The sequence below is a fragment of the Leptodactylus fuscus genome, chromosome 11 (genome assembly GCF_031893055.1).
Source record: "Leptodactylus fuscus isolate aLepFus1 chromosome 11, aLepFus1.hap2, whole genome shotgun sequence".
Lineage (NCBI taxonomy): Eukaryota > Metazoa > Chordata > Amphibia > Anura > Leptodactylidae > Leptodactylus > Leptodactylus fuscus.
The window spans coordinates 13,437,575-13,558,446 of record NC_134275.1 but is presented as its reverse complement, the minus strand read 5'-3'; the positions used below and the strand labels follow the sequence as shown (position 1 = coordinate 13,558,446).

The window sequence follows — 120,872 nt, the reverse complement described above, 5'->3', positions numbered from 1 at the left end:
CACCTTTTCTGTCCGCATGGAAATGTTCCTGTGTTAGTTGGAGGTGACAGTGAGCTGCTAATCACCATATTCCTGAGGTTTGGTGGCTGTCTATAGCACAGGAGAGGGGGGTCTGGAAATATGGATTTTAGACGGTGGTCTTTTTGCTGTAGTGGATGTAATTTGCATGTGATTCCTCTCAGCGTCTCTAGGTGGGGGTTATATGTGACGACCAGGGGCTCCCGATTGTTCTCCTGTTTGGTATTGTATTTTAATAAATCCAATCTTGGTATTCTGGTGGCCCTGGAGATTTGGTTATCAATTGTTCTTGGTTGGTAACCCTGCCTCAATTGATCATTTTAGGCTCAGAAGTCCAGTGACCTGACAGTAACTTGCTAAGTCTCCTAGAAGCTCAGTAGACTCCCACAAAATGGGATGACCTCCCAGCATGCTGGTTCTTGCAGACTGCTCCTGGATCTACTGGACTCCTGGTCATATTAGTAGTCCGCCTTGTATCAGTGTATTCATTGTAGGTCATAGAACTATGGAAGGGTTGATGATGATTGAGGACATGGTAAACAAGGTTATTACCCATCAGAGATCATTATATTGAAGTATAGGACCTTAGTAAAGGGCCCCTTGTGCTTGCTGACCCCTCGTATTCTGCTAACATACGGAATACCGAACACATTGACAACCGTGAGCTTATAAAAACACACGGACCCTATAGACTATAATGGGGTCCGTGTGTTTTTCACGTGGTGTCTGCACACGTTATGCAGAGAGTAAAGTACTTCATGAACTACTTTTCTCCCCATATGACTTGTGCAGAGACCGTGCAGAAACCACACGGACCCCATTATAGTCTATGGGGTCTGTGTGCTTTCACTAGTCACCGCTTGTGAATGCGTTCAGTATTCCGTATGTTAGCAGAATACAAGGGGTCAGAAAGCACAAGGGGCCCTTTACTAAGGTCCTATACTTCAATATAATGATCCCTGATGGGTAATAACAAGTGATTATGAAGATAATCTTGTTTCCCTTAGTCCTAACAGCGGCACAATGTGGGGTATTTCTGCCCCTGTGTGCTGGTAGGACAGGCGGATTTTTAATTAGCCAATCAAAAGCGTGGCTGGCCCTATAAGAGGGCACAAGAACCTCCCCTCTGCGTGTCAATACAAAAGTACCTCCATATTTATACACAGTTTTATACATAAGATATGATTCCCAGGGTGGGAAATCTTGTGCCGCTGTTAGGACTAAGGGAAACAAGATTATCTTCATAATCACTTGTTCCCTGTCGTCCGTACCAGCGGCACAATGTGGGGATATAGCAAGTAGGCCCAAAGATGGGCGGGATTATTCCATGACAGAGCTCAAAATAGTTTGGGCAAAGGCAGAGGAATCGGACACCCGGTCCCTCAGGCGGTAATGCCGAATGAACGTGGACTCAGATGCCCAGGAGGCAGCTGCACAAATCTGATCCAAGGACAACACACTCCTCTCAGCCTGAGAGGTGGACACTGCCCTGGTCGAGTGGGCATGAAGAAAAGATGGGACCGGACGCCCTTGGGCGGTATAGGCGACTTTTATGGTATCGGAGACCCAGCGGGATATCGTGGCCTTGGCGGCCTTGGCGCCTTTATTCTTCCCCGTATAACTGATTAACAGGTTTTCGGCCTGCCTAAAAGGGCGAGTACGCTGCAGATAAATTTGCAGACATCTGATAACATCCAGCCTGTGCCATCTTTCCTCTTCAGATGAAGAGGGGAAGGGAAAAAATGCTGGAAGAGAAATAGTTTGGTTCCTATTTGCAGCAGATGGAATCTTGGGACGAAATCCTGGGAGGAACCTAAGCTGCACATGGTCCGGAAAAAATATAGTATATGGCTCCTCGGCAGACAAGGCTTGTAGCTCACTAACTCTTTTGGCAGTTGTAACTGCCAATAGTAGAGCCATTTTGCCAGTTAGTAACTTAAGTGAGACTTCTTCCAGGGGTTCGAATGGTTGGTCACAAAGAGCGTTCAGGACCGGAATCAGGTCCCATTGGTGGACAGGGGTGTTCACCACCGGTCTCAGCCTAGTTGCCCCTTTAATAAAGGTGCTCACTAAAGGATCCTGAGACAAACGCCTCCCCAGATAGGCGGACAGGGCCGCTACGTGTACTTTGAGTGTGGCCGCAGCCAGACCTCTGTCTAGTCCGTCTTGAAGGAAGTCCAGGATCGCCTCAGTCGGGGGACCAGTGGAGTCCACTTGATGCTGCAGACACCAGGCATTAAAGATGTTACTAATTCGACGGTAATTCCTGTTAGTCGATTCCGCTCTGGCGCTGGATAGGGTCTTCAAGACGGCTTGTGACAGTCCTCTATTCTTCAATAGGGACTGGTCAACCTCCAGGCTGTCAGGTTGAGTCTCCTCAGATCCTGGCATCTCAGCTCTCCTTGGGTTACCAGATCTGGGAGAGGGGGAAGCCTCCAATATATGCCCTGACTCATTAGTATGAGCTGAGCAAACCAAGCCCTTTTTGGCCAGAACGGGATTATGGCTATTCCCGAGGCTTGGTCCTGTCTTATTTTGATCAATACCTTCGGTATGATTGGAATTGGAGGGAATATGTAAAACAGCCTGAACCTCCATGGGATGGACAGGGCATCCACTGCCAAGGGATTGTCCTCCTGGTATAGGGAGCAGAAGGTCCCTACCTTGGCATTGAGTCGGGTAGCCATTAGATCGACCTCCGGGAGACCCCATCTCTGGACGATCTGTTGAAAAACGTCTGGATTGAGAGACCATTCTCCTGATACGGTAATACCCCAACTCAGATGATCCGCTACTATGTTCAGGGAGCCCTTTATGTGAACAGCGGATAACTGGGCTAGGTTCTTCTCTGCCCAGGCAAATATAAGATTCGTCTCTCTCAGTAAGGTTGGTGACCTGGTGCCCCCTTGTTTGTTTATGTAAACAACCACCGTCATGTTGTCTGACCTGATCTTGACAGACTTGCCTCTCAACTCCGGGGCAAAGTGCACTAGGGCCAAGTACACAGCTCTGAGTTCCTTGAGATTGGAAGATCCCAGCTCCGGACATCTCCATCGTCCTTGTACAGTCCTGTCCTGGCAATGGGCTCCCCATCCCCACTGGGATGCATCTGTTGTCAACAGGGTCCACAATGTTGGGACCGTGGACCTTCCGTCTTTCAGGTGTATCCACCATCTGAGGGAAAGACGGGTAGCGGGAGAAAGGCAGATCTTCTTGTGCAGTCCCCGTGGAGACCTGTTCCAGGTTGTCAACACTTCCATCTGCAGGGGACGCAAATGCCATAAAGCCCAAGGGACTGCTCTGGCCGAGGATGACATTAGGCCAAGGACCCTCATGGCGGTGCGGATAGTTACCCGCCGGGTGTGTAATAGAAACCGTGCACCGGCCTGGATCCTTTCTTTCCTTGGGCTGGAGAGGAAGATCTGCATCGTTTCTGAATCCACTATGAACCCGAGGAACTTCCTCCGTGTGGAAGGAACGATTTCGGACTTCTCCCAATTGATGATCCATCCTAACTCTTGTAGGAAACTGATGGCAAGGTTGAGCTGCTGGAGGAGAGCAGCCGGAGACTGAGCTTTCAGAAGCCAGTCGTCTAGGTAAGGAACGATGAAGAGGCCCTGTAGTCTGAGGGCCGCAGCAACCGGAGCGATCACCTTGGTAAATACCAGGGGGCGGATGTGATGCCGAACGGCAGAGCTGTGAATTGAAAGTGCTCCCTGTGGCCGGCCACAGAAACGGCAATCCTGAGGAATTTCCTGTGGGAGTGAGCAATAGGGACATGAAGGTAGGCGTCCTTCAGGTCGAGGGTAACCATCACGTCTCCTGGCTGGAGAAAAGCAGACACGGAATCCACGGTTTCCATACGGAATGACCTCTTCTTGATAAAGCGATTGAGATACCTCAGGTCTATTATCATTCTCCAGCCCCCGGTGACTTTGGGGACCAGAAAGACGGGGGAGTAAACTCCCAGACCGAGATCTGAGGCTGGGACCTTCTCCAGGGCGCCTTTGATGACATACTCGGCGACCAAGGCCTCTAAACTGGCCTGTTGGGAAGGTGGAAGGGTTCTGGTGACAACAAACCGATCTGGAGGTGGAAGGTGGAATTTGATAAGATAACCGTGCTGTATAATTCTTAGCACCCATGGATCTTGAATATGGGTGACCCAAGCTCTGAAAAAACCCGAAAGACGTCCTCCCACAGGAAGGGGGGCCACAGGGAGCTGCCCCGCGTCAAAATTCCGGCTTCCTCTTGGTGTCCTCCCTGGAAGCACCACGTCCGGAACCTCTAGGACGATATCTGGGACGCCTTTGCTGGGTTGGGCGTCTATAATTAGAGGCGGAACCTCTGCCTCTAGAGGGGGCACGTCTGCCCCTGGCAGCTTGAGGTAAGGACTTCCCCTTACCTTCAGCTAATCCCTCTATGATAGTATCCAAGCCTTGCCCAAATACTCTTCCTGGCTCAAAAGGGAGCGCGCAAAGAGCAGCCTTGGATGCAAAGTCTGCACGCCAAGGCTTTAGCCACAGGGGTCTGCGGGCCGCAGTGGACAACGCCATCGACTTGGCTGAAATTCTCAACTGATGGCGAGAAGATTCTGCCAAAAAATCTGCGGCCCTATGAATATTCTTCATGGAAGCCAAGATGTCATCCCTGTCCACACCGGAATCAATATCCCGCTCCAAGGTGGCTAGGCGGTTACGAAGAAAATCGCCCACAGTGGTAGAGGCTATGGCTACTGCGGCTTGGGCAGAGGAAGCAGAATAAACCTTCTTTAGGGTGGCGTCAGCCCTGCGATCCAAAGGATCCTGAAGATTTGATCCATCTTCAAGGGGCACCAGGGTTCTACGAGACAACTTCGCCACGGCTAGATCCACCTTCGGGGGAGGCCCCCAGGAATCCCACTGAGTTGAATCCATAGGGAACAGGTGCTTAAAGATCCTGGATAATGAATGTCCTTTTTCTGGCTGCTTCCACTGCTGCACCATGAGGTCGGTCAGCGTGGCGTCCGCATGGAAGGCAATATGTCCCCCAGAGGCAGACGTGGAGGCTTCCCCGTCAACATCTCGGCCCACTGTAGACCGGATGGACTTCAGCAGCCTGCCTGTTTGTTCATAGTGGAACACAGGTCTGCTGGAAACTACAGAGTCGTCCTCGGAGGAAACATCCTCTGCCACCCGTAGATGTTCCAGGGGAGGGAGGGACGAGGAACGATGCTCTGTGCATGGTCTTTTGGCGAGCTGAGACAAGGTAGACTGTATGCCTTTGAGGGAATCATCCTGCAAAAAATAAAGAGAGAGTACAAGCAAGGGAATTATCCTTACCCAAGCGATGCCCAACTCACCATCTCCTTGACCCAGGCCATCATATCTCTAGGAGAAGGCTCCTCAGGTGGGGGGCCTCTGCAACCGCGACAACGGGCCCACTCATAGCCTAAAAATAATAGGCGGGTTATAGGGCCGGTAGTACCCCAGAGGGATAACCTCTTAAGCCGCTACCTACCATCAGGGAGCGGTGTGTCACAGTCAAAACAGGAAAGGTGCTTCCTTTTGGCAGTAGATTTCCTCCTATAATCCCCAGGGGGGGTAGTAGAGGAAGACATATCCTAGAGAGAGACCATAGACCATGCAAAATTGTCACCAACATATTCTACCAAATATCAAAAGAAGGGGTAGATCTTACCGTGTCCTAGACCGGACAGCAAGGTGACAAGAAACTGAAGGTTTGGTTTGGAGGCAAAATGAGACTTGAAGCTAAGCAACAACGTGCAGGCTAGATTCTGCAATAAGCAGAAAGCCGGAGAAAACATCCTTCGCCGGCGCCAGGACCTTCAATGGCGCCGCTATACTTCCGGGCACAACAGGAAGTGTGCGCCCGGCAAATGCGGACGCAGGAAACTCTCCGCCGGGAACTTAGTTCCGGCAGAGCACGTCCGCGAGCGACAGCGAGAGAGCCCCGCGGCAGAGTGCCGGGCCAACTCACCAGCACGGATGTGCTGACAGGTGAGCCAGAGGGAGAAGGGGGGGAGGTAAGAGGGAAGGAAAGGAGCCACGCAGGCTAAAAAAAAAAAAAAACTTTTTTCCCAGACAGGGGAAGGAACCTTCAATCAAGAAGGTCAGAAACTAAAGAAAGAAGAATTATGCTCCAAAGGTAGGTAACCCATAGAGCCTAAAATAAGAGGACACAAGTCCTCCCCACCTGTCCTTGACCACACAGGACAGAAAAAAACACGCAGAGGGGAGGTTCTTGTGCCCTCTTATAGGGCCAGCCACGCTTTTGATTGGCTAATTAAAAATCCGCCTGTCCTACCAGCACACAGGGGCAGAAATACCCCACATTGTGCCGCTGGTACGGACGACAGGGAACCTTGTTTACCATGTCCTCAATCATCATCAACCCTTCCATAGTTCTATGACCTACAATGAATACACTGATACAAGGCGGACTACATTGTTTTCTTAGGTGCCTAAGACTTCTAAATGAGGATATTCTGCACAAATTAGTTTTTTATTGCTTGAACATGGGAAAACGTATGCTAAGCATCATCCAGCAATAGGACACAGTGTACAATAGTGGGTGAAGATCCACCTCGCAGGCACTTTAAGTACATTAGCTGCAATTACCTAATATATGTCTATTACAAGAGATGTTGGATTTACAAGCAGCAGCCATAGGCTAATCTCATGTCTTAAATGCAATCCTCCTCCATTGGCTTGTGAGTGTATCTGAATAACCAGGAGCTTTATCCGTGTGTTTCCAGCATGTCATTTATTGCTTCCCACCCATGATTTATTGCTCAGGGCTCTCTCATTAATCCTATTTATTACTTCACCTATTTAGTCATGTGATTCCATTACTAATTCTGAAATAATAAAGCACCTTATCCTGCAAATCCTGTTTATCTCCATCTATGACATATAGAGTTGGCAAGGGTATAATAATTGTATGATCCCTTAATGGTGTAGATGTATGCATAAAAGATTCATTGCATTTGTTTCACAGTGTGTATGAGACATGGGAATCATGTGTAAGCGTGTACCACCCCACATGTTAGACACAGGGATTCTGCTCATAATACATTGTTTTACCCAATACCAAGAAGAAGTCAAAACTCGCTTTATCTGTGACAATGATATCACTAAGCCTTCCAGCCAAATACTACATTTTTTTTTTTAATGTAGATTGTGAGCCCCAAATAGGGATCACAATGTACTTTTTTTCCTATCAGTATGTAAAATGGGAGAAAATCCACGCAAACACGGGGAGAACATACAAACTCCTTGCAGATGTTGTTCCCAGGACTCCAGTGCTGCAAGGTTGCAGTGCTAACCACTGAGCCACCGTGTCGCACCCAGCCAAATGCTAAATTCTTATCCTGCTACCTTTATATCTGTAACATAGTGTTAGCTCCAATTGGAGGTCAACAGATGCATGAAGTCAACTGGAACGAGTGTGCTGTATTGGTAGATTGGGGACAAGTCACATTAGAGCTTCTCTTCCCATGTTACACAGCAGTGTCTCTTGTTTCAGAAGTCAAAAGAGTACCCCCTTGCCCCAGTAATAATAGCAATCCCCTCCTGTCCAAGCATGCATAGAAGTGTCCTTTCTCCCATCAGTAACCATCGCTTGTTGTTGTATTGCACTTACTGACTTCTGCCTTTGGCTCTTCTTGTAGCTACTCTTTTGGATTACTATTTGGTACTGCTTTGTCTCTCTGGCTTTGACCCTTGGTTTGCTGACTCCGCTTCTGTGTTGTCTTGTCTGCAATCTGTATTTACACTTATTTAGAGAAGGGACTGTCATCCAGTTGTCCTTGTCTTTAGGAACATTGAGGCAAGTAGATAAGGACAGGGGCTGAGTCAAGTTTAGGACTCACTGTCTCTGTCTTTCCCTTCCTCTCAGGTTTCAGCAGCAGCACTGGGGAGTTGCTCAACTGGCAATTCCCTTATAGTTTGACAGTCCACTAGTAGGTATAAAAATAGGAACTTTCATTCCCTTGTGGTGTTTATTAGTAGTACTTACATACAGGAATCACCCACAGGTCTGCCAACAGATGCCTGAAAATATCCAACACAACTAGCTTTGTAAGCAATATGCTCTAACTGATAGTTGGCCGTATGGAATGAATGTTCATTGGTTTATTTATAAAATATATTCAGCCAAACATGCAAAATGTGCCATCTCAGCAGTGTAAGATGTAACGTGTATGGCCAGCTTTAGACTGGTTTAATGGACTAAGGCGAAGGATAATTTGAGTATATATATATATATATATATATATATATATATATATATTCATTAAAAATCTGTGATAATCTAAATCTTTTAATTTTATTGCTCAATTGCTTCTTATGGTGATCCTTGTTTCCCCCTACAAACCTTTAAATGGGGTCAACTGTTATAGGAAGTCAAGATTCTGCAGTTGACCATCATGCTCCTCATACCATTGGGCGCTATGTGTACATAGCACCTTACATCTTATTTAGGGATGACTATATGCAGGGACTGAAGTTGCCAAGTTTCAATGTATAACTTAAGTCTAATGGGTAATGCATCATTCTAGCAGTGAAGGAAGCAGCAGATTGTACAGACTGATAGACTCCATAGTCGTGCTCTATCTTATAGGTAACAGCAATGCATTCCTAAGCTAACCTATGCAAATAAAGGAATGAAACAAGGCTGACAGGTGAGCAGATCCACAATGATGTTTACTGTCAAGCATTACATTCTCAAGGATCACAGGAGCATTGAAAAGCAGTGCAAAAAGAAAGCAGAGAACATGTACCGTGCCGACAGCGCCACATTAATCATTGGCGGGCGCTGTACGGCAGGTCTTCATTGTGTGACCTCTCGTCAATAGACACTTCATGTTTTATCACTCGGTAGACGCTTTTGTAAGTCGGCTCATTTATCACCTGCAACAGAACGTTTTAACTTGTAAAGTAATGTTTTTATTTTTCTCTGTTCCAGAAGCCCCCCTTAAAGTTCTCACCATCCCCCTATACGCCACTTTATCCCCTGACAAAGTAAGAATTTGGTGAATTTGTCATTTTTTAAGAAGTGTTAACACCAAGAAGGATTCACATGGACTTATTCATTCTAAGGTGGATAACCAATAGAATAGATGGAATGAGCCGCCTGCTGAACCAAAAAGATAATGAAAATATAGGTTATTAAACCGACATATATATCCCCAAGTAATAACACAATAAACAATAATAACTAGTTATTACAATATATCATTTACTAGTTTATACGAAAAAAGGCCAAAACTTAATTAAATAAAACTCATAAAATCATTAAATACAAAAAGAGAGCCCACACAGGTTTGCTGGCTATTGTGACTTGTCCTGGCTAAGCTGGTCTATTGCTATTGTATTGTAATTCTGACTTCTGACCTTTGGCTTCCCTCGTGACTACTCTTTAGGATTTCGATTTGGTACTGCTTTTGACCCTTGGCTTGCTGACTTTGCTTCTGTGTTGTTTTGTCTTGTTCTGTGTATCACTTATTCAGGGGAAGGGTCTATCGCTTAGTTGTCCCTGTCATTACGCAGTTGTGGCAAGTAGGTAGGGACAGGGGCTGGGTCAGAATTGGGTGATTAAAAGAAACCAGTATCCAGGTGACTGTGGTGTGCTGGAGTAGTGTCAGTCTGAGCGGGGATCAGAGCCCAGAAGCGTCCGATACTCTCCAGATTGCTGAAAGGTGAACCAGTAAAACCAGGTTTTGGTAGGCACCTCAGTTGTGCCATGCAGGAAGGAGGTGAGGTTCTCCATGCGCATTATCTCGTTGACCTTCGAAATCCAGAAGGAGAGGGGGGGGGAGGTTCAACTCGCTTCCAGAAAAGCGGGATACATGTCCGGGCAGCGAGGACCAAAAATCTGAGCAGGGAGCGTTTGAAGACTTTTACAGGAGACTCACAGTGGTTGAGGAGAAACAGAGCAGGGCCCAGGTGGTGAGAGGTCACAGTGAGTTGGAGGGTGATCCGTTTGACCCCTTCCCAAAAGGATAACAGGAAGGGATAAGACCAGAAAATATGGAGCATGGTGCCTTCCTCTTCGCCGCATCTCCAACATAAAGGGGAGGTCTGGGGAAACATAGCCTTTATTCTTGTGGGGACCCTATACCAGCGGGACAGGATTTTGTAGTTGGCCTCCTGGTAGCGGGAGCTGATAGAGGTAGCATGAGAGAGGCAGAAGATACATCTACGCTGGTCCTGGGAAAGGGACAGATCAGAATCCCACTTAAGCATGAATGGAGGGACAACGTCCTCCGGGGGCTCAATCAGGAGTTGGTAGACCAGTGAGAGGGAATGGTGAAGGGGACTGTTTCCGACAGAGATCCTCTCAAAGGGGGTAGGTTCAGTTTGGAATTCCGTGGGGGGGGGGGAGCACAGGATGTGGCGAAGCTGCATCTCCCACCATGTGTCCAATGGAGGCAAATCAGGAGAGGCTTGAGGGCCCAGGAGCGTATTCCATCCCACGTCATCTCAGAGGTGGCAGACACAGAATCCATTTTCGAGTGCATTGCTCAAATGACTAAAACGGACTAGAAGGCCTGTCCAAAAGGTGTCTTCATAGCAGCTGCAAGGGCTTGTAAAGACGCATGCACTGTGGTGTGAGAAAACACAGAAGACAAGGTGATGATACACAAGTGTTTGATCTTCATGAGCTTGGCATCATCAGGGTTAACATGAGGCATATTCTGGGAAATAGGCAAAAATGAAGAGTAAGCACAACGCGTTATACTAGACTGAAATGTGAGACAAACAGAGGAATAGAATTCATCCACAACGTATAGTCACAGACTTACTGCATATTCACACTTGTTGGGAAATGAATGGAATGACATGAGCGGTACGTACTGAACTAAACACTGTGTCATTATCTATCTAGGATGCTCCAAAAACATGGCCAAAAGTGCACCATGACTTGGCACATCTCTGCTCTTGTGCTCCGCTTATTCCTTTATTCGTGGGTGAAGCTGAGAGGGTATCTAGGTGCAGTCACGTAACAAGTGTCCTGTGGGCCCGAGTGCAAACTTTTATCCAGTTTACAATAGGTATAGCGGTCAGGGAACCAGGCCTTCCTCAATCACTGTCATAGTGGTACTGGGCCCCAGACACCTCCAACTGGCCCAGGGGCCCTGTACCTTGCTGGGCCTGGTCACGGTCGCACTCCCTGAGACCACGATCATTACGTCCCTGTCTAGGTGGACTGGTATGAGATACTCTGGTCCACCAAATCTACTATCACTTCTTCCAGAAAACTGGCGTGAGTTCTGCAACAAATCTATGCCAGTGCTGTAGATTTGAGAACAGGTGCACCTACATGTGCAGGACTTACTAAGAGGCTGGAGCCTTGTGGGGAATGAATTAAGACCAGCCTACGAATCTGCAGTCTTAATAAATACCCCCACTGTTTGTATATGGAGGTCTGATCACTTAAAGTGACAGTGCAGGCTTAGCTCATCACTATTGATTATTTGCTCCCCTGGTGCCCCGTGATCTCAGGGATCTCTCTGATCTCCAGCCACACTAATACATCACTGATAAAATCTGTACATTAAGGGAAACCACTTCTATCACGCGCTCTTTGAGGATGTGTTTGAGGAGTGATAACTGGTACTTCTTAGAATAAGGGGACTGATAAGAAGGTAAGGGTCATTCGCATCTTTGGAACCAAGATCCTTTTCCGCTCTCACCTATAAGTAGCCATTCTGTAGGAGTTTACAGTTCACAACTAAGCAAACTTTCATTTTGAAAACTTTGTATCATTTTCCTTCCACGTCACAATCATTGGCTACTTTGTGTTAGTTATTAGAGATGAGTGAGTAGTATTCAATAGTATACTACGGTATTCGAAATATTCGTACTCGATTGAATACTACTCCTATTCGCAGTAAATATTTGATTCAGAACCAGCGTTGATTGGCCGAATGCTATACAGTGCTATACAGTACACTGTATAGCGCTCGGCCAATCAACGCTGGTTCTGCAGCAGTCGGAGGGCTGGTAGCTTGCTGTTATGACGGAGCTGAATTTTACTCATAGGAATGCAATGACCAGCATTGATTGGCCAGTGTACAGCATTCGGCCAATCAACGCTGATTCTGCCGGAGGCTCGTCTGTGAGGAGGCGGAGTCTAAGATCGGACCCCAGCAGTCTCCATTGTGGTCCGATTTTAGATTCCGCCTCCTCACAGACGAGCCTCCAGCAGAACCAGCATTGATTGGCCGAATGCTGTACACTGACCAATCAACGCTGGTCAGTTCATTCCTATGAAAAAAAGTAAGCTCCCTCGTAACAGCAAGCTGACAGCTCTCCCGACTAGCAAGGACGAGCCTGCTGCAGAACCAGCCACAGGCTCGTCTTTGCTAGTCGGGAGAGCTGGCAGCTTGCGGTTACGAGGGAGCTTACTTTTTATCTGCGCAATTTCAAGCGCTGTGCAGTTAAAGCGCACAGACCCCATAGACTATAATGCGGTCCGTGCGCTTTAACTGCACAGCGCTCCTCCTAAACACTCTCCTCCTGCTACTCATGGACTTGGTGACTCTCCTTTAATCGAATAGTGGTTTCCCCTGAAACAGGCATTTTCCCCATAGACTATAATGGGATTCGATATTCGATCGAGTAGTTGAATATTGAGGCTCTACTCGAAACGAATCTCGAATATTTCACTGTTCGCTCATCTCTATTAGTTATCACTTGCAATCTCAATAAAATACATTTAAGTTTGTGCTTTATATGATAAAATGACAACTGCAAATCCTATAGATCTTTATGAACCTACCTGCAGGTCCATAAGTCTATTTTACTGTATACAAGGCATTATACACCCGCTAAGAGTACTTGATCCCAGAAAAAAATCTGAAACGTCTACAAATCTACCCGTGGCTGGATGATGTAAGTGTTATCCAGTTTCAGCTGATAAGGGATTTGAGTTCTTCTTTTCTAGCTTTTAGGAATACTTCTACTGTAATAGGCAAATGGCATTTGACCTTTGTTCAATCCTGTTTATAAAGAAGGCTCTATCCTGGCGGCCGCTACCATTACAAGTGACCTTTCACTATGAAACCCAGGTAAAGGAACAGTTTGTATCAAGCGTCTTGAATTCCCTTTCCAGGTTCTTCATTTCTTCTTTTTACTATCCTTGTCTTGTTTTCTAAGTGAATCCTGGCTCTGTGCACAAGGAAGCAAACAGCTCGAGGGATCTCTAGAATTATGTGATGAAAATCTAATTCACTTACAGTATTTTGCAAAAGTCTAAGGCAGGTGTGGGAGTAAAACAGTGTAATGTTTAAAAAATAGAAGTGTTAATGGCTTAATTTTGGCAAATAACAAAATTAAAGGGGTTGTCCAGAATTTACAGCTTTTTTGTAGGAGGCGCTGCAGAAAACAAAATAAAACATACTTGCCTATTCCTGGGTCTCTGGAGTCCCCCCGCTGCTGTCTAGTTGGTGGTCCTCGCCGCACATGTCCAGCCTCAGTGGACCAAGTGGCCTATGACAAATGTCCAAATGATTTTACCCCAGCCAGCCACAAAGCCAAATGAACATCTGCTGAATTTGGGGTCCTAGTTAAAACCCCAGAGACTGGGACAAAGAATAAAACAAAGAATTAAACAAACCATTACAGTCAAACCAGAACCAAAGTTAACTTATAAGACATATCATAATCAGGAGGATCAAACAGGGGAGTCTAAGCCTGGACTTGGTCTTGGCCAAAATTGAAAGACAAGCCGATATCCAGTAACAAGCCAAAGGTAGATTTCCAGGAGGTAACGTCAGAGCCAAAATCAGAAGACAAACAGTTTTCCATTAGTGAGTCAAAGATCAAATAGAGAAGTTCAGTGCATACAATCAGGATATGAAAGCCACACCGGGTACAAACAATTAGCAGGCACCTGGCCGAGGAGGAAGAGGGTTTAAATAAGTCTCCTCAGCTGCTGATTGGATAATCCCAAAAGGAACTCTGCAGAAGCTTCCCGGGTCAGTACAGTAACTTAAAGCAGCAGTGGAGGACAAGCCAAAGGTAGATTTCCAGGAGGTAACGTCAGAGCCAAAATCAGAAGACAACCAGTTTTCCATTAGTGAGTCAAAGGTCAAATAGTGAAGTCCAGTGCATACAATCAGGATATGAAAGGCACACCAGGTACAAATAATGCAAACATGCGGTCAGATGGAAGGTAAGGAGCAAGAGAACAGCTTAATAAGTGAAGAGAGAAACAGATCTTCTTAATAGGATCGATTACAAAGTTTCTTATATTCAGACGGACTGTTCATTTATGAAAGGTTGTTTATAAGTGGAGGTACACTTTAACTAGACTCATGTTTTATTTCAATATGACATTACCAGGGCGGCAGGGCTGTGACTCCAGGTCCGCTGTAGCCTTTGAGAATTCCAAAGCACTTAATACAATCTGTAAAAGGCAAATAAAATCAGTAAAAAAACATAATGAAAGGCAGATGGCTACGGAAAGCAAAACTAACCCCATAGAATTCTATAAAATATGTAAATGCAAAAAAACCAAAACAATGACAGAACAGGTAGGTCCCCTAAATAATGCTGATGGAGAGTTGGTCACTGAGGATCAAGGAAAAGCAGAGCTATGACATGGATTCTTTAGCTCTGTGTATACAGAAGATCAGGCAGTGATCAGGTGTGAGTAGAAGTCTGGACAGAGGGGAGGCTGTGGATATAGTGACCCAGCAAAGGTGTGTGACACTGCCCCTCATAGACATTTAATTGGTAGAATAAGGTCCATTGTATTGGAAAATATAGTTTGTAATTGAATTGAAAACTGGTTAAAGGGTTGTATCCAGAGAGTTGTGGTCAATGACTGCAGCTCAACTGGTCTTCTGTTATAGGTGGTGTACCCCAGGGTTCTGTGCTGGGTCCTCTATTATAAGTGGTGTACCCCAGGGTTCAGTGCTGGGTCCTCTGTTATAAGTGGTGTACCGCAGGGTTCAGTGCTGGGTCCTCTGGTATAAGTGGTGTACCCCAGGGTTCAGTGCTGGGTCCTCTGGTATAAGTGGTGTACCCCAGGGTTCAGTGCTGGGTCCTCTGTTATAAGTGGTGTACCCCAGGGTTCAGTGCTGGGTCCTCTGGTATAAGTGGTGTACCCCAGGGCTCAGTGCTGGGTCCTCTGTTATAAGTGGTGTACCCCAGGGTTCAGTGCTGGGTCCTCTGGTATAAGTGGTGTACCCCAGGGCTCAGTGCTGGGTCCTCTGATATAAGTGGTGTATCCCAGGGTTCAGTGCTGGGTCCTCTGTTATAAGTGGTGTATCCCAGGGCTCAGTGCTGGGTCCTCTGGTATAAGTGGTGTACCCCAGGGTTCAGTGCTGGATCCTCTATTATAAGTGGTGTATCCCAGGGTTCAGTGCTGGGTCCTCTGGTATAAGTGGTGTATCCCAGGGTTCAGTGCTGGGTCCTCTGTTATAAGTGGTGTATCCCAGGGCTCAGTGCTGGGTCCTCTGGTATAAGTGGTGTACCCCAGGGTTCAGTGCTGGGTCCTCTGTTATAAGTGGTGTACCGCAGGGTTCAGTGCTGGGTCCTCTGGTATAAGTGGTGTACCCCAGGGTTCAGTGCTGGGTCCTCTGGTATAAGTGGTGTACCCCAGGGTTCAGTGCTGGGTCCTCTGTTATAAGTGGTGTACCCCAGGGTTCAGTGCTGGGTCCTCTGGTATAAGTGGTGTACCCCAGGGCTCAGTGCTGGGTCCTCTGATATAAGTGGTGTATCCCAGGGTTCAGTGCTGGGTCCTCTGTTATAAGTGGTGTATCCCAGGGCTCAGTGCTGGGTCCTCTGGTATAAGTGGTGTACCCCAGGGTTCAGTTTCTGGATCCTCTGGTATAAGTGGTGTATCCCAGGGTTCAGTGCTGGGTCCTCTGTTATAAGTGGTGTATCCCAGGGCTCAGTGCTGGGTCCTCTGGTATAAGTAGTGTACCCCAGGGTTCAGTGCTGGGTCCTCTGGTATAAGTGGTGTATCCCAGGGCTCAGTGCTGGGTCCTCTGGTATAAGTAGTGTACCCCAGGGTTCAGTTCTGGATCCTCTGGTATAAGTGGTGTACCCCAGGGTTCAGTGCTGGGTCCTCTGTTATAAGTGGTGTATCCCAGGGCTCAGTGCTGGGTCCTCTGGTATAAGTGGTGTACCCCAGGGTTCAGTGCTGGGTCCTCTGTTATAAGTGGTGTACCCCAGGGTTCAGTGCTGGGTCCTCTGGTATAAGTGGTGTACCCCAGGTTTTAGTGCTGGGTCTGCTGTTAATTAACTTATTTATTAATAATATAAAAGATGGGATTTTAATAGTAATGTTTCTGTTTTTGCAGATGACACCCGCTATACAGTACAATACCGTCTATAGAAGATGTACATAAGTTACAAGCAGACTTGACAGACTGAGGAATAACATTATTTTCTGTGGTTTTAAGCACTATTTTCAGTTTTCTCTTAGTAGCTGGATGGGGACTAGCCACAATCATATCTATAATAGCCAACACAAGAAGATAAAAGACGTTTCCCACTATGAATACTCAATAGTACCATATCCGAATCCATAATATGGCCTCGGTGGATCCATGCCTCCTGGCCATTACATTATGACAACGGCCGGGAGTAACACCTGTATGGGGGCCGCACTCCTCTGCTGGGGTAAACATCCAATGCCCCATTGCCTTCCACCCCTGCCTTTTAAGGGTGAGAAAAAAAAGAAATAATCTGTAAAACACTTTACTGAAATGACCTAATGAAATTAATGTTCTGTAAGATTGTAAAACTATTAGCGTCTGACAGTGATGTAGTGCGCGGTGCCAAAGTGATGACAAATGTTTGTGGAAAGGAGCTCATGGACTTTTAGGGTAAGGTTTTTGGTTCCTATTTGTTGTAGGAACTCGTACATAGGGCTCCATGAGATGGGGAATACAGTGTGATGGGGAACAACTGGTTATCTGTCCCCATGGTCCACTCCAGAAAACAAGGCAATAAAACTAGAACGTCCGATGCTGTAAAAACAGAAAAAGCCAAAGTAAGCAGTAGTAACGGCCGGCAAATTGTTCTACAGGAAGCAACTCATTCCTTGTACACACTTGGAGTGTTGATTCACTGCTGGACGTGACCACCGACTTCCAGAGTTTTACTGCAGCTACATTATGAGATCCTCGGAGGAACCCAAGACTAAATGTAATAACCCTCCACCCTCCCAGTTCCGCAACTGTGCCCATTCTTTACAAAGTGAACAAAGACTGGTACGACACAGCTACAAGTGTGTCCTAGAACAAATTATCTAAGAGTCTTGCATGTCCCACTTTGTGTCCGGCTAAAAATGGTGAAAGGTCCTTTTTAAGTGAATGGGTTTGAAAACTGACCGCCGGGTTTCCGTCCCCTGTCCAGTTTCTTGGGGCAGAAGATGGAAACCTGTCGGATTGGCTAAAGCAGAGACCGGGTGCAGATGTGAATCTGCCCTTATACCACAAATCTATACCAGTCCCCGGCTGGAGGATATCTGTGACCGGGTGTTATAGTGACATCACCAGTTCTGTTCTTGTGACTACAGAGGCCAATGATTGAGAGCAGTCATATATGGCAAGGATTTGTGCTGACAAACCCTGGCACGCTGGACCACACACGCTGGATTGGAGCTAGGATACTTTTGTATTTTAGATGGACCTTAACGCCTGTCCATACGAAGTGTTAGAAGATGCAATTTCAGAGCCAAAGTAAGAACCAGTACTAGATATACTGATTAAATTGGAAAAATTGTCAACATGGCGCTTCGTGTCCAACACCGCCCGGGACCGCACCAACTCCAACCCCACAATGTTGTTCGCCAGAGCCCCAGACGGTGGAGATGGACTTGGCTGCATTGCCGGGTGAGCGGTACGGGTCGGGAAACGCCAAAACACACAGCGCACCACAAATCACAGCAAACCAGACTCTGAGACTCTTACAAGCAGACTTTTCGGGTTGCGGTGTTGGTCCAGGGATCCAGAAGGCTCAAGCAGGTGGCAGCAGAGAGTAAAGCGTAATCGTACGGTCCGGATCGTCAGCGCAGTACAGAGGAAAATCCAAGTGGCACATTAGGCAGGGTGAGTTGGTAACAGGAACAGTAGCGAAGTACAAAGCTGAGTTCAGGGAGCAGAGGTCTAGAGGCAAGCCGAGGTCGTTAACAGGAACGGTTACGGGCAGAGAACGGAATCAGGAGCCGAAAGCAAGGTCAAAGGTCAAGGCAAAAGGGGTCAGGGGCACAGTTAATGAGATCAGGAGGAACCTTACTATCAGGATATGGAGATCAACTGAATAGCCAGCAGTGGAGTGCTGCAAGAACCCAGCTTATATAGCACACCAGAGGGTGGAGCAGAATGTCAGGGAAAAATCCCACCCAAAACCAGAGAATACATACATATAGAGATTAACCCATGCCAGCCCTGACCAGCCCCCTAACACAAAATAGTGATCCATTCTAGACCCCATGCACACATGAGTGTTTGGGCCGAGTTTGCAGCGGAATGCAGTCAGACAACACTCAGTGATGTCCGAGTGTCATTTCAGTGCATTACTTCTATGGGGGCTTCCAATCCATTATGTTCCAATGTAATGGAGCAGGATAGGACTTGCACTATTGTCATCTGAACTGACGGACCCTTGGGCATCCCCTCGGACGGTACTTTGGGGAATATGCATGAAGCTTTAGTGATCCTTCACATTGTCCAATATAATACTTGTCTGCAGGGCTTCACAGACACATAATAAGTGTTATAACTGGTTCCCATAGACGGTCTGCGTACTGTGCCTATACATCTAGTTCTGTATACATTACAGAGGGGAGGGAATATACATTAGATACCTCTTTACAGGTTAGTCACCATTTACAAGCAATCTGTCTGCTGTACATGAATACACTTTATGCTCTGTTTAACGCTATGGAGAATACAACATATACATTATCTGTGCACCGCTTACTAGAAACGTAATATTGTTCTGTTTTTGTATATTTGAGCTGTAACTCTGTGTTAGGAGATGATCCATGGCCAGTATACAGAGGCGATGTGTATCTGCAGCACTGGGATGACCCTGCAGCCAGCGGAGACCCCTCACCCTCTGATTATATTCTGTAGTGTAATCTGCTCATGTGTTTCTTCTGCCACGTTTTGTTATGTCTATTGTGAGCCGGAGCAATGGGTGGTGATCCGATATAAGGAGGCGTCAAACACTGACTACATGCAAACCTTCAGTTTATTTAAGCTTTACAGTAGCAGCGCGTACAGTTCTCTACAGATACTAAACCAAGAGAAACAAAGCCATAGACTGAAGCGTCCCAACCTGTCTGGGTTTTTGCTAAACAAATATACAGCTATCTGGTTAGCACACAGTGGTTGTTTATCCCGCACAGAGTACTAAGGCTTACCACAATTCGGTTAGCCATGCAGGGAGCACCTGTCACCTTTCCGTCCGTTTTTTTGCAACGCCAAGGCTGTGACTCCATTCACTAACTTGAATAAAAGTGTCTTAAGGCAACCTGTTAATCTTTGGTCATGTGATGGGAATCGTGTATCTGTAACATCTCCACCTGTTCAGGTCACTGCGCCACCCTCTGCTCGCATGCGGCGGTGCACGAGGCATGTGCAGTTAAGTTCCTTGGTTGCACTGCGTGAACCCGGCTCTAGTTCTTTAATTGAATTTGCACCGCACCCGTCTTCTGCCCTTGTCTGCCTCAGTCCATGAAGTAGTTAAATTTGGTCTTGCCTTGTCAGGTCCAGGGCGGGTTCATCCTCCCCTATTTAGTCTTGGCTCACATTCACACTGGTACCTGTTATTCCCTCGTGCTTGCTGGCTTCTCTTGCTGTTAATTTACTTGTATTCTTAATCCTGACCTTGGCTTTTCCTATTGACTATTCTTTTGGACTTCGATTTGGCACTGCATTGCTCGACTGTTACCGAACCCTGGCTAGTTGACCTCCCTTTGTTGTTGTTTGTCTTGTCTGCGTTTTGTGTGTCACAGATATAGGAAGGGATCGTCTCCAAGTTGCCGCCTATTACATAGGATAGGGCCTGGCAAGAGGAAGGGACAGTGGGGGGCTTCAGCTTAGGGCTCACTGTCTCTTGTGCCCCTTCCTCCAGGGTTCTCCAGCAGCTACTGGGGAATTGTCATCTAGCAATTCCCTAACAGTATCCCTAAGAATTCATCTTGCAGAAAAAAAAGTTGCACTTCACAGGAACAGCAAAGGGAATGAGATTCTGACTAATCCTTTACACACATTGAGGGAAAAAATGCTGCAGAAAAGCTGCATTATCAAAAATGCCGCAAGTCAGTTTTACCTGTGGAAATGTTGGTGTTTCCCTATAGGCTTAGTAAGGGGGGAAAAAATGGAAAGAAAAACGCTGCAAAAATTAAATGAACAATACTACAAAAAAAGCTATGCGTTTCTGCTGCATGTTTTTTCTAATGTTTTTTTTCATGCAGGGGCAAGGGGATCCTTAGGCCCCATGTTGCGGAGACGCAGCTTTTTTTGTTGCAGATTTTGCTGCGGTTTTTTTTGAGCCAAAGTCAAGAGTGGATTGAGCAGAAGGAAGAAGTATAAGAACTTCCTATATATTATATTATATTTATACTATATTATTTGTATATTATATTGTTATAAAAGAAACTCTTAGACATTTCCCTTCATTGACATCCACTCCTGACTTTGGTTCAAAAAAACACAGCAAAATCTGCAAAATGCTGCATTCCCGCAACGTGAGCCCAGTGCAAAGGTTTCTTTGGAGCTGGTGGAGGTGGAGAAAAATTATTTTAAAGCCTTGATCACATCTACATAAGAGACTCCATTTGCTGGCGAACTAGTGATCTATGCGGCCAGAGGCATAACGTCAAACTCCTGGACCCCAATGCAAAATTTATAATGGGGCCCCCACTTATCATGTGCTACTCAACAAGCGACCCAAGCTATTCAATAGGGCTCAGAGATCATGGGGTCCCCACAGGGGTGAACCTGCCCCTTTCGCCGCCCGAGGCGAACTACAGAAAGCCCCCCCCCCCCCGCCGGGAGGAGGGGGCGGGGCGTGGCTGAGCGTAGGGGACGTGTTGAATCGAAGGGGCGGGGCTTAGCGCCGTTCGCCGGCAGAGAGCAGGCACAGAGACTGCCTGCTCTCTGCCTGAGTGTGAGGGGAGGCTGCTGGGGCAGCGCAGCGCCAGTGGCCTCCCCAAACCACCACTCGGTGCTAAGCCAGTCCAGGACAGCTTGTCCTGAACTGGCTTAGGTAAGCAAAAATGCCGCCCTCCCTGGGGCCCTGACATAGCGCCGCCTGAAGAGCCCGCTTCAGGTCGCCTCATGGGAGTTGCGGCGCTGGGTCCCCAGCTGACCACACACTGACTGGCACTCGGAAAAGGGGGCAGTATACGCTGTGTGGGGGCAGTATTAAAGGGTCTGCAGATAGAACTTTGCTTGGAGTCCTATATGGCTCAATTCGAGGAGATTTATAGGTATATACACACACTCGAGTCATTTACTAGATATGTGATCTCTTGATATCGCTATATAGATGACATTTTTTGCATAAGTTACAGTTACATCGTGTACGTACAATTGTATCTTCCAATTTTAGTATATGTTGCTGCCGTAGTGCGCACTCGTAGAATTGGATCTGACCCTATTGTTTGTAAATGCTAGCAAAATTTTGCATTAGGGGCTGCCCTTCATCCCTGTTACAAAAAGACTTGACATTCTACGAAAGTTCATCTGACTGTCCAAAACATAGGATGACATGGATTAATACATAGCATCCGGCGGTACCCAAGGTACATGAGATTTGGCGTAGACATTGGTCTTTTTTAGCTAAGGCTTACCCTGGTACTATTGAATATCAAAGCCCCCCCTTATGCCCTTTTAAATGAGGTAAAAGTATTAGGGATAAGCTCGTTCATGCAGATATTGGCCCCCTTACTAAAAAGTTACGTCAGACATTTTGACACTTTACAATACAATCGTATCATCAAGGGAGACTGTGTTCAACACCCACACACAGAGAGATCTATTGCAAATACGGGATATTTTACCTGCGCTTCCTCTTACGTTGTTGACCTGTTGCAGAGCCCATGTGGTCGCAGACTACCCAACACGTGCGAGACCGCCTATCAAAGCACAAATCAGATAGTAGGTGTGACAGGACTGTTCTCCCGGGACCTGATCACTTTGTCACGATTGAGATTCCAGCTGTTGGATCACGTCCCCTTGCCCTGTAGAGGAGGGGACAGGATCCGAATTCTGACACAGCGCAAATCACATTGGATTCGGACATTACGCACTTTGGCACAGGCGGTTTAATCCGTGAATGTCATATGTTTATTTTCTTATGGGATTGCCAGTTGATATATATTTGTTCTGCACATCTGTGGATATAAACAATATTATTCTAAATTCTATTCTCGTTCTAGATCAGATCTTGAGTCCTTATCTCTATGTATGATATAACTGATGATATAACTTTAGAGGAACACGATCTTCGGAACGGAATTGGGTCATCGTTCGTTAATATCTAGTAAGACTAACACATTGTTGCTATTGATCATCTCTGTCCTATATATTGGGCTGGATTATTATGTATCAGGCTAATAGCGTCTCACTCTTACTGATCTGATTCCTTTTTATTTCACGGGTGTTTAGATCTCATAGGCATGCTGGGACTTGCGGTTGTAACCCTTAAGCCCAGAGCCCTACAATAGCGATCTGCATTACTGCCTATGGTGAGAGCTGTAGAGTGATCACTAGTACAAGGCGTCACGTCACACCGGTGGGAGTGTCACATCACTCTATGTAAGACTCCCTGAGTGTACTGAGCTTCACTCGGATGCTGAATGATCCTGTGTGCAGACATCGGTGAGGTTACACCTATCCCTTTAAGTCTCATTGTGTCTTTTTGTATTGTTTTCTGCTCTTGCTCAACTTACTTTGACTATTGGGACTATTTAGGTGTATATATCTATTTATTGTTCCACTGTGATTCTGCAGCTATATACCAACACCTATTCCCTATAGTATACAGATGCTTTACTCTCTGTGGATTGGACACTTTTTGACCTCCTCTCTTTATGATAGATGTATATAGTTGTGTTATTATACATTGAATTTATTTTGATCTGTTATTGTCTATACATATAATATATATATATATATATATATATATATATATATATATATATATATATATATGAGATACTGTATAGTATATGACACCATGAATGATCTTATTGTAAATCTTGTCATCTGTTACAGACTTCCAACTGGTGAAGGTCTTATCTTGGACAATCAATTTTGATACACTGTTGCATGATTTTTTCAATCTTTGGAGTTCCGGAGTTGATTTTCTAATTTGATATACCCCTAATGAGATGGACAAATAATGGAACTGAATAATCTATATAACAAGTTTATGAATTGGTAGAAGTCAATGACAAATCTTTACAGAAGTCTATTTTATATGGGGTGTCTATAGATCTCTATCTATAGCGATGTCGTCAGTCCTCACATCTGTATTATGTAGTGATTCAGATCTCAGTACTTGGATATACACCGTCTGAAGGCAACTAGTTGGAGAATCCAGTGCACATGAGTGAGAACTTTGCAAGGGACAGCGGCAGGATCGCGCTGACTGCAGCGACCTGGGAGACAGGACGGAGCAGGGAATCGTCTGAGCCTCAATCATTTAGTGTGAAAATCTGCCGGAGGAATGGAGAAGTCTGGGAAGGAGAGCAGTGAGCTAGCATCCTGGGGGTAATGACAGCAGGAGAGTGCGCAGCAGACCCAGCCACATAGACTTATAAGGCAGAGAAATTGGGAGAGAGGGACGAGAAGACATCAGGCTGCCAGGACCTGAGAGATGTGATCGGTGGGGAATACACAGCAAGAAGACAGGAGATCCCGGGGACACATCACAGGAGGACTCATGACAGGTAATAATACATCCCTGCCGGGGAACTACAAAACTCAGCATGCTCTATAAATCAGAAGTGCATAAAGTCTCCAAATTCCATAGAACTAGTCTTAAAATAAGACAGATGAGTACTGATAGAACAGACATGATGGGAGTCTTAGGAAGGACTATGAGAATAAATCATCTAATATTGATCCAGGTAGGATGCACCAGACAGTATATACTATATACATCAGCACTATTTGCTTACAAGGGAAAACTTGCAAGCATTATGTAGAAATTGCAAAGATTTGGCCCCTTGTATGCAATTCTTTCTGCACCAAGTCACCACTATCAACTCCAATGAGGAATATTTATTGGAAAATGAGAAGCCTGACAACTTCCTAAAGCCCTGGATGTTTCCATTTAACACCCATTGAAAGGTCTTGGAGTGTTGTCAGGTCTTTTTTGCACTGTGAGGCTGAAAACCAATACAGGAATAAGACTTGTCCCCGCCGGGAGGTTTCTGCACTTGGTTCCAGCTATTCTGTCTGTATCCTTTGGAAATTCCTCAGGCGTACAGATTTCCATCCGATACTGTATTACGCTATGGCGCATTAGTCTGAAGGTTCAGGCAGGATTGTCTAGAATGTATACAGCTGTAAACTTTCCGACGTGAGGTGTTATTAGGACTAGAAGGCTAGGTTCACATATGGAGGACCCTCAGACGTCTGCCGGGCTGGATGTGCAGTTTGATATGTCTCGGATCCACATATGGATTAAATATGAATATAGGAACCTGCCACAGAGTTTAATCAGATATCAGTGTAGGCTAAAAGACAAAATCTATTGAAAATACCTTTGTGGGAACGTTCCATCATCTCTCTAGACATGTGTATTATGGTAAATGCATATACATTATTCTCCATGAAATAATAATACTGGAACAAGTTTATTCTCAACTCTGTGTTGTGCTGTTCCTCTGTTATTCCTCTGGGTAATCTGTTGGGTTCTTCCCTACATACTCTCAATATGTCAGCCATGATTGTTCAATGTCAAAGTGCATAAGGACATACAGTACTACCAGCTGCTAACACGTAGGCGATAATGTTCTCAGATACTGCCAGGAGTAACACCAGAGCAACAACACAACACAGACTAACAAGAGATTACAGATTATTATTATTATTATGAAGAATACATGTGTTTACTCCATCAGGTATTTAGGAACGATATCAGGTCCTGTTTAGGGTGAGGGCACACGTTACATAAATGTTGTTGTTTTTTTTGTTGCAAAATTTTTATGTTCCATTTTTTCATGCCAAAGTCAGGAATGGATTTAGTAGAAGGGAGAAATATAAGAATTTCCTTTATATTTAACATTCATTTTTAAGGCTGCATTCAAAATTGGAGACCTCGTAGCAGGGTCCTGCATGGAGGAATGTTTCCTCTACCGCTTCCAGTTTAAAAATGATAGTCCATGGGATCCACCAGCTCTGTGTGTTACCTAGTGGCGTAACTAGGAATGGCTGGGCCGGGCCCCAGACCAAACATTTCACATAGGGCCCCCCCCACCTGACCCTGATGCTCCCCCGCCAACAAAAAACACACTATTATGCCCCATAGTGGCCCCTGCACACAGTATTATGCCCCATAGTGGCCCCTGTACACAGTATTATCCCCCATAGTGGCCCCTGCACACAGTATTATGTCCCCATAGTGGCCCCTGCACACAGTATTATGCTCCATATTGACCCCTGCACACAGTATTATGTCCCATAGTGGCCCCTGCACACAGTATTATGCTCCATATTGACCCCTGCACACAGTATTATGTCCCATAGTGGCCCCTGCACACAGTATTATGTCCCATAGTGGCCCCTGCACACAGTATTATGCCCCATATTGACCCCTGCACATAGTATTATGCCCCATAGTGGCCCCTGCACACAGTATTATGCTCCATAGTGGCCCCTGCACAGTATTATGCCCCATAGTGGCCCCTGCACACAGTATTATCCCCCATAGTGGCCCCTGCATAAAGTATTATGCGCCATAGTGGCCCCTGCACACAATATTATGCCCCATAGTGGTCCCTGCACACAGTATTATGCCCCATAGTGGCCCCTGCACACAGTATTATGCCCCGCTATGGACACCCATGAACAATTATTATACTCAGGAGTATTTTCACACCCCACTTTTTTATGTTCCCTCACCTCCCCTAGGTCTCCAATCATTATACTCTGAGGTCTGCAAAGACCCCTGAGTATAATGATAGTGGTGTTTGTGGTGTTCACGGGCCCGCGGCTTCACTTACTAATCCCCCTCCTGCTCACAGCTGCATCTGCAGAAGGAGAAGTACAGACAGCCATGAGCAGGAGTGGGGTTGGTAATTAATTAGGGCCCGTTACCTGCTGGGGTTACTCCAGCAGGTAACGACCTATTAATAAAAACACATCAATGGCTGACTGGACCCCCTAATGTCCCAGGCCCAGTGGCAGCTACCACCACCGCTACCCCGGTACTTACACCACTGGTGTTACCGCTGTTTTAGTGGCCACATCTCTGTTGTTCAGGTCTCTGATGGGCACGAACAATGGAGAGGTGACGATAGTGTGAACCTAGCATAAGCCACGCCTAGTTTTAGCTCAAAAAAATTGCAAGAAAAACCCATCTTTTCCAAATCCTGTGGCTTTTAGCCTGTTTCAATTCACTGACAGCAAGGAAATAGAAATCTTAAGATGAGTGAGGCGCAGATAATCAAATTATATTGAGAAGTTGCAGAATCTGTCAGGGTGCAATGGCGAAACTTATACAAAAATTAGGAACTCTACTATTTACATTTGCTCTATGTTTCTATTAGAATCAGTTAGACAATAGAGAACCCTATGTATCATATATAGTAAGTTATGATGTAACTGATATATGTGTGTATATATACAGTCCTATGAAAAAGTTTGGGCACCCCTATTAATCTTAATCATTTTTAGTTCTAAATATTTTGGTGTTTGCAGCAGCCATTTCAGTTTGATATATCTAATAACTGATGGACACAGTAATATTTCAGGATTGAAATGAGGTTTATTGTACTAACAGAAAATGCGCAATATGCATTAAACCAAAATTTGACCGGTGCAAAAGTATGGGCACCTCAACAGAAAAGTGACATTAATATTTAGTAGATCCTCCTTTTGCAAAGATAACAGCCTCTAGTCGCTTCCTGTAGCTTTTAATCAGTTCCTGGATCCTGGATGAAGGGATTTTGGACCATTCCTCTTTACAAAACAATTCAAGTTCAGTTAAGTTTGATGGTCGCCGAACATGGACAGCCCACTCTCAAATGATCTGAAAACAAAGATTGTTCAACACAGTTGTTCAGGGGAAGGATACAAAAAGTTGTCTCAGAGATTTAACCTGTCAGTTTCCACTGTGAGGAACATAGTAAGGAAATGGAAGACCACAGGGACAGTTCTTGTTAAGCCCAGAAGTGGCAGGCCAAGAAAAATATCAGAAAGGCAGAGGAGAAGAATGGTGAGAACAGTCAAGGACAATCCACAGACCACCTCCAAAGAGCTGCAGCATCATCTTGCTGCAGATGATGTCACTGTGCATCGGTCAACTATACAGCGCACTTTGCACAAGGAGAAGCTGTATGGGAGAGTGATGAGAAAGAAGCTGTTTCTGCAAGCACGCCACAAACAGAGTCGCCTGAGGTACGCAAAAGCACATTTGGACAAGCCAGCTTCATTTTGGAAGAAGGTCCTGTGGACTGATGAAACAAAGATTGAGTTGTTTGGTCATACGTGTTATGCATGGCGTCCAAAAAAAAACAGCATTCCAAGAAAAACACATGCTACCCACTGTAAAATTTGGTGGAGGTTCCATCATACTTTGGAGCTGTGTGGCCAATGCCGGCATCGGGAATCTTGTTAAAGTTGAGAGTCGCATGGATTCCACTCAGTATCAGCAGATTCTTGAGAATAATGTTCAAGAATCAGTGACGAAGTTGAAGTTACGCCGGGGATGGATATTTCAGCAAGACAATGATCCAAAACACCGCTCCAAATCGACTCAGGCATTCATGCAGAGGAACAATTACAATGTTCTGGAATGGCCATCCCAGTCCCCAGACCTGAATATCATTGCACATCTGTGGGATGATATGAGAGCGGGCTGTCCATGCTCGGCGACCATCTAACTTAACTGAACTTGAATTCTTTTGTAAAGAGGAATGGTCCAAAATCCCTTCATCCAGGATCCAGGAACTGATTAAAAGCTACAGGAAGCGACTAGAGGCTGTTATCTTTGCAAAAGGAGGATCTACTAAATATTAATGTCACTTTTCTGTTGAGGTGCCCATACTTTTGCACCGGTCAAATTTTGGTTTAATGCATATTGCACATTTTCTGTTAGTACAATAAACCTCATTTCAATCCTGAAATATTACTGTGTCCATCAGTTATTAGATATATCAAACTGAAATGGCTGCTGCAAACACCAAAATATTTACAACTACAAATGATTAAGATTAATAGGGGTGCCCAAACTTTTTCATACGACTGTATATTATGAGTGTGTCTGTGTATAAATAGTAGTAAAGTGAAGTGCTGCCCTTCATGATCATTGACTACAGTTATTTTACAATGTAGCACAGTGCAGAGATTTCTTTCTTTCTGGAAATCATCAGCAAGTAGTCTAGCCGCCGCTGACGGATTATTGTGCCACGGGTAAAATTTCCGCAGGGTATAATTGGCATGCAGCGGGGTTTTTTCCGCAATGTGTTGATTGGATTAGCCAGAATCTCATTCACTTTGCTGGTACTGTAAGATGCAACTTTTTTTCCCTGCAAGATGGGTAATGTAAAACCCCGAAATTTTGTTTCTGCAGCAGCCGAAAATGATGCATTTCTGCATAACCTTTTGTGGTATTTGGTAACCACTCTAGAGAGACCTGAAAATTCGAGACAGAGGCTGCAGTGGGGAGAACCTCTGAAAATGCAGAATATAAGTCATAAAATAACCAGAAATATATCATTTCTCATGCACACACACTGTACTATCTATGCAGCTTCTATGACTTTGAAGTCATATACATTAGGGATGTAGAGAACAAACTATCCCTAGTATGAATCTAATATCAGACTTGTCTTATTATGCTAAAGGGATTTTTTAATTTTAAGATAGGCCCTAAGTATCTGATCTGTGGGGGGGTTAACTGGTGTCCCCTGAACGGATCAGCCGATTCTTGCACCGACCTCAAAGCATTTGGCTTTATGCGCTCAGTAGTGGCTAGGTGCTGGCACTACCTCGGCTCCCATAGAAGTACTCTATTGTCAAGGTGGCTTGTATAGCTGATCCGTGCGGGGGGACTCCATGTGTGCCCCAATCCATCAAATGACCTGTCCTAATAATAAGCCATCTATACAGAGGAGGAAGGAGGTAGGCAGCTGTTATCAGTAAGTCCTGAGACCAGATAGATCTTCATATGGTGAGGGAGCTGTCTAGATATTGACATACGTGGAGTGTTTGTTGGTGGTATTGCAGTTGCCTTACCATTCAACACCTAGTTAACTTCTCAGGTGTAGACACTTGCAAAATCATTCATATCTTAAGAAACTGCATCTTCTTTTGTCAATGCTGGAATTCTTGTGGTTTATCTCTTGTTCTGACAGCTGTTCACAGGGATCCCACGCGTGCCTATGCTCAATGAGCCATGTGAAGCCTCCACTGAGAATGTGCTGGTTATTATTCCCATTCTGCAGGTTCCAGCCCCGATCCAAGCCTTGAGGACAGAAGAGAAGTGCCAGGACTTTCCATGCAATGATTATCAATGAATATGGGATCCATAGACAAAGACCTAGAGAAAGACAGGGCCACTATCCTGTACAATGACTTGGAAAAATACACAGCTCCTGGAATCCCGGCACCTCCACCTCCACCTCCTCCGGTCATTGCTTTCTCGGATTCTCCAAGAAGTCTTTTTCAAAAATGCGACCCGAAGCGTCGATCACGATTAAGGAACTTTAACTGGGAAGCTATTCCACTGGAGAAAGTTAAGGGTCGGACTAGTTTATGGAGCTCAGAAACATTCCAGGGAGATCTGCAGATTGACACAGGGAAAATGGAGGAGCTGTTTGCAAAGCAGGAAGAAGTTGTTGTGCCGAAACCTTGTAATCGACGTCGATCCATTTCCATCATAGATGCTTGTTCGAACAAGGTAACCGAATCCACATCTATCTATATATCTTTTTTTGCACCTTGTATTTTCTATCTATGTCATACATGCAGTGCACATGGTTATTCAAAGCATAGCAAATACATCTGAGTACAGTATAAAATGCATAGTGACTGTGACCAGTCCTGTGACCAAAGGATGTCATCTTTGACAGCTGTCACGATATACTTAGCCCCACCTGCCCAGCACAAGGAAACCTAAAATATTACTTTCCTTATTTAACTTTCACCCACACCAAAGCCTAAGCCCGTAGCCATAAAAACAGGGATCTCCCACTGAAACCCTCGGAGGGTATTGACTTTATGGTTCTTCTTTGTGATGGTATCCATGCAGAGATGAACCTGTGAGATTGTGTCCACTCCCTGCTCTCCAGTAGTTGCAATGTTTTCCATACAGTGACTCCTTGCAGTTCTTCGTCTCTTCATTACTGTCTTTCTCATGAGGCTTCCTGCATTTTAATCAATCTCTGATAATGTCTGCTGACAGGCACTCGCTTCTTATGTGACCAACCAAAACACACAGTAACCACCCCTGGCAGGATAGATGTCTGGGGTCCTGGGAATGTTCTGCTGAAACCAAGACTGCTGGGAGGCATCATGTCTGGGTGTGTGAGGAAGTTCTGGAAATCTGCTATTCAGAAGTTTCCCTTGCCCTTCATTTATTTCATTGGAGAGTGTCCATGAAAGTGAGGTCATCTATTGACTGGTTCCCCGTAAATCTTTAAAATTAGTTGTGTTCTTGCAAGGTGGGCAGGGAGTGGATCCATCATGCTACCTAATTGGTTTGGCTTGAGGCCAACTCTAAGGGCATTATCCCAGCAGAGTTCCTAGTCCTTACTCTTTAACCCCTATATGGGGATTTGGTCTTCACTGTGGGAATCCGCTAGACCACTACCAGATCAGAACTGGATGAAATGCATAATGTGAACAGAGACTGAAAACACTGATGGACTTGAACAGACAAAAAAACAAGAGCTAGGTAACACAACACACAAGGGCAGGACTACAGAACAAGTAGCAGAGATATATTGCAGAAAGCCCAGGGCCAAACAGGTAACAGAGGTCTATTATAGAAAGACCAGGGCCAAACAGGTACAAGAGGTCTATTGCAGAAAGACCAGGGCCAAACAGGTACAAGAGGTCTATTACAGAAAGACCAGGGCCAAACAGGTACAAGAGGTCTATTACAGATAGCCCAGGGCCAAACAGGTACAAGAGGTCTATTACAGAAAGACCAGGGCCAAACAGTTACAAGAGGTCTATTGTAGAAAGACCAGGGCCAAACAGGTACAAGAGGTCTATTACAGATAGCCCAGGGCCAAACAGGTACAAGAGGTCTATTACAGATAGCCCAGGGCCAAACAGGTACAAGAGGTCTATTATAGAAAGACCATGGCCAAACAGGTACAAGAGGTCTATTACAGAAAGACCAGGGCCAAACAGGTACAAGGGGTCTATTACAGAAAGACCAGGGCCAAACAGGTACAAGAGGTCTATTATAGAAAGACCATGGCCAAACAGGTACAAGGGGTCTATTGCAGAAAGACCAGGGCCAAACAGGTACAAGGGGTCTATTACAGAAAGACCAGGGCCAAACAGGTACAAGAGGTCTATTACAGAAAGACCAGGGCCAAACAGGTACAAGGGGTCTATTATAGAAAGACCATGGCCAAACAGGTACAAGGGGTCTATTACAGAAAGACCAGGGCCAAACAGGTACAAGAGGTCTATTGTAGAAAGACCAGGGCCAAACAGGTACAAGAGGTCTATTACAGATAGCCCAGGGCCAAACAGGTACAAGAGGTCTATTACAGATAGCCCAGGGCCAAACAGGTACAAGAGGTCTATTATAGAAAGACCATGGCCAAACAGGTACAAGAGGTCTATTACAGAAAGACCAGGGCCAAACAGGTACAAGGGGTCTATTACAGAAAGACCAGGGCCAAACAGGTACAAGAGGTCTATTATAGAAAGACCATGGCCAAACAGGTACAAGGGGTCTATTACAGAAAGACCAGGGCCAAACAGGTACAAGAGGTCTATTACAGAAAGACCAGGGCCAAACACGTACAAGAGGTCTATTATAGAAAGACCATGGCCAAACAGGTACAAGGGGTCTATTACAGAAAGACCAGGGCCAAACAGGTACAAGGGGTCTATTACAGAAAGACCAGGGCCAAACAGGTACCAGAGGTCTATTGCAGAAAGACCAGGGCCAAACAGGTACAAGAGGTCTATTGCAGATAGCCCAGGACCGAACAGGTAACAGAAGTCTATTGCAGATTGCTCAGGGGTCACACAGATACCAGAGGTTTATAGCAGAACGCAAAGGGGCAAACAGATAAAAGAAGTCTATTGTAGAAAACCCAGGGCCAAGCAAAGATTAAAAAAAACAGACCCAACAGGACAAGCATAAAAACAGGATAGACAAAGACGCCAACAATAAAACAGTTGAACACCATGCATGCAAACAGAACTTAGGACAGAACACAGAACTCATAAAGCAAACATGACAGACAGAAACTAGTATAAAATAAGACTGCATGCATGAATCAGAACTCAGTACATTGCTTAGCCAAAGAGGGACAAAAACACACAGACTTAAGTAAATGCTAAAACACAAGGATAGGCTGGAGGAAGTAAGCATGTGCAAACACTAATAAGTAAAGAGGCAGCCACGGGAGAAAAACACAAAGATAATCAGTAATCCCTCGAATGGAATACCAAACGCATTTGCAAGAAGCGGTGTGCAGTGAAAGCACACAGATTCCCATAGACTATAATGGGGTGCATGTGCTTGCCGCCAGATCTCTGCAGGGAGGATGTAAATGAGGAGTCAGAAGAGATTTAAATGAATAAAAGTAACACTGATTCTTTTCCTGCAAAGCCATGTATCAGTCTGCTCCGCTCCTCCTGCTGTATAACATGCCACCTGCAGATAAGATTATATTCTCTTTAATGTCGTCATCTGAATGATGTCTTGTACCACTAACATAATACATACAAGTAGAACCCTCTGCGTGCTCGCTCACACACACATCACACAGACGCAGCTGCTGGAAGCCACAAGTTGTCTAAGCATGCTCCTCCTGGATTATCAAGACTCAAATAATTGCAGTACATTTGTTTAAGGGTCTTCACTTATAATTATATTATGTTGCAAGAGTTCTTAGTGACTAACCCCCCGTAATCCTATAAATGCGTTTGGCTGTACACTAAATGATACATTTCATGACAGGCTTTATTATGGCACACGTGGCACATCCACGGACCAATTTTGGAACATATTTTTGTACTGAAGTAAGATCATTCTTTCTTAAAACCACATTCTTATTTAAAGGCACCCAGTCGTGACCTGTCTATAAACAATTTTGCTATTGTTTCAAGCTTTATATAGCTGCGTGGGATATAAGTAATTAGATGTAGCCTGTATGGCGCAGTGCAGACATCGCCTGTATACAATTCACCAGCTCTGTGCAGTTTACCGCCATTTTATATTAATGTAACAATTTTCAGGGATTCCCCATTCCACTTGTAAACCTGATGGAGCCCATTATAGTCTATAGGGTATGCGGGTTTCCACGGGTAACCACTTTTTAAATGAATTGGGTTTCCGTTTTTTTTTGGGGGGGGGGTCCTCAAGCGGACCCGAAGAACGGAAACCTGAGCGCAGGTGTGAACCTGGTGTCAATTACATTCTGATCTCATGTACAGGGCTATTTATGGTTATGATCACATTACTCACATTATGTAAGCAGTATGTAGAAGTATATACTCGAGTATAAGCCGACCCGAATATAAGCCGAGGCCCCTAATTTTACCACAAAAAACTGGGAAAACTTATTGACTCGAGTATAAGCCGAGGGGGAGAAATGCAGCAGCTACTGGAAAATTTCAAAAATTAAAATGGTTTTTGGGTGCAGTAGTTGCTGGGGTAGGGGAGGGGGTGTTTTGGTTGTCTGTCTGCCCCTTCCCTGAGCTTGAGCACTGGGTTTTTTTTTCCCCCCACGTGGAATTCAGCCTGGCTGTATATAGGGGATCTGCAGTGCTCCTATTAACCCCTTCCCGGAACAGGAGCACTGCAGATCCCCCATATTCAGTAGACTGGGCACTGTCCGGGCTTTTTCAGCACAAAATCTGTGCTTAAAAATTTGGCTTATACTCGAGTATATACAGTAGTTCTGACTGCGATGGGAAGAAATCCATAAATGAAATAAGTCTGAGTTCACACTGGCTTCATTTAGTTAGTTGTTGTGATCTGTTGTAGGATCAGGCTTAGTCTAGGGCCCAACGTAGCAAAACGCAACTAAAAAACGCTGCGGAAGACTGGGAATGGAATTATTCAGGATCTTATTCACTTTGCAGATAATGTAAAACACAGCGGGGTTTTTTTCTGCAGCGGCAAAAGCGGCGTGCTTTCGCAACGTGAGGCTTTAGCCTAAAATCCGACAGAATTATGAAGCGCAGACTGAACGCCCTCTGTCTGGACCCTTCTCCATTGACTGTATTGAAAGCAATGAGATGGAAACTTTTTTCCATCTTGTTAGTTTACTTTCAAGCAACAGTCCTTGACGCATAAAGAACCACGGACCAAAGCCAGTGTGAACGTAGCCTAAGTTCTTATTCCCACAAACCTCCTATTTATTACGAGTCCATTTGACATCTATTTTTTCACCATCACAAAACTCCTAAATCCCATGAAAGCCTTTAAGTGTCCTCACATGTCTGGTTTTGTAACCGTCAAAACAAACAAAGATCATGAAGAAGAACAAGTCAGATTTCGGACTAATTTTTTGCGTCCGTCAAAAAAATGGACAGTTACTTATTCGCTCCCATTGTTTTTTTTCCACTGGTGTGTGAATACGCCCTCAGTCAGTGATGGCGAACCTATGGCACGCGTGCGGTCGCCCGGATCGCTCACCAACAGGGAATCCGGTACAGGATTCCCCGTTGATGAGCGATCACTGCCTTCAGTTGTATGTGCAAATGCACATACAGCTGAAAGCTGTCAGGGTAGGCCGCGGATCGCGCGACCGCGGCCTACACTGGCTGCAGAGTTTGACCTCTGCCCCGACGCGGGTGCGATGACGTCATCAGCGCCGCCAGTGACAAGAAGGTGGATGCCGGCGGCTCTTCAGGGGTGAGTATGAGAGTGGCTCACTGTGTATATGATGTTGGGGGGAGCGCTTATAATACTTGGTGGGGTGTATGATACTGGGGGGGAGTGTATAATACTGGGGGGCTTATAATACTGAGTGGGGTGTATAATACTGGGGGGAGTGTATAATACTGGGGGGAGTGTATAATACTGAGGGGGCTTATAATACTGGGTGGGGTGTATAATACTGAGGGGGCTTATAATACTGGGGGGAGTGTATAATACTGGGGGGGCTTATAATACTGGGTGGGGTGTATAATACTGGGGGGAGTGTATAATACTGGGGGGAGTGTATAATACTGAGGGGGCTTATAATACTGGGGGGAGTGTATAATACTGGGGGGGCTTATAATACTGGGGGGAGTGTATAATACTGGGGGGGCTTATAATACTGGGGTGGCTTATAATACTGGGGGGTGTACTAAAGAGCATATAATACTGGGGGGGGGGGCCTATTTATAAGCACACAATACTGTGTGTGGATGCCACTGTGGAGCATATAATCCTGGGGGGGGGGGACACCTACTGCGGAGCATATAACACTGGGGGGCTACTGTGGTACTGTGGAGAATATAATATTGTGTGGTGGGCCCACTGCAGAGCATATAATACTGTCTGGGGTCCCCTCACTATTTATATCACACAGTATCTGTTTTATAGCAGACGTGATATTAGTACAGGATGTAAGAATATTACACGGTAACTATAAAACAGATCCTGTGCGATGTAAATAGTGAAAATTAATTGTTCAAAGTACCAAATGCCAAGACCTTTACATTTCAGTACAACGTTGTTTGTATTATTGAAAGCTCTGTAAAGCCCCACATGACTGTAATTTTTGGTCAGTAACTGTCCGCAATTGTGGATCCGCATAGTATTAAGTCTATATTGTCGTGTTGGCACTCCGCGAAAATTTTGTGGGTTTTGGGTTGCAGTTTGGGCACTCGGTCTCTAAAAGGTTCGCCATCACTGCCCTAAGTGATTGGTTTCAATATACAATTTTTGCTTGTGTCGCTCTTTTTATTTAGATATTGTAAGTGAATTGCAATAGAAGCAATTCCCCAGTAGCTGCTGGCGAATCCCGAACCCTTCCTATATAAGTGACAACACAGAACAAAGACAAGACAAACAACAACAAGGGAGGTCAGCTAGCCAAGGGTCCGGTAACAGGAAATGGATAAGGTCAGGGATCCGCGCTCAGAGGCCAAACGTTGAAATGATAGGTACGAAGACCATATGGTTAAAACGGAACGTTTTTTATTGTAGATAAAACAGTAGGCACAACGCGTTTCGGATTATAGGAATCCTTTTTCAAGTGCAAAAAATCACTGTATGATAAGATAAACAAAAACATAAAGAAACATATAAACGAGAGATCAAAACAAAAGAGTGCCCCTGGAAAAGGGGCATACTCTCACATCACGGGTCACATCAAGGGTCCGGTAACAATCGAGCAACGCAGTACAGAATCAAAATCCAAGAGAGTAGTCAAAGGGTAAGCCAGAGGTCAGAAGTCAGTAATACAATAGTAGCAGAAGAGGAGCTTAGCAGGGACAAAGTCACAATAGCCAGCACTTCTGTGAGGGCTGATCTCCACTATATAGGAAGCCCAAGACCTGTCTTAGGCTTGATTGGAAGACAGGCAGTCAATCACACAGGGGAGGCTAGAATTAACTATTGAACTGAGACCCAAACAGGCCGAGGCATTACAGCTACACTTCTCTTTCATTTAGGACTCATGCACATGGCTGTATTACATGCAGAATGGACACGGCTGTAATACAATGCCAGTAGACCTTGCTGTAACTTCCAGTATCATAAGGATGCATTTGAAGGTTTCTGCTATTTGTTTCTATATGAAGTGTTGCCTCTGGTTGGGGGGATAGTCCCCTAATATGGTGCTGCATTGGGGTATGTTAATGATGCCCTAATACAAAGTTGAATGGGAAGTCCTGTGGGAGCTTCCATAGCAGTTATGGCATACTACCAAGCTTTGCCAAAATCAGTAATACCTAACTCACACAAGAGGAAAATAGATCCTAAAAAAGTTGCAGGGATGGCATCCAAAAAATATGGCCAGGGCTATATTGTCTGAATAGGTATGTAGCAGCAAAGCTCCCCATTCATGAGTCCTAAGTGTCAAGGTATAAGGTCCCCCCGAAAACCTCTATATAATTAAGACCAGTGGCGTAACTACTACCATAGCAGCAGAGGCAGCTGCCACAGGGCCCGGGACATTAGGGGCCCAGTGACAGCCGCTACCGCTGCTATCATTATACTGAGGGGTCTTTTCGGACCCCTTCTGAAAAGACCCCAGAGTATAATAATTGTTTATGGGTGCCCACAGTGGGACATAATACTGTGTGCAGGGGCCACTATGGGACATAATACTGTGTGCAGGGGCCACTAAGGGACATAATACTGTGTGCAGAGGCCACTATGGGGCACAATACTGTGTGCAAGGGACACTAAGGGACATAATACTGTGTGCAGGGGTCACTATAGGGGATAATACTGTGTGCAGGGGCCACTATGGGGCATAATACTGTGTGCAGGGGCCACTATGGGGCATAATACTGTGTGCAGGGGCCACTAAGGGACATAATACTGTGTGCAGAGGCCACTATGGGGCACAATACTGTGTGCAAGGGACACTAAGGGACATAATACTGTGTGCAGGGGTCACTATAGGGGATAATACTGTGTGCAGGGGCCACTATGGGGCATAATACTGTGTGCAAGGGACACTAAGGGGTATAATACTGTGTGCAGGGGTCACTATGGGACATAATACTGTATGTAGGGGCCACTATGGGGTACAATACTGTGTGCAGGGGCCACTATAGGGGATAATACTGTGTGCAGGGGCCACTATGGGGCAGAATACTGTGTGCAGGGGCCACTATAGGGGATAATACTGTGTGCAGGGGCCACTAAGGGACATAATACTGTGTGCAAGGGACACTAAGGGACATAATACTGTGTGCAGGGGCCACTATGGGGTATAATACTGTGTGCAGGGGCCACTAAGGGACATAATACTGTATGTAGGGGCCACTATGGGGTACAATACTGTGTGCAGGGGCCACTATAGGGGATAATACTGTGTGCAGGGGCCACTATGGGGTATAATACTGTGTGCAGGGGCCACTATGGGGTATAATACTGTGTGCAGGGGCCACTAAGGGACATAATACTGTGTGCAGAGGCCACTATGGGGTACAATACTGTGTGCAAGGGACACTAAGGGACATAATACTGTGTGCAGGGGTCACTATAGGGGATAATACAGTGTGCAGGGGCCACTATGGGGTATAATACTGTGTGCAGGGACCACTATGGGGGATAATACTGTGTGCAGGGGCCACTATGGGACATAATACTGTGTGCAGGGGCCACTATGGGGTATAATACTGTATGCAGGGGCCACTATGGGGGATAATACTGTGTGCAGGGGCCACTAAGGGACATAATACTGTGTGCAGAGGCCACTATGGGGTACAATACTGTGTGCAAGGGACACTAAGGGACATAATACTGTGTGCAGGGGTCACTATAGGGGATAATACAGTGTGCAGGGGCCACTATGGGGCATAATACTGTGTGCAGGGGCCACTATGGGGCATAATACTGTGTTCAGGGACCACTATGGGGTATAATACTGTGTGCAGGGGCCAGTATGGGGCATAATACTGTGTTCAGGGGCCACTAAGGGACATAATACTGTATGTAGGGGCCACTATGGGGTACAATACTGTGTGCAGGGGCCACTATAGGGGATAATACTGTGTGCAGGGGCCACTATGGGGTATAATACTGTGTGCAGGGGCCACTATGGGGTATAATACTGTGTGCAGGGGCCACTAAGGGACATAATACTGTGTGCAGAGGCCACTATGGGGTACAATACTGTGTGCAAGGGACACTAAGGGACATAATACTGTGTGCAGGGGTCACTATAGGGGATAATACAGTGTGCAGGGGCCACTATGGGGTATAATACTGTGTGCAGGGACCACTATGGGGGATAATACTGTGTGCAGGGGCCACTATGGGACATAATACTGTGTGCAGGGGCCACTATGGGGTATAATACTGTATGCAGGGGCCACTATGGGGGATAATACTGTGTGCAGGGGCCACTAAGGGACATAATACTGTTTGCAGGGGCCACTATGGGGCATAATACTGTGTGCAAGGGACACTAAGGGACATAATACTGTGTGCAGGGGTCACTATAGGGGATAATACAGTGTGCAGGGGCCACTATGGGGCATAATACTGTGTGCAGGGGCCACTATGGGGCATAATACTGTGTTCAGGGACCACTATGGGGTATAATACTGTGTGCAGGGGCCAGTATGGGGCATAATACTGTGTTCAGGGGCCACTAAGGGACATAATACTGTATGTAGGGGCCACTATGGGGTACAATACTGTGTGCAGGGGCCACTATAGGGGATAATACTGTGTGCAGGGGCCACTATGGGGTATAATACTGTGTGCAGGGGCCACTATGGGGTATAATACTGTGTGCAGGGGCCACTAAGGGACATAATACTGTGTGCAGGGGTCACTATAGGGGATAATACAGTGTGCAGGGGCCACTATGGGGTATAATACTGTGTGCAGGGACCACTATGGGGGATAATACTGTGTGCAGGGGCCACTATGGGACATAATACTGTGTGCAGGGGCCACTATGGGGTATAATACTGTATGCAGGGGCCACTATGGGGGATAATACTGTGTGCAGGGGCCACTAAGGGACATAATACTGTTTGCAGGGGCCACTATGGGGCATAATACTGTGTGCAAGGGACACTAAGGGACATAATACTGTGTGCAGGGGTCACTATAGGGGATAATACAGTGTGCAGGGGCCACTATGGGGCATAATACTGTGTGCAGGGGCCACTATGGGGCATAATAGAGTGCGCAGGAATGTGTACGAGGGGGTTGGTTGAGGTCTTCGGTGTTGGAAGGGGGGAGCCCCCATGTCAAAAGTCCGCCATGGAGCCCCGCTATTCCTAGTTACGCCACTGATGAAGACAATATGATTACTTAGATACTACAGTATATATATGTGCACTCTTTCATTTCCCCTGAGTTGTGTGATTTTAGAAAAATTGTGGCTACCTTATCCCAGATCCAGTGGCCTCCTTGATTCATTTTGCCTGATATGGCAGCTGGGGCCAATTCCCATTGGACTGTTCCCCTAATAAATCAGATAAGGTTTATTTAATACCATACAAGCCCTTGAGTTCTTTTTATTTATTTTAGGGGGAAGCGCTCTTTAATCTCGGTCCAGCAGTTATCTTATGGCAGGATGACATGTGACTTGACATGACTGTGTCGGGGATCTCGTGTGAATTGTGCGGGTGGCGTGTTATCCCAGGAAGCCATAGAGAGAGTTCCCTATTCTTCCTATTGTTCAGGGCAGTGCTGTAACTTCTCGGCTAATAAGGAAGCTTGTAATGCTCTTATAGGAAGCATAGGTTTGCGGTACAATACTATACAATGTTATTCTTGGCATGAAAAGATGTTGTGAAATGGGAGTTCTTAAGGAACAGGCTGGTACATGAAGATACAGGAGGCAGGCTGGTGCATGAAAGGCTGAAAGGCCGGGATGAGCAGGACAGGTTGTGCAGGTGTTACATCTTTGTATTGGGATATCTCTTTCATGTTTGATCATTTACTTTGCAGGTCTTCTTGCTTGACTCAAGGAGAAGCATGAATATCGGGATCTTCCTAAGGCAATTTAAAAGGTAACTGTTATTTCAGAGTATGTGTACCTGATTTATTAAAGAATATGTGGCACTAAGTGTTCCAAAATAATAAGTCATACCTGACCTCTGCCAACCCTGTCGCCTCTATCGCCATGCTCCAGTCCTCTCTTGTCATGGGTATAGTCCATTATACACCAGGTTACCACAAAAGAAGTAGTAAACATCCCTATATACACGTGCATGTGAACGGCTATATACCCATAGTGCTTCACCAGGGTTCTTTGCTATGTACTGTATATTGAAACAAACCCTAATAATGTGTTGACTCTGGGGTGGGTTCCTCATATTGGGACGGATCCAGTGGAATTCATGAGTTAAATGTTTTTTGAGATTTATAAAGATGGCACAGCTATGAACTTGAGGTTAGGTATGGTTATAGTGCTATGGTCATTATTGCTGTGTATAAGGTTTTTTGATATAGATGTGACATTATTCTGTTTTGTGCATTGTGATATTGTTGGATGCATTATACTTACTAAGGTAACCCAGTGACTTAGAAGGCATTGCCTGGACATTATAGTGCAAACCCTGCCCACAGACTCCAACAGGGTTGTACAGATTTCACTGTCTAGGGTTATGGCACCCAATTGAATTCTATGGGATCTGCACTGTCCCTGAACAGAGGGTCCTTTCTATCACACGCTTGTAGATCCTAAAGATAGGCCAGCAATATTAGAACCTGGATAAATCCTTTAAAGCTAGGTTCACACAGAGGAATTTGGAGGTGGCTTTGCTCTGAAGACTGTGGCAGAAAGCCAAAGCGGAGCTTCATTTTTGCACCCTGGGTTTGCTCACTGAATGTCCTCAGAGATAATGGGACTAAGCAGCATGAACCCATCACCACGGACTCTGCAGCAAGATGGAGCAGGACACTTCTTTTTCACGATCCTGAATTCAGCGTACCGTCGGTTTTCCCGTTATGTGCCCTGGGGCAAGAGATATCGGTGCTGTTACCAATGTCTGCCCACTGTCAGAAGAGTGTTCCTGGCAGACTAGCTGGGCTGTGAAGAACGTCCCCCCTGACAGTACTCGGCCATAGCTCTGTAGGGTTAGAAGGGGGGTTCTTTACTGCCCAGGACTGATACTGAGCTGTGAGGAATGCCCCCCAGTACTAGTCTATGGATAAGTACAGTCAGAAGGGGCGCTCCTCACAGATTAGCGTCAAGGACACCCCCTCTGACAGTACAGGGCTATGTTAGAGTACAGTCGGGGGGTCCTTCCTTACAGCCCAGCTAGACTGTCAGGAACACCCTTCTGACAGTGGGCAGACATCAGTAAGGACACTGATATCTCTTGCCCTGGGGAACATAACAGGAGAGCCGATAGTGCACTAAATTCAGCACACCGTCGACTTTCTAGCGGTATATAAAACCATACGTGCAGGACATGAAATAATACATAGTTGCAAATCCTCAGCTGTGAGAGAGGAGATTAGAATGGGTTTTCTGCTTCTGGATGTAAAAATGAGTCTCCATACTGTAACATACTGACAATTACAAACATAACATGATCTATATTAGAACGTTCTATAATATCTCATAATATATAATAACCTTTATTTACCTAAAAACGGGAAAACTCCTTTAAACTTTCTGCTACCTTTGGACACCGCTCCACATCAGTGTCAGAAGGGGCAAAGAAAATGTGCGGACTCAGATGTGTCGGGCTGACCACACACCACAGTGTTCTGTATCTTGCTGACACTTTAATGCAAAATTGTTTAAAAACTTACCAGCGAGAAATCCGTGGCGCCCTGGCACCGTACGCTTAAAGATGAGCAGTAATACTGGGTCTTCTGTTTACCGCCTCATTCTGTGAGGTCATGCAGCAGCAATGTTGGCACTGTTACACTGCTTTCCCACATTGCTAGGAAAATTGTTAATAGTTATTTTAGGCAATGCAAATACTCATTATATATTTGGGACACTTGACCCGTAAATATTTTCTGTGCAGTTGAATGTAATCTTCTGTTCGCTGTGAGCATGGAGGATGGAGAGATGCGGATGAGGTTGATTGCACAAATGATCTCTATTTTATTAGAAATCTCCGGGTCCCAAACACATTTACATACTTAAAGGGATATAATGTATTCAGTGCAAAAATGAAACAAAATTACTGTATAAGAAAAAGCAGGTCAGGGCTATTAGAGGGGCAGATATTCAGGGCTATGATTGGCAACAAACGGTTCTAGGAATGCTAGTGGCCAGTAATAGCCCTGTCTAATAGAGCTGCTGACCCGCAAGCAAGCACATTTTATATGCAAGGTAGCACACTGACCCATTCTTTGCTATGCGCCCGTACACACGACTAGGGTTTTCATGGTCCCATGTGTGGGCTTATAGTCCGGTCCTATTCCTGTCCTATTTTGTGGCTGGTGCTTCTGTGGCTCCTATTCATTTAACGAAACCTTGTCCAAGTTATGTGTAAGGTGGTGCACGTGCACAGCTTGAACTTTTGGCTAGTTGCAGGCAAAGACTTGACACCCTGTCCGTGTAATGATAGTGAGACATAGAGCAAGCAGGTTGCCACAGGGTGGCTCATTGTTATATTACTTATTGTGAAATGTTGGTATTGCATCATATATTTTGTTATAGGTGTATGTCACTTTAAATGGTGCAGGTCTTCGCACAGCCTCCGCCTCAGGTTCCGGACCAAAAACCCCATGCGAACTTACCCTTATGAGCAGGACAAAGTTGCACTTGTGGGCTGTATGGAAGGAGAAGTTGTTTGTTGCTCCTCAGTGGTGAGACCTATTGACATGGAGCAGGTTATGGGACACATGCTTTTGGTGAGGTTCAGCTTGAGAATGACACTTGTAGACAAGAAGGACAGCTTAAATTTACAAGTTTGAGAAGTAGAGCTACATCACAGATGGAAGTTAGAAGCATTCATGGGTAGGAAAGCAAATTAATGATGACGGTCTCCGCATCCCCTCTGACATTAGAAGCATACTGGTCACCATTGCGTCCTGTAATTTTGCAAACTAGTCATTTCAGTTTACCATTGACTTTCATCTGTATTCCATCTGTTGTGTTTGTGTGATATAAAGAGCAGTAAAGAGGTGTTTATTGAGGAGCAGAGTGTTCATGTGTCTGTCATCACCAATGAACAGATTTGGGTGACTCGGAGGGTTAGTGTTTAGGGAGGACAGGCCAGAAAAGTGGCATGTTGGCTATGGAGACTTGCCACCTTTTTCTTGGCGAGTTGAGCAAGTGGTATGCTGATTCATAGACCTTCTGTGAGTCCATACATCTCTCTCTAGGTTCTCCAAGGAGTAAAGCCGAACAGTCGTGACCCAGTGACCAGTGGACCAATTCTACCACTACATATTAGTGGTGATCTCAGCAACGTGGTCTCCACCAGTCCAAACGTAGTGACATGTCAGATGGTGGGTACGCGTAGTACACGTTATAGGGGTTATGTCAGAAACACTGCCTAGTTTAGGAGAGATCCCTATTGCCATCTCCTTTGTGAGATAAAAGTGATGAGGCCACCCTTCTAGGTTCCATACCGTTTCAATCTCCAATATGGGAGCTGCCGTTAGTAAAGTAGACTAAAGCAATGTATGAATGACTAAATATACTTTACCTTTAGATCAGCCGCAGAGATAGTTGAAGATATAAAGCTGGGGAGAGGAGATATATACAGCTCCGAAAGATTGAATGAGCTTCTGAAGCACCTTCCAGACAGAGAAGAGGTAAGGAATAGAGATGAGCGAACACTAAAATGTTCGAGGTTCGAAATTCGATTCGAACAGCCGCTCACTGTTCGAGTGTTCGAATGGGTTTCGAACCCCATTATAGTCTATGGGGAACATAAACTCGTTAAGGGGGAAACCCAAATTCGTGTCTGGAGGGTCACCAAGTCCACTATGACACCCCAGGAAATGATACCAACACCCTGGAATGACACTGGGACAGCAGGGGAAGCATGTCTGGGGGCATAAAAGTCACTTTATTTCATGGAAATCCCTGTCAGTTTGCGATTTTCGCAAGCTAACTTTTCCCCATAGAAATGCATTGGCCAGTGCTGATTGGCCAGAGTACGGAACTCGACCAATCAGCGCTGGCTCTGCTGGAGGAGGCGGAGTCTAAGATCGCTCCACACCAGTCTCCATTCAGGTCCGACCTTAGACTCCGCCTCCTCCGGCAGAGCCAGCGCTGATTGGCCGAAGGCTGGCCAATGCATTCCTATGCGAATGCAGACTTAGCAGTGCTGAGTCAGTTTTGCTCAACTACACATCTGATGCACACTCGGCACTGCTACATCAGATGTAGCAATCTGATGTAGCAGAGCCGAGGGTGCACTAGAACCCCTGTGCAAACTCAGTTCATGCTAATAGAATGCATTGGCCAGCGCTGATTGGCCAATGCATTCTATTAGCCCGATGAAGTAGAGCTGAATGTGTGTGCTAAGCACACTCATTCAGCACTGCTTCATCACGCCAATACAATGCATTAGCCAGTGCTGATTGGCCAGAGTACGGAATTCGGCCAATCAGCGCTGGCCAATGCATTCTATTAGCCCGATGAAGTAGAGCTGAATGTGTGTGCTAAGCACACACATTCAGCACTGCTTCATCACGCCAATACAATGCATTAGCCAGTGCTGATTGGCCAGAGTACGGAATTCGGCCAATCAGCGCTGGCTCTGCTGGAGGAGGCGGAGTCTAAGGTCGGACCTGAATGGAGACTGGTGTGGAGCGATCTTAGACTCCGCCTCCTCCAGCAGAGCCAGCGCTGATTGGCCGAATTCCGTACTCTGGCCAATCAGCACTGGCTAATGCATTGTATTGGCGTGATGAAGCAGTGCTGAATGTGTGTGCTTAGCACGCACATTCAGCTCTACTTCATCGGGCTAATAGAATGCATTGGCCAGCGCTGATTGGCCGAATTCCGTACTCTGGCCAATCAGTGCTGGCCAATGCATTCTATTAGCTTGATGAAGCAGAGTGTGCACAAGGGTTCAAGCGCACCCTCGGCTCTGATGTAGCAGAGCCGAGGCTGCACAAGGGTTCAAGCGCACCCTCGGCTCTGATGTAGGAGAGCCGAGGGTGCACTTGAACCCTTGTGCACCCTCAGCTCTGCTACATCAGAGCCGAGGGTGCGCTTGAACCCTTGTGCACACTCTGCTTCATCAAGCTAATAGAATGCATTGGCCAGCGCTGATTGGCCAATGTATTCTATTAGCCTGATGAAGTAGAGCTGAATGTGTGTGCTAAGCACACACATTCAGCTCTACTTCATCGGGCTAATAGAATGCATTGGCCAGCGCTGATTGGCCAGAGTACGGAACTCGACCAATCAGCGCTGGCTCTGCTGGAGGAGGCGGAGTCTAAGATCGCTCCACACCAGTCTCCATTCAGGTCCGACCTTAGACTCCGCCTCCTCCAGCAGAGCCAGCGCTGATTGGCCGAATTCCGTACTCTGGCCAATCAGCACTGGCTAATGCATTGTATTGGCGTGATGAAGCAGTGCTGAATGTGTGTGCTTAGCACACACATTCAGCTCTACTTCATCGGGCTAATAGAATGCATTGGCCAATCAGCGCTGGCCAATGCATTCTATTAGCGTGAACTGAGTTTGCACAGGGGTTCTAGTGCACCCTCGGCTCTGCTACATCAGATTGCTACATCTGATGTAGCAGTGCCGAGTGTGCATCAGATGTGTAGTTGAGCAAAACTGACTCAGCACTGCTAAGTCTCTGCATTCGCATAGGAATGCATTGGCCAGCCTTCGGCCAATCAGCGCTGGCTCTGCCGGAGGAGGCGGAGTCTAAGGTCGGACCTGAATGGAGACTGGTGTGGAGCGATCTTAGACTCCGCCTCCTCCAGCAGAGCCAGCGCTGATTGGTCGAGTTCCGTACTCTGGCCAATCAGCGCTGGCCAATGCATTCTATTAGCCCGATGAAGTAGAGCTGAATGTGTGTGCTTAGCACACACATTCAGCTCTACTTCATCAGGCTAATAGAATACATTGGCCAATCAGCGCTGGCCAATGCATTCTATTAGCTTGATGAAGCAGAGTGTGCACAAGGGTTCAAGCGCACCCTCGGCTCTGATGTAGCAGAGCTGAGGGTGCACAAGGGTTCAAGTGCACCCTCGGCTCTCCTACATCAGAGCCGAGGGTGCGCTTGAACCCTTGTGCAGCCTCGGCTCTGCTACATCAGAGCCGAGGGTGCGCTTGAACCCTTGTGCACACTCTGCTTCATCAAGCTAATAGAATGCATTGGCCAGCACTGATTGGCCAGAGTACGGAATTCGGCCAATCAGCGCTGGCCAATGCATCCCTATGGGAAAAAGTTTATCTCACAAAAATCACAATTACACACCCAATAGAGCCCCAAAAAGTTATTTTTAATAACATTCCCCCCTAAATAAAGGTTATCCCTAGCTATCCCTGCCTGTACAGCTATCCCTGTCTCATAGTCACAAAGTTCACATTCTCATATGACCCGGATTTGAAATCCACTATTCGTCTAAAATGGAGGTCACCTGTTTTCGGCAGCCAATGACTTTTTCCAATTTTTTTCAATGCCCCCGGTGTCGTAGTTCCTGTCCCACCTCCCCTGCGCTGTTATTGGTGCAAAAAAGGCGCCAGGGAAGGTGGGAGGGGAATCGAATTTTGGCGCACTTTACCACGTGGTGTTCGATTCGATTCGAACATGGCGAACACCGTGATATCCGATCGAACATGTGTTCGATAGAACACTGTTCGCTCATCTCTAGTAAGGAAACCTTCTGCATGGACTATAGTCTGAGTCTATTGAAGGAATCTGCTTTCATGGTTTTATTCAACTTATGTCTCCCTACAAGGTCCAACGTCTGAAGGCTTTTCAGGGGGACAGAGAACGTCTGAGTGAAGCCGATCTGTTCATGTTACTACTCTTGGAACTTCCATGGTAGGTCGTGTCATCCTTATACCATTGACTACAATGGGTCTGTTGGGTGTCCGTGGTTCTTAAATACAATGGTGTTCCATTCACAAGGAGGCTTTAAGGAGATGTTCCCCTATGGATACGGGATGTGTCCTTAATGGCCTATCACCTTGAAATCTTCATGCTTATGAAACGATAATAAAACTTAGGCTTCTATTTTTACCTTAAGTCAATTTGATCTCTATTTTATTTCAACTCAACCTTATGAAAATAAGAAAACACAGTGTCAGGATGTGTCAGGACCGGGGTAACTTGGGAATGTAAATATGTCTTTCACATCCATTGTTTTATAAGGTAACGCGGAGAAAGAGTTGAGGAGTCTAGTTATGATCCACCAACTAAACACAGGAAAAGAGCAGAAACGGGAAATTAAGGTTGATCTGTAGGGAGGAGGAGGCGTCATGTCAGACAATGAGCTGGTGATCTACAGAATGATGGACAGCAGCGACCCAACCTTGGCACTGAGTCTTGAGAACATTGGGCGGTTCAGGCTAAAAGTGAGGACAAGTCTTAGATGACTAAAGACGAGCAGGAAAGCAATGGCTACAATGTAGATGAATCCTGGAGCCTCCGCCTGGTCTCTCAATACCTCTATGGCATCTATAGAGCATGGACATGTTGTATCTCCCATAGATATCTATGACTGTAGTAGAATCCTACACCCATATACGATACTATATGAATGGCCAGCTTTCTTCTCTGCTTATTATACAGTCTTACGTAGCCATAGGCAGATATTTTGTCTGAATTGGTTTCTCTACGTAATATATTAATACGACTAGAGGACGACCTGTCAATCAAAACCCACTCTCCCTTTTACTTGCTGAGAAATCCCTTGAGAATAATTGTAGGAAGGAAAGGGAACAGGAGGGGAAGGTCGCGGGAGGTCGTGAGCCGGGCTGTAATATGGCAGCTGTTGAGAGCAATAGACGACTGTTGTAGCAGAACTTTCCTTGCTGCAGAGATTATTTCTAGCGGATACTTGCCTCTGCCCGGTTAGGAAGACCTCTCCTTCCAATTTTGGCAAATCTACATAGAAATGCATCACTCTCCCTTCCTGTTCAGATTGGAAGGTGAAAAGCAGAGACATAGGAAAACTTTTTATAAGAAAAGAGCAGCCCCTCTTTTATATGAATGGCTTATGTTTTAATTCACTATGCTGCTATATCTATCTTTATGATCAATATTCCAGGACTTTGGACTCGGGTCCAATTTTGGGTAGATTCTTTCAATATTTCAGTGCAAACACTGTATAGGTTATTTCATTCTATGGAATTCTGTCCCATGTTACCATATGACAAGGGGTCTTATTATGTAAATGGTGACATGAATGAATATTGTACATGATAGACAATCTGTTATCAATAATAATAATTGTCATACTGTTAATACAATCCCCGTGTAGCTACTGCTTGCGGCTGGAAGCTCTTATTCTCAAGAAGGATTTCTACCCTGCCGTCCTGTCCCAGTTGAGCGCGGCCAGAGACCTGACGTCAGCTGCAGAAGGTGAGACTTGTCATAAAGCTTATCAAAAATAGATATTTCTTGAGTTACCTTTTGCTCAGCTTGCATGATCTCTTTAGTTATTGTTCATGTGATAGCCGTTGGCTACTACGTACTTCCAACCATAATGGGTTCGAGGTTGCTGTCACACAGTCCTGGTTGGCGGGAGGTATCTGATGACTTCAACCATGTAGATGAATTGAATACAATGGTGGAGCAGGGAGCCTTCCACTCCAGGTGTCACCATTGGCCCCGGTGTGGTTTTGGGAGCAGTAGATGTGATGTCAAGAATCAAGACAGAAGAGAACAGGGCGAGGTGAGTATTAGTTTTTAATATTTGTTTGATCCATTATACTGTTGCCACCAGGAGGGGACAATACATATAATGTGGGGATGCCAGGAGAGGGGATGTATACTGTGTGGGCAAATGGAGGGGGACTGTATATGGTGTGGGCAACTGATGGAAACAGGAGCACCAGGAGAGGGACCTTATACTGTGGGGTCACCTGGAGGGGGGCATTAAGATGCTCCTATAGGAGCATTACACTGTTGGGCCAAAAAGTCTCACAAACAGAAATGGGTGGGGCCAAAGTGGAAGTGGGCGGGGCTGGAGATCGGTCTTACTATAGGCAATTTTACTGGCGATGCATATAGCGGGCTACACACGTTGTCCCTCTTCCATTCCTTTGAAAATTTGTAGGTATACTATTATAGCAGTTGCCCTGAATGGCCAGTCCGTTCAGCATAACTGAGTAGATTTGCCATTCCCTATTCCTGGAAATCCATAAATCTCAGCATTTAATTGCAATATTGAAGTTCCCCTAATAAGTTGTGGGATATCCTAGCTTTAAGGGTATGTTCATGCATGGTGACCGTATAGCATGTTTTTATGCAGTTTCTTAATCAAAATGATTGGAAAATTATTTCTTTTTCATGCCATTTTTACTTCTTATTGGAGTGATACTTGTCCATACTCCATACACAAGCAGTGTCTGTTTACAATGACGTCTATAGAGGGGAGGGGGCTGGATATTAATTCCTGATAACCCAGCTGTGCCGTGAAAGAAAACTGCCTCCCTATAGTGCAGGTGTTTCTGTGTTTTGAGGATCTCCCCTTATTTATCCCTCTTGCCCTCTCCATAGACGTCTATTGTACAGATTTGATCAGTGGAAGGAGGTAAATAAAGTGGCACTTTTCTTTAATAATCCGTCCATATTTTTTGGGCTGTAGAACCATCTTTAGGAATAAAATAATTTTAAAAAAAATACACTCCTGATAAATCACTTGCAGCATGGACACTGATGCTCTGATGCTTGGTTCATTTTCTTGCGGCAGTGACATCTTATATACGCACAACTTCTGCAGTGGTTATGTGGATTAGCAAAAACATCCGTTTCGTGCTAAGCTAAGGTCACACTTAAGAAAATCTAAAAAATGCTGCGGAAAAAAAACGCGGTGAAATCAAGCCGAGCCTTTACTTAATGTTATGCGTCCCCTGAAAATACATGTTATGGGGTTTTTGAGCCAAATCCTCTCTTGCAAAATAATCCACATTCATGTGCTATAGCAGAAGCCTACTGTCACGTTTCTCTTGTTCACGTCTCTCACATGGAGCCCTGTGAAGTATTCGCTGTTGACAAGGCAAACAATACCAAGTAAAGTAAGCAGAGTAGAAGAGCTTGGCCATTGATCAGTAGACATATATGGAATACACGGCTGCATGACTGACTTGTACTCAGTTCTTAGATACATACGAACGAGAACGTTTTTAGAGAACATATTGACCCAGAGTAGCTCTTTCATACACATTAGTGCAGTGGTATTAGATGTAGTGATCCTCATCTCATTGCACTATTTAGGCTGCTATCCTACTAATCCTACTAATATCCTTCCTACTAATATTAGAAATGGGAAAGTTCGTGTGTTTGGATGTTTGTATGTTTGTTCCTCAATCACGCAAATACAGGTGAATAGATTTGGATGACATTCGGCACATAGATAGATTGTAACCTCGATTAAAATATAGGCTACTTTTTTATCCCGGTAAATGACATGGCTTCACAACTGTTATGAATTTATGGTCACATACTATATTACACTGCTCTTATCTCTACTTCTGAGAAAGCCAGGGCTGTTATCTCTCTCTGTAAACACACACTAACCCTCAATGTGTATACACATTAGCATATTATCTGATCTGCTCCAGGCACTGCTGACAAACTGACATGGACAAACATCTTTAATCCGAGTTGTCAGTTTGCCAATTTTCAACATGCCTGGAAAAAGAAAATCCAATTTGTTGCAAACAACGAGAGCTATGAAGGAGCCAGAAGTCACAGAGTTCTCCTCAATCGGAGCTGAAAGGGTACCATCGGCTCCAACAACACACTTATTATATGGTGTCCCAGCGAACTGCTGAGATACCGGAACAATCACAGGCACAGCTCGAGGAATGAGTTCAGCGGCAGGCCAGCTTGACAGCTGCCGGAACAAGCGGATCATCAACGCCAACAACACACTCATTACATGACGTCCCAGCGAGATGCTGAGATGCTGGAACAATCACGAGCACAGTGCAAGAAACAAGTTCAGCGGCAGGCCAGCTTGAGAGCTGTCGAAATGCCGGAGCAGGCAGACCATCGATCATCGATAGCAGCAATTTGCTGAACATAGGCGGATCATCGACGCCAACAACATGCAGACGAAGTCGAAGGCAGAGGCTAGTGTTATATAAAAGTAAAATGCAGTTACAAGTCCCACAACTATATGGCCATATAAGATCCTAATTCTATGAAAGTTTAAGAAGTTTGTTTAAGTTTAAGAAGTCGTTAAGGCTCATCAGGACGTCTCTAAAGAGTTTGGGCTTCTCCAATCCACCGTCAGATAGGTTGTGTACAAATGGAGGAAATTCAAGACCATTACTAGCCTTTTAGGAGTGGTCAACCAACAAGAATCGAGAGCAAGAGACGCAAGTCTAGGCATATTCGTCTGTAAGATAACCTTTAAGGCAAGGTAACCTCTAAGCAACTACATACACTAATGGTAATGAGTCCACCGTCAGGAAGAGCGACGTTGTGCACCCCAGGATTGCAAGTAGAAAGACCCTGCTCACCAAAATGACCATTGCTGACCATCTGCACTTAGCTAAAGATCACCTGGATACGCCTGAAGACTATTGGAGAGATGATTTCTGGATGAGAATAGCTTTTTGGTTTAAGTGAGGGGCGTTATGTTTGGAGTAAGGAAAACACTGTATCACAGCACAAAAACCTCATACCATATGTGAGACTCCGCGGTGGTTGTCTCATGGTTTGGGCTTGTTTTGCTACATCTGTGCCAGGACGTTTTTCCATGGTTGATGGAACAGTTCATTCTGAATTATAGCGTTGAAGCTGTTGTGTATAGAGGAATGGGCTAACATATCTTCAAGCCGACGTGCAGGACTAACCAACAGATCCCAGAAACGTTTAGGTGCAGTCATCGCAGGTGAAGGGGAAGTCACGCCACATACTGAACGCAAAGGTTTGCAACCTCTGCCTCTTATAGATTTGTGATATTGCTTCATTTTATTTGATAAGTAAGTGGCCAAGTCTCTATTTTTACAATAAATTCTGGAGGGTTCACAAACTTTTGAGCACCCCTGTAATCCAGGATTTTCAGGTCTGGCTTCCTGAGATGTCAGAGGTTGCCCATCCCTGGTACATATGGCTATGCCAGCAGTGGTTATACTGTGAATTGTCTGGCAGTGGTCTATAGCCATTGTGTGCTGAACAGTGGAAGTCTTTGTTCGTTCCAGAGTCAGAACATAAAATACCTTGTTGATAAATAAACCGCCGTGAATCACATTTTTGGATAACGTTTTTGACTTAGTTCAGAACATATTTCATGACCATTGAATTCCTTAGGACTTAGTTGCTTCTTTTTATTTTGCCTTGATTATTTAATATTATTATGAATTGGCTACAAAGAGTCTTTCTTCTCCTAGTCTGCACAGTCACCAACATCAAAGCCGTAGGTATCTCGTACCACATGCCCTTAGGTATCCTCCTTTGTTGTATTTGCCTGTGCTCTCCTGTACCATTGGCAGTGGATGCTGTATGATATCTGATCCTTATTTGTTACGTGTTTTCCTGCATTACTGGGAGGATTTGGATTTCCAGCTATATTATACATGTAGCCTATATAAGTTGATAACTTTCATCTTCTTCTGTGTACAATGCACAGTATGTTAGTACGTCCTGAATTATATATAGCTATCTATTGTTGTATGTTAAATTATATGTGGCCTTAGCCTATGGCAGTGACAGCGAACCTATGGCACCCAGAGCCCTCTATGCTGGCATGCGTGCGGTCGCCCGGATCGCTCAGTAGCGGGGAATCTGGTACTGCAGGGCAGATTGTACTGTCTGTGGGGGCCACTGCGGGGTAGATTGTAGTGTGTGGGGGGGCCACTGCGGGGTAGATTGTAGTGTGTGTGGGGGGCACTGTGGGGCAGATTGTACTGTGTGTGGAGGCCACTGCGGGGTAGATTGTAGTGTGTGTGGGGGCCACTGCAAGGCAGATTGTACTGTGTGTGGGGACCACTGCAGGGCAGATTGTACTGTGTGTGGGGGCCACTTCAGGGCAGATTGTACTGTGCGTGGGGGCCACTGCAGGGCAGATTGTACTGTGTGTGGGGGCCACTGCAGGGCAGATTGTACTGTGTGTGGGGGCCACTGCGGGGAAGATTGTACTGTGTGTGGAGCCACTGCAGGGCAGATTGTACTGTGCGTGGGGGCCACTGCAGGGCAGATTGTACTGTGTGTGGGGGCCACTTCAGGGCAGATTGTTCTGTCTGTGGGGGCCACTGCGGGGAAGATTGTACTGTGTGTGGAGCCACTGCAGGGCAGATTGTACTGTGTGTGGGGGCCACTGCGGGGAAGATTGTACTGTGTGTGGGGGCCACTGCAGGGCAGATTGTACTGTGTGTGGGGGCCACTTCAGGGCAGATTGTTCTGTCTGTGGGGGCCACTGCGGGGAAGATTGTACTGTGTGTGGAGCCACTGCAGGGCAGATTGTACTGTGTGTGGGGGCCACTGCAGGGCAGATTGTACTGTGTGTGGGGGCCACTGCAGGGCAGATTGTACTGTGTGTGGAGGCCACTGCGGAGTAGATTGTACTGTGTGTGGGGGCCACTTCAGGGCAGATTGTACTGTGTGTGGAGCCACTGCAGGGCAGATTGTACTGTGTGTGGGGGCCACTGCAGGGCAGATTGTACTGTGTGTGGGGGCCACTGCAGGGCAGATTGTACTGTGTGGGGGCCACTACGGGGCAGATTGTTCTGTCTGTGGGGGCCACTGTGGGGTAGATTGAAGTGTGTGTGGGGGCCACTGTGGGGAAGATTGTACTGTGTGGGGGGGGCCACTGCAGGGCAGATTGTACTGTGTGTGGGGGCCACTTCAGGGCAGATTGTTCTGTCTGTGGGGGCCACTGCGGGGAAGATTGTACTGTGTGTGGAGCCACTGCAGGGCAGATTGTACTGTGCGTGGGGGCCACTGCAGGGCAGATTGTACTGTGTGTGGGGGCCACTTCAGGGCAGATTGTTCTGTCTGTGGGGGCCACTGCGGGGAAGATTGTACTGTGTGTGGAGCCACTGCAGGGCACATTGTACTGTGTGTGGGGGCCACTGCGGGGAAGATTGTACTGTGTGTGGGGGCCACTGCAGGGCAGATTGTACTGTGTGTGGGGGCCACTTCAGGGCAGATTGTTCTGTCTGTGGGGGCCACTGCGGGGAAGATTGTACTGTGTGTGGAGCCACTGCAGGGCAGATTGTACTGTGTGTGGGGGCCACTGCAGGGCAGATTGTACTGTGTGTGGGGGCCACTGCAGGGCAGATTGTACTGTGTGTGGAGGCCACTGCGGAGTAGATTGTACTGTGTGTGGGGGCCACTTCAGGGCAGATTGTACTGTGTGTGGAGCCACTGCAGGGCAGATTGTACTGTGTGTGGGGGCCACTGCAGGGCAGATTGTACTGTGTGTGGGGGCCACTGCAGGGCAGATTGTACTGTGTGGGGGCCACTACGGGGCAGATTGTTCTGTCTGTGGGGGCCACTGTGGGGTAGATTGAAGTGTGTGTGGGGGCCACTGTGGGGAAGATTGTACTGTGTGGGGGGGGCCACTGCAGGGCAGATTGTACTGTGTGTGGGGGCCACTTCAGGGCAGATTGTTCTGTCTGTGGGGGCCACTGTGGGGTAGATTGTAGTGTGTGTGGGGGCCACTGAGGGGAGGATTGTACTGTGTGTGGAGGCCACTGCGGGACAGATTGTACTGTGTGTGGGGGCCACTGTGGGGCAGATTGTACTGTGTTTGGAGGCCAGTGCGGGGCAGATTGTACTGTGTTTGGAGGCCAGTGCGGGGCAGATTGTACTGTGTGTGGGGGCCACTGTGGGGCAGATTGTACTGTGTTTGGAGGCCAGTGCGGGGCAGATTGTACTGTGTGTGGGGGCCACTGTGGGGCAGATTGTACTGTGTTTGGAGGCCAGTGCGGGGTAGATTGTATTGTGTACAGACCTTTCAGTACAAGCTCTGTAAAGCCCCATTCACATGACTGTAATTTGTGGGTCCGCAATTGTGGATCTAAAGAGTTTTAAGGTTAAATTGGCGTGCTGGCACTCCAAAAAACCCACACTAAAAACCCAACTAAAGCTGTACATGAAAAATAGCCTTAGGGGGAATATTATAACATAACATTTAATGAATATTTTATAAAGTAGGCGACACAACAACATATTGCAGGACCCTGTCTGTACTAACATCTCATCCATCCCTATTAGCAGGGTCTTACAGTCCTATGAAAAAGTTTGGGCACCCCTATTAATCTTAATCATTTTTAGTTCTAAATATTTTGGTGTTTATAACAGCCATTTCAGTTTGATATATCTAATAACTGATGGACACAGTAATATTTCAGGATTGAAATGAGGTTTATTGTACTAACAGAAAATGCGCAATATGCATTAAACCAAAATTTGACCGGTGCAAAAATATGGGCACCTCAACAGAAAAGTGACATTAATATTTAGTACATCCTCCTTTTGCAAAGATAACAGCCTCTAGTCGCTTCCTGTAGCTTTTAATCAGTTCCTGGATCCTGGATGAAGGTATTTTGGACCATTTCTTTCTACAAAACAATTCAAGTTCAGTTAAGTTTGATGGTCGCCGAACATGGACAGCCCGCTCTCAAATGATCTGAAAACAAAGATTGTTCAACATAGTTGTTCAGGGGAAGGATACAAATAGTTGTCTCAGAGATTTAACCTGTCAGTTTCCACTGTGAGGAACATAGTAAGGAAATGGAAGACCACAGGGACAGTTCTTGTTAAGCCCAGAAGTGGCAGGCCAAGAAAAATATCAGAAAGGCAGAGAAGAAGAATGGTGAGAACAGTCAAGGACAATCCACAGACCACCTCCAAAGAGCTGCAGCATCATCTTGCTGCAGATGGTGTCATTGTGCATCGGTCAACAATACAGCGCACTTTGCACAAATAGAAGCTGTATGGGAGAGTGATGAGAAAGAAGCCGTTTCTGCACGTACGCCACAAATAGAGTTGCCTGAGGTATGAAAAAGCACATTTGGACAAGGCAGCTTCATTTTGGAAACAAAAATTGAGTTGTTTGGTTATAAAAAAAGGCGTTATGCATGGCGTCCAAAAAGAAACAGCATTCCAAGAAAAACACTTGCTACCCACTGTAAAATTTGGTGGAGGTTCCATCATGCTTTGGGGCTGTGTGGCCAATGCCGGCATCGGGAATCTTGTTAAAGTTGAGAGTCGCATGGATTCCACTCAGTATCAGCAGATTCTTGAGAATAATGTTCAAGAATCAGTGACGAAGTTGAAGTTACGCCGGGGATGGATATTTCAGCAAGACAATGATCCAAAACACCGCTCCAAATCCTCAGGCATTCATGCAGAGGAACAATTACAATGTTCTGGAATGGCCATCCCAGTCCCCAGACCTGAATATCATTGAACATCTGTGGGATGATTTGAAGCGGGCTGTCCATGCTCGGCGACCATCTAACTTAACTGAACTTGAATTGTTTGTCCAAAATACCTTCATCCAGGATCCAGGAACTGATTAAAAGCTACAGGAAGCAACTAGAGGCTGTTATCTTTGCAAAAGGAGGATCTACTAAATATTAATGTCACTTTTCTGTTGAGGTGCCCATACTTTTGCACCGGTCAAATTTTGGTTTAATGCATATTGCGCATTTTCTGTTAGTACAATAAACCTCATTTCAATCCTGAAATATTACTGTGTCCATCAGTTATTAGATATATCAAACTGAAATGGCTGTTGCAAATACCAAAATATTTAGAACTAAAAATGATTAAGATTAATAGGGGTGCCAAACTTTTTCATAGGACTGTATATGTTATGGCACCCAAAGGGTTATTACATATAATATACAGACTACAGCTGCTCACCTTCTATAGAAAGCCGCTACCTAATGACCTGTTCAATCATGTTTGCTTTTCTTCTAGAGTTGCTGCAATGCACAGAACTTCATTTTATCCTCAAGCTGGTACTGAAGGCTGGAAACTTTATGAATGCTGTAAGTTACACACTCCATATGTAGACTAAAGTCCCAAAAACTAAGTACACCCCGTGAATCAGTAACTTAGCAATTGTACATTGTAACTTGTAAAACCACCTTTAGCAGCAGTCAGCTTCTTAGCAGATGATGGGCAGCAACAACGGCTTCTCTAAGATCATTGCTGATGTCTTTCTTGCTTGGCATTGTGTTAACACATGCGTGAACGCTTCAGACCAGCAAACTGCCAAAACGTCTGTTTTTTTACTGATACAGTGCCTTTGTGTCCTTATGTGTGTGTGGAATTGCAGTTTAGCAAAATGTCATTTACTAGTTTTATAGCTATAGTGGGACAATAAGATACTAAGTAAGGGGTCGGGGTGACTTTGAGAAGTCTGTGCTGTATAGTGGAGATAACTGAGTCTCTTCTTATTTACACATGGGCTTTCTCACAGTCCATTGCATCTTGTATTCCTTGTCTTTATTGCGGCACATTGTGTTTTTGCAGGGTGGCTATGCTGGGAATGCAGCCGGTTTTCGTGTGTCTTCTCTGCTGAAACTTGCTGACACAAAAGCCAACAAACCCGGGATGAATCTCTTGCATTTTGTAGTGATGGTATGTGGATGAATTCGTAGAAGATATAGGTTGCGTTTGTCTTCTCTACAGCCTTGAAGGAGTCAGATCATTTATCTAATGCAATCCTATGTGAGCGACAATCACATGATACTAGTTGTTAAGTGGTTAGTGCAGAAATTAGAGATATTTTTGTATCTGTATAGAAGACCAAAGGGAACGGATTTGTACGTTTATTTTTATATTAGCCTAGATTCCATCATGGCAGCAGTAGGGTAAAGTGAGTCACAAAAACCACAATATTATAGGAGCTATAATAATGTCCATTGAATAATGCTGGAAACACATTGCATAACTATTAAGAAGAACCACCCTATGAATCATGAATTAGATTAAGATCAGCCTTCAGTGACATACCATATTGATTAAGTTATCGTATGTGCTGTACTAATATATGTATACATCATCTGAGAATGCTGTTTCAGGGGCCCGTGAAAGGTACTATCAGAATTGTGTAACGTGATGACCAAATCTTAATAGTGGTTAATATAAATTTTCATCTATGGAAACATAGTAGCAAACAGTAGGTACGCCAAAGCTTACAGAAGATAAAACAGTCTCTAAAGAATGAGAATATGATAAAACGTACTCGGGCTTTGTAGTAAGCTAAATAAGCAAATCATTGGAACATAACATTGCCAAGAACGGCTGGTATGTAACCTAAGATGTCATTGTATGTAGAAGCCTGTACTATAATATAACTGCAGCAGCCAACGCAAGAACAGACCTTGGTCTTTAGAACTAGATCGATTTTCACAACATGTTCACTTGGCATCGTCCAAACCCATGTTGCCAGATGACGTGTCTTGGGGGAGTCTGGTGGTGTAGTTAGGCAATGCACATGGAAAGCTCCGACTTGTCTATCATGGAAACCCATTTCAGGATAATCACAATGAACAGTCATTGCATTGACCTTAAGTACCAAAAGGGTTCGGAACGGAGTCGGTATATCAGCACTAGCTGTCCTCTTCTATGAACTTGTGTGGTCTGCTGCCTTATGGCTCGGCTGTCACATCCCATGCAGCTATAGGTTGGCACACGGAGACATGTACAGCTCCATAAACATGTCACAAGAACCAATAAATCCTCTTTGATACCATCTAAAGAATGAAACCCAAGCTAGAAATATACAGTAGTCCATGTGTATATTATAAACCGATGAGATGATATTACAGGCCTCGAGCATTGTTTGCGTTGCGGTTTTGATTCCATTTATGTTTTCTTTTTAATTTTCTATGTTTTTATAGGAAGTCCAAAAAAAGGATCCAAGATTTCTTTCATTTGCAGACAAACTACAGCATGTTCATAGTGCCAGCAAGTAAGTCAAAAGCCATGCCTTCCCAAGACTGTGATGTATCATGGTTATTGTTGGATATACTATCTAAGGTCGTGTATATTATAACGCAGTGTTTTTTCTATTTTACATAAATTATTTAATATCTATCACCCAGTCTCACCCAGAAGAGCACGAGGACCTGTTCCATTTTTTTTAGATTGTTTGGGCATAATTATATTATATTTCCAATATATATTATACTAGCATCTGCCTGCGACTTCATCTGAGGGTTGGTGTTGGCGCTGAGCCGCTTATATTTAGCCAATTGCTGTTGTGGATGATCTGCCTGCTCCCGCGTCTCGGCTCTCCTACATCGCTGCATATGCGCAGCATACTCAGTTGTATGTACATCTCTGCATATGGAGAGCATACTGAGCTGTGCTACAGCGCGGCATAAGCTCTGCTACATCTGCCCATTTGGATTAGAGGGGTGTTCTTATGTCAGTGTGTGAGCGGCTTCTGTGTTACAAAGGGCTGAATGGATGTTGCTGAAATGTGCCAAAGTTCAATCAGCTTGCTCCTGCATCTCGGCTCTGCTACATCACTGCATATGCGTAGGATACCCAGCTGTATGTATATGTTTGCATATGGAGAGCCTACAGAGGTGTGCTACAGTGCTGCGTAAGCTCTGCTACATCGGGCAATTGTGATTACAGGGGTTTTGTTATGTGACTGCCTGAGCAGCTTCTGTGTTACAAAGGGCTGAACAGATGTTGCTAAAATGTGCCAAAGTTGTCCCCCCTCCCCCATCAGAGACAGAACAACACATTCCCTGTCATACTCACTGAAACTCTGCACCTGATATACTCCTCTTGCCCACACATATCCTGCATGTTCTGTAATCTCCTGATCTTCCATTAGACTCCATTTTCATCAGCTTTCACACTGTCCAGCTTCATCCTATATAGCTCCGCCCACAAAATAGTGTGTAGCTCCGCCCACTGCCTAACATGATTCTATCCTAGAATGGCTCAAGGACCTGTGATGACGTCATCACAGGTCCTTTAGTGTTTTGTGAACCTACATTCCTTCACTGCGGTCGTGTAGTGATGTCATTTGCCGGGATAAAACGTAGCCTGTGTTTGTATGTGGCAAATTTCATGCAAATCCGTTCAGCCGTTTTTGCATGACCGAGGAACAAACATCCAAACCCACAAACTTTTATATACATTTATAATATTAGTAGGATAGGAAGTAGGATTTATATAAATATATACATTTGCAAAAATCTTCTACCTGATGAATTTACACACCATGTTAAAAAAATATGTGCCAGAAAATCTGTCATAGTGTCTGCATTTTGTAAAATAGTTTTTACATGTGTCATACGTTACTGCAGATTCCTCCCCAAAATTCCACATCTAATCCCCTTATGCATGACAGGCGTAAAGGCAGTAATAGTAGTGCTCACCCAATTTCTCAAAAACAGATATAACAAAGAATTGCTGAACAGAATTTCTAATACACTGTCTACACATAAGACAAAGCAAATCAGGCATCACAAACTAACAGCACTGACTGCTCAGGCATGGTGTGGGCTACAGAAAGGATCCCAACGCCTATTAATAGCTAAGAACTGGAGATGGTGGCGGCGAAGAAAGGTCCACGTTAAGGAAATGTTTGTATATTCCCATAATTCCTCCTTGTACAAACTGGATTTGCATCAGATAAGGAAGCATGTAACGTTACTCTGATGTCAGCCATACTTTCTTTCCACATATGTTGCTATGTTTCAACGGTTCCCATTCTCGATCTCCTTCACATCTAACAGATGTGTCTGCAAGGTTTTGAGAAATCACGGAATGGTTTATCTGTAAGCCGAAGGCTTTATTGTCATGCCCAGGAAGCTATCATTTATGGTTCTTTGAAGTCCCCCATAATGATATGTTCGGCTCCATACATCGGCATATACATAAGTGAACGGTTTTCTTTTTTGAACTCCCCTCCCCATGTCAGCGTAAAACATGTGGCGATAAGTTATACTTCTCACTGTACATGGAGCAACGAACATCTGCAGGAAATATGAAGAAAATCACCTGGAAATAAATATCCTTCAGGTGTCCTCTGTTATCAGATTGTGAAAAATTCTACATCGCATTTTATCTCCTTCTGAGAGATCTTTGTTACAACTCCAAGTACAACCTCAATAGCAGCAGTGCCACTTTAACCATAGGGTCAATGGTGGACTTGCACCAGGCCCTATGATAGCAGGGGCGCCCCCTTGGGACATCGGGACTGTCCTGCATTTGAGCCACCAAGCAGTGTTGAGTGCAATGGAAGAGGACATTATACTGTGGGGGCAACCTGGAGGGAGACAATATGCTGTGCGCACACTAGGAAAGGAACATTATACTGGGGGCCAACTGCAGGGGGACATTATACTGTGGGGGCAACCTGGAGGAGACAATATGCTGTGCACACAATAGGAAAGGAACATTATACTGGGAGGCCATCTGGAGGGGGACATTATAATCTAATGTCTGAGGGGACAGTGGGCTGGGACAGTATAATATGTGAGGAGAGACTAGGGGGGAGCAGTTTAATGTGAGATACCACGGCAGGGGCATTATATGGGGCCACTAAGGAGGCCTTACACTATGTGAGGTTCACTAGGCCCCGTTCACATGGGGTATTTTGGACCGGAGGCTGAGGCCATCTCAGGTTTCCAATCCAAAACACGGGTAGCCGCGACTGGATGCTGGTGCACACTCAGCTCCGGATTAGGCCGAAAACCGCAAAAAAAATCTGCAACAAAAAAAGCTGCGTTTCCGCACCGTGGGGCCTCAGCTTAATGGATGCAAATGGATGGCAACCGGATAGAGGTCTCATCAGGGGTCTCTGTTGCCAATTCTGTCACATTTGATGATATTTCTTCTGATTAAGAACAACCATGTCATAACCCTACAGCCTCCATTGTTCCAGTGAGGTCTTCATTGTTGTCCATCATGTGATCTGTCTCTGCTGCTATGGCAGAACCTCTAAATGAAATGAACAATACAGATGTGATCAGTACATTCTGCACATCCTATTGATCTCATGTAGTCGCCATCTTCTGTAACCTCGCCACGATAGGCTGCATCAGTCATAAGAAACCTGAGTGCAGCGGACGTTCCCTCGCCACTCTAATGACAACGTATGATGAATGGCGGTGTCCTTTATATGTCTTTCTTTCTGCGAGCTGCAAGAAAAATATTTCTTTTAGCAGAGCAGCGACATTCCTCATGATTCTGGGTTTTCGATCCCTTTATGTTCTACTAGAGGGTGAAGAGCGTAGAAGTTATTTTGGGCTGTAATTATACAGACACGTTGGTTTATTTATGTGTCTGACCAGATCTGGTTTTTGCTCTTAGGTTGTCTGAAGATGGCTTGCTGGAGGAGTTCGACAGGCTGCAGTCTCGGATAACTTCAATTCATCAGACGTTGGCTGCGCCTGAACTACAAGAGCTTAGAATACAGATGGAGGAGTTTCTAGAGGTAAACTAATAATAAGCCTGATGTCTACAAGATGTATATGGGAATGTGAGACGTGGGTGAGCGGTTCACATGGGAGTTCATGAACGCTGAATTATGCGCTCCTCACTGTATTCATGAACTTCAAGACGTATCCCGGTCACAACAATATACTCAATAGGTTAAGGCTACAGACCTTGTGAGCTGGGCTATTTTGCACCCTTGCTAGAATTGATCAGCAGGTTGGGAACGCGTGCTGCAGCTCCATTCATTTCAATGGGAACTGCTGGAGATAGCTGAAGTATACTGTCCGGCCATCTCTGCTGCTTCCCATTGAAGTAGATGGAGCAGTAACCTGCTGCACCATTAAAACTGGGATGTGATCAGTAGGGGGCAACCGCCAGTCAACAAAGGACCCCTTATTTCGTGGCGTTTCCATCCCCCAGCCTTAGGGCCGTTTCACATTGATGCTTGGGGTTACAGCACTTTTTCTGATGGATCTGTGGCAGATGGACACCCAGATCAGATGTGAACCTAGCCTTATACGGTGTATGCTCTTGTACTATGGCCATATTCATGTAACTTTAGTCTCATAGATGATGGGTGTTTTTGTCATTATCACTAGACTATGAGTTTTGAGTCTGTATGAAGAAAGTATATGATTGTATAGATATGTGACCATAATGTATTGTTTCCTAGTATGCCGATCGCCAATTACAAGAGGTTCAGATAGAAATAGACACTTTGCAATCCTCCAGACACAATCTGTGTGAATTCCTTTGCGAGGATGAAGACACGTTTCACTTGGAGGAATGCTGCAGAGTCTTCAGCTGCTTTTGTCAAAAATTTCAGTTGGCCATCAAGGTGAGTAAATGGAAAACACCAGCTGCTTATCCTCCTTCTGTGTGACAGGTCGGGATGGGGAATATCACGCGTGACATTAAGACGACTCTTGTAGCCAAGCCAGCTTTATATCAAGTGCTAAATAACACAGAGTTCCCACAACACAGACGCCTCTTCCAATCCATCCCGACCATCTAGTCCTCATACACTCATGTAATTCCCAAGCCCACGAAAGCTAAACCTATGTAAAGATTCCTTTTTCCAATCTGTGCCTATTTGTAAGATCTCTGCTGTGGTCAGTGAATGGAAATATATTGGTCTATGCTGAAGCCGGTGATGATTTGTGCACTGAGCAAACCATTAGTCTAGTTTATGAGCTAAACACAATGGCAGCTCAAATACTTCTCCCTGTCCTGGACTCTAGGCTGATATATTCTAGGCTGGGTTCAGACAGTGCATTTTAAATTAGGAACTGCATGCTTTTTTTAGGCTGAGGCCCCACGTTGCCGAAACGCAGCTTTTTTTGTTCCAGATTTTGCTGCTGTTTTTTGAGTGGATTGATCAGAAGGGAGACGTATAAGAACTTCCTATATAGTTTCCATTCCTATTGTAGCCATTTTTGGCTTTGGCTCAAAAAAACGCAAGAAAATCTGCAACAAAAAAAGCTGCATTTCTGCAACGTGGGGCCTTAAGGTGGTCACAACACAACACTTGGATGCAGCTATAGCTATATTTCTGTTTATGTATTTATTTTTGCATTGTGCCCCCCGGACTGCCGGAGACAGATGAGTCTAGTAGTATAATAAAATCAAGATAATAGAGATGAGCGAGTACTATTCAAAACGGCTGTCTCGATTAGCACGCACCCATAGGAATGAATGGACTCAGTCGGCACGCAAGGGGTTAGGCTGCCGGCAAAGTCTGCGTGCCGGCCGCTTCCATTCATTCCTATGGGTGCGTGCTATTCGAGACGTCCATTTCGAATAATACTTGCTCATCTCTAGTAATTACTTCTATTTTTTTTATTTTCTTTTTTTTATGTATATTGTGAGCCCCACATAGAGCTCACAATGTACATTTTTTTCCCCCTATCGGTATGTCTTTGGAGTATGGGATGGAAATCCATGCAAACACGGGGAGAACATACAAACTCCTTGCAGATGTTTTTTTTTTTGCCCTTGGCAGGGTTTGAACCAAGGACTCCAGTGCTGCAGTGCTAACCACTGAGCCACCGTGTGGCCCCCATCTCTAGTAATTACTTCTATTAGCATACTTATACTGAAATTGACCGACCTTTTAGCGTGATTGTAGTAAGTCAGGGTGGGTGTGAAGGGTTAACAGCGACTACCGGGCTTTCACTTCCCCTCACTACACAGAATGGAGCAGAGCAGACGACGTTGGTCGCTTCGCCATAGTCTGTCTATCATGTCTGTCTATGGGTCAGAGGGACATTTTGGGGTACTACAAGCGCAGCTTCCATTCTATAGTTACATTCTTGTATTCATTGGTTGCACATTATTAAACTTCAGCAGTTATCCCCCATTGATAGGGTAGGGGTTAACTTCATGGCCCCCATCCCTGCTTACTCCCCTGATACGTCTCTTTTACTAAGCACTTCTCCTTTATTTCCTCCTGAATAAATGAGTATGAATATGAATACACTGAAATTCCACTTATCAATGAGGCATATCCTTCCTCGCTTTGAAGGTGGCCACATACTTCCATAGCTATATTTGGCAGACAGACGTTCCCCCCTCCTCCCCTTTATCCCCCCCCCCCCCTATTTACACGCATGTTCAGTTTGGCTAAGCGTGCATGAATTCCACAGTCAGACATCTCTGGCCGCAGCCTAAGTTCCTTAAGAACAAAGGATCAGGGATCCAGCAAGATTTAGTAGGTCACCCGGACATGAACATCTTAGCTCCTCTGTGTATGGGCACCTTGACATTAGCAGCACTGACCACACAATGTCACCTTGTAGAGACATTTCCGTCTGCAAGAGAATTTGTAATACCCAGGCAAGATGGGAGGAAAGATGATCCAGTATTGTTATTTTATGGGAAATACAAGACCTAAAGCAGACACGAGTGGTGACAGATCTCTATACGTGCTAAAGCCTACTTCCCTAAACTTTCTGATACCTGCTGAAAGACGCACTTGTTAGCAAATACAAATAACATCACGTTTATTGGACTAAATTGGTTTAGATCAAGGGAAATCTCTTTGACTGGTCATAATAGGTTTAGGGTTAGTTCTGCGTTTTTATCAACTGCTTATGAGATATTGCATAGTAAAATAAATGTGCAGCAAAGTGCATAAACTATATCATTGTAATGGTTGTAGCTGGCACTGCGTGAAAACCCGTCATTGGGATTGTGCCTCCCCCAAGTGTCTTATAGTGTATCAGGCTGTAAGTTGGTAGAGGTCACAGGTAAGGACTTTGCGGCACTTTGCAGGGCACAATTCAGGTGACAGATTCCATTTTGTGACCAGAATCCCCTTAGTATAAAATATCTGAACACCGGTTGAATCCAGGGCAAATAGATGTGAGTATGAACAGTTTATGACCCCTCGTCCCCCCCCCCCCCCGAGTGGAATACCAAACGCTATTGCAAGCACACGGATCCATAGACTATAATGGGGTCCGTGTGCTTGCTGCCCGCACAAATCATGTAAAGAGGAAAGTAGATTGTGAACGACCTTCCTCTCCGCATATTCTGTGCCGAGATCTGGCGGCAAGCACACAAACCCCATTATAGTCTATGGGGTCCGTGTGCTTTTACTGCTCAGTGCTTGCAATTGCGTTCAGTAGTCCGTTCGGGGAGGGGGGCCATGCGGACTCCCCAAACAGAATACCATCACAGGTATGAACCAACCCTAAGATGTGAAGGTTTGTAACCAGCACAATGAGTAGCTTAACTTTATGTGATTTGGGTTTTTTTGCCAATTAAGTCATGTCATAATTGTAATTATCACTTTAATGATTTTCATGTAGGAAAATTTACAGCGGGAACAAGAAGATCAAAGACGGGAACAATGGGAGAAAAGACGTTTACAGAAAAGACATTCAATGGCTACTTGTAGTGCACTAGAGGCTAGTCAGTCGAAAGATGAACTAGAGCTTACACTGGAGAGGAACCTACGGAACACATGTAGACCTTTGGGAAGGCGTCTCTGTAGAATGCGTTCTTTAGGATGTAACAATACAAAGCCCTTTATATCTAGTAAGGTCCAGGGCGAGGAACATTGTGACCAGAAGAGCGCCAACCAGATGAGGAAGGTATCGGAACGTGTTTTAAGGCAACAGATGGAGTATAAAAGTCAAAAGAACGTTAACTGTGATAACAACAAAAGCGATCAATTACCTGGAGCGAAAAATAGCCCTTGTGGCCAGTCAGGAGCCAAAGCGGGCATTCAGAAAGTCAGTTTGTTGTTAGCGAAGGACAAAACCGAGGTTTTCCAGCTGTCCCCTGATGCATACGACACATATCACACGTCTGATCTACCACTGAGTAACCACAGGTCAAGACGTTTAGATGCTGAGCAGTATAGTAACCAACTACAAGATATCTCAGAGTTACTCGACAATCCAGTACAACAATGTGATATAAAGCGGCCTGAGGATACAAATGGCCGATCCAATGAACTGTCCTGTGTCTTCAGTAACTCTTTAGACTCTACAGGAGAGACTTCAGAGAAACTAAGAAACAAAGAAACGCAAATGTCCTCACATAACTGTGCAAGTACAACTCCTCAGGTATCGGCGTCCGATCTAGAATCCAAATGTAGCAGCCAAATACAACTTAAACCAATACCTATATATTCGAACCATTTGAAAACTCAAGTAACCAAGCCAATACTAGGAAAGGACAAACAAGACAATGGCGCCCAAACTCTAGATCAGTCCTATTTACCCAGACCAACGCTCTGCCTCTCTGCACCTAAGACTTTTACATTTACAGAAGGTCTTCAAGAACCTGACGTACATGAAATCAATACAAGACCACTTATGCAGTATATACCTGAATCCTCCATGCAGGCAATAGCCGAAGGGAAATTACAGGCAGCAAGCAACGGCATAGAAATGTCAGAAAACAAACCGAGCAATGAGGATGCCTTGAAGATGTTGGATCATACTGAATCACAGACCCCTGATCAATCTACTGGCCGTCAGGAACTTACCTCCACCAAACAGACAAATGGACCAGACATTGTGTCCAAACCACTAACCCAAGTTACTTCCAAAACCTTAGTAAAATCTGCAGGGCGAAATCTAAAACACTCAGTAGTTGCCCCAGGCTCACCGTTATCCAGTCCATCTTCCATTCCAACAAGAATTGACGTATGCAATCCAACTCAAGGCGTTAATAAATCTGAGACTCCAAAACTTCGGAGATCCCAACCTGGATGTTTTATGTCCAAGATCAAACTTGTGGAGCCGGTATCAGCGAAACAAAATTGCACAAGTGAAACCAATGGTCACATTCCACCACCAAAAGAGAAGAACGTGGATCCACCCAATGAGACCTCAAGAGGCCTTCAGTATATGGAATACGGTTCATTTTCAAAGGGTATTAAAGATGCCCATAATGTGGTACAGAAAGAAACTCATAGTCCTTGCTCTAAATGGAAAAGGGAATTGAAAAATACCTCAGATAAGGGAAACAGTCTTAGATCAGATCCAACGCTAGACAACGCGATAGGAAGTAACAAGAGCGGAGATACCAATAAAAACTCTTTATTGGGCAAAAATGGAAGAAGCATCCCAAAGAAAACAAAAACGAATGACTTGGGGATTAGAAGAGTCCCTTTAACCAAAGACCCAGCAACGGGATCAGTGAGTCCATCTGTCGCCAGACAACCTGCCACTTATAGACATGTACAAAAAGACAGTATCAAAATACCGCAAAAAATAAGTCTATCCACTGCTGGGACAAGTAAAACCACTCCAGGCAAAACTATGAGCACCTTGAAAGAGAAGGAGGGTCCACATGCAAACAGTAATGACTGTGGTAAATCTGAGTGCAATGGAACCTCCTCTATAACCTCTAAACATTGTGTCCCCTCTTCAGTTAAGGGTGAGGCCTGGACATCGCAAATCTCACCTAGAAAATCTAGTGCTATGGCTCGTGTAGCCGTTCATGTCATTAAACACTGTGAGGTCAACACGACCCTTACGCGGGGGAACAGAAACACGTACATGGATACCCAACCCATATGGAGGTGAAATGGATAGGGTGGGTAAAAATGATGAAATATCACTAGCTGGGTACTGCAGTCCTGGGATGGAATAGTAACAGGTGTGAGCACACTGGGTTCGGACATAAATTGTATGCACAGGGTTATAGAAAGGGAAATATTAAATCTTAAGGAAGTACTGTCTTATAGAGTGCAGACACACACAACATGACTGCATTTAGTAATCGGGACATCTTTACACTACCGGCGGCGCAATGAGGAACTAACTAAGAGGAAGAGATACTGATTTGACATTGTGCTGTTGCAATCTAACGCTGCGACATCGGGTCCTGTACGAAGACGGTGGTAGAAGGTACTCAATACGTCTCTGAATGTCTGATTATTTAATGTGCGATGACTTACCTTGGTGCCTTGGAATATTATTTATTCGCAGGGATGTTTCTACATAAAAGCTATTTATTTTTTTCCATTACAAAGTCGACTGCTCATTCCATATCTGGTTATTGGGGTGTGTGCACTCTTACAGTGTCATATGTATATACTGCTTCCAACAAGCCTTGTATCACTCTTCACCATAGTGCGGCACCGCGGTTTACCCGTCACCAATGCGTTTGCCTGGGTTTACTACGTCTACATCCTTTTTCATAGCAATGGACGTTCCAAGAGAATTTTGATCATTTCATTTAGATGGATATGGTCACAATGGATTGCTATGTTGTATATAATGTTATGAAATACAATGTTTTTTCTGTATTGTGCTGCTTATTTGAGGATTTATTTATGAAGGTGAATGTATCGGTTTAGTTTCTATAGGACACGTGATATTTGTAACGTTTCTTTCAATAAAGTTTCACCCCTGAGAAGAAATAGATAGAGAAAAGTGTGTTGAAATCTGTATCTGATACCTCTTAGTTTATCTGTTTGCAGATGACAAAAAATCTCTATGGCAGAGGTGGCTCATAGTTGATAAGTGTAGGTTATACATTTTGGGTCAAAAAATCCCTCAATGGGTCATTATTGGGTACAAAGGAGTAGGATTTGGGAATAATTGCAGATCATAAACTAAATGAAAGTATGCAACACCAAAAAACATAGCTGAGCTACACTGTTTCCAATTGTCTGTTTCCAGAAGTCCTGCCCTCGTGGTTGTGACTTCCGGGGAGATATTCCTATCTAGGAGCAATTATCTGAGATGGAAATAACCCCTTAAAGGGATCCTATCATTGGATTTTGCTTTGGGGCTCAGAAGTTTTACGCTAAGCCTCTGCTCTTGACCTATCTTGAGGATAAATTTGGGGCCGGAAAACCCATTTAAAGGGATCCTATCATTGGATATCCTTTTTTTCTGACTAACACGTAGGAATAGCCTTAAGAAAGGTTATTCTTCTCCTACCTTTAGATGTCTTCTCCGTGCCGCCGTTTGATAGAAATCCAGGTTTTCTTCGGTATGCAAATGAGTTCTCTTGCAGCACTGGGGGCGGGCCCCAGCGCTCAAACAGCACTGGGGGTGTGCCCAATTCTGCGAGAGAACTCTCCAGCGCCGCCTCCATCTTCTTCAGGAACGCCCTCTGCCTGTGTCTTCTTCTGTCCATGGTTTCAATCTTCTAGGCCTCGGGCAGAGCCGACTGCACATGCCAGCGGCCACAAGAAAATGCCCACTTACTCAGTAAGCTGTGTAAGCGACCATTTTCTTGTGGCCGCATACACAGCTTACTGAGTAAGCAGCCATGTTTTTTGTGGCTGCTAACATAGCTTACTGAGTAAGCGGCCATTTTTTTGTGACCGCGGGCATTTGCAGTTGGCTCTGCCCGAGGCCTAAAAGATTGAAACCCAGGACGGAAGAAGACACAGGGAGAGGGCGTTCCAGAAGAAGATGGAGGCGGCGCTGGAGAGTTCTGTTTGAGGGCTGAGGCCCGTCCCCATTGCTGAGAGAGAACTCATTTGCATATAGAAGAAAACCGGGATATCTACCCAATGGCGGCGTGGAGAAGACATCTAAAGGTAGGAGAAGAATAGCCTTTCTTAAGGCTATTCCTACGTGTTAGTCAGAAAAAAAGGGTATCCAATTATAGAATCCCTTTAAATGGGTTTTCCGACCCCAAATTGATCCACAAGATAGGTCAAGAGCAGAGACTTAGCGTAAAGCTTCTGAGCCCCAAAGCAAAATTTGTAACGGGGCCCCATTTTCCATGTTCTATATCTAATACTGGTGTTGTAGTAATTACTACCTCGGCACCCCCTATCGCTACGCCCCTGGTCATCAGTATATGATCTATAGGAGTCCGACAGTTGGCCCCCACACACACCAGCTGATCCGGCAGCCTCCAGGCACTGGCAGTAACACTGCATCCCCATTCACTATATAGTGGTGGTTCCAAGGCGTTACAGCACTGCTCCTATTGAATAGAAAGAGTCTGCACACGCTCCTTGTCCATTGCATCTGTGTGTTGGATCCACCCAGAACAGATACTGATGACCCATATGCAGGAGAGGTCATCAGTATGAATGAATAAATGATCCCTTTAATGGTGCATTGTCTCTGCCATTAGCACAGTGTTTTATTACATTCCTCTCGATCAGTTTGGGTTTATAGGTACATAATGTCTCAACTTGACAAACCTGGGATTTTTTTGGCCTACTAACTATGCAGCTATCTCACCCTTCTAACCTTACAAGGACATTATATCACTCACTACGCTGAAAACCTACACAATGCATTCATATACCTGAAACCGATCTATATAAATTGTAGAATCTTCACAATCTCCTTCCTGCGACTTTCTTGTAATATTTGTGCTCATGTCTGGGAACGTTCCGAATTCCACAAAATACCGCAGCGATGCTGGAGGAGACAGGAATTCTTAATATGGTTTCTCTTGAGGGACGGGATGGAGGATATTAAATTGTAAAATACAGTCTGAGGATTAGCTAAACTTCTGCATGTATTACCAATCCACTTATTTACTATTCTCTGCAGGTTATTGAGTTACATTGTAACTAACCTGCTCAGGGACAATGGTTAGATTTTAGGATTAGCATGGGTTGTGGTGGTTTGGACTAGAGATGAGCGAATATACTCGATGGAATACCTCGGCCGCAGAGCTCCTGGCGGCAGGGAAGGTGGGAGGGGCAGTCAAAATTCGAAGCCTTTTTGCACTGGGAGCTATGCGGCGAGGTATTTGAGCGAGTATATTCGCTCATCTCTAGTTTGGACCCCACTGATCTTAGGACCTCTCTTGATTTACCCCCTTTTTAGGCTCCATTCAAATGATTCCCTTTGACCTTCCCTATGGTGATATGTTTTTATATCCCTTGTTTTTCAATTGCACTACAGAGGGGCCACTGCAAAAAAGAGATGTATACCCTATGGTATATATATATGGTTTATATTATACTATCTGAGTCAGTGAGCGACACTTGCCATTATGCGCCTTTAAGGTAGCATACATTGGAGCTAGAACACAGTCTGCACAGAGCCTTATTGATAACTGAGAAGAAATCAGTTCATTACCTTGTCCAAGAGAAAAGAGCCGATCCATGTCAGTGCCATTAACCACAAATGAATGAATATCTCTCCATGGCCACTGAAAGGCAACCAAATCTCGTAAACTCTATGTACATGACCGATTTTTTGATGACCTATTTTATAGACTCAAGTCTATGAAAGATCTATGGAAATGGTTCTGCAGAGATACTAAATGGCTGAGAAAAATATCCCTTACTCACCGCCGATTGTGAAAAGAAACCGGTGAGCACATAAGTAGTCTCTATGACTTCTACACAGTGGCGTAACTAGGAATGGCGGGGCCCGGTGGCGAAGCTTTCACATGGGGCCCCCCTGACCGACGCCGAAGACCCCGACCCCAAAGCCCCCCCCCCCGCATTCCTGCACGCACTATTATGCCCCACAGTTGCCCCTGCACACAGCATTATACTCCATAGTGGCCTCATCACTCAGTATTATGCCCCATAGTAGCCCTATCGCCCATTATTATGCCCCATCACCCAGTATTATGCTCCATTGTGGACACCCATTAACAATTATTATACTCTGACCCCAGAGTATAATAATCGGAGACCGAGAGGGGGATACAAACATAAACACTGCGCCTTGTGCTCCCCACTGTCAGCTATCTTCAATGATGTCAGGGACGTCATGTGACCGGGGGCCTGCATCGCGGCGCATAAGGACGTAGGCCCCGGTCATGTGACGTCTGAGACGTCACACAAGTAGGCCCCGGAGCGAGGAGAGGTAAGTAACACTGTTTGTTATGTTCGCTTACCTCTCCTGGGCCTCCGATCATTATACTCGGGGGTCTTAAGAGACCACTCAGTATAATTATGATGTTTGCGAGGCCCGCGGTGTCACTTACCGATCCTGGCCCCTGCCAGTAACGGCCTATTAAAAAAGAAAAAACGCAGCGGTAGCAGCTGTCGCTGGCCCCCTAATGTCCCGGGCCCTGTGGCAGCTGCCTCCGCTGCTTCCCCGGTAGTTATGCCATTGCTTCTACAGTGTATAGGGAGTCTGTCAGCAGAACTCAGTATATCAGCCCATCCCTTTAACTGTTCATTATAACACCCACCAGATATGAAATATTGAATGTTTTCGATTATAAAATTCTGAAGTGCTATAACCTATACATGTGGTCCCTATGTGGCTGGCCTTTATGTTTAGTACTCCATCTTTAGAGTCAGGCTCTTGTATAACCGTTCCTCCACAGACTTTGCTGAGGGTGCGGCGTACGTACCATTTATTGCAGAACTCCAAGGTCTTTTTATAGCTGGAGGAACTTCTTATAATCATGTGTCTGAGGTCAGAAGGGCTCTAGTATTACAGTTTAGTGTTAGAAAAACATGGAAATTTTTAGAAACGAATTATTATTAGGTCCATTTAAAGGGATGTTCCCATGAGTTTTGAAATATTCTCCGTTATCTTAGCGGTGACCGTCTTTTTTCACCTTTTTGATTGGTTGCCAGTAAATATGAAGGATAGGTTAGCAATATAGGAAGGATAGGGATGTGACACCCGGCACTGATACACAGAGAATGGAGCAGGAAGCAGACAGCACTGTTCTCTGTGTAGTGGCCAAACAGGGTATTGCAGATCAGCTACCATTTTGTACCTTTAAATGTTATAGGGTAGTGATTCCTGATATATCTGGGCATTAGTAACGTACACTGTGTGGGGAATGCTTATCAGATCTGCACACAAACACACTGGGCACATTCACTGTCTAACAAAACAAAGTTATACTAAGCAGTCTTAAAATGCACCAGGTTTAGGGTTGAGCGATCAGGATTGGAAAAGATCGGATTCCGATCGGTGATCGAGTAAATTTCACAATCACGATTGGAATTCTGATCCTGATCTTTTCTGGAGGGATCAAGGTCAGAGGTTATCTCAAGATTGGCTCAACCCTATTCATGTATGTATCATTAATAGGACTGAGCGATTGGGAGAGATCGGATCCTGATCGGTGATCGAGCAAATTTCACGATCGGCTGGAAAATGATCGGAAATCGGATTTTAAAATCGATCCTGAAATTTCAAGATCGGTTCAACCCTAAGCAGTTTATCACAGTGCTGGTTAATAAATCTGGTGAGTTTTTAGATTGTCTAGAAGAGAAATAACTCTTGGGCCCCAATGCGAAATATCTCATGTGGCCCCCATTTACCATGTGCTATCAATAATACTGATGCCTTCTTATATGGTAGACAGGCCTTAGCACCCCCTGAGGCTACAGGGCCCGGAAGCAATTGCTACCTCTGCATCTCCCTATAGCTACTCCTCTGCTGTCTAGGCTTACCACGCACCTCCTATTTATTGCTGTATTTGACCCAAACAAAATGTGCCACAATGTTGACTTATATTCATCAGTAAGGCTGCGGTCATACTAGCATTCAGTGACCATTTGAGGAATCCTTCCCCCATTTCCCTTACAATACTGAAGTAAGGCTTTTCTCTCTGCTGATTTTGGGAGGAAACCGGGCGGACCCATTACAGTCACAGAATAGCAGAGGCAGATTTGCAGACTGTACAATCACCTCTACAAGGTACTGGGATTAGGGTTAGAACCAGTTTACTGCTATATAAAAGATAGATCCGTCTTTACTGACAATGTCTGTTCTGCGCTGCAGAATATGATGGCGCTATACAGGTAAGTGAAATCAAATATATAATAATAACTACATTTAGCATCTCTGGTAATGCTGCATATAAGCATAGCTATAGCAGAGAGAGTCTCTTCTCATGATGAACCCCCAGTTGTTTTACTTCTGCTTTTAAAGCTCATATATACAGTTTCTCATTAGACTGCTGATATATATATATATATATATATATATATATATATATATATACACTTCTAGTTGTGTCTCACTGTCCCCTGTCCATGAACCAGCCCATTGCACGTCCCCCCCCCAGTAGGTCACTTGTAAATGCTTACGCTGGGTTCACACCTGCGTCTGGGGTCTCCATTCTATGGTTTCCGTCTTCTGCATGCCAGAAGACGGAAACCATAGACCGGGTCCGGCCGTGTGCGGCGGTGAGCGTTTTGCGCTCTCCGCCGCGAAACCGGATTTTTTTATCCGGACACAGAGTACTGCATGTCCGACTCTGTGTCCGGATTATAAAACCCGGTTTCGCGGCGGAGAGCGCAAAACGCTCACCGCCGCGCACGGCCGGACAGCTTTCTCACCCATTCAAATGAATGGGTGAGAAAGTCTCCTGCAGGTTTCCGTCTCCTGCCTGTGTTTTAGGCAGGAAACGGAAACCTAAGTACGGAGACCGGGCCGCAGATGTGAACGAGCCCTTACAAAGTAATTACCATTTGTATGACTCTTACACTAAATATTGTTACATTGTTACAAATAGGATTGAGCCGATCTTGAGATTTCAAGATCGTTTTTAAAATCTGATTTTCAATCATTTTCCAGCCGATCCCGATCGTGAAATTTGCTCAATCGCCGATCGGCATCCGATCTTTCCCAGTCCCTAGTCATAATGGATTTCATGGGTGCATTGATTTATAATGTGATCCGTGAGGGTTCTGTGACATTTTGCATCATTTTTATGGGATGAATAGTGCTGCAGAGATACTCTACATCAAAATAGACAGAAAAGCCATCACAAGTGTGAACACAGTCTTGCTAGTTCCAGATGACAAAGGATATATAAAAATAGTGAAACTGCACCTTGATTATTAGACTTGACTCTAATACACTATCAAATAAATAGGCATCAGAATTTTGGCCTCATTTGCATGCTTTACACCTCATTTTCTATGTGTTTTTGGCTAAGGCTCCATATTGCAGAAAAGCTGCTTTTTTTGGTTGTTGTAGATTTTGCTGCGTTGCCTTTGGCTCAAAAAACTGCAGGAAAACCTGCAACAAAAAAAGCAGCTTTCTGCAATGTGGGGCCGCACTTTCTGGTGGGGCGTGCAAGGTAGCAAAGCTAGCAGAGAATTTTGCAGGATTTTTTTTCTCTGCTGATTTTCAGCAGACACCGAGATGGAGAATCCAGCACAGATGTGAACGTAGCCCAAGTGTGACAGTCATGGACTAAGTGTTTGGAGAAATGTTTGATCTGTTTTTTGCTTTTACAGTTTTTAGGATGCAAATATTGAGACATCTGATGCTAGCCCTCTTTCTGCTCTTTGTCCCAGGCCTTATGTACACAGACCATTTACCCGGCAGTCTTCACAATATTCATTGCTGAGGTTTCTGTCATTGCACGGAATAGTGATCTGGTCATTCTATTTCTTATTTCCTCTGATTTGCTGACAAATGAGTTTCTTTATGCTGGTGAACTTGTAAATCAAGGTGTGATAGTTGATATTGTGCGTAGGCAGCCAAGTGTGCTCGCTTCTGTCTGTTTCACACAAAGACATTCTGGAAACAAAAAAAAAGCAAATTGAGAAAAATTCTTTATATGAAAAGATGATCTGCAAACTGTTGTGACTTCTCCCGTTTATGTAAACAGCCCTGTGTTACCTGCCCATGTCGTTTGTCTTGGCGATGGGCTTCTATTCTACAATTTCAGAAGCCTTAACGTCTTGTGTATAAAGTGCTGCTTAAGGCCCCACCTTGTCTGTTGACTTTGGTTAAGGGATTTTGTGGGAAATTACAGATCCACCTCGACACTATCTGTTAAGTCTTCCTGTCCATATAAACAGAGTTCAAGGGTCAATTGTTTCCTTTTGCAGGGGGCACATACTTTTTGTCTGGAAATAAACACAGGACATAGCCCAGGTGTATACAAGAGAATGCAGAATAATCTGTAGTAACCTACAGGCATAAATGGCCCCCATTATTTGCTCAGTTACTCTCTTATCTGCCGCTTTACCCTCCAAAACCTGTTCCGATACTAAAAGGTTAATCCGTTTATATGACCACAAACAGCGTTCACACTGGGAATGTCAGCCTGAAAAACCAAACTTCCATCTGGAAGGAATGCGTCTAATTGACCTGTAGATAAGTGTCCAATATTTGTTTTTAAGACACCTTTGTGCTCTAGAACAGGGGTCCCCAACCGCCAGACCAGTACCGGGCCGCGGGGCATGTTGCACCAGTCCGCATACCGGCGGCGAAGAGTCAGCAGCACTGACGCTTGGTTGTTGCTCATCGGGATAAGGTGAGCAAAGTGCGGGGTTGAGCCGGGACCCGCTGTATGTCCGGGATTCTAGTACTATGCAGGACATGCAGCGGGTATTGGCTCCACCCCGCACTCGCCTACCAAACTTTGGGCAACTACATTACACCTCACTTGTCCCTGTATTATTATTACATTATACTGTAGGGGACACAATGTGCGAGACATACTGTAGGGGACACAATGTGCGGGGCATTATACTGTAGGGGACACAATGTGCGGGGCATTATACTGTAGGGGACACAATGTGCGGGACATTATACTGTAGGGGACACAATGTGCGGGGCATTATACTGTAGGGGAAACAATGTGCGAGACATTATACTGTAGGGGACACAATGTGCGGGACATTATACTGTAGGGGACACAATGTGCGGGGCATTATACTGTAGGGGACACAATGTGCGGGGCATTATACTGTAGGGGAAACAATGTGCGAGACATTATACTGTAGGGGACACAATGTGCGGGACATTATACTGTAGGGGACACAATGTGCGGGACATTATACTGTAGGGGACACAATGTGCGGGACATTATACTGTAGGGGACACAATGTGCGGGACATTATACTGTAGGGGACACAATGTGCGGCACATTATACTGTAGGGGACACAATGTGCGGGACATTATACTGTAGGGGACACAATGTGCGGGGCATTATACTGTAGGGGACACAATGTGCAGGACATTATACTGTAGGGGACACAATGTGCGGGGCATTATACTGTAGGGGACACAATGTGCGGGACATTATACTGTAGGGGACACAATGTGCGGGGCATTATACTGTAGGGGACACAATGTGCGGGGCATTATACTGTAGGGGACACAATGTGCGGGGCATTATACTGTAGGGGACACAATGTGCAGGACATTATACTGTAGGGGACACAATGTGCGGGGCATTATACTGTAGGGGACACAATGTGCGGGGCATTATACTGTAGGGGACACAATGTGCGGGACATTATACTGTAGGGGACACAATGTGCGGGACATTATACTGTAGGGGACACAATGTGCGGGACACTATACTGTAGGGGACACAATGTGCAGGGCATTATACTGAAGGGGACACAATGTGCGGGGCATTATACTGTAGAGGACACAATGTGTGGGACATTATACTGTAGGGGACACAATGTGCGGGGCATTATACTGTAGGGGACACAATGTGCGGGGCATTATACTGTAGGGGACACAATGTGCGGGGCATTATACTGTAGAGGACACAATGTGTGGGACATTATACTGTAGGGGACACAATGTGCAGGACATTATACTGTAGGGGACACAATGTGCGGGACATTATACTGTAGGGGACACAATGTGTGGGACATTATACTGTAGGGGACACAATGTGCGGGACATTATACTGTAGGGGACACAATGTGCGGGACATTATACCGTAGGGAACACAATGTGCGGGGGCATTATACTGTAGGGGACACAATGTGCGGGACATTATACTGTAGGGGACACAATGTGCGGGACATTATACTGTAGGGGACACAATGTGCGGGGGCATTATACTGTAGGGGACACAATGTGCGGGACATTATACTGTAGGGGACACAATGTGCGGGACATTATACTGTAGGGGACACAATGTGCGGGGGCATTATACTGTAGGGGACACAATGTGCGGGGCATTATACTGTAGGGGACACAATGTGCGGGGCATTATACTGTAGGGGACACAATGTGCGGGGCATTATACTGTAGAGGACACAATGTGCGGGACATTATACTGTAGGGGACACAATGTGCGGGGGCATTATACTGTAGGGGACACAATGTGCGGGACATTATACTGTAGGGGACACAATGTGCGGGACATTATACTGTAGGGGACACAATGTGCGGGACATTATACTGTAGGGGACACAATGTGCGGGACATTATACTGTAGGGGACACAATGTGCGGGACATTATACCGTAGGGGACACAATGTGCGGGACATTATACTGTAGGGGACACAATGTGCGGGGCATTATACTGTAGGGGACACAATGTGCGAGGCATTATACTGTAGGGGACACAATGTGCAGGACATTATACTGTAGGGGACACAATGTGCGGGGCATTATACTGTAGGGGACACAATGTGCGGGACATTATACTGTAGGGGACACAATGTGCGGGGCATTATACTGTAGGGGACACAATGTGCGGGACATTATACTGTAGGGGACACAATGTGCGGGACATTATACTGTAGGGGACACAATGTGCGGGACATTATACTGTAGGGGACACAATGTGCAGGACATTATACTGTAGGGGACACAATGTGCAGGACATTATACTGTAGGGGACACAATGTGCGGGACATTATACTGTAGGGGACACAATGTGCAGGACATTATACTGTAGGGGACACAATGTGCGGGGCATTATACTGTAGGGGAAACAATGTGCGAGACATTATACTGTAGGGGACACAATGTGCGGGACATTATACTGTAGGGGACACAATGTGCGGGGCATTATACTGTAGGGGACACAATGTGCGGGACATTATACTGTAGGGGACACAATGTGTGGGACATTATACTGTAGGGGACACAATGTGCGGGGCATTATACTGTAGGGGACACAATGTGCGGGGCATTATACTGTAGGGGACACAATGTGCAGGACATTATACTGTAGGGGACACAATGTGCAGGACATTATACTGTAGGGGACACAATGTGCGGGGCATTATACTGTAGGGGACACAATGTGCGGGACATTATACTGTAGGGGACACAATGTGCGGGGCATTATACTGTAGGGGACACAATGTGCGGGGCATTATACTGTAGGGGACACAATGTGCGGGGCATTATACTGTAGGGGACACAATGTGCAGGACATTATACTGTAGGGGACACAATGTGCGGGGCATTATACTGTAGGGGACACAATGTGCGGGGCATTATACTGTAGGGGACACAATGTGCAGGACATTATACTGTAGGGGACACAATGTGCAGGGCATTATACTGAAGGGGACACAATGTGCGGGGCATTATACTGTAGAGGACACAATGTGTGGGACATTATACTGTAGGGGACACAATGTGCAGGACATTATACTGTAGGGGACACAATGTGCGGGACATTATACTGTAGGGGACACAATGTGCGGGACATTATACTGTAGGGGACACAATGTGCGGGACATTATACTGTAGGGGACACAATGTGCGGGACATTATACTGTAGGGGACACAATGTGCGGGACATTATACTGTAGGGGACACAATGTGCGGGGCATTATACTGTAGGGGACACAATGTGCGGGACATTATACTGTAGGGGACACAATGTGCGGGACATTATACTGTAGAGGACACAATATGCGGGACATTATACTGTAGGGGACACAATGTGCGGGGCATTATACTGTAGGGAACACAATGTGCGGGGGCATTATACTGTAGGGGACACAATGTGCGGGGCATTATACTGTAGGGGACACAATGTGCAGGACATTATACTGTAGGGGACACAATGTGCAGGACATTATACTGTAGGGGACACAACGTGCGGGACATTATACTGTAGGGGACACAATGTGCGGGACATTATACTGTAGGGGACACAATGTGCGGGACATTATACTGTAGGGGACACAATGTGCGGGACATTATACTGTAGGGGACACAATGTGCGGGATATTATACTGTAGGGGACACAATGTGCGGGGCATTATACTGTAGGGGACACAATGTGCGGGACATTATACTGTAGGGGACACAATGTGCGGGACATTATACTGTAGGGGACACAATGTGCGGGATATTATACTGTAGGGGACACAATGTGCGGGGCATTATACTGTAGGGGACACAATGTGCGGGGCATTATACTGTAGAGGACACAATGTGCGGGGCATTATACTGTAGGGGACACAATGTGCGGGGCATTATACTGTAGAGGACACAATGTGCGGGATATTATACTGTAGAGGACACAATGTGCAGGACATTATACTGTAGGGGACACAATGTGCGGGATATTATACTGTAGGGGATACAATGTGCGGGGCATTATACTGTAGGGGACACAATGTGCGGGACATTATACTGTAGGGGATACAATGTGCGGGGCATTATACTGTAGGGGACACAATGTGCGGGACATTATACTGTAGGGGACACAATGTGCAGGACATTATACTGTAGGGGACACAATGTGCGGGACATTATACTGTAGGGGACACAATGTGCGGGACATTATACTGTAGGGGACACAATGTGCAGGGCATTATACTGTAGGGGACACAATGTGCGGGACATTATACTGTAGGGGACACAATGTGCGGGACATTATACTGTAGGGGACATAATGTGCGGGGCATTATACTGTAGGGGACATAATGTGCGGGGCATTATACTGTAGGGGACACAATGTGCGGCACATTATACTGTAGGGGACACAATGTGCGGGACATTATACTGTAGGGGACACAATGTGCGGGGCATTATACTGTAGGGGACACAATGTGCAGGACATTATACTGTAGGGGACACAATGTACGGGGCATTATACTGTAGGGGACACTATGTGCGGGGCATTATACTGTAGGGGACACAATGTGCGGCACATTATACTGTAGGGGACACAATGTGCGGGACATTATACTGTAGGGGACACAATGTGCGGGGCATTATACTGTAGGGGACACAATGTGCTGGACATTATACTGTAGGGGACACAATGTGCGGGGCATTATACTGTAGGGGACACAATGTGCGGGGCATTATACTGTAGGGGACACAATGTGCGGGGCATTATACTGTAGGGGACACAATGTACGGGGCATTATACTGTAGGGGACACAATGTGCGGGGCATTATACTGTAGGGGACACAATGTGCGGCACATTATACTGTAGGGGACACAATGTGCGGGACATTATACTGTAGGGGACACAATGTGCGGGGCATTATACTGTAGGGGACACAATGTGCAGGACATTATACTGTAGGGGACACAATGTGCGGGACATTATACTGTAGGGGACACAATGTGCGGGGGCATTATACTGTGTGGGACACAATGTGCGGGACATTATACTGTAGGGGACACAATGTGCGGGGGCATTATACTGTAGGGGACACAATGTGCGGGGCATTATACTGTAGGGGACACAATGTGCGGGGACATTATACTGTGTGGGGTACAATGTGCGGGACATTATACTGTAGGGGACACAATGTGCGGGGGCATTATACTGTGTGGGACACAATGTGCGGGACATTATACTGTAGGGGACACAATGTGCGGGGGCATTATACTGTAGGGGACACAATGTGCGGGACATTATACTGTAGGGGACACAATGTGCGGGGACATTATACTGTGTGGGGTACAATGTGCGGGACATTATACTGTGTGGGGTACAATGTGTGGGACGTTATACTGTGTGGGGTACAATGTGCGGGACATTATACTGTGTGGGGTACAATGTGTGGGACGTTATACTCTGTGGGGTCCACAAGGACTACGATACCATATCACGTCCACATTATATTGTGCTGAGGTACAAAGGGACATGTTTGGGGATGAGGAGAAACAGGGGCGTCACTATAAGGGGGTGCTGAGCTGCCAATCACTGCCGGGCCCTGGAGCCTCAGGGGGCCAAAGTCTAACACATAAGACATTGGTTTTATTGATTACACAAAAATGGGGGCGCTATTATAATATTTTACATTGGGAAATTCACGTCATGTCTGTGAGCAGACCCACAATGGCTGTATGGCGGGCTATATACACTACACATTCTGTAGTGAGCTATGTATATACGTATATACTACACATTATATTGTCAGCCCTGTATATGAGGTAACCCGGGCGCCCCTGACACAACACGTATAAGTGAGCGCACAGCGCCGACTAGCGGCCGCGTCAGGTATCAGGCATAGACTCCCAGCATGCAGCGCGCTCCTCCTCGGACTACATTACCCGAGGTCCCCTGCGGCGGGTGTGTCTCGGTGCAGGGCTCGGATGTAAGAGCTTGTAGGAGCCGCCCAGGGCCGGTACAGGAAGTGGAGCGGTGCGAGCGAGACCAGGAAGTCCCCGGGAGACAGAGGCCCCGGGCTGGGTGCGGTCCTGCTGCCATCAGACGCTGCACAGAGGAGAGCTGCGGTCTGTGCGGGTTCAGGAGAGTCTCTGGGGTGAGTCGGGGGCTCGGGCTGTAATGGGGGCACCTAGTGCCAGGGTGGGAGTGTCTGAGGGGCGGATCTGCTGGGGAGAGGTGCTGGCTCTGAGTGTCAGGTAAGTGCCAGTCCCTGCCCTGGTCAGAGGGGGCGTCACTGAGTTACAGGACGGGGCCGGGGCATTGAGAGCAGACACATCTATACAGCATGTATATAGCCCTATAGTGACTACATATACTGCACACCCGAGCCGCCTGTCAGCAGACCACATCACTCTGTTACTCTTCCTGGCATTTGTATCTGTACTCCAGTGTGTGAGATGTGATCACGGGGCGGCCTTCTGTATACCCAGTGTGCGCCATTCTGTATACCCAGTGTGCGCCATCTCCGGACCGCCACTATTCGTGTCTTACATGGATGTCAGACGTGGCGGCGATCCGCTAGTGACAGGGGGACTCACTTGGCCTATGGTCACATCTGTGTTCGAGGTCCCATATAGAAGACTTTTGCTAGACTCGTATTTTCTATAACATAATGAATACCCAGCAGCCCCCAATATAGTCCGCGGGGTCCCTGGGGCGTCCATGGTTAGAGGCCACGACTAGGACCTCACTAAGGAGCCGCTAAGTCATTAGAAAGCTAATAATGGATTCCTATGGCAGTAAATCTGTCACAAAGTGTCCGGCTGATTATACAATGTCTATAACAATGGATGTTATTAAAAATAATCAAATTATTTGGCACCACCCGGAATCGGTCCCGACTCCACAGCCCTGATCAGAAATAGAATCCATATCTGCTATCGCCTCAATCGGTGACTAAATGTTATTGTCTCAGCAACAAAGTAACCGTCTCCCATCAGCTTCTGAGAAACAATATTGCTACACTTCCTGTTATCGCTGGGAATATGGCCGCTGCAGTGAATGGAGGTATGCTGAGGCCCTGGTGCTGTGGTCATTGGGGGGGAGGGGGCGCAGATCTAACCCAGTGATGTGTAAGTAAGTGGTTAAAGGGGAGGTCTGCAGCAAACTCCTGCATTAAAGCCTAATGACCTTAGAAATGGTAGAGCAGGCACCTCCATCTTGGAAACCCCTTAGATGCTGCAGTTGGTTTACATTGTTGCGTATGGGTACTGGGGGGCTTAACTGTGCCCTAAAGTGGGCTCCTGTTCTCCACATAGGGTACAGAGCCAGAAGCAGACCGCTCCGTACACTGCAGCCTCACTATTACAGCTTTCTATCCATATATATGTGTGTATATGAGCTGAGTTGCAGTGTTATAGTCAGGCCACTGTACAGTGCATGGAGCCGTCTGCGTCCAGCTCTGTACACTATGCAGGGAACAGCTGATCGATGTGCAATTCAGTGTTGGACTCGCACCCATCTCAAATAGGAAAGGTCATTAATTTTTAGTCTTTGATGACCTTTAGGCCGGCTGCAGACGACCCAGTACTTCTGGCTGACCATGAATTAAAGGCATAGGCAACACGCGGGGGACACGTGCATGTCAACAAATGGGCCCCTTTCATTAAATGAATAGGATCCACAGAAGAAGGGCCACAAAATCGATCAAGAATAGAACCTTGTCTATATTTTGCAGCCCAAATTGTCAGCCCGCACGTGACCGTGTGATTCACAGTCATATATGGACCCATAGAGATTAATGAGTCTGTGTATTCTCCGGGAAATGCACAGCTAGCCCGACAATGGGTCTAATGAGAACTAACTCATTAACTAATGGCATTGTATAGAAGCCGTGCCCTTAGCCTGCCATTCAGGAACGGTGCTGCCGTCCAACAACACAAGATACTGTAGCTGGAAACATGGCTGTTGGTTTACAGAGTCCTGGCAATGAGTTTTATAACCAGTCTACTATTATTTCTATGGCAGGACATACTTTCCTAATGTGCTGGGCAGTGGTAAATCTGTCCTTCCACAATGTCATTGCACAGGCCCGCTAAGCACGGTGCAATTTTGTGGTAGCAATTATAGTTTATTGCAATGAAACGTCCATGTGGCCGTGAATAAGGATGTAGTCATTGACTCCAGGTAATGGTTATAATCGGGGTGCAGTGGTTATAATCAGGGCGCACTGGTACTCCATCCGGAATAGCTAGGATTGATGGAGAGAGCAGAGATGAATGGAGCTGCTCCATACAGACTGAATGGAGGGGGTGCAAAACCCATTTATAGGTAATAGGTTAATATTTTTTGCAAACCCTTATGTGACCGTATTCTGCTGCACCAGAGCCTAACAGCCTTGTCATTTGTCATCAGGTACAGTGTGACTTCATGAAGAATGCAGACAATAAAGTGTGTAGTGGTTGGTGATGGAGCCGTTGGAAAAACATGCCTTCTTATCAGTTACACCACCAATGCCTTCCCGGAAGAGTATATCCCCACAGTGTTTGACAATTACAGTGCTCAGATGACAGTGGATGGCAGAACGGTTAGCCTTAACCTGTGGGACACTGCCGGTCAGGAGGAATACGACCGCCTGCGCACCCTGTCCTATCCTCAGACCAATGTCTTCATTATATGCTTCTCCATCGGGAGTCCGTCTTCCTACGCCAATGTGAGGCACAAGTGGCACCCGGAGGTTTCCCATCACTGTCCGAACGTGCCTGTCTTACTTGTCGGTACCAAAAAAGATCTTCGAAACGACGCAGAGACTATTAAAAAGTTGAAGGAGCAGAGCCTTGCACCCACCACAAACCAGCAGGGCTCGTCTCTGGCCAGACAGATCGGTGCTGTGAAGTATTTGGAATGCTCTGCCCTGCACCAGGACGGGGTCAGGGAGGTGTTTGCAGAAGCTGTCCGCGCTTTTTTAAATCCTGTGGTAAAGAAGAATCCCAAAAAGTGTGTTCTACTATAGGGGTGGATGCTGACCACGGAGGGCTGTTTTCTACCATAAATCTGGGTTTTTAGCACAACACCTTGGGCGATATCCCTTTTATCCTCAGCTTGCACTAACGGCTCATCCTATGAGTTGTGTGGAGTAGATTTGATCGCGCTTCATAGCTTTCCCAAGAATGAATGAGTATGCCACCGAGACGGCAGCGGTTTGTGCAAAGCCTTGCAATCTGTCGTGATGTACTTGGAACAAGAAACCTCTCCAAGCGCTTACGCATGCCAGCCTTGCACTTTGGACTGTCATGTCCCCCCCCCCTTCCCCTTCCCACCAACACATTATATTGCCAACACGGATGAAATTCTGCTTTTTTGACGAGAAACCTATTTTATACTACTCTTCTTACTCTGCCACTATTAAAGCTTCACAGTGCAATGATTGCTTCAGAAATTCTCGACTTTCTGGACGTATCCTTCTAGGGACTGTAAGGCATTTGGACTTCCTTCTCTACTATGTGCTGGATCAATCCTTTACATCCCGCTGAATTCTGCTAAACACTGTAACCTTCCTTTTCCAGAAGGAAGGCTTTCTTAAGATGAGTTCTCTAGCACAAGATAGATGCCTCTTCCTTACCGTACAACTCAGGGTTTCATAATGGGTATGAAACAGATCTCCCCATGAAAACGGGTTAAAGGGAATCTATCATGGGAAAGAAAAGCGGATTATGTATAGAATACAGGAGACAAGGGACAAGTGCGTGCCCCCCCCCAGCCATACAGATTGGTTATTCTGCATATCAGGTGCTGAAACGTGTTCATGAGAATTTGCAAACATAGAAGCAGGTGCTGAACACGTCAGGCTGTAACTCTATTGCCAGGGAGTATCTCCGAATTTCTGTTTCTTTAGTTCCCAGGCATTTTGTATCAAACTTGCAACTTATCAACAGTTGGGGTCTGACCATTGGAGACCTCAGCGATCGCGGTCTCCTCCATCATTGGCAGTCCCAAAACATTAAACGGATCGGCAGTATGGCTGCTCAATTTTTGCTCCGCTTTAAGGAGACACAGGACCCCGGGTGGGATCTGCACGGATGAGACGCCTCAAAAACTTAGCACAACTCCTTTAAGCCGTAGCATTTGTTCACCTTCCCGTGGCAGAATTTGCACCAACTGGAAAATTTAGCTTCAGGAATTTGAAGCGGAATTTTTCGGCCTGACCAAATTCTGCTGACTGATTTGCAAATTCAGGATTGAACATGGCGTTTATTTAGTCTGTATTTTCTTCTAGCTGAAAAAAAAAAAAAAAAAAAATCAGCATCTGCCTGCCATTGAATTGAATGGGAGGCGGAAATTTGGAATATACCTAAAATTCAGCTCCAGATTCAGACAGTGATCTAGTACCGGCGATAACTAGTCTGTATGTCTGCAGTTGTCCTTCCATTTTTGCAGATTTCCTATGGGGTATATCCCGAGAATAGAGGAGGTAGTATTAAAAATGATGCAAATCGCTTTTCTTCCTTCCAGATAGATTTCCTTTCGCTCGTGCTCAGTCTGCACAGGGTTTCAGTAACCGAAGTAGTAAAACGGGTGAGGCCAGCAGTCATTGTAAAGCCATGTTCTACCGCGTAAGAGGACCGCATTGTCCCCGTCACACCAGTGCCTCTCTTCTTGACTATGAGAACTTTGCGTATGTGACTTTTTATAACTGAATAAATGCAGCGGTGGAAGCAGCTGTGACATTTTTATATATTTTACAAAGATTATGTATCCTGTAAGTTCATTTATACTGTGTAATAATGGTACTTGCTAATATGTCATCTGTCTTCATTACCAAAGAGCAATCTGTATCTTACACCTAATGGAACCTATGGCTTACTCTGCTGGACCGCAGATGCCGATCTGTTTAGACAGATGATGTTCAGCAGCCCTGAAGGCATGGGATTTCATAAATTATATATATACTGTAGAACTACATGTCCCATCATGGCCTAGGTCAGTGATGGCAAACCTTTTATAGACTAAGTGCCCAAACTGCAAACCAAAATGCACTAATTTACCACCATGTGCCAACACAGCAATTTAACCTTAATAATGTGCGGATCTGCAATTACCTGCAAAATATGGTCATACGAATGGGGCTTTATACAGTTTTCTGCTTTACAGTGACCCCTACACAGTCCAATCTGCTGCACAGTGACCCCCACACAGTCCAATCTGCTGCACAGTGACCCCCACACAGTATAATCTACTGCACAGTGGCCCCCACACAGTATAATCTACTGCACAGTGTCCCCCACACAGTATAATCTGCTCCACAGTGGCCCCCACACAGTACAATCTACTGCACAGTGGCCCCCACACAGTATAATCTGCTCCACAGTGGCCCCCACACAGTATAATCTGCTCCACAGATGGGTGCCCAAGGAGAGGGCTCTGAGTGCCACCTCTGGCACCCATGCCATAGGTTCGCCATCATGGACCTAGGTTCCGGTTTGGACTTAGTTTTACAGTAGGAGTGTTTCTATGTCTTCTAAGCATACATGAAGCTGGTCATATACTTTAGTTTGCTGTCGGCAAATGCCAATTCAACCATTGACTATTTTCACCCCCACCCCTACACAATAATGTACACACTCAGCCGAGCATGCATGTGTTTCGAACGGGAAAGTGGGGTTAACAGCTGATCTGAGAAGAAAAGGACTGGGCATGTTGCAATTGACCTGCCTGATCCTTGTCTCCCCCTTCCATAAAAAAAAATCTTATAAAAAGTGGTAGATTCGTCTGACGTGTATGGCCAGCTTCAGATCGCAACCACAGGACTACCTGATGGCTTTCACTGAAATACAGTGGCTTTCGGTGCCACAACTGACATTGGTGACCAATAGATCCAGTGGGCTGCCTTACTTATGACGTTTGATCTGAATAAACTGAATCATGTTGTGTGCCACAGAGACACTGCGCCAATAAATGGAATTAGTCGTTCTACAGTCGTAGCAAAATCCATTCAGTGTTTTTTTTTTTGTTTTTTTTTTTCCCCCCTTTTATTTCCGCCTGGCAAACTATCAGGAATGTATATTTTTGTGCTAAGAACTAAATTTCTAATTCGATGCATATCTTTTAGTTAAATTCAATTAACATTTATATTTATTTAAAGGACTCATAATAAATGGTACTTTGGATACTGCCTCTAAGTCTGTGGGGTTTTTCATGCTGCATTATCTTACAGTTCTTTGTTCTGATGCCGTATCCGATATTTAGCTTCCAAAACGAGGGTTATTGTTTCTTTAGATTGTTTTATGGTATATGACATGATATCTGAAGTACAGGGGCCATATTCGCCAAGTTACTCTCTCCAGTGTAGTCAATGGGCAACCTATCGTATTCGCCAAGTAACTCTATCCAGTGTAGTCAATGGGCAACCTATTGTATTCACCAAGTAACTCTCTCCATGTCGATGTTATACTTGAGCAACCCATCAGATGAATGTCATATTTTGTAGGTGAATGTCTGAAGTGGGAATGTGGTTGGAGCCAATCCTACCCAAAGCCTGTGGTTTTCCCAAACATGAGAATTTAAAGAGGACCTTTCATGATTTGGGCACAGGCAGTTCTATATACTGCTGAATTAAGCGCACTGTTGGCTTTCCCAATCTGTGCCCCGGGTAGAGCGCTTTTGGTCCCGGTACCGTAGCTCTTTACAGTCAGAAGGGCGTTCCTGACAGTCAGTCAGTCAGGAAGGTCCTTCTCCACAGCAGCGCCAATAGCGCTATACAGTGTGAGCGGGGAGGAACGCCCCCTCCCTCTGCTCACAATACTGGTCCATAGACGAGTATTATCAGGAGGGGAGGGGGCGTTCCTCCCCGCTCACACAGTACAGCGCGATAGGCGCTGCTGTGCAGAAGGACCTTCCTGACTGACTGACTGTCAGGAACGCCCTTCTGACTGTAAAGAGCTACGGTACCGGGACCAAAAGCGCTCTACCCGGGGCACAGATTAGGAAAGCTGACAGTGCGCTGTATGCAGCAGTATATAGAACTGCCTGTGCCCAAACCCATGAAAGGTCCTCTTTAACCTTTAAAGGTCGATGAAGGTCAAGTGTGAGCACTAGGCTTCTTCACTTCAAATCGGATCCAAAAGGATTAGACTTCTTTCTGTGCACAAGGTGGAGACTGAGTAGAGTGGGACCAGACAAACAAAGAAAGGTCCAAGTTCTGGGACACACAGAGATAAAATTGGTTTTGAGGCCTCTGTTACTGCCTGAGAATAATATTATAAGGTTTTTTTACCTTCCTAATTTTAGAGAAATCTTTAGACATTGAGAGGTTCATGTTTCCAATTCTCATCCAGAAAAACTACCTTTGGAGCTCCATAAGAACATGTCAGGGGGATAACTAGTTCTATTCTCTTTGAGGGAAAGCTACTTGAAGTCAACGTCCTCCAAAGAATCAAAATGGAGGGAAATACGCGCCTTTCAGAACCACACACTAGTCCCACTGAGGAATACGTTTCAGGATTGTGGGTCTTGGCTTGGCAGAGCCTTGTAGGAATCTCTTGATAAGTAACATAACGGCTTGCTTAAGAAGGCAGACGATGCAAATATCCTAGATTTTTAAAGTAAAAAAGATGAGTCATTTTTCAAGGCCCCTCTGCAGAAACTCTTGATGTTACAAAGAGTAGAATTAACCAAATCGGCCCCCTTCTTAGGGTGTTACTTTTGTGCTGTAAAGGTTTTTAGCAGTAAATACAGCTCAAGGAATTTTTGACCATTCATCTAGAAAAACATTTGCCAGTTGCTCGTCATTGAGAGTCGGCAGAGGAACGAGACAGGACTAGGGTTGAGCGATCGGGAAAGATCGGATCCCGGTTAGCGATCGAGCAAATTTCACGATCGGGATCGGCTGGAAAATGATTGAAAGTTGGATTTTAAAAACGATCCTGAAATCTCAAGATTGTCTGAACCTTACACAGGACTGGTACTGTAGCCGTCTGCTATTGTGTATGGCCAGCTTTACTGTAGCGGCATAACCTCAGATTATCCCAATAATCACACAGAGAGCAGCGGTTTCGCTATATGACATCATTCTGCTTGTTTTGTTATTATACAGATGCATTCAGCATTGCTCGGTTTTTTTCTCAAGACTTGCCACAGGAAGTGATGCTACGTTTCCTACAGAGATGAAAAGAACACATTGCAATGGCAAAACCAAATAATATATAACACGAAGTGCACGAGCCCTACCAAATGTGTACACCACAATAGTCAAACGCTGGCTCTCCTGGTACAACACAAAAAATAGTAGTTACAAATTTACACAAATATAATAGACTAGCTGTTACCCGCGACTTCGTCAGCGGTGATTCGAGAATTGGGTGGATACAGATTTGTTAAATGTTTGCGTACTTGAAAAAGTGGAGTGGATAGCAAATTCTCCAGGTTATATTGAGTATAGCTGGTACCCGCGACTTCGTCTGCGGTGATTGTAGAAGTGGGTATATACAGGCAGGTTTTCGTACTGTGTATAAGGTAAGGGATATGAAATATAACTGTGTATCTTGTTTTTGCTGTAATTCTGAGAGTACGTGAGACTTTTCTGTTGAGGTTAATTTGTATTAGAGCTGCTATATATACGGTGTTGGTATAAACTTTACATAGTGACTTTGGGACAGAGGGATTTGAAGTTAACCCTTTCCCGCCGATGGCATGTTTTGATTTTCGTTTTTGACTCCCCTCCCTCTAAACCCCATAACTTTTTTATTTCTCCGCTCCCAGAGCCATATGAGGTCTTAATTTTTCCTGGGACAAATTTTTCTTCATGAGGCCACCATTATTTATTCTATACAATGTACTGGGAAGCAGGGAAAAAATTCCGAATGGGGTGGATTTGAAGAAAAAATGCATTTCTGCGACTTTCTTACGGGCTTTAATTTTACGGCGTTCACTGTGCAACCAAAATGACCTGTCCCCTGTATTCTGTGTTTCATTATGATTCCGGGGAGACCAAATTTATATGGTTTTATTAACATTTTGACCCCGTAAAAAAAATCCAAAACTGTGTTAAAAAAATTTTTTTTGAAAAGTCGCCATATTCCGACAGCCGTAACTTTTTTATACGTCCGTGTACGGGGATGTATAGGGCGTCTTTTTTTGCGGGGTCGGGTGTACTTTTTAATTCTACCATTTTCAGGAAATGTTATTGCTTTGATCACTTTTTATTCAAATTTTTATCAGAATCAAAACGGTGAAAAAACGGCGGTTTGGCACTTTTGACCATTTTTCCGGCTACGGTGTTTACCGAACAGGAAAAATATTTGTATAGCTTTGTAGAGCGGGCGATTTTGGACGCGGGGATACCTAACATGTATGTGTTTCACAGTTTTTAACTACTTTTATATGTGTTCTAGGGAAAGGGGGGTGATTTGAATTATTAATCCTTTTTATATATATATATATATATATATATATATATATATATATATTTACAACTTTTTTTTTGCATTTATTAGACCCCCTAGGGGTATTGACATGGGTGGGCGGTGTCAGGGATTGTCAGAGTGGTGGGGGTCGGCAAACATGGCTGCTCCGGAGCGTTAAAGAGAGCCTCCTGGAGTATCGTTAAGGTGAGGGGCAAAGTGGTAAAGTATACGTATATGTGATTGTGTGGGGTTAGGGGCGAGGCTGCAGAGGGCAATATGAATTTTGGGGCTTGCTATGGTCCAAAGTGTGTGAGATTGCAGAGATGGTGGTGTGAGTTCGGGTTTTGTGAGGGTCCTGGCACAAACGTATGTGCGCTATTGTGACGAAAAGTAGCCTATTGCACAATCGGGTGTATTAACTATGTTTGTGGAAAATTTCAGCCAAATCAGTCGAGCGGGTTTTGCGTGATTGAGGAACAAACATCCGAACATCCAAACTCACAAACCCACAAACTTTCACATTTATAATATTAATAGGATTTAAAAAATTGCCAAGCCCACTGGAATATATTAAAATTACAAATATCCACGGTATGCAATATCATAAAACAAGCAGCATAGCATAGCTGCAAATGGAACCTGAAGGGGAATTTACAACAGTAAAAATCTGGCACTTTTTGGCAAAAAGAAGTCACAAACCAGGGATTTACAACTTTTGTACAACACAGGTGGCAGCTTTATGCCATCCTTGTAGGGTGGTGGGATGGCCTTTTGCCGTGCCACATTCTCGCCTATTGATGCCACTTATGTAACCCCAAAAACAAAGGCGTGAGGCCGCAGGGTATTATCAAATTTCAGAATCCCAGAGAGTCTGTTATATATACTGTATCTCCTCCTCCTTCTAAAACTCAATATGGAGAATACTGAATTCATCATTTTTCCTTTGGCACTCAGTACCCCCCCCCCCCACCCAACTGACTTATCAATCATAGTTAATGGCACCACAATGGCATCTACCCATTCCTACCAGCCCGCTGCCTCGGGGTAACCTTTATTTTGCTTTGTCTATCAAATTACACATCCTCGCCATTCCTATGTCCTGCTGCCTCCAACCCATAAACATTCCATCACCTTGAGTCGACCAGACCACTGTAACATCCTTCTCCGTGGCCTCCCATCTAACTCTCTTACTCCCCTCCAATCCACTTACAGCTACACAACTTCTCTTCTTCACCCTACGGACAATCCCTTCTTCTCTGTTCTCTTCTTATCTGCTCTTCACAGACTATCTCTGAGACTTCTAGACATTTTCCCATTCTTTAGAACGTTTTACTAAAATGCATTAGACGTTTCCACCAGTAGCCATGTGAAAACTACCTCTTCAAGAAGGTTAACAACAATCCTGCTGACACTAGACCACTACATGAACAGCTTCTGCCATCTCCTTCTCCATTACTTTACATATTGTAAGGATAGGTTTACACGGCAGAATTTGGTGCCTAAGGGTGCATTCACACGGAGTGACGTGCCGCGTGATGTGGCACGTATACGTCGTGTGAGATTTTGAGCGCTGTATACGCTCCCATTGATTTCAATGGTAGTTCGTCTCGTATACGCCATGTTATTTTGCGGCTGCAGAATCACGGCCGCAAAATAAAGCGGTGTATATGATCCAGGCTCCCATTGTAATCAATGGGAGTGTATACGGAGCTCGCGTGTACGGCTCACTCAGCTCATTCCGAGCCGTACACGCAAGCGCTTCCCATTCACTTCAATGGGAGCGCTCGTAGAGAAAAAAGCAGCCCATTCATTTCAACGGGGAGCGCTCATATGCCGGCTCCCATTGAAATGAATGGGATCTGCTTTATACGCGCTGATTCTGAACGTGTTTTAACGTTCAGAATCAGTCAGCGTATCCGTAGTGTGAATGCACCCTAAGACGTCAGGAAAGGATCCCTGAACAGTCTAATGTGACGCTATACCTCTCAACCTATGTACAGGGTGGGCCAAAAGTAAAGTTGAATCCAAAATGGCGGCTTTGCAGATGGCCACCATGGCCGTCACCCAGCCTCAAATGTTTCCCCCCTCCCATGTACTAATATACCACACACGGTAAGGTGATATCAGCATACTGATATGGTGATATCCATACCTATGGCCCACCCTGTAGAATATGACGGCTACTTGGGCAGGGAGGTCCTGCCATGGTACTGAACTATATTAGTTTTCTGGGGAAGTAGATGTAGCTAAAATGGTGGTTCCCCCAGAGATTGGAGACATTGGGTCAGATATGCAAGGCTTGCACCCTAAGCACAATCCCATGTAAGTGAGTCCGGGGCTGCCACCTCCCTCGCGGGCTAGCATTATGATAATATGTACGCCGCCTCCGAGCAATTCATAGATCAATTAACACGGATCTTCTTAAATTCAGCTTAGACCTATGTGTCATCAATGACTATAAAGAGATACCACCAAAAAAGTGGAGAAGTGATACTCTCTGGTGTAGTCATTGCGCAAAAAGACAAAAACAACCTTGTTACTACTGACTTCTGTTCAGAGAGGAAGTTGCTCTAAACACCTCCATATTCAGAGTAAAAGCCTCCCCGGACTCATTGTCAGATTTTTCCTAAGCGCGTGTGTGTGGTTGAGGGGAAATGCTGCAAAGGTTCTCCGCTTTCTGCTGTGAGTGTGCACAACAACACTTCAGATTACGCTTATTTTTGCAGCAAGTTGACGTACTGAAACAAAGCAAAAAAAGTTGCTAAAAGCTCCCGGTATCTTTAAGTCATGAGGATTCCAGCGGTGCTAGAAACTCGTGACTGTTTCATTAATGCTGGGTAGATCACTCACAAAGTGCTCTGCCCCATCATACAGAGAATTGTATAGCACATCACAGCTGCACAGTTCTCAGTCTCCACCTCTGGAGCCTGGGGGAGGTGAGTAAACCATCGATCTGCCAGATATAAAGCTTCTATGTATACTATAGCGCAGGTGAACAACTTATTTACTGCACTAATATGCACTAGGCCACTACGATAGAGCACTAAAGAATGACATATTTTAACCCCATATTTTAACTTTTTTAACCCCAATCACCATATATTAACACCGTCTTCTACCCTAAAAACATCAAGGAATAAAATATCACCACGTTACAGTGATGAATAAATATACTTTTGTTATATATGTGACTTGTAGATTTGGAGAATAACTATTTTGCGTTTGCGCACTGGGGGCCACAGCCTTCAGCACCCTTAAAGGGATTCTACCATTAAAAACTTTTTTCTCGTTGACACAACGGAATAGCCTTAAGAAAGGCTGTTCTTCTCCTACCTTTAGATGTCTTCTCCATGCCGCCATTTGGTTAAAATCCCATTTTTCGCCAGTATGCAAATGAGTTCTCTCGCAGCACTAGGGGCGGGCCCCAGCGCTCAAACAGCACTAGGGGTGTCCCCAAAGCTGTGAGAGAACTCTCCAGCGGCGCCTCCATCTTCTTCAGTAACGGGTCTTCACATGTCTTCTTCCGGAGGTTGGCTTCAAACTTCTAAGGCCTCAGGCAAAGCCGACTGCGCATGCCCCCCAGCCACAAGAAAATGGCCGCTTACACAGTATTGTAAGTGGCCACTTTCTTGTGGCCGGCAGGAATGCGCAGTCGGCCTAGAAGTTTGAAGCCACCGCCGGAAGAAGACGCAAAGAAGACCCGTTCCTGAAGAAGGTGGAGGCATCGCTGGATAGTTCTTTCGCAGCATTGGGGACGCCCCAGTGCTGTTTGAGCGCTGGGGCCCGCCCCCGATGCTGCGAGAGAATTCATTTGCATACTGACGAAAATCGAATTATATACTGAACGTCGGCACAGAGAAGACATCTAAAGGTAGAAGAAGAATAGCCTTTCTTAAGGCTATTCCCATCATGTTAGGCAGAAAAAAAATGAGTTTTAATGATAGGATCCCTTTAAGCACTGTTCTTGCTGCTCAAGTAGGATGAGCAAAGTCATGGCAGTAGGAGGATCGACTCTCACTGTATAGGATTGCACATGCCAGCAGTGAACTGGTCCAGTGAGCCCCAGCCAACATTGCTAATGGAAAGGGGAAAGAGACAAATGATGGAACAAGGGTCAGAGGCATCCGAATGATGGCAAAGGGTCAGAGAGTGACAAAAAGAACCAGATTGCCCGATTTGGGCAAAGAAGACATAGCTCAGAAGGTGCTTGGGGTTCGGACAAGTAATATGGTAAAACAATATCCACGATGATGTGGAAGGAAAAGACCACCTGACCAGAAATGTAGGTTGCAGATAAAAGACTACCCTGTCCTCGTGGAGAACCAAAAACGGAGGCTTCCACGACAGAGAAGCCAGACCAGAAACCATGCGGATAGAAGAGATGGCCACCAGGAAGGAAACTATCAGGACAGAAAGCGAAGAGAGATATCACCAAAGCCTCAAAAGAGGGAGCGTGAGGCATCTCAAGGACGAGAATAAGATCCCATAGAAGGACGGTAGGGAGGAGCGCAGTATGATACATAGGTCCATATTCATCTGTATGGTGTCTTCAGGTGCCACAGGGTCACCCCTTCAGTAGAACTCGCACATGGGAGTGGGTTTACAAGCAACCCGGCCACTCATACAGCGAGTGGGGACATTACGACCGGCCAGGTGCACTTTGTAGAGTGCTGCGCCAACAAGGGGGTTAGAGCAGGGACACGACTGGGTCAACAAAGTGTTTAAGGGTACAGTGTATTATATAATATTATTGCTTGACCAGGCAAGTTTTGGTTTTTGTTAACTTCTTTTACGATGTATTATTTACTTCTTCCTTGGGAATAGCAGAAGATGAGATGGCACGATCGGTGTTCTTCCAACATTCCTCTGCATTCTGGCCGTTTGATCTCTTTTGGCCGTAATCCTTCAGAGAGAGAAATGCTGGAAGGACACAGATTGAAAGTCCATTGATTCAACATATTGTCCTATATTATATTTGTTCACGTGTGTCAGAGACGACCTCTTTCCAAATCTAGCTGTGACACAAAGCCGATTCTGCTGGGGGCATGGCAGATCAATGGCTGTCTATGTAATACAAGAACTTCTCAAGTCCACAGAATGCAGAGTAGTTCTTCTTTTTGGCTCATAGGGAATCCTGGGAGATGGAACCCCCCTTAATGACTTCCATATGCTCTAATAGGACGTATGGACGGGGGTGGTCTTCATAAGACAACCAGTATATCTTTCACATATGAACATCATATTATAGTTTGTATATACAGTAAGACTGCAGTATCCTCCGGAATAGATTCCAAGCATACCTGCATATATTGGATACTACTGAATGCTATTCCACACAGTGTACAGAGCTGGAAGAAGATGGCTCCATGCACTGCACAGAAGTCAGGTTGGTCTATTGCAGGCCTGGTCACTGTGTAGTGTATGGAGTAAACTGTTCATGGGTCCGTGCACTGCTCAGTATTGTCAGCTGTATTTTCCGGGCTTAACACTGCCCAGAGACCTGATCTTATGGCACCATATGTTCTGTACTCATTCTTCTAGTTCCCGATAGTAGCCCTGTAGGTTGTGACTTACACCATCATAGATATGGTGTGTGAGAGGGTCCCCAGACAGTCTTCATTCTGAGAAATATCACCAACATATGTTCTGTATTTCATGGACTGAATGAACTGGTTTGCAGCAGGTCTAAGACATAGGTTAGTACATATAGCAGGGGGCATCTGCTACTTCTCTGGAGCTGCATGCTAATATGGATATCTGCCATTTAACCCAACTTCGTATGTGTACAACAAATTCCGTTTCACCTTTAAATCACAGGGGTAATATATACTTGTGGTGTTACAATGATTGAGATTCTTTTGTGCAGTTTTATGTGAATTGCCCAAGGCATCAGCTCCGAGTTCTTGTGTGAGAACTGGACAGATTTGCTTAGGGAGCATTTTCCCTCCAGTTATTAGTCTAAATGAAAACATATAGCATTCTCCACTCTTGGCAGATGGCCCTTGTTACAAATATATTGTTCGAGAAAAGTGCTGATGTCAGGAAAGATGCATTTTTTCATCCTAGCTAGTTTCAGAACAAAAGCATGTAAGAAATATATTTTTAGCTGAGGACTCTTTCATGCGAGTGCATTTGATATGGATCTCTTATCCATAGGAGGCAACTTCTGAACAGTCAATAGTATTGGTTAACTAATGGAACACGGCACAAGTATACTTTACAGATTAATGGCTGTATAGTGATATGCAATTAGTGCTTAAAGGGCATCCACCTACCCCCCTTACCCAAGTATACTCAGAGCACATTACAGTAATAAACAACATACCTTTGTTATTTTTGCAGATTTGCCTTTGTCATTTTTTGTGGATTTGGAGAAAAACTGCCCACTCCCAGTGCACCAACTGCCTCATTTACATGAGAATACAAAGTCTTACATAAAATTATATTATCTCCATCTCCCTCTCTCACCAGTTTGCCTGCTCGCTCTTCTTCCCACTTCCTGTATTCTTCCGCAAGCTGGTGGGCAGGCTTTGACCGTTTAATGAACAGGACACTATGAAGTACCTAGGTCGATACAGGCATTGCCTTTATCTGACAGATTATTTATTATAATTACAAGAAATCTAACATAAATACAGATCAAATAATACATTACATTATAAAAGTTTGGAGAAAGAAAAAAAAAAACTTGCATGCTGCCAGGACAGACAACAGATTACTAGTAAATGTAATGTTAGCTCTGTGTTTATATAGAGAGATAACAGGCAATGTCTGAGACTGATTACTTGGAACTCAAGAGCAGATAACAGCTCTGAAAGCGGGCATAATCCAGAAAACTCAGCCCCCTCCCCTCCAGAGAGCAGTAAGTCACATCATCTGACCTAGATCTTTGCTTGAGGTCATTCGTTGTTTAATTCCATTAGAATAAAAATCAGTCCATGGTCATGTGATGGACAGACAGGTACCGAGCTTGTTACATTCACAGCACAGTAAGTTGTGTCTTGTAACAAACCATGCACCTGTGGACTGTAAGGAAACAAAGACTGACTCCAAGAGGATCTATAAAACCGTGGGGGGAAATTAAGGAGTGTTAGAAGACTTCACTTTATATTGACCAGCCCCTTTAAGCTACAAGAGTAGTTGGTCTAGTATTTCTTACACAATCTGGTTGGGATGGTCTGAATAATAGGAAAGGAATGTTATTGTCTTTAGACATCAATGAGTTTTTGTCTCGGCCTCCTAGGATTACTTCTTTCAGTTCCCTAAATCTGTAAACCATTGTACTAAACTTAGGTCTTTAAGTCCATGTTATGGATGAAGGTTGTAAGGCAGATCCCAGGTATCAGAGATGCCTCTCCGCTAAGTTGTTTTATATATACACTTCTCAACATTGAAACTTCAGCACCAACAAGGACAAGACATAAGGTTATGCAAAATGAGGAAGTAGCAGGTGATGCTAAGATCTGCAAATGATCAAGCACCTAGCTCCAATCTGTGGCCTGCGGAAGAGGCATAAAAGCCAAAACTCAGATCAAATGGTTTGGCATAATTGTGCGATGCCTCCGGTTTGCCAACGTACCAATTATCGCCAATCGTTGCAAACTAAGAGGGACAGAATCCTTGAACTGAGAGGCCTTTGGTTTATCACTGCTAGGCCCAGATGTCAGCAATGTTCAGTGTTGTGTGTCCTGGTCAGTGGAACAACAACAAACTAGATGGCAGCAAGAAGTGTTGAGTGGCAAACCTCTGGATTATCTGATTGGCACGTAGTCATCCATTCTGCACTGTAATGAGATTTGACGTCACATCCCAAGCCTTGGAGCCACAAAGTGTCATCACAAACCTCAGAAGGTGTTTGTACAACAATGGTGATCCATTGACCTCATGCCACTGTTCTCAAAGACTATGATGTGCACAGCAAGATGGCAATGGAGACAATGGCGTGGAATGGCAATGGCAAAGGAATTCAGATCAGATGTATCCATTTCTATCCCACTTTTGTCTTGAATGCAATGACAGCCAGGGACTGGTCTGAAGACCATGTGGGCAACACCATGCGCCTTCACAAAGGAATATCACACCAGTCCTACTCCAGGATTATGGTATGGCGTGGCATAATGTAGAGAAGCTAGACCCACTAGTCTTCATTTCAGGTACACTAACAGCTTGGCGTTACAAATTTTGGTCATAGAACCAGTGGTACAGCCATTTCTCTAAAATGCCCAAGGAGCAGATTTTCAAGAGGGTGCCATGCCACATGTTGCTTGGTTAATTTACTATCAGCAACCTCCATAGCATAGCATAACATGCTACAATGGCCGGCAGCATCTCTGGGCTTGTCTCAATTCGACAACATCTGGGTCAACATTGGTCGGCAATTGCAAAAGCGAGCGGCCTGGAGCCAATCTTGATGATTCTCATACCTAAGTGGTATAACTTTCCTCGGACAACCACTGACAGCATGTCAAGGTGTGAGAGTGCATGTAGTCCTGTGTGTGGCGCTCTCACATAATACTCAATAAATGTATTTGTTTATTCATTGACCCTGCAAAACTGGAACTGTTTAATAGAAAAATGGAGATCTATAGAAGGTGTATAGCTCTGCAACACCACAACAACTAGGAAGGTATATCACTAACTGAGGTGCTGCAATCCTTGAATGCCATTAAACCCCCCCAGGCATTTCTTGAAATTCAGTCTTATCTTTGCATTTATGTTTCGGAGATTACATCTAGACTGCTGATAAGGCCTGATAGTTCTGATTACTCTCTTGCCTCCGGGCTCAGAGCTGCACATTAATACGCCTATGGAAATTTTGTATCTCACAACTGAATGTAGTATGTTCACTTGATCTTTAAATGAGGGAGTCTGTCAGTAGTAAATTTGTTCTAAACCTAATCTCAGTAATCTAATGGTCATGTGATCCATCCAGGACCGGGAAATGTAGGAGCTGCTGGTTCGTATAGGAAAGAATACAAATGTTAACGTGTCCCCCAATGGTGTATGATGGCCTTAGTGGAGGCACAATGTTAAAACAATTAGAAAAATAATGTGTCGTTTTGTTTGGACTGAACATGTCCGAACCAAAACTGCTGTTATACTCTGGGGGCTCTTCCGAGTTATTGGGTCTCAGGGATCACATGATGACCTCATGGCGCATAGATGCAAGTGTTGTGATGGCGCATAACCCATGTGATCACTGAGGTCCAATCATTGACATCAGTCAGAAGACCTAAAGAGAGCAAGGAGTTGTGCTGAAACCCAGAAAACATGAGTAAGGGTATGTTCACATGGCGGAAAATGGATTCAGTGCGTGAACATAGCGTTGGGCTAGCGTCGATGGAAGGCTAATGCAGTGCCCCGGCATCCCGTCACGGCATTCTGCTTCAGATTAGGCCCGAATGAATGGACCTAATCGGGAGGGAAACTCGCGCCACGGATGCTGAGGCTGAATCCGCAGCAAGATAGGTCATGTCTAGAGATGAGCGAACACTAAAATGTTCGAGGTTCGAAATTCGATTCGAACAGCCGCTCAATGTTCGTGTGTTCGAACGGGTTTCGAACCCCATTATAGTCTATGGGAAACAGATACTCATTAAGGGGGAAACCCAAATCCGTGTCTGGAGGGTCACCAAGTCCACTATGACACCCCAGGAAATGATGCCAACACCTCTGGAATGACACTGGGACAGCAGGGGAAGCATGTCTGGGGGCATCTAACACACCAAAGACCCTCTATTACCCCAACATCACAGCCTAACAACTACACACTTTACACACTCAATACCACCTCTCTGACAGTAGGAAAACACTTTGAAACATGTGTATTTGGCACTTGCAGTGAGGAGAGCTTGTCACCAGCAGTGAATTTGGCCCTTGTAGTAAGTTGAGGTTGGCACCAACATTTGTTTTGAAAATCAGGGTGGATTGAGCCTCTAACCAGCAGAGTTTGGGCAAATTCATGGTGGAGGGAGCCTCTAAACACCCCAGTTTGGGCAAATTCATGGTGGAGGGAGCCTCTAAAAACCCCAGTTTGGACCAATTCATGGTGGAGGGAGCCTCTAACCAGCCCAGTTTGGGCAAATTCATGGTGGAGGGAGCCTCTAACCAGCCCAGTTTGGACCAATTAATGGTGGAGGGAGCCTCTAACCAGCCCAGTTTGGACCAATTAATGGTGGAGGGAGCCTCTAACCAGCCCAGTTTGGACCAATTAATGGTGGAGGGAGCCTCTAACCACCCCAGTTTGGACCAATTCATGGTGGAGGGAGCCTCTAAACAGCCAAGTTTGGACCAATTCATGGTGGAGGGAGCCTCTAAAAACCCCAGTTTGGACCAATTCATGGTGGAGGGAGCCTCTAACCAGCCCAGTTTGGGCAAATTCATGGTGGAGGGAGCCTCTAACCAGCCCAGTTTGGACCAATTAATGGTGGAGGGAGCCGCTAAACAGCCCAGTTTGGGCAAATTCATGGTGGAGGGAGCCTCTAAACAGCCCAGTTTGGACCAATTCATGGTGGAGGGAGCCTCTAAAAAACCCAGTTTGGACCAATTCATGGTGGAGGGAGCCTCTAAACAGCCCAGTTTGGGCAAATTCATGGTGGAGGGAGCCTCTAACCAGCCCAGTTTGGACCAATTAATGGTGGAGGGAGCCTCTAACCAGCCCAGTTTGGACCAATTAATGGTGGAGGGAGCCTCTAACCAGCCCAGTTTGGACCAATTAATGGTGGAGGGAGCCTCTAACCAGCCCAGTTTGGACCAATTAATGGTGGAGGGAGCCTCTAACCACCCCAGTTTGGACCAATTCATGGTGGAGGGAGCCTCTAAACAGCCAAGTTTGGACCAATTCATGGTGGAGGGAGCCTCTAAAAACCCCAGTTTGGACCAATTCATGGTGGAGGGAGCCTCTAACCAGCCCAGTTTGGGCAAATTCATGGTGGAGGGAGCCTCTAAACAGCCCAGTTTGGGCAAATTCATGGTGGAGGGAGCCTCTAACCAGCCCAGTTTGGACCAATTAATGGTGGAGGGAGCCGCTAAACAGCCCAGTTTGGGCAAATTCATGGTGGAGGGAGCCTCTAAACAGCCCAGTTTGGACCAATTCATGGTGGAGGGAGCCTCTAAAAAACCCAGTTTGGACCAATTCATGGTGGAGGGAGCCTCTAAACAGCCCAGTTTGGGCAAATTCATGGTGGAGGGAGCCTCTAACCAGCCCAGTTTGGACCAATTAATGGTGGAGGGAGCCTCTAAACAGCCAAGTTTTGGGAAATTCATGGTGGAGGGAGCCTCTAACCAGCCCAGTTTGGACCAATTAATGGTAGAGGGAGCCTCTAAACAGCCCAGTTTGGACCAATTCATGGTGGAGGGAGCCTCTAAACAGCCCAGTTTGGGCAAATTCATGGTGGAGGGAGCCTCTAAAAAACCCAGTTTGGACCAATTCATGGTGGAGGGAGCCTCTAACCAGCCCAGTTTGGACCAATTAATGGTGGAGGGAGCCTCTAAACAGCCAAGTTTTGGGAAATTCATGGTGGAGGGAGCCTCTAACCAGCCCAGTTTGGACCAATTAATGGTGGAGGGAGCCTCTAACCAGCCCAGTTTGGGCAAATTCATGGTGGAGGGAGCCTCTAAACAGCCCAGTTTGGACCAATTCATGGTGGAGGGAGCCTCTAAAAAACCCAGTTTGGACCAATTCATGGTGGAGGGAGCCTCTAAACAGCCCAGTTTGGGCAAATTCATGGTGGAGGGAGCCTCTAACCAGCAGAGTTGTGGGAAAGCAGGGTGGAGGGAGCCTCTAACCAGCAGAGTTGGTGGAAATCAGGGTGGAGGGAGCCTCTAACCAGCAGAGTTGGGGGAAATCATGTTGGAGGGAGCCTAGTATTAGCAGAATTGTGCAACGCTTATGGTGGATGAGTATGAGGATGCGGAGGAATTGGAGAGGTTGAGTACAGACATGGAGTTTCATGTTGGGGTGCTTTACACAGGTGGGCACAAAAATGAAGGCTCTATCCAGTGGTGGTTCATTTTTATCAAAGTGAGCCGGTCGGCACTCTCAGCTGACAGACGGGTGCGCTTGTCAGTGATGATGCCACCGGCTGCACTGAACACCCTCTCAGATAGGACGCTGGCGGCAGGACAGGACAGCACCTCCAAGGCATATAGGGCAAGTTCAAGCAACAGGTCCAACTTCGACACCCAATACGTGTAGGGCGCAGAGGGGTCGGAGAGGACAGGGCTGTGGTCGGAAAGGTATTCCCGCAACATGCGCCTATACTTCTCACGCCTGGTGACACTAGGACCCTCCGTGGCGGCACTTTGGCGAGGGGGTGCCATCAAGGTGTCCCAGACCTTAGACAGTGTGCCCCTCGTTTGTGTGGACCGGTGAGAACTTGGTTGCCTACTGGAGGAACTGCCCTCCCTGCCGCCAACGTCACATGCTGGAAACATCTCCATCATATTCTGCACCAATTGCCTGTGGCAAGCATTGATGCGATTGGCCCTCCCCTCTACCGGAATAAAAGACGAGATGTTGTTTTTATACCGGGGGTCAAGGATAGCAAAGATCCAGTACTGGTTGTCCTCCATGATTTTGACAATACGCTTGTCGGTTGTAAAGCACCCCAACATGAACTCAGCCATGTCTGCCACAGTGTTAGTTGGCATGACTCCTCTGGCCCCACCGGAAAGTTCAATCTCCATTTCCTCCTCATCCTCCATGTCTACCCATCCGCGCTGCAACAATGGGACGATTCGAAGTTGCCCGGAAGCCTCCTGTATCACCATCACATCATCGGACAACTCTTCTTCCTCCTCCTCCTCCTCCTCCATTAAACGCAGTGAAGCGGACAGATGTGTGGACCTACTCTCCAGCTGTGACGGATCGGATGCTATCCCTAACTCCTCTGTGTGATCTGAGTTATCCCTGATGTCAATCAGGGATTCTCTCAGAACACACAAGAGCGGGATTGTAAGGCTCACCATCGCATCCTCAGAGCTCACCCTCCTTGTGGACTCCTCAAAGACCCGTAGGATGTCACAAAGGTCTCTCATCCATGGCCACTCATGGATGTGAAACTGAGGCAGCTGACTTTGTGGCACCCTAGGGTTTTGTAGCTGGTATTCCATCAAAGGTCTCTGCTGCTCAACCACTCTATTCAACATCTGAAACGTTGAGTTCCAGCGTGTGGGGACGTCGCACAAAAGCCGGTGTTGTGGCACATGCAGGCGTTGCTGGAGAGATTTTAAGCTAGCAGCGGCTACTGTCGACTTGCGAAAGTGGGCGCACATGCGCCGCACTTTCACCAGTAGCTCTGGAACATTGGGGTAGCTCTTTAGGAAACGTTGCACCACTAGGTTGAAGACGTGGGCCAGGCATGGAACATGTTGGAGTCCGGCAAGCTCCAGAGCTGCTACCAGGTTCCGGCCGTTATCACAAACGACCATGCCTGGGCCCAGGTGCAGCGGCTCAAACCATATTGCCGTCTCATCGAGGAGGGCATCCCTCACCTCGGAGGCAGTGTGCTGTCTGTCCCCCAAGCTGATCAGCTTCAGCACAGCCTGCTGACGTCTACCAACGCCAGTGCTGCAACGTTTCCAACTCGTAGCTGGGGTCAATCTAACAGCGGAGGAGGAGGCGGTGGCGGAGGAGGAGGCGGTAGAGGAGGAGGAGGAGGAGGGGGGTGTTCTTCTCGTGTCCCTGCCAGGAATGTTAGGCGGGGAGACGAGGTACACCGGGCCAGTTTGGGAAGCAGTCCCAGCCTCAACTACATTCACCCAGTGTGCCGTCAGTGAAATGTAGCGTCCCTGTCCGCATGCACTTGTCCACGCGTCGGTGGTCAAGTGGACCTTTGTGCAAAGCGCGGAACTAAGGGCCCGCCTGATGTTGAGTGACACGTGCTGGTGCAAGGCGGGGACGGCACACCGGGAGAAGTAGTAACGGCTAGGGACGGCATAGCGAGGTGCCGCAGTTGCCATCAGGTCCAGGAAGGCGGGAGTTTCAACAAGCCGGAACGCCAACATCTCCTGGGCCAGCAGTTTAGCGATGTTGGCGTTCAAGGCTTGCGCGTGTGGGTGGTTAGCAGTGTATTTCTGCCGCCGCTCCAATGTCTGAGAGATGGTGGGTTGTTGTAAAGAAACGCCTGATGGTGCCTTTGATGGTGCAGGAGAAGGAGATAAGACAGGACCAGGGGAGGATGAGGTAGAAGTCAACAAAGTGGCGGAGGCAGATGAAGTGGTGTCCTGGCTCGTCCTCTGGAGTGCATCGCCAGCACAGTCAGCAGTGGCAGTGGCAGAGGCAGAGGCAGTGGCAGAGGCAGTGGCAGTGGCGTGAACGGCAGGCGGCCTTTGTCCTGCCGTTGCTGCCTGCCACTGATTCCAGTGCTTGGATTCCAAATGACGGCGCATTGAAGTGGTGGACAGGTTGCTCTTCTCAGAGCCCCTAATCAATTTCGAGAGGCAAATTGTGCAGACAACACTATATCTGTCCTCGGCGCATTCCTTGAAAAAACTCCACACCTTCGAGAAACGTGCCCTCGAGGTGGGAGTTTTTCGGGGCTGGGTACGAACTGGAACATCTTGGGAGATTCCGGGTGTGGCCTGGCTTCGCCTAAGCTGCTGACCTCTGCCTCTGCCTCTAGCTACCCTTTTTGGTGCTGCACCTGCCTCAACATCCACACTACTTTCCCCGCTTGACATCCCCCCTGTCCAGGTCGGGTCAGTGTCCTCATCATCCACCACTTCCTCTTCCAACTCCTGTCTCATCTCCTCCTCCCGCACAATGCGCCGGTCAACTGGATGCCCTGACGGCAACTGCGTCACATCATCGTCGATGAGGGTGGGTTGCTGGTCATCCACCACCAAATCGAACGGAGATGGAGGAGACTCTAGTGTTTGAGCATCTGGACACAGATGCTCCTCTGTTAGGTTCGTGGAATCGTGACGTGGAGAGGCAGGTTGAGGGACAATGAAAGGAGCGGAGAACAGCTCTGGGGAGCAGGGACAGTTTGGGTTATTGTTCTGTAAAGCTTCGGAATTTTGGGAGGAAGGAAGACAAGACTGTTGGGTAATAGGAGGAGAGGAGGCAGAGTCTGACTGGCTGCTGGACAATGTGCTGTAAGCGTTCTCTGACAGCCATTGCAAGACCTGTTCCTGGTTCTCGGGCCTACTAAGGTTTGTACCCTGCAGTTTAGTTAATGTGGCAAGCAACCCTGGCACTGTGGAGTGGCGCAATGCTTGCTGCCCCACAGGAGTAGGCACGGGACGCCCTGTGGCTTCACTGCTACCTTGCTCCCCAGAACCATTCCCCCGACCTCGCCCACGGCCTCGTCCACGTCCCTTTCCGGGAGCCTTGCGCATTTTGAATTCCTAGTTAGAAATTGGCACTGTATACCAGTAGTAAAAATTGTGGGTGCACGTAACCCCAATATATTCTTTGAATTCCCAGTCAGACAATGGCACTGTATACCAGTAGTAAAAATTGTGGGTGCACGTAACCCCAATATATTCTTTGAATTACCAGTCAGAAACTGGCACTATATGGCAGTAGCAAGAAATGAGGGTATTTGTATTCCCAATATATTCTTTAAATTCCCAGTCAGACACTGGCACTATATGGCAGTAGCAAGAAATGAGGGTATTTGTATTCCCAATATATTCTTTGAATTCCCAGTCAGACAATGGCACTGTATACCAGTAGTAAAAATTGTGGGTGCACGTAACCCCAATATATTCTTTGAATTCCCAGTCAGACACTGGCACTATATGGCAGTAGCAAGAAATGAGGGTATTTGTATTCCCAATATATTCTTTGAATTCCCAGTCAGACAATGGCACTGTATACCAGTAGTAAAAATTGTGGGTGCACGTAACCCCAATATATTCTTTGAATTCCCAGTCAGACACTGGCACTATATGGCAGTAGCAAGAAATGAGGGTATTTGTATTCCCAATATACTCTTTGAATTCCCAGTCAGACAATGGCACTGTATACCAGTAGTAAAAATTGTGGGTGCACGTAACCCCAATATATTCTTTGAATTACCAGTCAGAAACTGGCACTATATGGCAGTAGCAAGAAATGAGGGTATTTATAACCCCAATATATTCTTTGAATTCCCAGTCAGACAATGGCACTGTATACCAGTAGTAAAAATTGTGGGTGCACGTAACCCCAATATATTCTTTGAATTCCCAGTCAGACACTGGCACTATATGGCAGTAGCAAGAAATGAGGGTATTTGTATTCCCAATATACTCTTTGAATTCCCAGTCAGACAATGGCACTGTATACCAGTAGTAAAAATTGTGGGTGCACGTAACCCCAATATATTCTTTGAATTCCCAGTCAGACACTGGCACTATATGGCAGTAGCAAGAAATGAGGGTATTTGTATTCCCAATATACTCTTTGAATTCCCAGTCAGACAATGGCACTGTATACCAGTAGTAAAAATTGTGGGTGCACGTAACCACAATATATTCTTTGAATTACCAGTCAGAAACTGGCACTATATGGCAGTAGCAAGAAATGAGGGTATTTATAACCCCAATATATTCTTTGAATTCCCAGTCAGACAATGGCACTGTATACCAGTAGTAAATATTGTGGGTGCACGTAACCCCAATATATTCTTTGAATTACCAGTCAGAAACTGGCACTATATGGCAGTAGCAAGAAATGAGGGTATTTGTATTCCCAATATATTCTTTGAATTCCCAGTCAGACACTGGCACTATATGGCAGTAGCAAGAAATGAGGGTATTTGTATTCCCAATATATTCTTTGAATTCCCAGTCAGACAATGGCACTGTATACCAGTAGTAAAAATTGTGGGTGCACGTAACCCCAATATATTCTTTGAATTCCCAGTCAGACACTGGCACTATATGGCAGTAGCAAGAAATGAGGGTATTTGTATTCCCAATATATTCTTTGAATTCCCAGTCAGACAATGGCACTGTATACCAGTAGTAAAAATTGTGGGTGCACGTAACCCCAATATATTCTTTGAATTACCAGTCAGAAACTGGCACTATATGGCAGTAGCAAGAAATGAGGGTATTTATAACCCCAATATATTCTTTGAATTCCCAGTCAGACAATGGCACTGTATACCAGTAGTAAAAATTGTGGGTGCACGTAACCCCAATATATTCTTTGAATTCCCAGTCAGACACTGGCACTATATGGCAGTAGCAAGAAATGAGGGTATTTGTATTCCCAATATACTCTTTGAATTCCCAGTCAGACAATGGCACTGTATACCAGTAGTAAAAATTGTGGGTGCACGTAACCACAATATATTCTTTGAATTACCAGTCAGAAACTGGCACTATATGGCAGTAGCAAGAAATGAGGGTATTTATAACCCCAATATATTCTTTGAATTCCCAGTCAGACAATGGCACTGTATACCAGTAGTAAAAATTGTGGGTGCACGTAACCCCAATATATTCTTTGAATTACCAGTCAGAAACTGGCACTATATGGCAGTAGCAAGAAATGAGGGTATTTGTATTCCCAATATATTCTTTGAATTCCCAGTCAGACAATGGCACTGTATACCAGTAGTAAAAATTGTGGGTGCACGTAACCCCAATATATTCTTTGAATTCCCAGTCAGACACTGGCACTATATGGCAGTAGCAAGAAATGAGGGTATTTGTATTCCCAATATACTCTTTGAATTCCCAGTCAGACAATGGCACTGTATACCAGTAGTAAAAATTGTGGGTGCACGTAACCCCAATATATTCTTTGAATTACCAGTCAGAAAATGGCACTATATGGCAGTAGCAAGAAATGAGGGTATTTATAACCCCAATATATTCTTTGAATTCCCAGTCAGACAATGGTACTGTATACCAGTAGTAAAAATTGTGGGTGCACGTAACCCCAATATATTCTTTGAATTACCAGTCAGACACTGGCACTATATGGCAGTAGCAAGAAATGAGGGTATTTGTATTCCCAATATATTCTTTGAATTCCCAGTCAGACAATGGCACTGTATACCAGTAGTAAAAATTGTGGGTGTATATAGCCCCAATTCTATTGCTAGGGGACTTGCAGGGTATTTCTGGGGTGAAGGTGGGGGGGCACACCGTTGGAACGGGTATCGGGGTATATATCGGGTATACGGGAATACACTGACAGTGTATTCCATTCAGGATCCTGGGAAAGCTGGGTTGCGGCGATTGAGCCCGTCAGTGCCACGTTACACTGACAAGCTTCTCCCTGGAATTTAGCTCTTACAAGAGCTGTTGGTTGTCTTCTCCTTCCTATCCTAGCCTGTCCCTGCCTACCCAGAATCTAAGCCCTAGCTAGCTGGACGGAAACCTCCGTCCTCGGTGAATTGCAAGCTCAGAATGACGCGAACCTGGGCGGCGCTGTTCTTTTAAATTAGAGGTCACATGTTTTCGGCAGCCAATGGGTTTTGCCTACTTTTCTCAACGTCACCGGTGTCGTAGTTCCTGTCCCACCTACCCTGCGCTGTTATTGGAGCAAAAAAGGCGCCAGGGAAGGTGGGAGGGGAATCGAGTAATGGCGCACTTTACCACGCGGTGTTCGATTCGATTCGAACATGCCGAACAGCCTAATATCCGATCGAACATGAGTTCGATAGAACACTGTTCGCTCATCTCTAGTCATGTCGCTTCTTTTTTCCGCTAGTAGCTAGCAGAAAAAAGAAGCGAGCGGCTCCCAGTGAAGTCAATGGGAGCTGGTTTGGCAGGCGGATTTTGAGGCGGATTCCACGTCCAAAAACCACAGCCTAACAGTTTTTTTTCCCATGTTTGATCACCTCCCCTGGATCTCCACTAATCATACTCCGGGTCTGAAGAGACTGCATTATATAAGAATATCAATTTCAATTGGGATGTATTTGGTCCGAATGAAACTGCGGGCGGAACCTGACAAATATTGTAAGAACTGAACCAAAATAACCAACGTGACCAAAATCAAATCAGTTATCGGGGGTGACCTTCGCTGGATGATTGATATCTGTATGTGTAACTGCACCCTTACTCATGACTCAAGCATGGAATTCAATATTTACTGCCTTCATGTATTTTTTTTTTTTTTAATAATTTATTTATTTGACAAAAAGTAGAAAAATCTACGAAGCCTAAATTGCTGCTTCCATTTACAAATGAAGAAAGCCGCGGCAAACAGGCTCCGATTTACAGCTCTTATTGAAAGATCGAGGATAGATTGAATAATAATGAAGAGGGGACAGTATCGCTGCTTCTCCTAAAGAATATCCCATTGAAAGCCTTTGGCAGCAAAGAGCACAAAGCGTCTATTTACTGCCATGAGTAATGTGCGATTGCGTAATCCCAGCATGACAGACAGCGAGAATACCAATGACACCATTAGCCATATATTGCTCTTTGTCACTATATTCTTTATTAGGAGATATCTTATAGAATTTATTCTTTAATACGGCGAATATTTGGGTTTCCTATGTCCTTTATTTCTCCCAGCCCTATAAATCTTGTTCTGTTAGTGATAGGATTCTATGGCCATGCACTTACATGAAGCAGTAAGATATTACATGAATGTAAATGAGAGCAGTAAAAATCTTATTCTGTATTTTTGTGTTAAACAATGGTTCTTTCCACTAGAGACAGTCTTCATAGATTGTGTCTCTTAGTGCAGAAATCATTTGACATATTGTAGGATATTTATAAAGAATTAGAATAAAAAGAATTTTTAAAGAATTTTTGTAACCGCAAAGTAAGTCGGTCGTTGTAGACTCTCTTTAAAGTGAGTCTGTCACCAGATACAAAGGTTACAAAGTGTTTTCCCCTTGTGTATTGGCGTCTCCGTTACAGAGAGATTGACATTTTTGTTGCTGCACAAATATGGAACATGAGCATTACCTCTTTGGAGCAATGACAACACCCTCGGTGCTCCAAAGAGCTGATTTTCATATTGACAAAAATGCTAATATGTCTGCAACTGTTCCACCACTTCTCAAGGGGAAAACGTATCTTTCTACGTAACTGGGTTGATAAACGGACTCTGTCACCAGGACCCGGGATAAGATGGTTGTCCTAATAGGGCAAAAGGAGTAATGTCTTGTGACCACCACAGTCAATGGAAAAAGTGGGGTCCCTACATGAAAAAAAAATTGAAGCTATGATTACACTGTATAAGGCCTTATTCACAGGTCTGTGTTTTACATCATTAATTGTTTGCCAAGACCAGGAGCATGCTGAAAATACAGAATAGGTGTAAATATTTCTTTCCATTGCAGAAGACTCTATGTAGTCTTTACCCCTGGTTGCGTCTCATAATCAGGGATGCAAATCATTAACCAAGACACTGACATGTGAACAAGGTCACATTTCCCTACAGAGCAGTGTTCTGCACATACAGTAGTGTATGTAACATACACTTGCAACATCATAAATCAATGTTTTTAGAAGGACTGATATTTCTACATAGCAAATTATTTACTTGTAAGTGTACTGTTACTATTAGAAGATGTGACATTACTAGTGAGTACTGCTACAATCCATTAAAGAGGACCTTCCATGGTTTGGTGCACAGGCAGTTCTACTGTATATACTACTGGAAAGCCAACAGTGCGCTGAATTCAGGCTTTCCCGATCTGTGCCCCGGGTGAAGAGCTTTCGGTCCTGGTACCGTAGCTCTTCACAGTCAGAAGGGCGTTCCTGACAGTCTGTCAGGAACGTCCTTCTTCACAGCAGCTCCAATAGCGCTGTACAGTGTGAGCGGGGAGGAACGCCCCCTCCCCTCCCGATAATACTTGTCTATAGATGAGCACTGTGAGCAGAGGGAGGGGGCGTTCCTCCCGGTCTCAGAGCACAGCGCTATTGGTGCTGCTGTACAGAAGGACGTTTCTGACAGAGTGTCAGGAACGCCCTTCTGACTGTGAAGAGCTACGGTACCGGGTCCAATAGCTCGTCACCCGGAGTACAGATTGGGAAAGCCGACAGTGCGCTGAATTCAGCAGTATATAGAGCCTGTGCCCCAAACCATGAAAGGTCCTCTTTAAGTGAATCCAAAGTATAACTTCCTCCAAATTCCTGTAGAAAAAAGACATCCCGAAAAATTTGACAAGGAACACATTTACTGGCCCAAAGAGAAATGGTGCAACATTTTGTGGATCGATGAAAGCAAAATTGTTCTTTTTCAGTCTAGTGACTGGAGACAGTATGTGAAACGACCCCGAAGCACCGAATTCAAGGCACAGTAACTATGAAGCTATTATAGCACAATTTTGCAAAAATCATGATATGGAGATATTTCTGATAACATGATGCTGGGTCTGTTTATCTCATCTGAGGAATCGTGGATCAGTTTGAATATATCAAATTACTTGAGGAGATCATGTTGCTCTGTGCCAATGAAGAAATGACCCAAAAAACATCAGTAATGAACAACATTTTAGTTATAGGCTCACAGTATTGAGGTAATGCAGAGGCCAGCCCAATCCCTTGTCCTCAATCCCACAGAGAGCTTGTAGGGTGAAAAAATAAAATGAGGTTCATAAGGCAAAACCAAAAAGGCAAAAGAACTGTTGAATAGAGTCCAATTCCTGGACTGGAATACCTTCGGAAGTAAAATCAAATCTAAACATTTTTGTCACTTTACACATTCAATTTTAAGTTTTCACAGAAAAATTATGTTACTGCTATTTTGTAATAAACCCTCCTCTGTTCACACTCCTGCATTACTCCACAGGATATGATTCCATATCGGACTGTAACTCTATATGTCCAGGCGCCTGCACGTTAAAGGACACTGACTGGAGACGGCTCATACAGCTTTATTTGTGTAATGACAGTAACCTCTATTGCAAAAATGTCTGGACCATTGTATAAGCAATGCTACCTCCGATGCCGCCCCTGCTACCTCTTATGTCACCCCCTCTACCTCATAGATTGTAAGCTCTTGTGAGCAGGGCCCTCAGTCCCATTGTGTGAACTGACTATTACTTGGTAATGTCTGTACTTGAATCCTACAATTTGTAAAGTGCAGCAGAATATGTTGGTGTTATATAAATAAAATGTATTATTATTATTATTATTATATGTATTATCGTCAAATACAACTTAACCTAGTAATAAAGACAGGACTATTGTGACATCACCACAAGGCACTTAAGTGTCATTATTACAAAAAACAGAGCTAAGGGATTATGGCAAACACTATTGTCGCATCATCATAAAAACACACAGTAGTCAAGGAGTAATGACAAACTATAGTGTGACATCACCGCAAAAGACTCTGCCTAGAAAAGAGACAAACACTATCATTACAGGATGACACTCTATAAATGAATGCAGAGCTTTATTGCAGTCATAATAATACAACACAGGCAATGAATAAATATAAGCGCTATCATAATATCAAAAAGGACATAGCCAGGGAGTAAGGACAAACACTATAGTGACAACATTGCCTAAAAATGAATCAAATATGGGCCCACTTCTGTGCAAGAATTCTGACATAGAAAGATTAGCAAATTCTTCATTGATGTCTAGACTGTCCATAGGTAAAGAGTTACCATGGACCAGCCTGCGGTCCCATATATTTCCATGCACGCCATAAAGCGCCCATAACACTGTTCATAAGGTGCCAAGCTTCCAGAATACCCCCAATGCTGGGGGTCCCGAGGAAAAGTCTATAGAGTACCAAGGTGTTTTCCAGGCTGATCCTGCGAATATGAGATTTTGTCATATAGGAAATAATAAATTCTCCCCTATGCAGAGGCGTAACTAGGGGTTCAGCACGGGAGGAGGTGAACGTGGCTAATTGGGCACCCAAATCAGATTATACTATATAATCAGTATATGGTGACAATATAGTGATCGATACCAGCTCTACACAGGTCTCAGGGTAACTTGTAGGCCTCAAGTGGCTTGTGGCCTAAGAACTGCAGGGTTAGGCAGGGAAGTATGGATGATTTGAATGGGACGCCGCGCAAGGAGGAGATAACCTTGGTGGATATAGAGTGGGGGTATCTGCTCGTCAGTAGCCGCCATATCAGTAGCAATGGAGACGTGGTAATAGAGCATCGTGTGTTCGTGTAAACACCTTTATTGTATTGGGCCGTTCTATCATTCAAACACAGACGTTTCCGGAATCATTTCAATGTTGGCCGTCATGGTCGTGTTCTGAAGTTTGACACGATAATGAAGTGGGTGAATCACGTTCAACAAACAGGTTCTTTGAGACCCGGAACTGCACGAGGAGGTGACCGAACGGTACGGAGGCCGAAAACATCGAAAGGGTGCGCCAAGCAATTGAAGCCAGCCCTCGATGTTTGGTCGTAATCTATGTTTTCATTTCTTTTTTCTGTTGTTTTTCTCTGATTTTTATAATGGCTGCATCCAAGCTACACATTCGGAAAAAAAATGTGAGTTTCGTTGAAAAATGAGTGTGTAACTGTTATTTCAAACCATCCTTACCTTCCCGCCTAACCCTGTACTTAGTAGTAGAGCAGGAGCGAGAGACTTTCTCCCTATACTATGCATTTCAACTGCATCAGTGTTGTGCAGATGCCAATTCGGTTGTATATGTAGCTTATGTTGCAGGGGATGGGCTCCGAGTCAGTGGGCCTTGGGCTGTCCCCTCCCAAGCTACACCGCTGTTCCTATGGGTTCATCCTCTAAGGCCTACATAAATGGGTATTACAGAAAAGGTCGAAGTGTTTCCTCAATTAAAGGGCTTGTCCAGGTATTTCAGAAATCCCAGAGGACACCTGAGGTTTTGTCATGTTTCAACATTCCTGGCCTTCCTCAGGAATTGCTGAAATTCTTGGACATCCATTTAATGGGCGCCTTGGGCAGTACTTGGTTTTGCATTGTCCAGAAGCCTGTAGAAAAGTACCAGACCCCCTATATGGCCATACATGCCGGGACTTTGTGCCCACTGGTAAGGGCCAGCAATATTAGAGCTGCAAGGTAGTGAATGAGCCAGCTCTTTGATGCGAACAACGGGTGTCAACTCCTGGCTGAGAGCGGATACCCCACTTATTCCAGCCCCACATGGCTAACCCTGCCCTTACAGGTCACTGAGCCTCATTTTAATCTTATATTATGATGTCCTGTGGCTAACAGCAGCCAGGTCTCATAGATTGTAAGCTCTTGCGAGCAGGGCCCTCAGTCCTATTGTGTGAAATGACTTTCTTTCTAATATATCTTTTTGTCTGTACGTGAATCCTACAAATTGTACAGCGCTGCGGAATATGTTGGCGCTATATAAATACAATTTATTATCATATAGGTCATATTGTTGGGGTAAAAGGAGGAGTAAATGGGGTTGTCTTACTGTCTACACTAGTAATATAGAAGGAGACATTCAGCAGCCAAAAGAGACGTCTCTTTTTAGAAAGCGGATCCAAATAATTCATCTGACTAAAAAGAGCCGAAGTTCCCATCGCTAATGTGAGGAGCCATTACTGTGCCATAGGCTTCAATGGGGATGGAAACATTATTGGGTATATAAAACATGCAGCAGCTGATCTGCGGAGGTGCCAGGCGTCAGACCGTCACAGATCTAATATTAAAAAGATAATACATCAACATTAGAAAGTGGATGACCCCATTTTTACTATATATTTTATTTCCCTCTCCTTCCATTGAGCCTCTCTGCAGCAGGTACATGAGGAGATGCTGCTGTGCTGTCCATTACTAACACTACAACACCTTATGCACATGGTGCTGTATTCTGGGACTGTTCAGGAGCTCCCCATATGCTATAGGGGATGCACATTATAGTATCAGCACATGCACATGGTGCTATATTCTGGGACTATTCAGGGGCTCCCCATTATGCTATAGGGGTTGCACATTATAGTATCAGCACATACACATGGTGCTGTATTCTGGGACTGTTCAGGAGCTCCCCATATGCTATAGTATAGGGCATGCACATTATAGTATCAGCACATACACATGGTGCTGTATTCTGGGACTATTCAGGAGCTCCCCATATGCTATAGTATAGGGGATGCACATTACAGTATCAGCACATACACATGGTGCTGTATTCTGGGACTATTCAGGAGCTCCCCATATGCTATAGTATAGGGCATGCACATTATAGTATCAGCACATACACATGGTGCTGTATTCTGGGACTTATTCAGGAGCTCCCCATATGCTATAGTATAGGGGATGCACATTACAGTATCAGCACATACACATGGTGCTATATTCTGGGACTATTCAGGGGCTCCCCATTATGCTATAGGGGCTGCACATTATAGTATCAGCACATACACATGGTGCTATATTCTGGGACTATTCAGGGGCTCCCCATTATGCTATAGGGGTTGCACATTATAGTATCAGCACATACACATGGTGCTGTATTCTGGGACTGTTCAGGAGCTCCCCATATGCTATAGGGGATGCACATTATAGTATCAGCACATGCACATGGTGCTATATTCTGGGACTATTCAGGGGCTCCCCATTATGCTATAGGGGTTGCACATTATAGTATCAGCACATACACATGGTGCTGTATTCTGGGACTATTCAGGGGCTCCCCATTATGCTATAGGGGATGCACATTATAGTATCAGCACATGCACATGGTGCTATATTCTGGGACTATTCAGGGGCTCCCCATTATGCTATAGGGGTTGCACATTATAGTATCAGCACATACACATGGTGCTGTATTCTGGGACTGTTCAGGAGCTCCCCATATGCTATAGTATAGGGCATGCACATTATAGTATCAGCACATACACATGGTGCTGTATTCTGGGACTGTTCAGGAGCTCCCCATATGCTATAGTATAGGGCATGCACATTATAGTATCAGCACATACACATGGTGCTGTATTCTGGGACTATTCAGGAGCTCCCCATATGCTATAGTATAGGGGATGCACATTACAGTATCAGCACATACACATGGTGCTATATTCTGGGACTATTCAGGGGCTCCCCATTATGCTATAGGGGCTCCACATTATAGTATCAGCACATACACATGGTGCTGTATTCTGGGACTATTCAGGAGCTCCCCATATGCTATAGTATAGGGGATGCACATTACAGTATCAGCACATACACATGGTGCTATATTCTGGGACTATTCAGGGGCTCCCCATTATGCTATAGGGGCTGCACATTATAGTATCAGCACATACACATGGTGCTGTATTCTGGGACTATTCAGGAGCTCCCCATATGCTATAGTATAGGGGATGCACATTACAGTATCAGCACATACACATGGTGCTATATTCTGGGACTATTCAGGAGCTCCCCATATGCTATAGGGGCTGCACATTATAGTATCAGCACATACACATGGTGCTGTATTCTGGGACTATTCAGGAGCTCCCCATATGCTATAGTATAGGGCATGCACATTACAGTATCAGCACATACACATGGTGCTGTATTCTGGGACTATTCAGGAGCTCCCCATATGCTATAGTATAGGGCATGCACATTATAGTATCAGCACATACACATGGTGCTATATTCTGGGACTATTCAGGAGCTCCCCATATGCTATAGTATAGGGCATGCACATTACAGTATCAGCACATACACATGGTGCTGTATTCTGGGACTATTCAGGAGCTCCCCATATGCTATAGGGGCTGCACATTATAGTATCAGCACATACACATGGTGCTGTATTCTGGGACTGTTCAGGAGCTCCCCATATGCTATAGTATAGGGCATGCACATTATAGTATCAGCACATACACATGGTGCTGTATTCTGGGACTGTTCAGGAGCTCCCCCATATGCTATAGTATAGGGCATGCACATTATAGTATCAGCACATACACATGGTGCTGTATTCTGGGACTATTCAGGAGCTCCCCATATGCTATAGTATAGGGCATGCACATTACAGTATCAGCACATACACATGGTGCTATATTCTGGGACTATTCAGGGGCTCCCCATTATGCTATAGGGGCTGCACATTATAGTATCAGCACATACACATGGTGCTGTATTCTGGGACTATTCAGGAGCTCCCCATATGCTATAGTATAGGGCATGCACATTACAGTATCAGCACATACACATGGTGCTATATTCTGGGACTGTTCAGGAGCTCCCCATTATGCTATAGGGGCTGCACATTACAGTATCAGCACATACACATGGTGCTGTATTCTGGGACTATTCAGGAGCTCCCCATATGCTATAGGGGCTGCACATTATAGTATCAGCACATGCACATGGTGCTGTATTCTGGGACTATTCAGGAGCTCCCCATATGCTATA

The 120,872-nt window shown here is 45.4% G+C and overlaps 2 protein-coding genes across 2 annotated transcripts; both read left to right on the top strand.

The window, feature by feature from the left end:
* Positions 1-23,684: 23,684 nt before the first annotated feature.
* On the top strand, positions 23,685-70,012 carry LOC142184766 (uncharacterized). The gene is made up of 12 exons (XM_075259829.1): positions 23,685-23,949; positions 29,584-30,128; positions 41,010-41,071; positions 44,687-44,789; positions 47,907-47,992; positions 49,434-49,534; positions 58,058-58,128; positions 58,616-58,723; positions 59,989-60,059; positions 63,428-63,551; positions 64,227-64,391; positions 67,366-70,012. Exons 2-12 carry the CDS (start codon positions 29,742-29,744, stop codon positions 69,595-69,597), a joined length of 3,510 nt encoding a protein of 1,169 aa, XP_075115930.1. The 5' UTR covers positions 23,685-23,949; positions 29,584-29,741; the 3' UTR covers positions 69,598-70,012.
* A 14,237-nt stretch (positions 70,013-84,249) lies between these two features.
* LOC142184468 (rho-related GTP-binding protein RhoG-like) lies at positions 84,250-90,411 on the top strand. Its single transcript, XM_075259347.1, has 2 exons — positions 84,250-84,394; positions 86,653-90,411. Exon 2 carries the CDS (start codon positions 86,675-86,677, stop codon positions 87,248-87,250), a length of 576 nt encoding a protein of 191 aa, XP_075115448.1. The 5' UTR covers positions 84,250-84,394; positions 86,653-86,674; the 3' UTR covers positions 87,251-90,411.
* The last annotated feature ends 30,461 nt before the right edge of the window (positions 90,412-120,872 follow it).

What these genes read in the sequence shown, in the direction of transcription:
- LOC142184468 (XM_075259347.1), top strand. Translation starts at nt 86,675, where the DNA reads ATGCAGACAATAAAGTGTGTAGTGGTTGGTGATGGAGCCGTTGGAAAA.
- LOC142184766 (XM_075259829.1), top strand. Translation starts at nt 29,742, where the DNA reads ATGAATATGGGATCCATAGACAAAGACCTAGAGAAAGACAGGGCCACT. An exon ending in TCTTGCATTTTGTAGTGATG is followed by an intron (nt 58,724 to 59,988) that starts GTATGTGGATGA and finishes ATGTTTTTATAG; the next exon opens with GAAGTCCAAAAAAAGGATCC. An exon ending in CATGTTCATAGTGCCAGCAA is followed by an intron (nt 60,060 to 63,427) that starts GTAAGTCAAAAG and finishes TTTTGCTCTTAG; the next exon opens with GTTGTCTGAAGATGGCTTGC.